At 39.5% G+C, this 144,179-nt stretch overlaps 3 protein-coding genes across 11 annotated transcripts; 1 reads left to right on the top strand and 2 right to left on the bottom strand.

Annotated features, from left to right (window-relative positions):
* Positions 1-63,586: 63,586 nt before the first annotated feature.
* Positions 63,587-88,771, bottom strand: LOC114207559 (uncharacterized). Of its 7 annotated transcripts, XR_015769440.1 has the most exons (6): positions 88,403-88,771; positions 86,287-86,426; positions 77,924-78,045; positions 76,642-76,729; positions 75,178-75,293; positions 63,587-64,077 (listed from the first exon to the last, which is right to left on the bottom strand). XR_015769440.1 is itself a non-coding variant. In XM_028101522.2 (4 exons), the coding sequence occupies exons 1-4, from the start codon at positions 88,486-88,488 to the stop codon at positions 76,718-76,720; spliced, it is 360 nt and encodes a 119-aa protein (XP_027957323.1). In that variant the 5' UTR covers positions 88,489-88,771; the 3' UTR covers positions 76,333-76,717. The 7 variants fall into 7 exon arrangements, 1 of the variants encoding a protein (XP_027957323.1); XR_015769442.1 differs by lacking the exons at positions 63,587-64,077; positions 75,178-75,293 and adding an exon at positions 86,517-87,488 and having other exon boundaries at positions 76,325-76,729; XR_015769441.1 differs by lacking the exons at positions 63,587-64,077; positions 75,178-75,293 and adding an exon at positions 86,517-86,704 and having other exon boundaries at positions 76,333-76,729; positions 86,790-88,771.
* A 174-nt stretch (positions 88,772-88,945) lies between these two features.
* CSTF2 (cleavage stimulation factor subunit 2) lies at positions 88,946-110,720 on the top strand. The gene is made up of 14 exons (XM_028101487.2): positions 88,946-89,028; positions 90,124-90,202; positions 90,533-90,702; positions 91,419-91,555; positions 92,031-92,150; positions 92,262-92,399; positions 93,682-93,805; positions 98,266-98,328; positions 101,416-101,557; positions 102,361-102,536; positions 103,117-103,424; positions 106,673-106,783; positions 107,733-107,858; positions 110,505-110,720. The coding sequence occupies exons 1-13, from the start codon at positions 88,971-88,973 to the stop codon at positions 107,853-107,855; spliced, it is 1,749 nt and encodes a 582-aa protein (XP_027957288.1). The 5' UTR covers positions 88,946-88,970; the 3' UTR covers positions 107,856-107,858; positions 110,505-110,720.
* Positions 110,721-113,114: 2,394 nt separating this feature from the next.
* NOX1 (NADPH oxidase 1) lies at positions 113,115-137,814 on the bottom strand. 3 transcript variants are annotated; one of them, XM_028101488.2, is made up of 13 exons: positions 137,770-137,814; positions 132,281-132,376; positions 127,799-127,909; positions 127,461-127,545; positions 126,608-126,759; positions 126,322-126,503; positions 126,101-126,233; positions 120,091-120,183; positions 118,744-118,979; positions 118,369-118,531; positions 117,401-117,547; positions 117,083-117,207; positions 113,115-113,814 (listed from the first exon to the last, which is right to left on the bottom strand). In XM_028101488.2, the coding sequence occupies exons 1-13, from the start codon at positions 137,812-137,814 to the stop codon at positions 113,688-113,690; spliced, it is 1,695 nt and encodes a 564-aa protein (XP_027957289.1). In that variant the 3' UTR covers positions 113,115-113,687. The 3 variants fall into 3 exon arrangements, with proteins under 3 accessions (XP_027957289.1, XP_027957292.1, XP_027957290.1); XM_028101491.2 differs by lacking the exon at positions 117,401-117,547; XM_028101489.2 differs by lacking the exon at positions 127,799-127,909.
* Between the last annotated feature and the right edge of the window lie 6,365 nt (positions 137,815-144,179).

Genomic DNA, 144,179 nt, shown 5'->3' with positions numbered 1-144,179 from the left:
TTTAAGTGGAAAGGAAACCAAAAGTGACAAATATAAGAAAGGATCAGAGAAAATCTCCAGAAACAATGACAAAACAAGTAATAAAATGACATTAAATTCATATCTATCAATAATAACTCTGAATGTAAATGGACTAAATGCTCCAATCAAAAGATATAGGGTGTCAGAACAGATAAAAAAAAAAAAAACAAGACCCATCTATATGCTGCCTACAAGACTCATTGTAGACCTGAAGACACCTGTAGATTGAAAGTGAAGGGTTGGAGAAATATTTATCATATAAATGAATGTCAAAAGAAAGCCAGAAGACCAATACTTATAGTGGACAAACTAGACTTTTTTTTTAAGATTTTATTTATTTATTTGACACAGAAGGAGAGAGACAGAGGGATTACAAGTAGGCAGAGCAGCAGGCAGAGGGAGAGGGAGAAGCAGGCTCCCTGCTGAGCAGAGAGCCCAGTGGCAGGGCTCAATCCCAGGACACTGGGATCATGACCTGAGCCGAAGGCAGACGCTTAACCAACTGAGCCAGCCAGGTGCCCTGACAAATTAGACTTTAAAACAAAGACTGTAACAAGAGACAAGGAATGGCACTATATAATCATTAAGGGGACAATCAAACAAGAAGATCTAACTGTCAATGTTTTTGTACACAATATGGGAGCACCAAATATATAAAACAATTAGTAACAAACATAAAAGAACCCATTGATAATAATACAATAATAGAAAGAGACTTTAACACCCCACTTACATTAATGACAGATCGTTCAAACAGAAAATCAAAAAAGAAAATAGTGGCTTTGAATGACACACTGAACCAGATGGATTTAACAGATATATTCAGAACAATCCATCCTAAAATAGCAGAATACACATTCCTTTCAAGCTCACAGGGAACATTCTCCAGAAGAGATCACATATTAGCCCACAAAAAAGACAACAAATTCAAAAAGAGTGAAGTCATACAATGAATCTTTTCTGACCACAACACTATGAAACTGGAAGTCAATCACAAAAAAAGATCTGGGAAGACCACAAATATATGGAGGTTAATCAACATGCTACTAAAATATGAATGGGTCAACCAGGAAATAAAAGAAGGAATAAAAAAGTACATGGAAACAAATGAAAATGACAACACACCACAGTCCAAAACTTCTGGGATGCAGCAAAAGCAGTCCTAAGAGGGAAGTTTATAGCAATACAGTCCTACCTCAAGAAACAAGAAAAAAATCTCAGATAAACAACCTACCCTTACACCTAAAGAAGCTTGAAAAAGAACAACAAACAAAGCCTAAAGCCAGCAGAAGGAAGGAAATAATAAAGATTAGAACAGAAACAAATGATATAAAAACAAAGAAAACAATAGAAGAGATCAGCAAACCCAGAGGCTGGTTCCTTGAAAAAATTAATAAAATTGAAAAACTTCTAGCCAGACTTATCAAAAAGAAATGAGAAGGGGAGTGCCTGGGTGGCTCAGTCATTAAGCATCTGCCTTCGGCTCAGGTCATGATCCCAGGGTCCTGGGATTGAGACCCGCATCGGGCTCTCTGCTCGGCAGAAAGCCTGTTTCTTCCTCTCCCACTCCTCCTGCTTGTGTTCCCTCTCTAACTGTCTCTGTCAAATACATAAATAAAATTTTTTTAAAAAAAAGAAATTAGAAGAGCCCCAAATAAATAAAATCACAGATGAGAGAGGATAAATAACAACTAACACCAGAAAAACACAAACAATTATAAGAGAATATTATGAAAAACTAGATGCCAACAAATTGGACAACCTAGAAGAAATGGATAAATTCCTAGAAACATATAAACTACCAAAACTGAAATAGGAAGAAATAGAAAACTTGTACAGATGGATAACCTGAAAAGAAATTGAACCAATAATCAAAAAACTCCCAACAAACAAAGTCCAGGGCCAGATGGCCTCACAGGCAAATTCTACTGAACATTTAAAAAAAAGTTAATAATCTGCTTCTCCCTCTGACCCTCTTCCCTCTCGTGCTCTCTGTCTCTCATTCTCCCTCTCTCTCTCAAATAAATAAATAAAATCTTTAAAAAAATAGAAAAGGAAGGAAAACTTCCAAATTCATTCTATGCTGCCAGCATCACCTCATATAGAAAGAGATAAAGACTCTACTGAAGAAGAGAACTACAGGCCAATATCCCTGATGAACACAAATGCAAAAATCCTCAATAAAATACTAGCAAACTGATTCCAAAAATACATTTAAAAAAATCATCCACCACAATCAAGTGGGATTTATTCCTGGGTTGCAATGGTGGTTTAATATTCACATATCAATCAACATGATATACCACATTAATAAAAGAAAGGATAAGAACGACCATATGATTGATTCAATGGAAGCAGAAAAAGCATTTGACAAAGTACAACATCCATTCATGATAAAAAACATCAACAAAGTAGGTTTAGAGGGAACATACCTTAACATAATAAAGGCCATATATGAAAAACCCACAGCTACTATCATCCTCCATAGGGAAAAACTGAGAGCTTTTCCTCCGCAGTCAGGAACAAGACAGTGAGGTCCACTCTCACCAGTATTATTTAACATTGTACTAGAAGTCCTAGTCACAGCAATCAGACAACACAAAGAAATAAAAAGCATCCAGATCAGCAAGGAAGAAGTCAAACTTTTTGCAGACTATTACAGCTGACATGATACTCTGTATAAAAAACCCAAAGACTCCACCAAAAAACTGCTAGAACTGATAAATTCAGCAAAGGTGCAGAATACAAAATTAACATACAGAAATCTGTTGCACTTCTATACACCAATAATGAAGCAGCAGAAAGAGAAATTAAGAAATCAATCCCATTTACAACTGCACCAAAAACCATATGATACCTAGGAATAAACCTAATCAAAGAGGTAAAGGATCTATACTCTAGAAACTACAGAACACTTATGAAAGAAATTGAAGATGACACAAAGAAATGGAAAAACATTCCATGCTCATGGATTGGAGGAACAAATATTGTTAAAGTGTCTATACTACCCCAAGAAATGCAATCCCTATCCAATTACCAACAGCATTTTTCACAGAACTGGAATAAACATTGCTCAGATGTATGGGACAACAAAAGACCCCAAATAGCAAAAGTAACTTTGAAAAAGAAAAGCAAACCTGGAGGAATCACAATTCTGGACTTCACGTTGTATTACCAAGCTGTAGTAATCAAAACAGTATGGTACTGGCACAAAAAATAGACATATAGATCAATAGAACAAAATAGAAAATCCAAAAATGAACCCCGCAATTATATGGTCCATTAATCTTTGGCAAAACAGGAAAGAATATCCAATGGGAAAAAAGACAGTCTCTTCAACAAATGGTGTTGAGAAAACTGGACAGCAACACGTAAAAGAATGAGCCTGGACCACTTTCTCACACCATACACAGAAATAAATTCAAAATGGATTAAAGACCCAAATGTGAGACCAGAAACTATAAAAATCCCAGAAGAGGACCCAGGCATTAACTTCTTTGACTTCAGCCACAGCAACGTCTTTCCAGATAGGTCTCCTGAGGCAAGGGAAATAAAAACAACAATAATCTACTGGGACTACATCAAAATACAAAACTTCTGCACAGCAAAGGAGAGAATCAACAAAACTAAAAGGCAACCTGTGGAATGGGAGAAGATACCTTCAAATGAAATATCTGCTAAAGGGTTAGTATCCAAAATATATAAAGAACTTCTAAAACTCAACATACAAAAAACAAATAATCCAATTAAAAACAGGTGGAAGACATGAATAGACATTTCTCCAAAGAAGACATCCAGATGACCAAGAGACAAAGGAAAAGATGCTCAACATCACTCATCATCAGGGAAATACAAATCAAAACTGCAATGAAAAATCACCTCACATCTGTCAGAAAGGCTAAAATCAACAGCCCTAGAAACAACAGCTGTTGGTGAGGATGTGGAGAAATGGGAACTCTTTTGCACAGTTGGTGGGAATGCAAAGTGGCATAGTCACTGTGGAAAACAGCACAGAGTTTCCTCAAAGTTAAAAAAAGAACTGGGGTGCCTGGGTGGCTCAGTCTGTTGAGCATCCAACTCTTGATTTCAGGTCAAATCATGGTCTTGGGGTGTGGGATCAGTCCTTGCATCAGGCTCCATGCTCAACGTAGAGTCTGCTTGGGATTCTCTCTCTCCCTATGCCCCTCCCCTCACTTGCAATAAATAAATAAATAAACAAACAAATAAATAAATAAAATCTTTTTAAAAAGTTAAAAATAGAACTACCCTATCATCCAGCAATTGGACTACTAGGTATTTACCCAAAGAATACAAAAATACTAATTCAAAAGGATATATGCATCCCAATGGTTATAGCAGCATTATCTACAATAGTCAAATTATAGAAACAGCCCAGGTGTCCAACCACTGATGAATGGATAAAGAAGAGGTAGTGTGTATATAGATAATGGAATATTACTCAGCCATAAAAAAGAATGAAATCTTGCCATTTGCAATGACATAGATGGAGCTAGAGAGTATTAGCTAAGTTAAATAAGTCAGTCAGAGAAAGACAAATACCATATGATTTCACTCATGTGGAGTCTAAGAAACAAAACAAACAAGCAAAGAGGAAAAAAGAAGAGAGAGGCAAATGAAGAAATAGACTTTTAAATATAGATAACAAACTGATGGTTACCAGAAGGGAGGTGGTGGGAGGGGTGGATGGGTTAAATAGATGATGGGGATTAAGGAGTACACTTGTGATTAGCACAGTGTGATGTATGGAAGTGTTGAATCACTATATTGTACACCTGAAACTAATATTACACGATATGTTGACTAACTGGAATTTGAATAAAAACTTAGAAAAATGAAAAAATATGCAAAAAAATTTCTATCTGTAAAAATCAAGGAAAACACATCATGTAGATTTAAATAATTTTAAACAATTAATGATGTAAAAATGAGGTACTTTGTTTCATATGTGTTAATTAGATGTTATAATCAAAGATTCATAATGTCAATTATATGAAGTGCTTTCATTAAAGAGTCTTCTGTTACTATTAAAAAAAGTAAACGGAGATGTCATTGCAAAAAAATTAACTCAAAATGAATCCAATATCTAAATATAAGAACTAAAACTTTAAGCTGTTAGAAAACAGATATAGTGGCACCTGCATGGCTCAGTCAGTTAAGCATCTGACTCTTGATTTCAGCTCAGATCATGATCTCAGGGTCATGAGATTAGGCCCCATATCAGACTCTGTGCTCCATGTGGAGCCTCTTAAGATTCTCTCTCTCCACCCACCCCAGCTCGTGCTCTCTCTCTCTCTCTCTCTAAAAAAAAATAAATAAAATAAATAAATAAAAAACAGATATAAATCTTCATGACCTTGGATCATGTCATGGTCTCTTGGATTATGATACCACAAGCAACAAACAATAATGGATACATAATAATTTACCAAAATTTAAAACTTTGTGCCTCAAGGGATAATTTCAAGAAAGTGAAAAGACAATACATAGGAGAAAATATTTGCAAATCATATCTCTGATAAAAGACATGTATCTAGAATATATCAAGAACTCTTACAACTCAACAACAAAAAGACAAACATAACTTAAAAATAAGCACAAGATCTGATTAGACATTTCTACCAAAAGATATATAAATGCTCAACAAACACAGGAATAAATGCTCAATATCATTAGTCATTAGTAAAATTCCAATCAAAACCACAAAATGGGGTGCCTGAGTGGGTCAGTTGGTTAAGTGTCCAACTCTTGATCGCAGCTCTGATCTTGATATTAGGGTCATGAGTTCAAGCCCTGTGTTGGGCTCCAAGCTGGATGTGGAGACTACTTTAAAAAAAAAAAAGATGATACTACTTCACACCTACATATAATAACAAGTGCCAGTGAGGATATGGAGAAATTGGAACCCTCATACATAGCTGGTGGTTATATAAAATGGTGCAGCCACTTTGGAAAATAGTCTGACAGTTCCTCAAAAAGTTAAACACAGAGTTACTATGTGACTAGCAATTCCACTCCTGAATATATACACAAGATATTTGGAAACATGTTCACACAAAAACTTGTACATAAATGTTCATAGCAGCATTATTTCTAATAACTAGAAAGTAGGAAAAAACACAAATGTTTATCAACTGACAAATATATAAATAAAATGTGGTATACCCATACAATGGAGTATTACTCAGCAATAAAAAGGAATGAAAAATAAGTTGAGTAATGTCACTGAAAATGATGGTGGAGGGCGCTCTAGGGCTCTAACCCTTTCAGAAAATCAATAAGCTGGAAAAAACTGTCAGAATCAATTTTGCAAAACTCTGGAATCTAGTGAAAAACTTACAAGAACCAAAAGCATACTTAATGAAAAAATGATCTTTTGTATAGCAGTAACCGAGCACTGTGGCTTTTTTTTTTAAGATTTTATTTATTTATTTGACAGAGAGACACAGCAAGAGAGGGAATACAAGCACAGGGAGTGAGGGAGGGAGAAGCAGGCTCCTGGCCGAGCAGGGAGCCTGATGCAGGGCTCGATCCCAGGACCCTGGGAGCATGACCTGAGCCAAAGGCAGACGCTTAACGACTGAGACATCCAGGCACCCCGCAATGTGGCTTTTTAAATTGCTTACCTACCATCTCCCCACTCCCCAGTTTGAAAGCTATGAAAACAGCAGCCTATATTCCTGGCATAAGTTGCTAGTGCCAGAAAGAGCAATATAGCCATTATTTTCAAAGAATTATGGTTGTGTATTTCAACCTGTCTGGTGGCTTTCTCAAGGACTGGTACCAGGGATTTAGCTTTGTTTCTCCCAACTCAGAACATTCCCAGGGTTTGGGTGATGACTTATAGGTGGACTTTGTTGAAAGCATTTAATGGCAAAAATATTGGATGCAGCAGCCTATGGCAAGGAAGAACAGTCAGGACAGGAAATAGGCAGTTCAAAAAGCCTGGGAAAGAATGTGGATGAAATACATGGGGGGTGGGGTGGTGAAGCTTTTTAAATCTGCTGTGTTAGGGCACCTGGATGGCTCAGTTGGTTAAGCCTCTGCCTTCAGCTCAGGTCATGATCCCAGGGTCCTGAGATGGAGTCCCCCATCAGGCTCCCTGCTCAGCCAGGAGCTGCTTCTCCCTCTCCCTCTGCCTCTCCCCCAGCTTGTGCTCCCTCTCTCGCATGCTCACTCTCTCTCTCAAATAAATAAATAAAATCTTTAAAAAAATAAAAAAATAAAGCTGTTGTGTATACAGAAGAATTGAGAAGTTGAAACAAGTTCAGAAAAGGCCTAAGAACACACAACCTCAGGCTGACCTTCAGGTTCCATGGAAGCAGGAATTGAAGACTAAAGAAGAGTTGTAAATAGTTCAGTTAAGCATTAAAGGAGTGCTCCAAAACAACAAATGTGCAAAGACTGGGAGACCATTTTTTTCTTTTTAATTTTTTTTCTCTTTTCTTGGCTCCAGGCATTTAGGTGAAATCCTGTCAAAACACTAGCTGACCACCTAGCTATCAACACAAAGATTTCGGTGGCCACATAGGATAAAGAATAGTCATTAAAAATAGTTTAGAAGATAGCAGAAAGATGGCAGAATAGAAAGTCCCAGCCCTCAAACCCCCACAGAAACATTGATTTTAACAAACAACTATAGATGAGAATATCTTTATGGGAACCTAGGAGTCCAGTGGAGAAGTTTCAGCACCATGTTGGGGCAAAAACTCTGAGCATACACATTGAAGAGAGTAAAAAGAACAGTTTCACTTTATCCACATCACCCCTCCCTCAAGATGGCACAGTTAAGCGCCAAGAGAGACCCTCTTGGCCCTCAATTTCTCCCATAGGGGAAAGTAAGAGAAAAATGTGTACCCAACTTTCACAGCCTTGTGGGACACTCCCCAGGAGGCCCATTTTTTTCTCTCCCCACCCAGAACACTAATGGGATAATCACAGTTTAAGCATTTGGAGACAGCTAGGAACAAGGAAAAGGAGTGAAAGCTCTCAGCAGCCAGTGTGGGAAACTCAACAACTGGCTGCAGATCCTACTAGCCAGCTCATGGACTCTACCAGGAGCCCCACTCACAAGCCCAATAGGGCTCACCTTCACACGGTACTCTCCCAATAGCTGACTCATACCCCTAGCACTCTGTACACATGCCCCCACCCCTGTGGTTAGGGGAAAGAATAATGCACTAGGTGAATGTCTTGAAATGTAAGTCCACAATAAAATCCAAAGGTAGAAGTTCCCAGTGTAAAGTATTCATCAGTGTCTGGTGAGAAACCCAGGAATTCATACCCATTCATTGGTTATCTTAAGTGACATGCAAAGGGGATGCCCTGGCCTCCTATCTGAGTCTTTCTTTTCTCAAGCCTGCACAAAGGTGGAAGTATGGTGGCCCTAGGGATCAAGTGGGACTTGGACAACACTTTGGAAACATACCACAGGAACAGGGCAGCCATTGTCTTTTAACACTTTTCATTTCAGGAGTACAGTCATGGAGCAAATAGCCACAGCTTCTTGGCAGCTCCTCCAATCGGAAACCAAGGTCTATTTCCCCCTCACCCCCATGCCTGAATCTGGGCAATCTGACCTGCTCTGACCAATAGGATGTGGCAGGAATTAGGCTGTGTACTTGGAGCCCTGGCCTCCAGAGACTTAAGGCTTCCCCCACTCCCACAACATTCTGTAGAGGCAGGCTAACCCCCTCCCTGGGGGGATGAAAGACCTTGTAGGTGTGGTATTTGAGTCCTATTGGTATTGTCAAAGAGGTCTGCAAGCCAAGGGCCGTTTGTGCCTAGGCACAGAATCACCAAGGTGGCCTTGAAGGCTATTCCAAAATGACTCCTCAAGGAGCAATTGGGGTGGAAAAATGGGTGGGGCATCTAACTGAAAGGAAGCCTGTGGCAAAGACATGTTGTTAATTGGAGTTGGTTGAAATAGAATATATCAGCCAAGTAAGCATTTAAGGTAGGGTAGAGGCAGTTGGAGACCATACGACATGTCCAGCAATATCTGATTCATTCCCAATGTGTGGGTAGCCCTCTCAGCTCACTGGATAAAAATGTTGGTGATATTTGTGAAGCATCTTTCTGGTGTTGTGGAAGACACAATGGTGAAGTGTGGCCAAAGAGATCATAACTCTGTTAGAGGGAAACATGGTGAGGGCTTATGGTGGCCAGCAGAAGTCATAGTTAGGAATCCCCATGTAAACACACAAAAGCAGAAGGTCAAGGGGAGTAGGTGAGGGAAAAGAGTCTAATTGGGCAGTATTTATAGGCAAGGGAGCCTGCCACAATGAGGAAATATGATACAATGTTGTCCTGCATTTGGCAGGGGACATACTCATTGTCTGACAGACCTCTTATTCTAGGGTAGGGTCAGCAGGAAAGCACCAGGCAAATTCAGCAAAATAATATTCCAGTGAGTCATCCCCTGATTCCATCAGGGCAGTATATTTAGTCCACTGTTCCTGGAAAGTCTTAGTCTCCTTTATGGAGGTCCAAAGAGTTCACTGTAAACTGAAGTGTGGTGACATCTGGGCAAGCAGTGATATCTCCAATGTGATGACATGTCCCTGGAGTAGTGGTAGTATCTCTGGTGTAGGAGGCACAGGCATCTCCAACTGTGAACTCCTAGGCTGGGGTGATATAATCTGAGATGGTGTCCTCTCTAGCAATGAGTCCATCTCATTTGGGAGTGAGGTCCCCTGGAGTGGTGGTCACCAAGGGACAGGGAATGTTCCCATGTGGCTATCCAGTTAGGGTATTGGTTATGAGCTGGGGGTACACTAGCCTGATATAACTTGGAGGCTTCCTCAAGAACTGAGCTACATATGTGATGCCTGTTGCTAGTGGAACAAATTGTTAAAAATTTCTTGGGCTCATCAGGGGCCCATTCAGCAACAGAATGGGTGGCCACCCTTTTATTCCCTGAAGAGTTAACACATAGAATAAAACCACATAAAGATTCTAGGCATATTTATATCCCAGGCTAAGAAAGATCTTATGGAGGCTATTTATGGAAGCTATTTAGGCATTCCTGGGATCAACCTATGAGGGCAGTGGACAAATCATGGAAGCACAGTCCCTGTAACCAGATGGGTTTTATGTATGGGCAATTGTAGATCCAGTTAGTGATATTTGATGTACCAAAATTGGGAGGGGGTGAAAAAGTTTCATCTAGACATAACTTCCAGAAAGTCAATTGCCTGTAAAGGGATTGGATCCCTTGTTGCCCAATCTCAGTGACATGCTGCCCTGAGCCCTTCCAACAAAACTTTCTAATATTCCTCTCTTTTCTAGCCTGTGGTACAATTGCAGGCTTGAAAGGCAGTGTTCTAGAATTGTATCCATATGATGGTTAGGCCCAAAGGCTCTACCAGTAACTCTTCACCTTCCCAATACTTCATCTCTTGACTGTGCACTTTGCAGGTCTTTTGTCCCATTGGCAGCGGATGGTCACCTTCTGTGGAGGACACACACACTCTGTTAAAACTGCACCCCCCACACCCATGCATGCTGTGTGGAGTGGCCCTGGCCACCCCTGGTCTCCATGGTGGCTATGCATCCCTTGTGGAAGAGGACCAGCATGCACAACTTGTGTGCACCCCACTCCCATCCACACACATTGCAAAGCAGCCCCAGCCAGCACACTCTTAGGAATGGTTGCATGTCCCCTGTCAGAGAGGACCACCTTGTAAAAAGTGCAAGCCCCACCCACTACTTTCAAGAGCAAGAGATGTAGCTGACTTTCCTAACACAGAGAAACAGTTAGGCAAAATGAGGAGAGAGAGAAATATGTCCCAAATGAAAAAATAAGACAAAAATCACAGCAAGAAACCTAAATGAAACAAAGATAAGTAATATGCCTGATAGAAAATTTAAACTAATGATCATAAAGATACTCATTGGACTGGATAAAAGAGTGGAGGACACAGTGAGACCCTTACCATAGAGATTAAAAAGGACCAATCAGAGATGAAAAACACAATAATTAAAGTTAAACATTCCATCCTAAAATAGCAGAATACACGTTCCTTTCAAGTGCACATGGAACATTCTCCAGAAGAGATCAAATATTAGCCCACAGGAGGCCTCAACAAATTCAAGAGGAATGAAGTCATACTATGCACCTTTTCTGACCATAACGCTATGAAACTAGAAGTGAATCACAAGAAAAAAATCTGCAAAGACCACAAATACATGGAGGTTAAACAACATGCTACTAAACAATGGGTGGGTCAACAAAGAAATAAAAGAAGAAATTAAAACGTACCTGGAGGGACACCTGGGTGGCTCAGTTGGTTGAGCGTCTGCCTTCACCTCAAGTCATGATCCCAGGGTCCTGGGATGGTGTTCTGCGGCAGGCTCCTTGCTCAGTGGGGAGCCTGCTTTTTCCCCTGCCTGCTGCTTGCCGCTCCCTCTACCTGCTGTTCCCCTGGCTTGTGCCAGTGCTCTCTCTCTCTGACAAATAAATAAACAAAATCTTAAAAAAAAAAAAGTACATGGAAACAAATGAAAATGAAAAACACAATGGTCCAAAACCTTTAGGATGCAACAAAAGCAGTCCTAAGATGGAAGTACATAGCAATACAGGCCTACCTCAAGAAGCAAGAAAAATCTCATATAAACAATCTAACCTTACACCTAAAGAAGCTTGAAAAAGAACAACAAACAGAACAGAAAACAAGCAGAAGGAAGGAAATAATAATGAGTAGAGCAGGAATAAATGATATAGAAACTAAAAAAAAAAAAAAAAAGTTGAACAGATCAATAAAACCGGGAACTGGTTCTTTAAAAAATGAACTAATGAATTGTTGGACACTACATCAAAAACTAATGATGTACTATATGTTGGCTAATTGAACATAATAAAAATTTTAAAAATAAAATAAGAATTATCAAAAAAATTAAATAAATGAATGAGTAAAATTGATAAACCTCTAGCCAGACTTATAAAGAAAAAAAGAGAAAGGACTCAAATAAATAAAATCAGAAATGAGAGAGAAATAACACCCAACACCAGAGAAACACAATTATAAGAGAATAGTATGAAGAACTAGATGCTAACAAATTGGACAACCTAGAAGAAAAGGACAAATTCCTAGAACCATATAAGCTACCAAAACTGAAACAGGAAGAAATAGAAAACTTGAACAGACTGATAACCTACAAAGAAATTGAATCAGTAATAAAAAGACTGCTAACAAACAAAAGTCCAGGACCAGATGGCTTCACAGGAAAATTCTACCAAATGTTTAAAGAAGAATTAATACCTATTCTTCTCAAACTATTCCAAAAAATAGAAAAGGAAGGAAAATTTCCAAATTCATTCTATGAAACCAGCATTACCCTGATACAAAAAAAAAACAGATAAAGATTCTATTAAAAAAGAGAACTACAGGCCAATATCCCTGATGAAAAGAGATGTAAAAATCCTCAATAACATATTAGCAAACTGAATCCAATAATATATTTAAAAAATCATTCACCATGATCAAGTGGGATTTATTCCTGGGTTGCCAGGGTGGTTCAATATTTGCCAATTAATCAACATGATACATCATATCAATAAGAGAAAGGATAAGAGCCATATGATCATTTCAGTAGATGCAGAAAAAGCATTTGACAAAGTAGAACATCCATTCATGATAAAAACCTTTAATAAAGTAGGTTTAGAGGGAACATACCTCAAAATAATAAAGGCCACATATGAAAAATCCACAGCTAACATCATCCTTAAAGGGGAAAACTGAGAGATTTCCCCTAAGGTCAGAAACAAGACAGGGATGTCCACTCTCACCACTTTTACTCAACATAGTACTGAAAGTCCTATCCACAGCAATCAGACAGCACAAAGAAATAAAAGGCATCCAAATCAGTAAGGAAGAAGTAAAACTTTCACTATTTGCAGAGGACATGATACAATATATAAAAAATCTGAAAAATTCCTCCAAAAAACTGCTAGAACTGATAAATTCAGTAGTTTCAGGACACAAAATCGATGTACAGAATCAGTTGCGTTTCTAGACACCAATAATGAAACAGCAGAAAGAGAAATTAAAGAATAAATCACATTTACAACTGTACCAAAAACAATAAGAGGGGCGCCTAGGTGGCTCAGTCGTTAAGTGTCTGCCTTTGGCTCAGGTCATGGTCCCGGGGTCCCGGGATCAAGCCCCACACTGGGCTCCCTGCTTGGCCGGGAGCCTGCTTCTCCCTCTCCCACTCCCCCTGCTTGTGTTCCCTCTCTTGCTGTGTCTCTCTGTCAAATAAATAAAATCTTAAAAAAAAAAAAACAACCAATAAGATACCTAGGAATAAACCTAACTAACATGGTAAAAGACCTATACTCTCAAAACTATAAAACACCGATGAAAGCCATTGAAGATGACATGAAGAAATGGAAAAACATTCCATGCTCATGGACTGGAAGAACATATATTGTTTCTCTTTTTTTTTTAAGATTTTATTTATTTTTTGATGGAGAGAGACACAGCGAGAGCAGGAACACAGCAGGGAGGACAGGGAGAAGCAGGCTTCCCACAGAGCAGGGAGCCCGATGCAGGGCTCGATCCCAGGACCCTGGGATCATGACCTGAGCCGAAGGCAGATGCTTAACCAACTGAGCCACCCGGGCGCCCTGAGCATATATTGTTAAAATGTCTATACTACCCCAAGAAATTTACACATCAAATGCAATCCCTATCAAAATACCAACAGCATTTTTCACAAAACTAGAACAAACAATGCTAAAATTTGTATGGAACCACAAATGAACTCAAATAGCCAAAGTAACCTTGAAAAAGAAAAGCAGAGCTTGGAGGCATCACAATTCTAGACTTCAAGTTATATTACAAAGCTATAGTAATCAAAACAGTGTGGTACTGGCACAAAAAATAGACACAGATCAATAGAACAAAATAGAAAACCCAGATATATCCCCAAAACTATATGGTCCATTAATCTTTGACAAAACAGGAAAGAATATCCAATGGGAAAAAGACAGTCTCTTCAACAAATGGTGTTGGGAAAACTGGACAGCAACATGTAAAAGAATGAGCCTGGACCACTTTCTTACACCATACACAGAAATAAATTCAAAATGGATTAAATACTTAAATGTGAGAAATGAAACCATAAAAATCCTAGAAGAGAACATAGGCAGTAATTTATCTGACCTCTGCCATAGCAACTTTTTTCCAATAGGTCTGAGACAAAGGAAACAAAAGCAACAATAAACTGTTGGAACTTTATCAAAATAAAAAGCTTCTGCACAGCAAAGGAAACAATCAACAAAACTAAAAGGCAACCTATAGAATGGGAGAAGATATTTACAAATGACATATCTGCTAAAGGGTTAGTATCCAAAATCTATAAAGAACTTCTAAAACTCAACACCCCCAAAAACAAATAATCCAGTTAAAAAATGGGCAGAAGACATGAACAGACATTTCTCTAAAGAAGATGTACAAATGGCCAAGAGACACATGAAAGGATGATCATCATCACTACCATCAGGGAAATGCAAATCAAAACTACAATGAGATATCACATCACACCTGTCAGGATGGCTAAAATCAACAACACAAGAAACAACAGATATTGGTGAGGATGTGTAGAAAAAGGAACCCTCATGCACTGTTGGTGGGAATGCAAACTGGTGTAGCCACTGTGGAAAACAATATGGAGGTTCCTCATAAAGTTAAAAATAGAACTACCCTACCGTTCAGCAATCACACTACTGGGTATTTACCCAAAGAATATGAAAACACTTATCTAAAGCGATACATGCACCCTGACATTTATAGCGGCATTATTTACAGTAACCAAATTATGGAAGCATCCAAAGTGTCCATTAATTGATGAGTGGATAAAGAAGATATGGTGTATATATACAATGGAATATTATTCAGCCATAAAAACTAAAGAAATCTTTCCATTGGAAATGACATGGATGCAGCTAGAGAGTATTATGCTAAGCAAAATAGGTCAAAGAAAGACAAATACCATATGATTTCACTCATATGTGGAATTTAAGAAACAAAACAAATGAACAAAGAGGAAAACAGAGAGAGAGAGAAAGAAACCAAGAAATGGACTCTTAATTATAGAGAATAAAGTGATCGCTACAGAGGGGGTTTGGGGGGACAGAATGGGTTAAATAGGTGATGGCAATTAAGGAGTGCACTTGTCATGATGAGTACTGGGTGATGTGTGGACTTGTTGAATCACTATATCATACACCTGAAACTAACACTTAATGTTAACTAACGGAATTTAAATAAAAACTTAAAAAATAGAACATAATTGGGGAAGACACAAATACATTAAAGATAATCAATGTTCATGGATTGGAAGAACAAATATTATTAAAATATGCATAACTACCCAAAGTGATCTTCAGTTTCAATTCAGTCACTATCAAAATCTCAATGACATTTTTTCACAGAAATGGTAAAAATAATCATAAAATTTGTTTAGAAGCAAAAAGACCTAAACAGCGAAAGTAAAAAACAGAGGTGGAGGCATTGTACTTCCTGACTTCAAACTATATTACAAAGCCATAGTAATCAAAACAGTATGGTACTTGCATAAAAGTAGATGCATAGATTAATGGAGTAGAATAGAGATTCCAGGATAAACCAATGTATATATGGTCAACTAATCTTTGACAAGGGCTCTAAGACACACAGTTGGAAAATGATAGTCTCCTCAAGAAATTTTGCTCGGAAAACTGGATAATCACATGCAAAAGAATGAAACTGGACCCCTACCTTACACCACTTACTTAATTATATTGAAATGGATTAAAGATTTACATGTGAGACCTGAAATTATAAAACTCCTAGACAAAACATAGATAAAATGCTCTTGATACCAATGCCTTGGTAATGATTTTTTGTATATCACACCAAAAGCACAGGCAACAAAAGCAAAAATAAATAAGTGGGGCTACATCAATCTAAAAAGCTTTTGTAGAGCAAAGGAAATAACAAAATGAAAAGACATCATATGACTTGGAGAAAATGTTTACAAACCATATATCTGATAAGATGTTAATATCCAAAATATATAAGGATCTTATACAACTCCATAGCAAAAATGACAAGTACTCTGATTTACAAAGGGCAATGGAGGGTGCTTGAGTGGCTCAGTTTGTTAAGCAACAGCCTTTGGCTCAGGTCATGATCCTGGAGTTGCAGGATCAAGTCCCACGCCCGGCTCGCTGCTCAGCAGGGAGTCTGCTTCTCCCTCTGACCTTCCTGTCTCTCATTCTCTCTCTCTTAAATAAATAAATAAAATCTTTAAGGAAAAAAATTTTTTAATAAAAAAAATAAAAAGGGCAATGGAAGAGCACCTGGGTGGCTCAGTTAGTTAAGTGTTAGACTCTTGATTTTGGCTCAGGTCATGATCTCTGGGTCATGAGTTCAAGCCCTGTGTGGGGCTCTCCACTCAGCGAGGATTCTGCTTGAGATTCTCTCTCCCTCTCCCTCTGCCCCTCCCCCTGTTCTCTCTCACTCGTGCTCTCTCTCTCTTTCTCAAATAAATAAAATATTGTTTTAAGAAAAGGGAGGCAATGGACCTGAATAGGCATTTTTCTATAGAAGACATACCAATGGTAAACAAGTACATGAAAAGGTGCTCAACATTACTAATCATCAGGGAAATGCAAATCAAAATCATAATGAAATATCACCTCATGCCTGTTAGGATGGCTTTTATCAAAAAAACAACAGATAACAGTTGTTGGTGGGGATATGGGAAATTAGATCACTTGTACACTGTTGGTGGAAATGTAAATTGGTACAGCCATTATGGATTCCTCAGAAAAGTAAAAATAGAACTACCATATGGTCTAGCAATCCCACTTCTGGGTATATATCCAAAGGAAATTAAATCAGTATCTTAAAGAGATATTTGCTCTTCCCTCTTCACTGTAGCATATTCTCAATAGTTAAGATATGGAAACAACTTAAGTGACCATCAGTGAATGAATGGATGAAGATGCAGTGCGCGTGCACGCACACACACACACACGCACACACACACACACACACACACACACACACTATGGAATATTATTTTTCCCTAAAAAGGAATGAAATACTGCCATTTGCTACAACATTGCTGAACCTAGAGGACCCTATGCTAACTGAAATTAGACAGTGCAAAAAAATGCTGTTTGGTCTCACTTACATATGGAATCTAATGGGAAAAAAACTTATAGAAACAGATAGTAGAAATGTAGTTACCAGGGGCTTAGGGGTGGGGTAGATGGAGTCATGCTTATTAAGGGGTAAAACACTTCAGTTGTAAATGAAAATGTCCTGGGAATCTAATGTACATGTTATAATGTACATGATGACTACAGTCTATAAAACTGTATTGTGTACTTGAAATTTGCAAAGAGAGTAGACCTTAAGTGATATTACCGTACATTAAAAAAGGTAACTATGTGATGTGATAGATGTGTTATTTAACCTGTTTTTGAAAATAATTTCACAAATTATATGTATGTCAAATCATCTCATTGTAAATTTTAACTATATACCATTTTATTTGTCAATTATACCTCAAAAAAAGCTGCTTCAAAACTTACGGGATTCTGAAAAAGCCATACTGAGAGAAGTTTATAGTGTTAAATGCTTACATTAAAGAAGTGGAAAGATCCCACATCAACAACTGAACTTTACTTGTCAAGGAACTAGAAAAAGAACAAACTAAGCCCAATGTTAGCAGAAGGAGGGAAATAAAGATCAGAGCAGAAATAAGTGAAATAGAGAATAGAAAAACATCAGTGAAACCAAGAGTTGGTTATTGAAAACATCAACAAAATTGACAAACCATTAACTAGACTAAGAAAAAAAGAGAAGATTCAAATAACTAAAATTAGAAATTTAAGAGGGGACATTAGAACTGATATCACAGCACTAAAAAGGATTATAAGAAACTCTGAACAATTACACACTAACAAATTGGATAACCTAGAAGAAATGGCTATATTCCTAGAAACATATACCAAAACTGAATCATGTAGAAATTTTTTAAAAATATGAATAGACATAACTAGTAAGTGGATTAGAGCAGTAATAAAAAGCCTTCCAGCAAAGAAAAGCTAAGGACCAGATGGCTTCACTGGGAATTCTACCAAACTTTTAAAGAAGAATTAATACCAATCTTCCTCAAATTCTTTCAAAGAATTGAAGAGGAGGGAACACTTTGAAACTCATTTTATGAGGCCAGCATTATTCTGATACTAAAACCAAACACAAGAAAACTATAGACCAGTATCTCTGATAAGTATTAATGTGAAAATGCTCAACAAAATTCTAATGAACCAAATTCAACAGCACATTAAAAAGATTATACAGCATGACCAAATGAGATTTATACCTGGAAGTCAATAGTGGTTCAACATATAAAAATCAATCAGTGTAATATACGTTATCAACAGAATGAAGGACAAAACCATATAATCATCTCAATTGATGCAGAAAAGGCATTTGAAAAAATTCAACACCTTTTCATGATGAAAACACCCAACAAACTAGGAATAGGAGGAAACTACCTCAATATAATAAAAGCCGTGAATGAAAAGCCTACAACTAACGTTATACTCGGTGGTGAAACACTGAAAACTTTTCCTCTAAGATCTAAGCAATGATGTCCCCTCTTACCACTGCTATTAAAAATGGTACTGAGGGGTACCTGGGTGGCTCAGTCAATTAGGCGATCAACTCTTGATTTCAGCTCAGGTCATGATCTCAGGGTTGTGAGGTAGATCCCCGCATCAGGCTCCATGCTGGGCATGGATTCTCTCTGCCCCTCCCCTGCTCTCTCTTGCGCTCTCTCTTCCCACCCCCCCAAAAATAGTACTGAAAGTTCTAGACAGAATTAGGCAAGAAAAGAAATAAAAGACATCCAAATTGGAAAGAAAGAAGCAAAATGATCTCTGTTCACAGCTGACATGATCTTACATGTCAAAACGTTAATGATCCCACACACAAAAATTACCCTGTTAAAACCAATATATGATTTTAGCAAAGTTGCAGGATACAAAGTCAACAAACAAAAATGAGTTGTATTTCTATACCCTAATGATGACCAATTCAAAAAGGAAATTAAGCAATCTTACTTCTGGATATATATCCAAAAGAATTAAAATCAGTATAATTAAGCAATCCTACTTCTGGGTATATATCCAAAAGAATTAAAATCAGAATCTCAAAGAGATACTGCTCTTCCATGTTCATTGCCACATTATTCACAATAGCTAAGCTATGGAAACAACATAAGTATCTGTCAGTGGATGAATGGATAAAGAATACATGGCATATATATACCATAAATATTATGCAGTCTTTAAAAGAAAGAAATCTTGCCATTTGTGACAACATGGATGAACCTGGAGGACATTATACTAGGGGAAATAAGCCAGACAAAGACAAATATTGCATGATCTCACTTACATGTCAAATCTAAAAAGGTCAAACTCATAAAAACAGAGAGTAGAATGGTGGTTGCTAGGGACAAGGGGGTTGGGAGGAATGGGAAGACATCAGTCAAAGAGTACAAACTTTCAGCTAAGCAGGATACATTAGTTCTGAAGATCAAATGTACAACATGACTATTGGTTATAATACTGTATTGCTTACTTGAAATTTGCTAAGAGAGTAGATCTTGAGTGTTCTCGCAATGAACAAAAAAAGAAAAATGGTAACTATGTGAGGTAATTTATTTGTTAATTAGCTTGATTGTGATAATCATTTCACAATGTATATGTATATCAAAACACCATGTTGTATATGCTAATATATATAATTTCTCTTTGTTAATTATGCATCTATAAAGCTGAAAATAAGGTAGCCATATATCAAAACAGGCTCTAAATTAAGTTCATTTTTTTTGTTTTTAACTTGATAATATATTTTATTTAACCCAATATACCCAAAATATTATTGTCAATATATAATTCATGTTTATTTTTAAAACATTAAGTTAAACAATAGTGCTAGATACCAAAGCCTTTGGGACCACTAAATTCTTATTTAAAGAAACAAATAGAAATCATAAAAACTAAAATCTATCTTCAATTTTTCTTCTAAGACAGCAAGATTTCAAAATCCAAAGAAAAATATGCATGAATTGATCAATGTGGAATGTCTATATCAACTAGTAAATGATGCTTAATAAATTACAGGTATAAAATGTATGGAAAATTCAGTTAAAATTTTTCAGATATTTTGAAGCCCAAGTAATAATTTGTTAGCAAATAATGCAAGCCTTGAACTCAAAGGCCATGTTAAAGGGCCTTTTTAAAAATTACATTTTAAAATTACTCACAGTGAAAAATATTTAAAGTTATAAATTGTATCCATGGATTTAGTAACTAAAAACATTTTTAGTGGTATCTTTCTATAGATATGATTGCAGACGTCCAGTTATCTAGAAGGCAGAAAATATCTTATTTCTAATTGTTCATTAAAGAAAACATTGACTTTATTTAATTCTAAATTGTTCCTAGGATTGTGAAAACTGTTTATTAATATATTAATTTTCGATATCCCAGAATATAGTTCTATTTTGCCTAAATATAAAAGTAACCAGAAAGGCAGGTAGTATTAATGAGCAGTCTATATCATCTTCTATTAAAGGGATGAAAGGTTTCTAACTAATATTTATAATATGTTGAAGCTGATAAGGAAACTAAATTGACACTCATTGAAAGAGTGAACACGTTTTTAAATAAATATCTAATATAGTCCTCTATCAAAATATGAGTAATTTTATTGAGTCTGTTAACAAATGCTTCGGTATTTAAAGATAAATGTTCATGAAACAAAAAATTGCAAATTGATTGTTACTACAATGTATCAAATTGTAACAAAAAGACAAGATGTTATATTAAGATATTTCAAGACAAGGGATGCCTGCGTGGCTCAGTCTGTTAAGCATCTGCCTTTGGTTCAGGTCATGATCCCAAGTCCCGCATCAGGCTCCTTGCTCAGCAGGGAGCCTGCTTCTCCCTCTGCCTACTTCTCCCTGCCTGCTGCTCCCCCGGCTTGTGCGGTCATTCTCTCTCTCTCTCTCTCTCTCTCTCTCTCTCTCTCACACACACACACACACACACACACACACACACAAATAAATAAATAAATAAAATATTTTTTAAAAAAGATATTGCAAGTCAATAGAAAACAGGCATACAGATTAGAAAGGAAGTAATAATACTAACTCTATTCACTGACATGGTTGTCTATATAGTTAGTCCTAAGGAATCTACAAAAAAACCAAACCCTCCAGGAAATAATAATTTCATTTAGTGAGGTCACAAGATACAAATTCAACACAAAAAAATCAATCATATTTTCATATTATTACTAACGAACAATTTGAAAACTGAAATTAAAAATAATACCATTTATAATAGCTTCAAATAAATACAAAGTATGTAGGTATAATTCTAACAAACTATATGCAGTATCTGTATGGTGGAAAGCACAAAATACTGATGAAAGAAATAAAGAAAAGCTAAATACATGGAGAGACATGTCATGTTCATGAATTCAAAGAGCCAACATTATAGCTAGGTCAATCTTCCAAAACTGATCTGTAAGTTTTAATGCAGTTACAATAAAGAGGGCACTTGTTATGATGAGTACTGGGTGTTGTATGTTAGTGATGAATCACTGAATTTTACTCCAGAAACCAATATTGCACTGCATGTTAACTAACAAAATTTAAATTAAAAAAATACTCCAGCAGGACTCTTTGTAGCTATAGATAAGCTTATCCTAAAATTTATACAGAAATGCAAAGGAACTAACATAGCCAAGACAGTTTTTAAAAAGAAAAATGAAGCTGGAGGAATTATGTGATTTATTTTATTTATTATAAAAACATGTAACATAAAAGTCACCATCTTAACCACTTTTAAGTGTACACTTCAGTGTGTAAATTTGTAATGTTAGTGCCTGACATTAAGCTTTTGATTGCCAAGGCATCCATTTTAAAGACATCTTTCTCAAGGAAACATATTGCCAGCTATACAACTAGATAAAGAACCAGGCTGCTCCACTCATGAAGTTCCCCTTTTAGAAAGCCCTGATTGACTTAGGTAACTGACCACTTGAGTGACCCTACATTTCCCTTCCCATACTTTAATTCCCAATCTTATGTTTTAAATTCACCAATACAGATTGAACCCATGAAACTCTCGGTACCCCACCCTCAACCTCAATAATTGGAGAGCCTCAGGTCCATGTTCTCTCTTTCTCACCTGCAACCTTGCTGTGTGGCCTCTGGTACGCCATGTACTCTCCAGGACCTAATGAATAATGAACGTTTTTTCCAAGTTCCCTGATGGTTGTTCTGAGGTGCATCTTGCAATCATAATAAGAATCACAAGGGCTGGTCCAGCCACAACACTGACTCTGGTTGGGGAAAATGCCTGTGGAGCTCACCACAAGTAGTATGGGCCCAGGTGAGTGCCCCCAGGGATTCCTAACTGAGAGCATCACTATTGATAGGCTGAGACTGACACAAAACAGTCAGCCTAGTGGCAGGATTGCATGATTTCTCTTGTAATTAACTAAAGGGAATGCCCTTCAGCTGCAACTGACTTAATAACTGGTCAACCCAGGTGGGTAACACCATCTGGGAAGGTAGCACTGCTTACTGGCGGTCTGTCACACTGCTATGTGCTTTTCAATATTGCCTCAGCTGTGTGTTGCCTGCAGGATCCATCCTAAAATGTCACTGCTGCCATAATAACTCAAGAATTTCCCCAGAGCAGCGTGATCACGGCCATATGGCCCAATGAGACAATTAGCCCACTTAATTGACTACTAACATGTGTGAGGGGCCTCCATGCCTCAAGGCCAAGAAGAGCTAAGGCGCGGGGAGGTGGGGGGCCTGCGGAGAATGGATCACAAAGCTATTGTCACTGCACAAGGAGAATATCAAGGTTAAAGGCATGAGGAAAGGATATTACCCTAGGTAAGGGGTAGGGAGATCTCTGCCTGTGACTGCTGAGTTGGTGGGTTCAGCAAGGACTATGTGTCAATCCAGATGAGTAAAATAGCCATGCAACAGGAGACTAGGGGCACCATGAAAAAGGAAAAGCATCAGAGACCTATCATCTCTGCATTGGTGCTTCAAATTCATGCTGTTGCTCTTCATCCCCTGACCTGCTGTGATATTGCGGGTCCAATCCCTGGGGTGATGTTGCTAAAAATTAATGGACAAATATAAAAGTCCTGAACATCTGGAGCCAGCATCTCCTAAGAACCCCAAGGAGATATACTAGCTCCTAGATAAATGCAAAACCCCTATAAAGATTCCTGGGCATTGCCTAGTGCCTTGGCATACCAACATGCCAAGGCTGTGGTATTATGCTCTGGAGGTGTCCGGACTTTTTCCAAAGACTCTGCATATTGTGGTAGTGAAGGTTAATTCTAGCCCTGAGGAGGTGGATTGGGACACCCTGGAAAGGGAAGTGGCTGCCTATGAAGAAAGCCCACAGGGGCAATATCCACAGATCTTTCTGGTAACACGTAAGTTTAAGGTAACAGGAGAGAATCAGAAAGTAGAAACTGAGATCAGAAACTATACTTAACTGAAATTAAAACCTTTTTAAAAAGATTTCCTGCAGCAGGAAGGAGAGAAGGGAACTGATTAACTATTATGGGTTTTTAGAACAGCCTCTGAAGCTGCCAAAATGCTTGAACTGACTCGTTTCTCTAAAGATCCTAAAATCCATAACCTTCTCAAAGATACATCTAGGCTCTATGTCCACTTCTTCTGGGACCACAGATCCTGAATTCCCTTGTCTTTCCTCTGAATGGAGCAGAACCAAGAAACATGCCTCGTGAGGCTTCCCTGACACCAGGGGAAAAGCTGACAGGGTTATCAAGGCCTGTACTGAGGATGAAGAGGCAGAAGGGAATGCAAAGGCCCCTAAAGCCATGGACACCATGGCCCTTCCTCTCCTCACATGGATAATTATTGCCTGGCACCATGCCCGTTTTTCCATCACGGTAATCACTGCTAAAATTCACAATGAATGGAACGCATTAGATGACGTCAGTTTCTTGCTGCACAAAATTGGCATGGTCCAATGGATTATCCATTTCTGATGTGGTTTTGAAATATAGTTGAGGTTCAGTGGGGTGGAGTCCAGAGCCGATGACCAAGAAAGAATTCTTGAGATGTCTTTGGTGCAAAATGGTGGTTTATTAAAGCACAGGGACAGGACCCATGGACAGAAAGAGCTGCTGCTCCAGGGTTGTGAGGGGTGGCTGCTTATATGCTATGGAGTTGGGGGAAGTAAGGAAAAAGGGAGGTTTCCAGAAAGTACTTTCATATGTTAAAGAAGACTCACAGGATACCAGAGTCCTTGCCATTGTCAAGTTAAGGTTGTTTACTCCTCTAGTAAGGCATTAACAGTAAGATAGTTGGGAGCTTCCTGGAGGAATGTTACATATATCCATGGGGATGGGGGTTGTCAGCTTCTGCTTTGTCCTCAGATTGCCTTCTGTTCCCTCATCAATTTCCATGACCAAAGTGACCCAAATTACTCCTCTTTATTTCTAACTCTGAAGAGGCCCATTTTGCACCAAAGGCATCTCAAGAATTCTTTCTTGGTCCTCAGCTCTGGGTCTCACCCCACGGAACCTCACCTATATTCCAAAACCACATCAATTTGACTCTGAGTCCAGAGAATTATTTTTACGGGGTGGTCCCTCTAATTACAGGGTGGCACTATTACATTTTATTGGGCCATCCCAAACCATCTAAAAGGCACTGGAGGAATAAACTATTGGGACTTCTCAAGATAAAAAGCTTCTGCACAGCAAAGGAAACAAACAACAAAACTAAAAGGCAACCTTTGGAATGGGAGAAGATATTTGCAAATGACATATCTGATGAAGGGTTTGTATCCAAAATCTATAAAGAATTTACCAATCTCAACATCCAAAAAACAAATAATCCAGTTAAAAAATGGGCAGAAGATATGAATAGACATTTTTCCAAAGAAGACAAACAGATGGCTAACAGACATGAAAAGATGCTCAACATCACTCATCATCAGGAAAATACAAATTAAAACCATGATGAGATACCACCTCACACCTGTCAGAATGGCTAAAATTAACAACACAGGAAACAACAGATGTCGAGGTTGTGGAGAAAGGGGAACCCTCTTACACCATTGGTGGAAATACAAACTGGTGCAGCCACTCTGGAAAACAGTATGGAAGGTTCCTCAAAAAATTAAAAATGGAACTGCCCCTGATCCAGCAATTGCACTACTAGGTACTTACCCAAAGGATACAAAAATATTGATTCAGGGGCATCTGGGTGGCTCAGTCGTTAAGCATCTGCCTTTGGCTCGGGTCATGATCCCGGGGATCAAGCCCTGCATCGGCTCCCTGCTCAGCGGGAAGCCTGCTTCTCCCTCTCCCACTGCCTCTGCTTGTGTTCCCTCTCTCACTGTGTCTCTCTCTGTCAAATAAATAAATAAAATCTTTTAAAAAATACTGATTCAAAGAGATAATGTACCCCAATGTTTATAGCAGCATTATCAACAATAGCCAAATAATAGGAAGAGCCCAAATGTGCCCTGACTGATGAATGGATAAAGAAGAGATGGCATATATATATATATATATATATATATATATATATATACACACACACACAATGGAACAACATTACTCAGCCAAGAAAAAGGATAAAATCTTGCCATTTGCAACAACATGGATGGAGGAAGAGTGTATTATGCTAAGCGAAATAAGTCAGTCAGAGAAAGACATACCATATGATTTCAATTATACATGGAATTTTTTTTAAGATTTAATTATTTGAGAGAGAGACAGCATGGGGGGGGAGTGGTAGAGAGAGATGAAGAGAGAGAATCTCAAGCAGACTCCTTGCTGAGCATGGAGCCCAAGGTGGGGCTCAATCCCACAACCCTGAGATCATGACCTGAGGTGAAATTGAGTCAGATGCTTAACTGACTGAGACACCAAGGTGCCCTTTATATGTGGAATTTAAGAAACAAAACAGATGAACATAGGGGGAAAAAGAGAGAGAGGCAAACCATAAAACAGACTCCTAACTATAGAGAACAAACTGAGGGTTGCTGGAGGGGAGGTGGGGGGAGATGGGTTAAATAGTGATGGGTATTAAGGGGAGCACTTGTTGTGCTGAGCAATGGGTATTGTATATAAGTGATGAATCATTAAATTCTACTCCTGAAACTAATATTACACTATAAGTTAACTAACTGGAATTTAAATAAAAACTTGAAACTAAAAAGTATAAAAATAAAATTAAAATTAAAGATACTGGAGGGCATTGATATGGTTGCTAGACATGGGGAAGATCCCACCCAGATACCCAGATACTCCAACTCATGCCCCTCCACACATGCTGCCCCAGAAATTTCCCCTGAACAAATTTCCCTCCACAAAAAGGACCCCCCACTCCTCCCCAATAAACTATCACCTAATATTGCCCCTTATGGGAATACACAGGCAACTCTACTGGGAGTTACAAAAACTTGAGGTTCCTGGCCACTTAATCTCAGGACAGCCAGTCTCTAAACCCTGGGCCCTAAAACTAATATTCTCCAAACTACAACCCTGTTCTGCCTTCCATCCTCTTGCCACACAGCCATCCTCCAACCCTTGTGGCCTCAACCGAGTGCCACTACTCCCACTTCCCCCTTCCCTGACCTCCAAGACTGGCAGACATCTAACCCTGTACCCTAGGAAATTGATGGCTCCCTGGGGCTTGTCCCACTTTTTGGGGACAATCGCCTCTATAGCACTCTAGTAATCCATTGAGACAATAAAAATGCACAGTCCTGAGGTACCTGAGTGGCTCAGTCAGTTGAGTGTCTGACTCTTGATTTCGGCTCAGGTCATGATCTCAGATTTGTGTGATTGAAACCTGAGTCAGGCTCCACGCTGGGCATGGGGCCTGCTTGGGATTCTCTCTCCCTCTCCCTCTGACCCTCCCCACCTCTCTAAAAAAAAAATGCACAGTCCTTTTTGGCCCTATTAGACACTGGGGCCCAAGTCACTGTCATTCCAGGCAATCCCACCAAATTCCCCAAATTCCCCAAATGCACCTACAGAGCATTGCTAGTGTACAAACCCATTCAGGTATAACTATTAGGACCATTCACCTTAACCGGCTTCCTCTGGTGGTGGCCCCCCTGGTTCTTTTTTTCCTATTATAGGCATGGAGGCATTTGACATAATGCCATGCTACATGGAACAAACCCAAGTTCTTGGCCTTCCTGGTTGGACTTGCCAAATGGATGCCAGCGACTCTCCCTCCTCAGGTCAAGATGGCAAACACTTCCCAATAACTGACTTAAAGATGACATTGAATGTCTATACCCTGTCATTAAAAATTTGCTTGAGACAGGAATCATTAAGCCCACAATCTCCCTTTTTGACAGCCCCATTTGGATGGTATTTAAGCCAGCCACTAATGAATGGCATCTCATAATTGGCTATTGAAACCTCCCCCTGTTAAGGCTCCAATTCCTACTATTATAGAATTGATTGGGGACATACAATGGCCCAAGTAGCATCCATGGGTCATTGGCCTTGCTAATATGTTATTTTCTATTCTCATTGCAGAGGAACTCTAAAACCAATTTCCTTTCACTTTTGAAGGGCCTCAATATATATTTATGTGGCTCCCAATAGGACATTTAAATAGCTCTGCAATTGCACATAACCTCTGATGCCAGGATTTAAATCCCTCACATTTAGAAAGGTACTGTTTTTTGGCATTGTATTATGCTGAGGAGTCCTTCTGAGGAAGTACAGGCAAATTTACACACCCTCACAGACTACCTACACCAACAATTGCCCTCAAAAGGTCCAAGGCCCAGCCTCATCTGTCAAGTTTCTGGGCATCATCTAGTCCTCTGAGGGCTGAGAAATTTCTCCAACAGTCAAACATCAATTATTCACCATTAAACCACCCACTACACTCAAAACAGGCACAACATATACTAGGACTTTTCATGTTCTGAGGCAACACATCCCTCATATCTCACTAATTCTTTGCCCTATATATGCAATCACATGAAAGTCTGCCACCTTCCATTGTGATGAAGCCCAACAGTGTGCTTTGGAAGCTGCCCAGTGGGCAGTTCAGAAAGCCTTACTTTTGGTCCCACCTGGCTCTACATTCCAAATCAGACCACACCTGACTATGCCTCCTGGAGTTTCTGGACCAAACAGGAATCTACCTGGCTTCCTATGGGGTTTTGAACTAACTGCCTACCTCCAGTGGCAGCCTAATACACTCCCCTTGAGTGCCAGCTTTTGTCATCCTGTTGGGCTCTTTTAGAAATTGAGGCCTTAACTGGCCCCCACTGGGTAACACCTCAGATCCAAGTTCCTATATTGTCCTGAGAAATGCCTCCCAGTGGAAGCTCAGCACGACCACTGATGCCTCCTTGATAAAATGGAAATGGTACCTTTAGGAGAGGGCTAAATCTGATGTCAAAGGTCTTGTCAAATAACAAGGAGATGTGGCTTCCCGCATGGTCAGCCACTTGCTTGAAAACCTTGAGGAAGTGATAGTGGTACCCTGCTTCCTCTTCTTCTGGCTGCTTGGGGAACCCCTTGGGACCAACTCTCAGAGACAGACAGGGAGTCAGTATTGTTTACTGATGGTAGAACACACAACTTTGTACAACACCATACACAATGCAGCTTGCTGGAGGGCCACAGCATTCTACCTAGCCTTAGGCACCTCACTAGTTGAGGAGGGCACCCCAGGTTCAGCCCAGTTGGTGCAATTTGTAGCTGTTCACTTAGCCCTCAAGGAAGCAAAAAAGGGCTTTTCACAACTCCACATTTTCATAGACTCCTGGGTTGTCACTAGTGGCCTTGTGGTTTGGTCTGGCCAGTGGCTAAGGGACAATTTTCTCATAAAAAGCAAGTCCTTCTGGGGCACTCAGATATGGAAGTAATTAGCAGAGTCCCCAGTTTCTATTATTGTTACTCACATTTCTGCTCATACTGCACACTAGAAGCTGTTTTCAACAATATTTCAGAGGCCCTAAGACCTCCACAATCGGCCTGGTACAGACTCCTCAGGGTATTAACTTTTCCTACTAGCTCACAAAATGAGTCCACACAACCTCGGGTCATTGGGGAATTCAGCCTTAATAACTTGGGTTCAAGTGAGGGGACTCCCTCAATCCTCAGTGGTAGCCAAGGTTGTTGGTTTGCTCCCATACCAAACAATGTAGACTATCCAGAGGGGGATATACTCCAGGGGGAAACCAACCATACTTCTGTTTTAGCATATTGATTTCATCAGCCCACTGCTCCCTTCTACTGGGGGGTCCAGATATGCCATTAAAATCATATATGGAAATGAGGAACTGTTGAGCACTACATCAAAAACTAATGATATGTTGGCAAATTGAAAATAATAATAAAAAAATCATCAATACTTACATGGGACTCCTCTTGGTGACCCCCACCCAGAATTTCTCTTCCAAACAGATAATATCTTCCTTACTAAATTTGTTCTTGCTCCCTTTGGATCACCAAACATTATTGACTGTGACCACAGTACTCATTTTACCTCTCAAGAGATTCAACAGTGGTCTATCCAACATAATATTCTTTGGAACAGCAATCTAGACTATTGCTGCAAGGCAGCAGATCTCATTCAGCACTGTAACAGCCTTCTTTTTTTTTTTTTTTTTTTTAGTATAGTTGACATATAATAGCATATTAGTTTCAGGTGTACAACATAGTGACTCCAAAATTATGTAATTACAAAATGCTCACAATGATAAGTATAGTTACCATCTGTCACCATACATAGTTATTACAATATGATTGACTCTATTCCCTATGCTATAGTTCCTATCCCTGTGACTTATCAATTTTATAACTGGAAGTTTGTACTTCTTAATCCCCTTCACTCATTTTACCTATCCCCCTTTCACCCCCAGCAACCACAAGTCTGCTCTCTGTATTTATGAGTCTATTTCTCTTTTGTTTGCTAATTTGTTTTGTTTTAAATTCCATATATACATGAAATCATATGGTATTTGTCTTTCTTTCTCTACTTATTTCACTTAGCATATTACCCTCTACATCCATCCATGTTGTCACTAATGGTAAGATTTCATTTTTTTTAAATGGCTGACTATTAGTCCATTGTGTATATATACCATATCTTCCTTATCCATTCATTTACCAATGGACCCTTAGGTTGCTTCCATATCTTGGCTCTTGCAAATAACACTGCAATAAATATAGGGGTGCCTATATCTTTTAGAAGTAGTGTTTTTGTTTTCTTTGGGTAAATATCCAGAATGAAATTACTTGGTGGTAGAGTATTTCTATTTTTAATTTTTTGAGGAACCTCCATTCTGTTGGCTGCAGCAATTTGTATTCCCACTAATAGTGCATGAGAGTTCCATTTTCTCCACATCCTTGCCAATGCTTATTTCTTCTCTTTTTGATACCAGCCATTCTGACTCGTGTGGGGTAGTATCTCATTGTGGTTTTGATTTGCATTTTCATAATGATTAGTAATGTTGAGCATCTTTTCATGTGTTAGCCATCTGGATGTCTTCTTTGGAAAAATATCTAGTCGGGCCCATTTTTAAATCAGATTACTCGTTTTGGCGTTGAGTTGTATGAGTTCCTTATATATTTTAGATACTAACAACATATCAGATATATCACATGTAAATATCTTCTCCCATTAAGTAGGTTGTCTTTTCAATTTGTTGATGGTTTCCTTCACTCTATAAAAGCTTTTAGTTTGATGTTCTCCCAATTGTTTCTGCTTTTGTTTCCTTTGCCTGAGGAGACATGTCTAGAGAAATGTTACTAAGACTGATGTCCAAGAGATTACTGCCTAGGTTTTCTTTTAGGAGTTCATGGTTTCAGGTCTTACAATTAGGTCTTTAATCCATTTTTAGTTTATTTTTGTGTATGGTGTAAGAAATCAGTCAAGTTTATTTTGCATATAGCTGTCCAGTTATCCCAGCACCATTTATGGGAGAAACTGTCTTTCCCCTGTTGTGTAGTATTTCCTTCTTTGTTGAAAAATTATTGACCATATAAGGGTGGGTTTATTTCTGGGCTCTATCTCCTGTGTATTTTTGGAGCCAAACCATACTGTTTTGATTACTATAGCTTTGCAGTATAGTTTGACATCTGGGATTGTGATGCCTGCAGCTTTGTTTTTCTTTTTAAAGATTCCTTTGGCTACTTGGGGTCTTTTGTGGTTCCATACAAATTTTTGGATTATTTGTTCTCGTTTTATGAAAAACACTATTGGTATTTTGATAGGTATTGTATTGAATCTATAGATTATTTTGGGGAGTATTGACATTTATTAGTTTTTCCAATTCATGAGCATAGTATATCTTTCTATTTATTTGTGTCTCCTTCAATTTCTTTCATTAAGGTCTTATAATTTTTAGAGTACAGATCTTTGACCTCCTTGGTTAATTTTTTCCTAGGTCTTTCAGTTTTTTAATGTAATTGTAATAGGATTTTTTTCTTAATTTCTTTTTCTGCTAGTACATTATTAGTGTATAAAAACACAATAGATTTCTGTATATTAATTTTAAATCCAGCAATTTTACTGAATTCATTGATTACTTCTAATAGTTTTTTGGTGGAATCTTTTTTAAGTTTTTATTTTAATTCCAGTTAGTTAACATTAAGTGTTATATTATTTTCAGGTATACAATATGGTGATTCAACAATTCCATACATTACCCAATACTCATCACAACAAGTGCACTCCTTAATCCCCATCTCCTATTTAACCCATCACCCACCCACCTCCCCTCTGGTAACCATCACTATGTTCTCTGTAATTAAGAGTCTGTTTCTTGGTTTCTCTCTTTTCCCCTTTGCTCATTTGTTTTATTTCTTAAATTCCACATATGGATGAAATCATATGATATTTGTCTTTCTCTAACTTGTTTCACTTACCATAATACTCTCTAGCTCCAATAATGTCATTGCAAAAGGCAAGATTTCATTCTTTTTTATGGCTGAATAATATTCCATTGTATATACATACCACATCTTTATCCATTCATCAATCAATGGACACTTGGGCTGTTTCCATAAATTGCCTATTGTAGATAATGCTGCTATAAACATTGGGGTGCATGTATCCTTTTGAATTAGTATTTTTGTATTCTTTGTGTAAACAACTAGTGGTTCAACTGCTTGATCATAGGGTAGTTCTACTTTTAACTTTTTGAGGAACCTCCATACTGTTTTTCAGAGTGGCTGCACCAGTTTGCATTCCCACCAACAGTGTTAGGAGGGTTACCCTTTCTCCACATCCTCATCCAACACCTGTTGTTTCTTGTGTTGCTGATTTTAGTCATTCTGACAGGTGTGAGCTGGTATCTCATTGTAGTTTTTTTTTGAAGAGAGAGAGAGAGAGAGAGAGAGAGCGCACATGTGAGGGGGAGGGGCAGAGGGAGATAGAGAATCTTAAGTAGGCTCCATGCCCAGTGCAGAACCAGATATGGGGCTTGATCCCACAACCCTGAGATCACGACCTGAGGCAAAATCAAGAGTCATACACTTAACCGACTAAGCCACCCAGGTACCCCTCTCATTGTGGTTTTGATTTGCATTTCTCTGATGATGAGTGATGTTGAGCATCTTTTCCTTTTTCTCTTGGCCATCTGGATGTCATCTTTGGAAAAATGTCTATTCATATCCTCTGTCCATTTTTTAACTGGATTATTTTTTGGGGTGTTGAGTTTTAGAATAGATTTTGGATACTAACCCTTCATCGTATATGTCATTTGCAAATATCTTCTCCCATTCCACAGGTTGCCTTTTAGTTTTGTTGATTGTCTCCCTCGATGTGCAGAAGCTTTTTATTTTGATATAGTTCCAACAGTTTATTGTTGCTTTTGCTTCCGTTGCCTCAGGAGACCAATCGGGAAAGAAGTTGCTATGGCTGAAGTCAAAGAAGTTACCGCCTGTGGTCTCTTCTAGGATTTTATGGTTTCAGTTCTCACATTTAGTTCTTTAATCCATTTTGACTTTATATCTGTGTATGGTGTAAGAAAGTGGTCTAGTCTCATTCTTTTGCATGTTGCTGTCCAGTTTTCCCAACACCACTTGTTGAAGAGACTGTCTTTTTCCCACTGGATATTCATTCCTGCTTTGTCAAAGATTAATGGACCATATAGTTACAGGTTCATTTCTAGGTTTTCTATTCTTTTGTATAGATCTATGTGTCTATTTCTGTGCCAGTATCATACTGTTTTGATTACTACAGCTTCGTAATATAATTTGTAGTCCCCCAGGTTTGCTTTTCTTTTGCAAAGTTGCTTTGGCTATTCAGGGTCTTTTATGGTCCCACACAAATTTTAGCATTGTTTGTTCTAGTTCTGTGAAAAATGCTGTTGGTATTTTGATAGGGATTGCATTCAATGTGTAGATTTCTTGGGGGTAGTATAGACATTTTAACAACATTTGTTCTTCCAATCCATGAGCATGGAATGTTTTTCCATTTCTTCATGTTGTCTTCAATGCCTTTCATCCGTGTTATTATAGTTTTCAGAGTATAGGCCTTTAACCTCTTTGGTTAGGTTTATTCCTAGGTATCTTGTTTTTGGTGCAGTTGTATATGGGACTGACTCTTTAATTTCTCATTCTGAGGCTTCATTATTGGTGTCTAGAAATGCAACTGATTTCTGTACATTGATTTTGTATCCTGTGACTTTACTGAATTTGTGTATCAGTTCTAGCAATTTTTTGGTGGAGTATTTTGGGTTTCTTATATAGGGTATCGTGTCATCTGCAAATAGTTTTACTTCTTCCTTGCCGATTTGGATGCTTTTTATTTCCTTTTGTTGTCTGATTGCTGTGTCTAGGGCTTCTAGTACTATGTTAAATAACACTGGTGAGAGTGGACATCTCTGTCTTGTTTCTGACTGTAGAGGAAAAGCTCTCAATTTTTGCATGGAGGATGATAGTAGGCATGGTTTTTTTGAATATGGCCTTTATTATTTTGAGGTATCCTCCCTCTATCCCTACTTTGTTGATGTATTTTTTTTATCATGAATGGATGTTGTACTTTGTCAATGTTTTTTCTGCATCCATTGAAACAATCATATGGTTCTTATCCTTTCTTTTATTAATGTGGTGTATCATGTTGATTGATATGCAAATTTTGGACCACCCTGGCGACCCAAGAATAAATCCCACTTGAACGTCTTCAATGATTTTTTTTTAATGTATTGTTGGTTTCAGTTTGCTAGTATTTTGTTGAGGATTTTTGCATTTGTGTTCCTCAGGGATATTGGCCTGTATTTTTCTTTTTTAGTGGATTCTTTATCTCATTTTGGTATCTGGATAATGCTACCTTCATAGAATGAATTTGAAAGTTTTCCTTCCTTTTCTATTTTTTGGAATAGTTTGAGAAGAATGGGTACTAATTCTTCTTTATTTTTTTAATTAAATTCAATTATCCAACATATAGTACATCATTAGTTTCAGATGTAGTGTTCAATAATTTTATCAGTTGCATATAACACCCAGTGCTCATCACATCATGTGCCCTCCTTAATGCCCATCACCCAGTTACCCCATCACCCCACCCATCTCCCCTCCAGCAACCCTCAGTTTGTTTCCTATAGTTAAGAGTCTCTCATGGTTTTTCTCCCTCTCTGGTGACTTCCCATTCAGTTTTCCTTCCCTTCCCCTATGATCCTCTGTGCTATTTCTTATATTCCACATATGATTGAAATTATATGATAATTGTCTTTCTCTGATTGACTTACTTCACTCAGCATAATACCCTCCAGTTCCATCCACATAGACGTAAATGGTAAGTATTCATCCTTTCTGATGGTTGAGCAATATTCCATTGTATATATATACCACATCTTCTTTATTCATTCATCTGTTGATGGACATCTCTGCTCCTTCCACAGTTTGGCTATTGTGGACATTGCTGCTATGAACATTGGGGTGCAGGTGCCCCTTTGGATCACTACATTTGTATCTTTGGGGTAAATACCTAGTGGTGCAATTCCTGGGTTGTAGGGTAGTTCTATTTTTAACTTCTTGAGGAACGTTCATACTGTTTTACAGAATGGCTGCACCAGCTTGCATTCCCACCAACACTATAGGAGGGTTCCACTTTCTTCACATTCTCATCAATATTTGTTGTTCCCTGTCTTGTTAATTTTAGCCATTCTGACTGGTGGTATCTCATTGTGGTTTTGATTTTTATTTCCCTGATGCCAAATGATATGGAGCATTTCTTCATGTGTCAGCCATTTGGATGTCTTCTTTGGAGAAATATCTGTCCATGTCTTCTGGCCAAAAAATAGAAAGGGAAGGAAAACTTCAACAGCTTCAGAAGAATAGGTATTAGTTCTTAGATGTTTGGTAGAATTCCCCTGGGAAGCCATCTGGCCCTGGAATCTGGTTTGTTGGGAGATTTTTGATTACTGCTTCAATTTCCTTGCTGGTTATGGGTGTTTTCAGGTTTTTCTATTTCTTCCTGATTTAGTTTTGGTATTAATTCTTCTTTAAATGTTTTGTAGACTTTGCCTGTGAAGCCATCTGGTCCTGGACTTTTGCTTGTTGGGGGATTTTTGATTACTGATTCAATTTCTTTGTAGTTTATCAGTCTGTTCAAGTTTTCTATTTCTTCCTGTTTCAGTTGTGGAAGCTTATATGTTTCTAGGAATTTGTCCATTTCTTCTAGGTTGTCCAATTTTTTGCCTCTAGTTTTTCATAATATTCTCCTGTAATTGTGTTTCTCTGGTGTTGGTTGTTATTTCTCCTCTCTCATCTGTGATTTTATTTATTTAGGGCTCTTCTCATTTCTTTTTGATAAGTCTGGCTAGAGGTTTTTCAATTTTATTAATTTTTTCAAGGAACCAGCTTCTGGTTTCATTGATCTGTTCTATTGTTTTCTTTGTTTTTGTATCATTTGTTTCTGCTCTAATCTTTATTATTTCCTTCCTTCTGCTGCCTTTCATTTGTTGTTCTTTTTCAAGCTTCTTTGGGTATAAGGGTAGGTTGTTTATTTGAGATTCTTCTTGTTTCTTGAGTTAAGCCTGTAATGCTATATACTTCCCTCTTAGGACCACTTTTGCTGCATCCCAAAGGTTTTGGACTGTTTTGTGTTGTCATTTTCATTTGTCCATGTACTTCTTTATTCCTTCTTTTATTTCCTGGTTGACCCAGTCATTGTTTAGTAGCATGTTGTTTAACCTCCATATATTTGTGGTCTTTGCAGATTTTTTTCTTGTGTTTGATTTCCAGTTTCATAGTGTTGTGGTCAGAAGAGGTGCATGGTATGACTTCAATCTTTTATTTTGTTGAATCCTCTTTTGTGACATAATATGTGATCTATTTTGGAGAATGTTCCATGTGTACTTGAAAAGAATGTGTATTCTGCTGTTTTAGGATGGAATGTTTTGAATATATCTGTTAGGTCCATCTAGTCCAGTTTGTTATTCAAAGCCATTGTTTCTTTGTTGATTTTTTGTTTGGATGATCTGTCCATTGCTGTAAGAGGGGTGTTAAAGTCTCCTACTATTATTGCATTATTTTCAATGAGTTCCTTTATGTTTGTTACTAATTGTTTTATATATTTATGCTCCCATGTTGGGTGCATAAATATTTACAAGTCTTATACCTTCTTATTCAATTATCCCTTTTATAATTATATGCCACCCTCTTTGTCTCTTGTTACAGTCTTTGTTTTAAAGTCTTGTTTGTCTGATATAAGTATTGCTACTCCAACTTTCTTTTGACAGCCATTTGGGTGACAAATGGTTCTCTACCCCCTCACTTTCAATCTGCAGCTGTCTTTAGATCTAAAATGAGCCTCTTGTAGGCAGCATACAAATGGGTCTTGTTTTTCATCAATTCTGACACCCTATGTCCTTTCATTGGAGCATTTAGTCCATTTATATTCAAAGTAATTATTGATAGACATGTATTTATTACCATTTTATTATTTTCTTTGTCCTTGTTTCTAGAGGTTTTCTCTGATCCTTTCTTGTCTTTGTCACTCTTGGTCTCTCCTTTCCATGCAAAGAGTTTCCTTGAATATTTCTTGCAGGGCTGGTTATAGTAGTCACAAACTCATTTAGTTTTTGTTTGTCTGGGAAACTCCTTATGTCTCCTTCTATTCTGAATCATAGCCTTGTTGGATAGAGTACTTTTGGCTGCAGATTTTTCCATTTAGCACTTTGAATATATCATGCCACTCCCTTCTAGCTTGGAAAGTTTGTGTGGATAAATCCCCTGATAGCCTTATGGATTTTCCTTTTCAGTTAAGGACTTCTTTTGTCTTGATGTTTTTAAAATGTTTTCTTTATGAGTATATTTTGCCAATTTAAGTACAATGTGTCTTGGTGCAGATCTGCTTTTGTTGATTTTGCTAGGGGTTCTCTGTGCCTCCCAGATCTGGATTATCTTTTTCCTTCCCCAGATTAGGAAGTTTTGAGCTATTATTACCTCAAACAAATTTTCTGCCCCCTTTTATGTCTCTTCTGGGACTCCTATAATATTGTTACTGTGTTTGAAGGAGTTACTGAGTTCCCTAAGTGTGTTCTCATTTTACCTAATTCCTTTTTCTCTCTTTTGTTCAGCTTGATTACTTTCCATTACTCTGTCTTCTAGGTCATTAATTCACCCCTCTGCTTTTGCCAGTTTACTGTTCATTCCATCAAGCGTATTTCTCATTTCATTTATTAAGCCCTTTATCTCTGCTATGTTATTCCTTATCTCTGTGTTAAGGTTCTCACTCATGTCTTCCACTCTTTTCTCAAGTCCAGTGAGTATCCTTATGATCATTGCTTTAAACACTCCATCAGGCCTGTTACTTATATCTGTTTTGCTTAGATCACATAGCTGAGGATTCTTGTCACTCACTCATACTCTTCCTTTCCCCATGGAAGAAACCATGAGCTTATGCCACCTTAATGGAAGGGTGATGTAAGTGCAGGAAAACTTTTCCTCTTATCATTTACAAGGTGTCCAATCTCAGATTATTTTTGCTCCAATGATATGCTAAAACTTCTCCACTGGACTCCTGGGCTTCCATGAGGGCACTCTCATCTGTAGAGGATTGTGAAAATTTATGTTTTGAAGAGGAGGAAGATAGTATAAAACTTTTAGTCTGCCATTTTGCTGATGTCACTCTGAATCCAGTAAGTTTTTTTATTTCATGCTTTTGTTTTCATTTGTCTCAGATAGCTTTCTAAATTCTCTTGTAATTTCTTTGATTATTTGATTAAGAGTGAATAGTTTAACCTCCACACATTTGTAAATTTTTCTGTTTCTTGCTATTGATTTCTGATTTCATTCCATTGTGGTCAAGATTCTTTGTATGAATTCAATCTTCTTAAATTTGTTAAGAATTGTTTTGTGATGTAATGTGAATGGTTATGTGTGCTTGAGAAGAATATGTATTCTGCTGCTGTTAAATGAAATGTTCTATATACATCTGCAAGGTCAATTTGGTCTATGGCGTTGGTCCAGTCCTCTGTTTCCTTATTGATCTTCTGTCTGGTTGTTCTGTCAATAACTGAAATTGAAGTATGTAAGTCTCCTATTATTTTTGTACTGCTCTTTATTTCTCCTTTTGGTTTTGTCAATGTTCCCTTCATATATTTGGGAGCTCTAATATTAGGTGCACCTATTTATAATCATTATATCCTCCTGGAGAATTGACCCTTTTATCTTTAACATAATATCCTTTTTTGTCTCATAACAATTATTATCTTAAAGTTTATTTTGTCTAATATAAGTATGGCCACCCTTGTTCTTTGTCTTCCTGTTTCCGTGGAATATCCTTCCCATCCTTTCATTTTTAGTCTAAAATGAATGTCTTGTAGACAGCATCTGGTTGGACCTTTTTTGTCATCCATTCAGCCAATCCATGTCCTTTAATTGAGGTGTTTAATTAATTTACATTTAAAATAATTACTGATAGTGAAAAATTATTGCCATTTTGTTCATTTTCTGTATGTCTTATAGTATTTTGTCCCTTCTTTCATCTCTTGCTGTCTTCTTTTGTGTTCGGTGAATTTTTGTCATAACACGTTTTTTTTTAAGATTTTATTTATTTATTTGAGAGAAAGAATGAGAGAGAGAGAGAGAGAGCACATGAGAGGGGGGAGGGTCAGAGGGAGAAGCAGACTCCCTGACGAGCAGGGAGCCCGATGCGGGACTCGATCTCGGGACTCCAGGATCATGACCTGAGCCGAAGGCAGTCACTTAACCAACTGAGCCACCCAGGGGCCCTGTCATAACATGTTTTGATTCCCTTCTCATTTATCTTGTGGATATTCTATAGATATTTTGTTATTATTAGTACAATTACATAAAACATTTTAAAGTAATAACAATCTATTTTAAACCCAAAACAACTTAAATCCAATCACACAAAGAAACACTAATTTTTAAAATCTCTGTCCCTCCAACTTCATGTTATTGATTACACAAATTACCCTTTTATACCTTGTATCCATTAATATAAATTTATAACTACTTTTTATGCTTTTGTTTTTTAAATTGCATACTAGTTTTTTTATTGGGGGGGTTTCCAAGTTACATTTATTCACTTATTTACGAACAAGAGCTGTGTTTTTACTTTCTAGGAAATAAAATTTGGGGGGTTTTTTTATTGTTATGTTAATCACCATACATTACATCATTAGTTTTTGATGTAGTGTTCCATGGTTCATTGTTTGCATATAACACCCAGTGCTCCATGCAGTACATGCCCTCTTTAATACCCATCACCAGGCTAACCCATTCCCCCACGCCCCTCCCCTCTAGAACCCTCAGTTTGTTTCTCAGAGTCCATAGTCTCTCATGGTTCATCACCCCCTCCAATTTACCCCCCTTCATTTTCCCCTTCCTGCTATCATCTTCTTTTTTTTTTCTTTCTAACGTATAATGTATTATTTGTTTCAGAGGTACAGATCTGTGATTCAACAGTCTTACACAATTCACAGTGCTCACCATAGCACATACCCTCCACAATGTCTATTACCCAGCCACCCCAACCCTCCCACCCCCCACCACTTCAGCACCCCTTGGTTTGTTTCCTGAGATTAAGAATTCCTCATATCAGTGAGGTCATATGATACGTGCCTTTCTCTGATTGACTTATTTTGCTCAGCATAATACCCTCCAGTTCCATCCACATTGTTGCAAATGGCAAGATTTCATTCCTTTAGATGGCTGCATAATATTCCATTGTATATATATACCACCTTCTTTATCCATTCATCTGTCAATGGACATCTTGGCTCTTTCCACAGATTGGCTATTGTGGACATTGCTGCTATAAACATTGGGGTGCACGTACCCCTTCGGATCACTCCATTTGTATCTTTGGGGTAAATACCCAGTAGTGCAATTGCTGGGTCGTATGGTAGCTCTATTTTCAAATTTTGAGGAACCTCCATACTGTTTTCTAGAGTGGCTGCACCAGCTTGCATTCCCACCAACAGGGTAGGAGGGTTGCCCTTTCTCCACATCCCCGCCAACATCTATCGTTTCCTGCCTTGTTAATTTTAGCCATTCTGACTGGTGTGAGGTGATACCTCATTGAGGTTTTGATTTGGATTTCCCTGATGCCGAGAGATATTGAGCAATTTTTCATGTGTCTGTTGGCCATTTGTATGTCTTTTTTGGAAAAATGTCTGTTCATGTGTTCTGCCCATTTCTTGATTGGATCATTTGTTCTTTGGGTGTTGAGCTTGATAAGTTCTTTATAGATTTTGGATACTAGGCCTTTATCTTATATGTCATTTGCAAATATCTTCTCCCATTCAGTTGGTTGTCTTTTGGTTTTGTGGACTGTTTCTTTTGCTGTGCAAAAGCTTTTTATCTTGATGAAGTCCCAATAGTTCATTTTTGCCCTTGCTTCCCTTATCTTTGGCGATGTTTCTAGGAAGAAGTTGTTGTGGCTGAGGTTGAAAAGGTTGCTGCCTGTGTTCTCCTTTAGAATTTTGATGGACTCCTGTCTCATATTTAGGTCTTTCAACCATTTTGAGGCTATTTTTGTGTGTGGTGTAAGGAAATGGTCCAGTTTCATTCTTCTGCACGTAGCTGTCCAATTTTCCCAACACCATTTGTTGAAGAGACTGTCTTTTTTCCATTGGATATTCTTTCCTGCTTCGTCAAAGATGAGTTGACCATAGAGGTGAGGGTCCATTTCTGGGCTCTCTATTCTGTTCCATTGATCTATGTGTCTGTTTTTGTGCCAGTACCATACTGTCTTCATGATTACTGCTTTGTAATAGAGCTTGAAGTTCAGAATTGTGATGCCACCAGCTTCGCTTTTCTTTTTCAACATTCCTCTGGCTATTCGAGGTCTTTTCTGGTTCCATACAAATTTTAGGATTATTTTCTCCATTTCTTTGAAAAAGTTGATGGTATTTTGATAGGGATTGCATTGAATGTGTAGATTGCTCTAGGTAGCATTGACATCGTCACAGTATTTATTCTTCCAATCCATGAGCATGGAACGTTTTTCCATTTCTTTGTGTCTTCCTCAATTTCTTTCGTGAGTATTTTATAGTTTTCTGAGTACAGATTCTTTGCCTCTTTGGTTAGATTTATTCCTAGGTATCTTATGGTTTTGGGTGCAATTGTAAATGGGATCGACTCCTTGATTTCTCTTTCTTCTGTCTTGTTGTTGGTGTATAGGAATGCCACTGATTTCTGTGCATTGATTTTACATCCTGCCACTTCACTGAAGTGTATTCCTGTATAAGTTCTAGCAGTTTGGGGGTGGAGTCTTTTGGGCTTTCCACATAAAGTACCAATTATCTGCAAAGAGTGAGAGTTTGACTTCTTCTTTGCTGTTTCAGATGCCTTTTATTTCTTTTTGTTGTCTGATTGCTATGGCTAGGACTTCCGATACTATGTTTAAGAGCAGTGGGACAGTGGGCATCCCTGCCATGTTCCTGACCTTAAGGGGAAAGCTCTCAGTTTTTCCCCATTGAGAATGATATTCGCTGTGGGTTTTTCATAGATAGCTTTCATGATATTGAGGTATGTACCCTCTATCCCTATACTCTGAAGAGTTTTGATCAAGAGAGGATGCTATACTTTGTCAAATGCTTTTTCGGCATCTATTGAGAGGATCATATGGTTCTTGTTCTCTCTTTTATTAATGTATTGTATCACATTGATTGATTTGCGGATGTTGAACCAAACTTGCAGCCCAGGGATAAATTCCACTTGGTCATGGTGAATAATCCTTTTAATGTACTGTTGGATCCTACTGGCTAGTATTTTGGTGAGAATTTTTGCATCCGGGGTGCCTGGGTGGCTCAGTCATTAAGTGTCTGCTTTCGGCTTGGGTTAGGATCCCAGAGTCCTGGGATCGAGCCCCGCATCGGGCTCCCTGCTCAGCGGGAAGCCTGCTTCTCCCTCTCCCACTCCCTCTGCTTGTGTTCCCTCTCTAGCTGCCTCTTGCTCTGTCAAATAAATAAATAAAATCTTAAAAAAAATAAAAAATAATTTTTGCATCCATTTTCATCAAGGATATTGGTCTGTAATTCTCCTTTTTGATGGGGTCTTTGGTTTGGGGATCAAGGTAACGGTGGCCTCATAAAATGAGTTTTGAAGTTTTCCTTCCATTTCTATTTTTTGGAACACTTTCCGAAGAATAGGTATTAATTCTTCTTGAAATGTTTGGTAGAATTCCCCTGGGAAGCCATCTGGCCCTGGGCTTTTGTTTGTTGGGAGATTTTTGATGACTTCTTCATTTTCCTTAGTGGTTATAGGTCTGTTCAGGTTTTCTATTTCTTCCTGGTTCAGTTTTGGTAGCTTATACATCTCTAGGAATGCATCAATTTCTTCCAGATTATCTAATTTGCTGCCATAGAGTTGCTCATAATATGTTCTTATAATTGTTTGTATTTCTTTGGTGTTGGTTGTGATCTCTCCTCTTTCATTCATGATTTTATTTATTTGGGTAATTTCTCTTTTCTTTTTGATACGTCTGGCCAGGGGGTTATCAATCTTGTTAATTCTTTCCAAGAACCACCTCCTTGTTTCACTGATCTGTTCTACTGTTCTTTTGGTTTCTATTTCAGTGATTTCTGCTCTGATCTTTATTGTTTCTCTTCTCCTGCTGGGTTTAGGCTTTATTTGCTATTCTTTCTCCAGCTCCTTTAGGTGTAGGGTTAGGTTGTATATTTGAGACCATTCTTGTTTCTTGAGAAAGGCTTGTATTGCTATATACTTTCCTCTTAGGACTGCCTTTGCCGCATCCCAAAGATTTTGAACAGTTGTGTTTTCATTTTCATTTGTTTCCATGAATTTTTAAATTCTTCTTTAATTTCCTGGTTGACCTATTCATTCTTTAGTAGGATGCTTTTTAGCCTCCATCTATTTGAGTTCTTTCTGACTTTCCTCTTGTGATTGAGTTCTAGTTTCAAAGCATTGTGGTCTGAAAATATGCAGGGAATAATCCCAATCTTTTGGTACCAGTTGAGACCTGATGTGACCTAGGATGTGATCTATTCTGGAGAATGTTCCATGGGCACTAGAGAAGAATGTGTATTCTGTTGCTTTGGGATGGAATGTTCTGAAAATGTCTGTGAAGTCCATTTGGTCCAGTGTGTCATTTAAAGTCTTTATTTCCTTGTTGATCTTTTGCTTAGGTGATCTGTCCATTTCAGTGAGGGGGGTGTTAAAGTCCCCCACTATTATTGTATTGTTGTTGATGTGTTTCTTTGCTTTTGTTATTAATTGGCTTATATAGTTGCCTGCTCCCATGTTAGGGGCATAGAAATTTACAATTGTTAGATCTTCTTGTTGGATAGACCCTTTAGGTAGGATATAGTGTCCTTCCTCATCTCTTATTACAGTCTTTGGTTTAAAATCTAATTTGTCTGATAGAAGGATTGCCACCCCAGCTTTCTTTTGGTGTCCATTAGCATGGTAAGTGGTTTTCCACCCCCTCATTTTCAATCTGGGGGTGTCTTTGGGTCTAAAATGAGTCTCTTGCAGACAGCATATTGATGGGTCTTGTTTTTTTATCCAATCTGATAGCCTGTGTCTTTTGATTGGGGCATTGAGCCCATTTACATTCAGTGTAACTATTGAAAGATATGAATTTAGTGCCATTGTATTGCCTGTAAGGTGACTGTTACCGTATATTGTCTGTTTTCCTTTCTGGTCTATGTTACTTTTAGGCTCTCTCTTTGCTTAGAGGACCCCTTTCAATATTTCTTGTATTGCTGGTTTTGTGTTGCAAATTCCTTTAGTTTTTGTTTGTCCTGGAAGCTTTTCATCTCTCTTATTTTCAATGACAGCCTAGCTGGATATAGTATTCTTGGCTGCATATTTTTCTCATTTAGTGCTCTTAGTATATCATGCCAGTCCTTTCTGGCCTGCCAGGTCTCTGTGGATAGTTATGCTGCCAACCTAATGTTTCTACTGTCATAGGTTACAGACCTCTTTTCCTGAGCTGCTTTCAGGATTTTCTCTTTCTCTGAGATTCGTAAGTTTTACTTAGATGTCGGGGTGTTGACCTATTTTTTTGATTTTGAGGGGGGTTCTCTGTGTCTCCTGGATTTTGAGGCCTGTTTCCTTCCCCAAATTAGGGAAGTTCTCTGCTACAATTTGCTCCAATATACCTTCTCTCTCTTTCTTCTCCTCTGGGATCCTAATTATTCTAATATTGTTTCATCTTATGGTATCACTTATCTCTTAAATTCTGCCCTTGTGATCCAGTAGTTGTTTATCTCTCTTTTTCTCAGCTTCTTTATTTTCCATCATTTGGTCTTCTATATCACTAATTCTCTCTTCTGCCTCATTTATCCTAGCAGTTAGAGCCTCCATTTTTGATTGCACCTCATTAATAGCCTTTTTGATTTCGACTTGGTTAGATTTTAGTTCTTTTATTTCTCCAGAAAGGGTTTCTCCAATATCTTCTATGCTTTTTTCAAGCCGAGCAAGTATCTTTAAAATCATCATTCTGAACTTTAGTTCTGACATCGTACTAATGTCCGTATTTATTAGGTCCTTGGCAGTCAGTACTGCCTCTTGTTCTTTTTCTTTTTGAGGTGAGTTTTTCCGTCTTGTCATTTTGTCCAGAGGATTAGAGATGAATGAGAGAACAAAATGCTAACAGGGTAACTATGACCCCAGAAAAATATACACTAAACAAATCATAAGAGACCTGAAACTGGGGGAAAAGAAAGGGAAATAAAGAAAAAAAAAAGAAAAAGATAAAGATAAAAACAAACAACAAAGAAAAAAATAGAATATGATCAAATATGATCAGGCTGGTGCATAGATCAGTGCCACAGATGAGATTTTGGGTGTATTTTGGTCTGTTAGAAGAAAGTGCCTCCCAAAATTTTAAAGAAAAAAAACTTATATATGTATAAAAATAAGGCTAAATACGATAAAGGGGTGGAATATGACTGTAAAGATGAAAATTATAAAAGATTTTATAAAAGGAATTGATAAGAAGTTGGTTGAAAAAAGAAAGAAGAGGAATAAAAAAAAAGGTAGAGAATGTGATCAGGCAGGAGACTAGAACAAAGCCATACACTAGAGATTTAGGGTATATTTTAGTCTGTTAGAAGAAACTGTATCCCAAAATTTTAAAGAAAGAACAACTTATATATATACCAAAAATAAGGTTAACTACTATGAAGGGATAGAATATGACTCTAAAAATGAAAAATTAAAAAGATTTTTTTTAAAAAAGTGATTGATAAGATGTTGGTTGAAAAAGGGAAAAGGAAAAATTCAAAAAAAAAAAGAAAAAGAAAGTTAAAAAAATTAACTTTGAGAGACTAAAGAACCATGGGGAAAAAGCCATGAATTCTATATGCAGTATTCCCCTAACGCTGGAGTTCTGCCATTCTCATTGAACGGTAAACTTGGTCTTGGCTTGCTGGCTGTTCTTGCTGATCTTCTGGGGAAGGGGCCTGTTGCCATGGTTCCCAGATGTCTTTGCCGGAGGCGGAATTGCCCTGCCCTTGCTGGGTCCGGGCTAAGCAAGCTGCTCCAGTTTGCTCTCGGGAGGTTTTGTTCCCTGCATGCTTTCGGTACAACTTCGGAGGACGAGAGTGAAAATGGCAGCCTCCCAAGCTCCGCCCCAGAGGAGCCAAGAACTCGGGGCCCCGCTCCTCAGTGCACCCCCAGAGAAAAGCAGTCAGTCACTTCCATCTCCCCAGTATCCGGCCGTACTCTGTGCTCACCTGGCCTGTGACCGAGTGTTTCTATCTCTGGCACCCGACCCCGTGTGGAGTCTCCAAACCCAGCAGATCCCTGCGGTGCGCTCCCGCGCCGCTCCTCCCGGGGGAGGAAGGGGAGTCTCCCTGGATCTGCCGCTTTTTGGGTCCCTGCTGGAGGAGCAGTGGCCCAACTGTGTCACTGATCACTGTTTATGGCAACCCCGAGCTGAGAGCCTGCGCCTTGGCTCCGTCTCTGCCGCCGGCTTCCCCGCTCCGATACCTGGGAGCTCTGCCACACTCAGGCACCCCCGGTCTTTCTGTGACCCTGAGGGTCCTGAGACCCCACTGTCCCGCGAGGATTCCACCCCCCGCTTAGCCACTGGAGCGATGTCCGTCAGCGGAGCCGACTTCTAAAAGTTCTGATTTTGTGCTCCGCGGCTCTATCACTTGCCAGAAACGGCCGACGGAGGCCCCCTCCCCCGCCGTCTATCCTCCCGAATATCGCCTCGGATTCACTTCTCTGCACGTCCTACCTTCTAGAAAGTAGTCGCTTTTCTGTTCAGAGAGTTGCTGCTATTCTTTTCTTCGATCTCCTGTTGAGTTCATAGGTGTTCAGAATGGTTTGATCCCTATCCAGCTGAATTCCTGAGACCACACGAAATCCAGGTCTCCTACTCCTCCGCCATCTTGCTCCTCCCCCCCCGCATACTAGTTTTTAAAGTGTGTGTACTTAGAATATTACCAGATTCTTTATGTATATATTCACCTTTACAGGGAGTTTTATACTTTCATATGGGTTTGTATTGTTGTTTATCATTCTTTAACCTCAACTTGAAGGAATCCCTTTAGTATTCCTTGTAGGGCAGATGTAGTGGTAATAAATTCCCTCAGCTTTTATCTAATAAAATCTTAATTTCTTCTTTATTTCTGAAGGACAGTTTTGCCGGATATAGTGCTCTAAGATAGCAGGGTTTTTTTTCTTTCAGCACATTGAATATGCCATCCCACTTCCTTCTAGCCTGCAAGGTTTTTGCTGAGAAATACACTAATAATTTTAATAGGAGTTCACTTGGGGTTTTTTTTGTTTATTTTTGCTTTTTGTGGTTTTTTGTTTTTGAAATATTTGTTTTATTTTATTTTATTTTATTTTATGTTATGTTAGTCACCATACAGTACGTCATTAGTTTTTGATGTAGTGTTCCATGATTCATTATATGTAATAAGTTGCTCTTGCTGCTTTCAAGATTCTTTTTGTCTGTGAATTTTGAGTGTGCTTAAATGTGTCCTCATGTACATCTCTTTATACTTATCCTAGTTGGAGTTTTATGAGGTTCTTGAATTCGTATGTTCATTTCTCCTCAGATTTGGAGAATTTTCAGTCATTAGTTCTTCAAATAGATTCTCTGTCCCTTTTTCTCTTTCTGGAACTTCCATAATGCATATGTTGTTCTTCTTGATGGTGTCTCTTAGACCCTGTTCAGTTTTTTTCATTCTTTTTTTTTTTCTCCTCTCAGTAATTTTGAAGTCTTTCTTTGAATTCACTGATTCTTCTGACTGGTCAAGTCTACTGCTGAACCCCTCTAGTGACTTTTTCAGTTCAGTAATTGTATTTTTCAGTTCCTGAATTTTATGTTTCTTCTTCATAATTTCTAACTTTTTCTCGATATTCTAATTTACTTGTGAATTTTCCCCCCAGATTTTGTTTGCACTCCTTTTAAATTCATTGAGAATCCATATTATGGCAGTTATTTTGAATTTGTTGCCTGGTAATTCATGTATCTGTTATTCTAGGGATAGCTTCAGGATATTTAATTTGTTCCTTTGATTGAGCCATGTTTCCCTGTTTCTTTGTATACCTTGTTATACTCTATTGGGTCTTCGGTATTTGAAAAATCAGCCACCTCTCCCAGTCTTTGTGGTCTGGTTTTGTATAGGGAAGACTTTCTCCAATCATGCAGCTAGAGATTCAGAAAACCTCCAAAGCTTTTTCTGGGAATACATTCCCTCTGGGCTTGTGTGTAAATTCCTAATGTAAGAGATTTGACAATTTCCATTCACAAGCTCCCTCGGGTGTCTGCGATACTGCAGGCCCCGTAATATTATACTAAGCTACAGTACTAGAGCGCCATCTAGTGTCCTGTTGTGGTACTGCAGACGCTGGTGCCGTTTTCAAATGCTTCCAAACTGACGCCATTTTAGAGTCAAGGCAAGGCAAAAAAAGTCTCTCAGGGAATTCCCCCAAAAGTCAGAACACTGCATATGTTTTCTACGCTTCTCTTTCCCTCCCAAGGGAAAAGTAGGGGTTTGGGAGTTTTCTCTCAATCATGCCTACTGTGTTGGGAGGAGGGGCTCTAGTGAGTGAGTACCACGAATTCTTCTACCAGGCTTTGATGCCGTGGGCTTCATGCTCACCTGGAGTCCTGGAACCTCTTAATTGGTATCTTGATTTCTTACAAAGGCAATTGTTCCGTGTATTGTAGTTAAGTTGGTGTTTTTCGGGGGGAAGGAGGTTCTAGGGCTTCCTATTCTGCTATCTTGCTGATGACACTACCCAGGAGTCTATTCATTCTTTTTTAAAACAGATTTAGTGAGTTATAATTCACACGCCACACAATTTACCCTTTTAAAGTGTACAATTCAGTGGTTTTTACTATATTTACAGATATGGACAGCTAGCACCACAGTCAATTTTGGAACATTTTCATCACCTCAAAAAGGAAACCCGTACAATTTGGCTACCCTCATCTTTCCAAACCCTAAGCAACTACTAATCTTCTCTGCCTATAGATTTCCCTGTTCAGGATATTTTATATGAATTGAATCATATGAAATCACAATCTTTTAAGACCGACTTGTTTTGCTTAACATAATGTTTTTAAGTTTCAACCATGTAGCAAATATCAATTAAGCATTACTTTTTATGAAGCTGAATAATATTCCATTGTGTGGTTACACTACATACACAAAAAAAATTACAAATATCTCTCAGGTAGTTTAAAAATACTCAACAAAATAACAAATCAAACCCAAAAATGTATAAAATAATTATATACCAGGACCAGTTTCTTCCAACTATGTAAGGTTTGTTCAATATTTAAATATCAATGTAGGGCGCCTGGGTGGCTCAGTTGGTTAAATATCAATGTAATCCATTATATTAACAGGCTAAGGAAAAAAACAGTATCAATTCTTGAGAAAACACTTAAAAGTGAATTTCAATAAAGCTATTTTTTAAAGTCATAGTAAACTAGGAATAGAAGGGAACTGTTATTTTGATGCATATTTTTATATCTATATTCATAAGGAATATTGTTCTGGACTTTTACATATTTTGTGAAGTGTTTGGCAACTTTTGGCATCAAGGTAATACTGGTCTCATAGAATAAAGCTGAAGCTGTTCCTTTGTTTTTCGAAGAGTTTATATAAAATTGATGTTAATTCTTCTTTAAATGAGTAAAATTCACCAATGAAGTGATATGGTCCTGGGGTTCATGTTACTGGAACATTTTATTGATATAATTTAGATACGATAAAATCCAAACTCATAAAGTGTGCATTTGTGAATTAGTATGTTTACAGAGTTGTGCAACTATTACCACAATTAATTTTAAAACATATTCATCTCCTTTAAAAGAAAGTCTGTACCATCTCTAAAGGCTAGTGAAACAAAAGCAAAAATGAACTTTTGGGACTTCATCAAGATAAAAAGCTTCTGTACAGCAAAGGAAACAGTCAACAAAACAAAGAGGCAACCCACAGAATGGGAGAAGATATTTGCAAATGACACTACAGATAAAGGTATCCAAGGTCTATAAAGAACTCAAACTCAACACCCAAAAAACAAATAATCAAGTCAAAAAATGGGCAGAAGATATGAACAGACACTTCTCTGAAGAAGACATACAAATGGCTAAAGGACACATGGAAAAAATGTTCATCATCATTAGCCATCAGGGAAATTCAAATCAAAACCGCACTGAGATACCACCTTACACCAGTTAGAAGGGCAAAAATTGACAAGGCAAGAAACAACAAATGTTGGAGGGGTTGTGGAGAAAGGGGAACCCTCTTTCACTGTTGGTGGGAATGCAAGTTGGTACACTTTGGAAAACAGTGTGGAGGTGTCTCAAAAAATTAAGAATAGAGCTACCCTATGACCCAGCAATTGCACTCCTGGGTATTGACCCCAAAGACACAGATGTAGTGAAAAGAAGGGCCATAGGCACCCCAATGTTCATAGCAGCAATGTCCGCAAAAGCCAAACTGTGGAAAGAGCTGAGATGCCCTTCAACAGATGAATGGATAAAGAAGATGTGGTCCATATATACAATGGAATATTAGCCCTCAGAAAGGATGAATACCCAACTTTTACATCAACATGGAAGGGACTGGAGGAGATTATGCTAAGTGAAATAAGTAAAGCAGAGAAAGTCAATTTTCATACGGTTTCACTTATTTGTGGAACATAAGGAATAGCATGGAGGCCATTAGGAGAAGGAAGGGAAAAATGAAGGGGGGGAATTGGAGGGAGAGATGAACCATGAGAGACTATGGACTCTGAGAAATAATCTGAGGGTTTTAGAAGGAAGGGGGCTGGGGGGATGGGTTAGCCCGGTGATGGGTATTAAGGAGGGCATGTACTGCATGGAGCACTGGGTGTTATACAAAAACAATGAATCCTGGATCACTGCATCAAAAACTAATGATGTATGGTGACTAACATAATAAAATAAAATTTTTTTAAAAAGTGTATACTGACTGGTATTCTCCTGCTCACCATGCTCCCCACTATATTCCTATGCAACCAATAATCTACTTTCTATGTTTTTGCCTATTATGGGCATTTCATAGAAATGAAATTATAAAATATATGGTCCTTTGTGACTGGCTTCTTTCATGTAGCATAATGTTGTTAATGTTCATGTTATATCATATATCAGTACTTCACTGCTTTGAATGTCTGAATAATATTCCATTGTATGGAAATGTCACATTTGTTTATCCATTGACATTTTTGGCTATTATCAGGAATGTTTCTATGAACACTTATGTATAATTTTTTGTGTGAACATGTTTTCAGTCCTCTTGGGTATACACCTAGGAGTGGAATTCCTTTATGTTAACTCAATGCTTAACCTTTTGATGTTTTGTTTCATGTAGCAACTGCACCATTTTCCATTCCTACTAGCAATGTATGAGGATTCCAATTTATCCATGTCTTCATCATTCGTTATTGTCTGTCTTTTTTTTTTAAGTAGGCTCCACACCCCCATGGAGCCCAATACAGGGCTTGAACTCACAATCCTGAGATCAAGACCTGAGTTGAGATCAAGAGTCGGATGCTTACCCGACTGAGTAACCCAAGAGCCCCTATCTTTTTTATTATAGACATACTGCTGTGTGTGAAGTGGAATCTCATTGTTGTTTTGACTTGTATTCCTCTAACTAATGATGGTGAGCATCTTTTCGAGTGCTTATTGGTCATTTACATGTCTTCTTTGGAGAAATGTCTGCTCAAATCCTTTGTCCATTTTTCAGTTGGACTGTGGCCCTTTTTTTAAGTGTAGGCTCCACACCCAGCATGGAGCCCAATGCAGAGCTTGAACTCAACGACCCTGAGATCAAGACCTGAGCCAAAATCGAGTGCCGGACACTTAACTGACTAAGCCACCAGGTGCCCTGGGTTGTATGTCTTTTTGGGTTGAAAGAACTCTTAAATGAATGTTAAGAGTTCACACATTCTAGATACTAGACCCTAATCAGACATATGATGCAAATATTTTCTCCTTTTTGTGGATTTTTCATTTTATTGAAAACAAATTTTTAATAAAATTTCATTATATTAGTGTCATTTGAAGCAAAGAAATTCTTTTAATTTTGGTAAAGCATAATTTATATTTTCTTTTGCTGTTTTTCCTTTAGGTATCATATCTAAAAAGCCATGACCTAATCTAAGTACAAGAAGATGTACACTTATGACTTTTTAAAATTTTTATTTTAATTCCAGTATAGTTAATATACAGTGTTATATTAGTTTCAGGTGTACAGTATAGTGATTCAACGATTCCATACATCACCCAGTGCTCATCACAAGTGCACTCCTTAATCCCCACCACCTATTTCACCATCAGGGGAATGTAAATCAAAACTACAATGAAATATCACATCATACCTGTCAGAACGGCTACAATCAAAAACACAAGAAACAAATGTAGGTGAGGATGTGGAGAAAAAGGAAACCTCTTGCACTGTTGGTGGGAATGCAAACTGGTGCAGCCACTGTGGAAAACAGTATGAAGCTTCCTCAAAAAGTTAAAAATAAAACTACCCTACAATCCAGTAAATGCACTACTGGGTATTCACCCAAAAAATACAAAAACACCTATGCCTTCTTGTAATAATTTTACAGTTCCAGTTCTTACATACAGGTTTTTGATACACTGTTAATTTGCATATATAGTGTGAGACAGGGGTATACCTTTCCCAGCAAGATTTGTTAACAAGACTGTTCTTTTTCCATTGACTTGTCTTGGCATCTTTATTGAAAATCAAAAGGCATACTGGTTTATTTCTGGACTCTCAATTATACTCCACTGATCTATATAACTATCTTCATGACAGTATCACACTGCTCTGATTACTGTAGCTTTGTAGTAAATTATGAAACAGGGAAATGAGTCCTCCAACTTTGTTGCTCTTTTTCAAGATTCTTTTAGCTCTTATGGGTTCCTTGAATTTCCATATGAATTTTAAGATCAGATTGCCAATATTAGGGAAAAACAGGCATCTGAAATTTTGGTAGAGATTACATTGAATCTGTAGATCATTTTGGGTAAAGTTTTCAATCACCATCTTAACAATATTAAACCCTCCGATCTATAAACATAAATATTTTTCCATTTATTTAATTTCATCCAAAGTTTTGTAATTTTCAATGTACAAGTCATGTATTTCCTTGGTTATTCCTAATACTTCTTTTTGATGCTATTGTAAATAAAATTATTTTAATTCATTTTTGGATTAATTGCTAGTATATAGAAATACAACTGAGTTTTATATTGATCTTGTATCCTGCAATGTTTCTGAACTCATTTATTAGTTCTAATAGTTTTGTGTGTGTAGATTCCTTAGGATTTCTTATATAGAAAATTATGTCTTCTGAAAGTAAATATAGTTTTACTTCTTTCCTTCTGACATGGATGTTTTTATCCTTGTTTGTTTCAGATTTAATAAGGCATAACTGACAAATAAAAATTGTATATATTTAAGGTATACAATGTGATGTTTTGATAAATGTTTACATTGTGAAATGACCACTACAGTCAATTACCATATCCATGTGGTGAGAACACCTCTTGGCAAATCTCAAGTTTATAATACAGTATTTCTAACTAGTCATTATGCTATACATTAGATCTCTAGGACTTATCATACATAACTGAAACTTTGTACCAATAGAACCAATAGGACGGATGGATTGATATAGAGCCACAGATATAGATGAGGGGACTTACTATACAAATTAGCTCATGTGATTGTGGAGGCCAAGAAATCCCCAAATCTGCCATTTGCAAGCTGGAGAACTAGGAAAGCTGGTGGTGTAATGAATCCAAGGGCCTGAGAAATGAGGGGCCAATGGTTTAAGTTCCGGTCTGAGTCTAAAGGCCCAAGAGCCAGAAGTGTCAACCTACAAGGACAGAAGAAGGATGTTCCAACTCAAGCAAAGAGTAAATTTGCCCTTCCTCTGACTGTTCTATTCAGGCCCTCAATGGATTGGATGATGCCCACCCACATTAGTGAGGGTGGTCTTTACTCAGTCTACCAATTCAAATGTTAATTACTCTGGAAACATCCTCATAGACCCAGAAATAATGTTTTACCAACTGAGTATCCTGTAGCCCAGTCAAGATATATAAAAGTAACATAAGTCCACCATCTGTCAACCTGGCACCAATACATATCTCCTTAAACTAAACTTAATCTCCAAATACAGACGGTAACAAGGTCATACGTAATTCTACCTAACATGATACAGCTCTCCTGCATATAACTGAAAATGTATTAATCCCTTCTCCAGAAGATGAGGTAGTCCTTGAGTGGTGTCTACCCTTCTGATAACCTGTAACTTAAATACTATGATGTAAAGGTAGCAATACTTAAAAACTGATGTAAGGTCAATTCATGATAAGGGAATAAGAAACAAAGATATCTGCTTAATTTATGTGTATATATGTACACAAATGTATTTATGATAAAATGAGGAAATATTCAAGAGAATTACAGTCCTCATTTCTGTAACTGGTCATGTGGTTGTAGGTGGTATTTATAACTACCTTCTTCTAATACCCATTCTGTATTCCTTTTGTCTTCAATGAACACCTACCTCAGCTGGTCATTGTTCTTTATCTGGCATGGTGGTAACCCTTTCATTCCTGAAGGGTGTGGGCTGTTAGTAGTCCTGCCCGGATTGGTTTGTTGTAGTTTTCCATTGACTTTTTTTTACCTTTATTTTTTATGAAATATTTATTACCAATGTTTACAACAATATGCATACAGAATATAACGTAATCACAAAATTCAGAAGAAGACAGCAAAAAATCCCACACATCCACCAACTAGCCTTATTAAAATTTGACTTTTCCTTGTTTGCCTCAAATCCATTTTTTAACAAAAAAAAATTGCATATAAAAATGAAGCCCTGTGTGTTCTGATATCATTCCCCCCTCTATCCTTCCTCCCCAGAAGTAACCACTATTCTAGCCTGAATTTTTTTATCAGCTTCATATATATTTTAATACTTGTACTGTAGAATGACTACATCTATGAACAGTATATTAAAAGTTACCAGACTTACTATTGTTTCTCACATGATTTTAAACTTTATCTAAATATTGGGCTTTAAGTAACCTTCTTTAATTTGTGAGGTTTTATTAACATATAATGTATTATTTGTTTCAGGGGTACAGGTCTGTGATTCATCAGTCTTACACAATACACAGCACTCACCACATTATATGCCCTCCTTAATGTCCATCACCCAGCCACTCCATCCTCCCACCCCCCTCCACTCCAGCAACCCTCAGTTCATTTCCTGAGATTAAGAGTCTGTTACGGTTTGTCTCCCTCTCTGGTTTCATTGTGTTTCATTTTTTCCTCTTCCCCTATGATCTTCTGCCTTCCATTGACTTTAATCACAAGGCACGGTAATACTAAGAGACATCCTAAGAGACCGACTGTATTCCAGACATACTTTTCCTAAATTCCATTGTGTAGCAGTAATCCAATTTCCCCTTGATAATCAGGCACAATCACCCCAGGCAATGCCATAACTCCTTTGCCTGTTGATTCAGAGGCATGAGGAGCCCAAAGTGGCTGGGGGTGGGGGGGGCTGTCTTAACTTCCAGCTCAATGGAATCATTGTTGTGTCTCCCAATAGAAGCTTTCCTCCCTCTGGCACTAAGACCTCTAGGCCATTAGAACATAATACCATAACAGGAAGCAAAAATTTTGATAATTGGTCACTATGATAATAGTGAGTGGTGCACTTTCATTTCTACCCCTTGATTCCTGGACCTGTGAATCCTGGCTATTGGAAAAAGAGCACTATATATTGGACACTTATTCAGAACATATACAATTTTCTGGAGAACATTGCCCTGGGCCTGCAAGGTATTGCCACCTAGCTGGTACTATAACTAAATCTTAAAAAGGTCGTTCCATTGTTAAATTAAGCAGGCTGCTTCAAGATGATAGGGCATATAGTAAGACCAGTGAATTCCTTAAGCATGAGCCTATCGTCATACTTCTTTTGCTGTGAAGTGAGTTCCTTGATCTGCAGGCAATGCTCTGTGTAATACCACAATGGTGGATAAGGCATTCCTTAAGTCCACAGATGACAGTTTTTGGAGGAAGCATGGCATGCAGGGTAGGCAAATCTGTATGTCTGTCCTAGTAAGGACAAATGCTGCCCCCTCCATGAAGGGAACAGTCTAATGTAATCAACCTGCCACCAGGTAGCTGGCTGATTATACCAGGGAATGATACCATATCAAGGGCTCAGTTTTGGTCTCTACTGTTGGCAGATGGCACATTCAGTGTTGGCCATAGCCATGTTGGGCTTGGTAAGTGAAAGTCCACATGGCTGAGCTTATGTATAACTACCATCCTGCCACCATGGCCACTTTGTTCATGAGTCCACTGGGCAATGACAGAAGTGGCTGGAAAACGAGGTGAATGGTACCCACAGAAGGGGCCATCCTACCCACTTGATCATTCAAATATTCCTCTGGTGAGGTAACCGAACCTTTGGTGAGCATTCACACAGGATAGAAATATCTTCACATCTTTTTCCCATTCAGAGAGGTCTATCTACATACCTCTTCCCCAAATTTCTTTGTCACCAATTTTTTAATCATCTACTTTCCAAGTCCCTGACCATTGGCCACAGCCCAAGAACTGGTATATAATCACACATCTGGTCATTTGTCTTTCCAACATAAGTGAACATTCAGAGGTGCTACCTGAACTTCTGCCCCCTAGAAGGATTTCCCTTTATCAGTGTCATTTAGGGATATCCCAGAGAGGGGCCACAGTGCTGCAGCTGTCCATTTTTGAGTGGTACCTGCAAACCATGTAGAACCATCTGTAAGCCAGGCCCAAGTCTTTTCTTCCTGCCACTTGATTGTAAGGAACTCCCGCATGGAGCAATAGATGGCAGGCTGGGAGGGAGAAGGCAGTATAGCAGGAGTGGGGACCATGGGCATTTGGGCCATTTCTTCATGTAACTTGTGTCTTTGGGGCCCATTTGGGCCTGATCACATATATACCACTTCCATTTGATGATGGAGTGTTGTTTTGCATGCCCAGCTTTAAGGCTTGCTGGGTCAGACAACACTCAGTTCATGAAAGGCAGCTCAGGTCACATGGTAACTTGGTGGCCCATGGTCAAGCCCATGGTCAGTCTCAGGCCCAGTAGCAGGCCAAGAGCAGTTTCTCAAAAGGATAGTTATTTCCAGATGATGGCGGGCTCTTGCTCCAAAATCCTAAAGGACTACACTGCGATTCACCCATAGAAGTCTACCAAAGTCTTCAAACACCATCTCTGTCACTAACACTTCAAGCACCATTAGATCTTCTGGATCATATGGCCCAAGTGCAGTACACCTTGCTCAGCAGCCTGGACTGCTGCAGAGCCTTCTCTTGTTCTGCATTTCAGTCAAAACTAGCAACTTTCCAGGTCACTCAGTAAACAGACTGGAGTAACACACCCAAATGAAGAATATGTTCCTTCCAAAATTCAAAGAGGCCCACTAGGCACTGTGCCTCTTTCTTGGTCGTAAAAGGGACCAGATACAATTTATCCTTCACCTTAGAGGTCTCAACGTTGGTGCCCCACACCCCTGGATCCCTAGAAATTTCAGATAGAAGACCCCTCAATTTTAGTTCAATTTATTTCCCACCCTCTGACACACAACTGTATCACCAGTAAGTCTGTATTAGTTACTAATTCTCACTCACTAGGTCCAATCAGCATAATGTCATCAATACAATAAAACAGTGTGACATCTTGTGGAAGGGAAAGGCAATCATATTCCCTGTAAACTAAATCACGACATAGAGCTAGACAGCTGATACACCCCTGAAGTAGGACAGTGAAGGTATATTGCTGGTCTTGCCAGCTAAAAACAGACTGCTTCTGGTGGGCCTTGTGGACAGGTATGGAGAAAAAAAGTGCATCTGCCAAATCAATAGGTGCATACCATTGATCTGTTAATCTGCTCAAGCAATAAAACCACATCTGGTACAGCACCTGCAACTGGAGTCACTACCTAATTAGGCTTAAAATAATCCATTGTCATTCTCCACCTGTCTTCCGCATAGATCGAATAGAAGAGTTGAAGGGGGATGTAGAAATCACCACTCCAGCATCTTTCAAATCCTCAGTGGTGGCACTGATCTCTGCAATCCCTCCAGGAATGTGGGTTTTTCTTAAACTTATTACTGAAGTATTTTTGATTTATTATTTTCCTAGGTAGAGGCTGTTCTAATGGCTTCTACTTGGCCTTTCCCACCATTAGTAGCCCTTACTCCACAGATCAGGAAACCAATATGGGGATACTGCCAGCTGTTATGTGTGTTTATTCCAGTTATACATTCTCAAAATGAGAAAATAATCACAGAATGGGTTTGAGGACCCACTGGACTCCCTGTGAGATAGACCTGAGCTAAAACTCCATTGATCACCTGACATCCATAAGCCCATACTCTTGACTGCAGGGTTGCAGAGATGTTTCAGGTCTCCTAGAATCAGTGTTAGTTCAAATCCACTGTCCAGTAGTCCTTGAAAGGCCTGATTATTTCCTTCATGCACAGTTACCTCGGTAAAAGCCTGTCCTTTTGTACAATACAGTAACAGTACAAATTCTCAAAAGTGTACTGGGGTCCTTCCTCAAGCGAACTGGCCTCCCCTTCATTCAAAGGGTTCTGGGCCTGCAAACTGTCTCAAATGTGGGAATTTATTGAGAAACTGTGACGCTTGGTTTTTAGGATTTGAGTTAGACTTTATTCACGTGACCTAAAACTTTTCTGTTTATACAGAACAAGTAAGAATCTAGTAGGTTCCCTATTTATTTCACTGTTTAGAAGACAGTAACTAGCCAGTGCCATAAGTGTGATCCATGGGGAGGTGCACTCTAATCCAAATTTATACATGCCTAAATCCAGGGAAATTGTGGGAATGTGTACTCAAAGTATGGGATAATGGTGGAAAGAACAAAGTTGGATCAGGCCAAATTTATTGATATGGACTCATGTTGGTTCGAGCCTTGGGAGTTCCATGGGTGAAATTTGGAACTGGCTCCCATATACCAGGGGCATGGAGACTGAAGCAGCAGACGGCCCTAGTTTGGCAGGAGGCAGTTTTAATAAGCAAGGGAACTTCCATATGAGGCTTGTCTTGGGTGGCTGCAAGAGGAGTAGATCTCTGTACCCATCCACTAGAATCTTAAAAGTTTATGTGGAGTTCTTAATGGGATTCAGTCACGTACACCGTCCAGATGGTCTCATCTCAAGGCTGCATCCTTGAAGTGGCATCTAGTGTGGGAATGGTGGGCAGAACAAATATCCGAAGGACAGGGATGGGGGTAAGGAGCCTCTGATTGTCCAGGTACAGCTCATGATAACATCTTTTTTCTACCAAGAGCACCGTGAGCCAAACCATTGATTTCTTAATGGTTCCATTTCTTAATTGGATCACTCAGACATTCACTTGTGTCCTCATGTGATTTAATAAAGATGATACATGAGCAGAGTTATCAGGTATGAACATACAACGTTGTTTTGATAATGGCATAGATGCCTCCTTGTGAGGCAGTAATAATGTCCCAAGACCATCCTATTTTGGAGGACAGTTTTTCTTATTACAGATATTTCAGTGTTCAATAAAGATAGGTTTGCTGTCTTATCATTTAAGTCTTATTGGGTGAATTTAGTGAGGGCTTCTATGTGTGCTATAATGTCCTCCAGGCCAGTGGAGGGTATACAGACAGTGGCCAAATGATTGTATTGGTAGAAAACAGAATGTGCTCATCCACTGACTGGATCCTATAAGCAGAAATCTAAGGTTAAAAAGACAGATATTTAGTAGGAACTTGTATGGGAAGGTCTTCCCCTTCTATAAGAATTACACTTGGGGCCTGAACTTCAGATGTTAATGTGGGTGCAGCTTTAGGAATTTGACCTGGTTGTGCATACCATACATGTTGGCTGTGGGAGGCAGGATTGGCAGGTGTGATGAGATAGACTGGGGGTGGGATCTGCCAGAGCAGAATGCCCACCTTTACCCCTCTTTTAATGATGCATGTTCTATTGCAGGTATATTGTGTTTCAGTTGGTCTGGCTTGCAGCAGGACAATGAATGGGATTGCAGTGGAGATTGAATGGTTCTCCGTGAACCAGGGGTGCAAAGTAATTTACCCACCTGGTGGGATGTCCCATTGCAAACTCCAGTAGTTAACACCTTTCCCAGGCATGGTGGGGCATGGTATTCTCAGCAGCATAGCACATTGATCCATGGTGAGAATCTGGGCAATGGGTGTCTCCTGTGATTCCATACCTTTATACACTTTCATGGTGTTGGGTATCTCAGAGGTGGGTTGATGGGATATATTCTCAACCCATCCCTTGGTAGGAAGGGAAGTTCTTACCATGGTAATGTGTTCCTTAATGCTATCTAGTCATATCTGATTCTATGCACATTTTTGAATATGGCATTCTAGTCAAAGCCCAGTAACGTAATCAATGTTTCCAATTGTGTCCTGTTATAAGGAGAACAGGTTCTCATTGAACTTATGGAAATAACTATATCATCATGGATATAAGAATAATCACCAAGAGTTTCTGAATTCTGGAGAGATCAGGTGGGGAGAAAAAGAGAATTGTTTTATCATTATTGACGAAGGTGTTATGTTAGCAAATTGCTAATAGCCTAAGAGAAAAGAGAAAAAGTTTTATCTTAAATGTGTAAAGCACACACACACAAACTTTTAAACAAAAAGTCATAAAAATTATAATCATTCTCTAGTCCCATAGAATTCTTGATCTTGATCTTTTGTCAGCAGTTTAGTGAGTTCATTGGTTTTTTTCATTAGAGTTCTGTAATTCTTAGTTAAGTGGTATGATCTTAGTTATCAGAAACCTTTACTTGTCAGAGCCTTTTCCATGAATCTTCTTAAAGATGAAGTAGTTTTGCAGAAACATTTTTGCAAAGCATCAGAGTAAAACAATAACTGCAAATGACAAAAGACTTAAAAATGGCTGTGCATAAAAATCTGATGAGAGTTCATTATAATGCATTTGACAAGGGAACTTGATTATTTCTGTGACATTTAAAAAAAAATTGATTTCTTTAATCTCTACACCCAATGTGGGGCTTGAACTCATGACCCCAAAATCAAGAGTTGCATGCTCTTCTGGCTGAGCCAGCCAGGTACTCCACTGTAACATCATTTCTAAAATAACTAGATTTATTATAGGAGGAGGTCATTGAGAGGGTGTGACTTCCAGTTGACCCACAAGCTGGACCTGGGCAATCAGAGGCTCCTTACCTCCTCCCTATCGTGGGAATGTACATTCTGTCCACCATCCTCACAGTGGAAGCTGTTTTCAAGGATGCAGCCTTGAGAGAGCAATGTGTTGTTGAGCCCATCTGGAAGGAATATATGACTGAATCTAGTTAACTATATAAACTCATAAGGCTCTGGTGGTTGGATGCAGAGATTTATTCATCTTGTGGCTGCCCAGGACAAGTCTTATATGTAAGTTCCCTTGCTTATTAAAACTGCCACATACCAACCTGGAGTGGTCTTTCTTTGTTCTCTCCTAGCCCTCTGTGTATGGGGCCCATTTGTGAATGAACAGCTGGTCAGCCAGCCAGGAGACTGGATAAATGTGTCTTGGGAAAGGGGCATCTGGGGGGGAATCCTGAGTTGGCCATCAACCTCTGTGTGGGGAGGGGCAGCTTGTATGTTAGATGCTTGATCACTGCTTAAGTAGAGACCCCTGAAAATGCTGGTTGTTTTGATGCGCTTGTTTGAGAAACTGCATAGTGCGCTGCAGCAAAGAAAGGAAATGGATGACTTCTATATTGAGCTGGTCTCTACTGTAGGCAGTTCAGCCCAATTAGACTGAAGCTCCAGTTAGAAAGTTGGCAGAAAGCCGAGTTAGAGAAGGATGTTATCTAGAGTTATCCACTACTCAGCTAACTTAGGGGCTAGCAGACAAAGTAGGTGGGAGAGCAGGATAAGAAGTGGAGACCTTTGCACAGCTAGGAGGACACAAACTGCCATGGCTTAAAGTTTGAGTGCTTGTGACAAAGCCTGATTGAGACATTAAGAGGTGGAATCACTGGGAAATTGAGAACAAAGTGGAGAATGTTGTGATTGACAATGAAACAGACGAAGTTTAAAAATACCAACTGCCAATGAAGCTTCCTTACCCAAAATTTAGTGTACAGTTTCCATAAGATTATTCATCAAGGGTAAATACAAATCTTAAAAGTCTTCTCCAATTAGTTAAAATCTTTATGCATCTGATTTCTTGGGTCCATCTCACAGGTCAACCAGTGGTCACATCCTCTCAATGACTTTCTCCAACAGCTCACTAAGCAGGGATTCTGCATGTAATGTAGCTTGGGAAATTAGGGCTTTAAATGGTTGGTTGGCTGAAATATGGACCAAAAGATGGCCCACCTTATGTGAATTGGAAATATCCCATCTCCCTTGGTTTAATGTAGAGTTGAGAGGCTTAGAGAGATTGGACTGTTAGAGTGGATTTGTCATTTAAGATGTACTCATCCATACTGGGAGGGTCCAGAAGACACCTTTCACTAATACTTTGAGAAATAATTTTGTGAGTGGAACCCTAGCATCCCTAAAGAGCTCTGTGATTGCTCTTCTCTGTAGGCCAGACCTTACAGTGGGAACCACAGCCACTCAGTTGGAAAACCTAAAGGCAATGGGAGTAATTGGATCCTGGGATGGCAGGGGCCAAGTGGAGGCACTCAAGCACCAAAGGGAAGGTGGGTGTGGTTATTGTAATGGGCAATGGAGTCAAAGCACCAGATTTTTCTGATTCATGCAGACTTATGGCACTGGCTAGTTACTGTCTTCTAAACAGTGAAATAAATAGGGAACCTACTAGATTCTTACTTGTTCTGTATAAACAGAAAAGTTTTAGGTCACGTGAATAAAGTCTAACTCAAATCCTAAAAACCAAGCGTCACAGTTTCTCAATAAATTCCCACATTTGAGACAGTTTGCAGGCCCAGAACCCTTTGAATGAAGGGGAGGCCAGTTCGCTTGAGGAAGGACCCCAGTACACTTTTGAGAATTTGTACTGTTACTGTATTGTACAAAAGGACAGGCTTTTACCGAGGTAACTGTACATGAAGGAAATAATCAGGCCTTTCAAGGACTACTGGACAGTGGATCCCAGGACACTGGGATCATGACCTGAGCCAAAGGCAGAAGCTTAACCAACCGAGCCACCCAGGCGCCCCGAGGAATAGAAATTTAAGGATGTTTTCTGATTTGGTTCTGTTGTTTCTGGAATTGTCTCTCTAATCTGATTAGATGTAAAGACACTAATGATTATTTCCATTTGAAAGACAACACTGATAGTCCATGGTGGGAACTGTTCATAGAGATATGCTTCTCCCTCTCCCACTCCCCCTCCTTATGTTCCCTCTCTCACTGTGCCTCTGTCAAAAAATAAATAAAAATCTTTAAAAAAAAATTTCTATTCCTCTAGAACCACTATTGGTACCAAAATCTGTACTGGTCAAGATTCTCCCAGAAACAGAATAAAATGGATACAGATAATGACACAGGGAGAGAGACAGACAGAGAGGGAGGGAGAAAGGAAGAGAAAGAAGAGAAAAGAAGAGAGAAGAGAGATTTATTATAGGAATTGGATCACATAGTCATGGAGGCTGAAAAAACCTACTTTTGGATATACGTACCCCATCTTCATTGCAGCATTCCTTACAATAGCCAAGACATGAAAGCCACCTAAGTGTCCACCAATGGATAAATAAAGAAAATGTGGTAAATACAGAGCAATTCCTCCTGAAGGAGAACCAAGGGCTGAATGAACAGCAAAACAAAGGATAAAGGGACCACACAGAGAATGGCAGGAGAGATGGGGGCACAGACACGTTAACAATGAAAATCCCACCCCCGATGCTGCAGACTGCAGGGGAGAGGGTCGGTACTGTGGAAGCAGGAGCAGATTCAGTTGCCCTGGAACAAGAGACAAAGGATGCAATTTAAAAGGACAGCAGCAATGAAAAGGAACTAAGCCTCCTCCAAATGGTGTGGGGCCATTGGAACTCTCTTAGGTGGGAGCTAGCCAGTACCACCTTTTACATCCCCCCTCCACCTTTTAAGTGCAGACAGAAGCAGGGTCCAGGTGCCCTAGAGGGCCCACTGCCACAACAATCCCCACACTACTAGAATACACCAGCCCCAGACACCTTGGAATACAAGGAAAAAAAAAAAGCTGTGGTTTCAAAGAACAACTGAGGGACGCCTAAGTGGCTCAGTCGGTTAAGCGTCTGCCTTCGGCTCAGGTCATGATCCTAGGGTCCTGAGATCGAGCCCCGTGTTGGGCTCCCTGTTCAGTGGGGAGTCTGCTTCTCCCTCTCCCTCTGCTGCTCCCCCTGCTTGTGTGTGCTAAGTAAATAAAATCTTTAAAAAATAATAAAAGAGCAACTGAAATATCAAGGAACAAGTCCTAAAACTCAAACAGCAGGGGAGCCACAGGAACTCTCTGAAATCAAAGGGACTGGTGGTACCAGTTTCCATTCCCCTCCACCTTCACAGTGAAGATAGGAACAAGGTCCAGGCACCCGAGCCACTTGCTGCCTCAACAAGCAGTGGCCCCTAGCCAGCACCAGCCCCAGCTTACCCCCAAGGTGGCCCCACTGCCTCAAACCACCCTAAGCACCAGCCATCCTACCAAGACCATCCCAGCAGGACACACACTGGGACGGACATTCCCAGATAGTGACCACCACAGCTACAGCCAACTGACCAAGGCAACACAAGTATAAAGAATCCTAGAACATCCCGGGCCCATACCTAATTCAGCTCCAGACAACCTGCCAGGTCAATCACTGTGTGAAGCACGATGAAACCTCCAAGCCCACACCCACCTCAGCTCCAGTTACCCACCAGGGCCCCCATTCATCGAACATCACAAAGCCTCCCAGGCTATAGCCACTTCAGCTCCAACCATCCTGCCAGTTGTCCCATGTACACAGTACCGTGAAACCACTCAGCCTGCACCCACACTTTGGATCTTGTGATCTTGCCAGTGTCCACTGTGCGGCACACCCCAGGACCCCATGGCCCATGCCCACTTCAGCTCCAGATGTCCTGTTAGGGCACCCACTGAGTGGAATGCCCCAGGATCTCCAGGCTGCACCCACTACAGCTCCAGTCACCCAGCCAAAGCAACCAGGTACACATAATCTATACAGGGGATGTCCCTACACAAGACCACTCCTTCAATTCTAGAAGTAGCTAGTCTGCATAATTCACGGAAAACAACACAAAAACTCAGGGGCGCCTGGGTGGCTCAGATGGTTAAGCATCTGCCTTTGGCTCAGGTCATGATCCTGGGGTCCTGGGACTGAGCCCCACATCGGGCTCCCTGCTGAGAAGGGAGCCTGCTTCTCCCTCTACCTCTGCCTCTGCCTGCCACTCCCCCGGCTTGTACTCTCTCTCTAATAGAAAAGTTAAAAGAAAAAAAACACAAAAAGTCAAACAAAATGAGGAGAGAAAGGAATATGTTCTAACTGATAGAACAAAATAAAACCTCAGAAAAAGAACTGAATGAAATGGAGATAAGCAATCTACCTGATAAAAAGTTCACAATAATGGCTATAAAGAAATTCACTGGACGTGAAAGAAGAGTAGATGAACTCGGTGAGAATTTCAACAGAGAGAGAAAATATAAAAAGAACCATTCACACCTGAAAAATATAACTGAGATGAAAAATACACCAGAGGAAATCAATAGCAGATTAAAAGATAAGGGGGAACAAGGGGTGCCTGGGTGGTTCAGTTGGCTAAGTCTCTGCCTTCAGCTCAGGTCTTGATCTCAGGGTCTCAGGGATTGAGCCGCACATCAGGTTCTCCACTCAGTGGTGAGTCTGCTTCTCCGCTCTCCCTCTGTGATCTCTCTCACTTTTGCTCTCTCTCAAATAAATAAATAAAATATTAAAAAAAAATAAAAGATAAAGAGGAACAGATTAGTGATCTAGAGGCTGGGTAATGGAAACCACCCAAGCAACACTACAAAAAAAAAAAAAAAGAATTTTAAAAAACAAGGATAGATTAAGGGACTTCTGGGAAACATCAAGCATACTAACATTCACATCACAGGGGTCCCAGAAGGAGAAGATAGAAAGGGGCAAAAAAACTTAACTTGAAGAAATAATAGCTAAAATTTCCCTAACCTGGGGAAGAATACAGACATCCATAACCCAGAAGCAGAGATGCTCAAATAAGATGAATCCAAGGAGATCCACACCAAGACATGTAATTATGAAAAATATCAAAACTAAAACATGAGGAGAAAATCTTGAAAAACTCAAGTGAAAAGAATACTTATATACAAGGAAATCCCACAAGGCTATCAACTGATTTTTCAGCAGAAAGTTTGGTCAGAAGGGAGTAAAATAATATATTCAAAGTGCTGAAAAGAAAGAACCTACAACCCAGAATACTCTACCCAGCAAGGTTATCCTTAAGAATTGAAAGAGAGAGGGTGCCTGGGTGGCTCATTCGGTTACACGTCTGCCTTTGGCTCAGGTCATGATCCCAGGGTCCTAGGATCGAGTCCCACATCAGGCTCCCTGCTCAGCGGGGAGTCTGCTTCTCCCTCTCCTTCTACCCCTCCTCCCTGCTGGTGCTCTCTCACTCTCAAATAAATAAAATCTTAAAAAAAAGAATTGAAAGAGAGATAAAGAGTTACCCAGAAAAACAAGGGTTAAAGGAGTTCATCACCACTAAACTTTCATTATAAAAACTGTTAAAAGGACTTCTTTAAGCAGAAAACAAAAGGCAATAATTAGAAGTAAAATTATGAAAGAAAAAAGATTCACAAGTAAAAGCATACATACAGTAAGGATGGTAGATCAATCAATTATAAAACTAGTATGAAGGGTAAAAGACAAAAGTAATAAAATCAATTATACCTAAAAAAATCAGTTAAGGGACTCACAAAATAAAAAGACGTAAAATATAATATCATATACATAAAACGTGGAGGGGGAGTAAAAAATGAAACAGACTCTTAACTATAGAAAACAAAGCTATGGTTACCAGAGAAGGATGGGGGATGGGTGAAATAGGTGATGGGGATTAAGGAGTGCACTTGTGATGAGCACCGGGTGATGTATGGAATTTATGAATCACTATATTATACACCTGAAACTAATAAAATATGTATGTTAACTATCCTGGAATTAAAATTTTTAAAAATGAAGGTCATTTAAAATGTGTTCAAATTTAAAGAACCATCAACTTATTACAGAATACTATAAACTTAGGATATCATATATAAACCTCACTATAACCACAAACCAAAACCTATGATAGATAAGCAAAAAACATAAAGGAATCCAAGTATAGCACTAAAGAAACTCACCAATCACAAGGGAAAAGAGTAAGAGAAGGTACAGAGAACAACAACAAAACATCCAGAAAAGAGTGAATAAAATGGCATAACTACATACCTATCAATAATTACTTTAAATGTAAATGGTCTAAATACTCCACTAAAAAAAATATAGGGTTACTGAATGAAAAAAAAAAGCAAGATCCATCTATAAGAAGTCTAGAAAAGACTTCAAACTGAACAATACATATAGACTGAAAGTGAAAGGATGGAAAAACATAATTCTGTACAAATGGTAGTGGGGAAAAATTGTACAGGTAGCAACACTTAGATCAGACAAAACAGACTTTAAAACAAAGACTAAGAGGCTGGGAAGATGGTGGAGTAGGAGTGCCCTAAGCTTGCCTCCTCCCACGGATACTAGATAACACTCATATCAGTGTAAATAACCCAGAAAATGACACAAAGACGAACAGAACAGATTCCACGACTAAAGACAGAGAAGAAGCCTCATAGAAAAAGGGAGGAAGGGAGGAGAAACGGTCTGGGAGTAAAACGGACTGTGGAAGTCCACAGTTGGAAGGGAGCTGGGGGCACAGAGAAGGGCAAGAAACAGAATATAACACTGTGGAGTACACTTGGGGAATCAGAGTCCCCATAATACAGTTTTGAAAGGAAGAGGGGCCAAATTTCATAAGTTGTTACAATGAGCGAGACTAAAGACCTGGAATTTTTTTTTAAGATTTTTTATTTATTTATTTGAGAGAGAGAGACAGACAGAGATAGCAACAGAGATCAAGAGCAAGTGGGGAGGAGAGGGAGAAGCAGGCTCCCCGCTGAGCAGGGAGCCCGATGTGGGACTCGATCCCGGGACTCCAGGATCATGACCTGAGCCGAAGGCAGTCGCTTAACCAACTGAGCCACCCAGGTGCCCAAATAAATAAAATCTTTAAAAAAAAAAAAAAAAAAGAAAGAAAGAAAACAACCCCATTTACAACTGCACCAAAAAGAATAAAGTACCTAGGAATAAATTTAACTAAGGAGGTAAAAGACCAGTACTCTGAGAATTATAAAACACTGATGTAAGAAATTGAAAAGAAGGGGTGCCTGGGTGGCTCAGTCATTAACAGTCTTCCTTCAGCTCAGGTCATGGTCCCAGGGTCCTGGGATCGAGCCCCACATCAGGCTCCCTGCTTGGCAGGAAGCCTGCTTCTCCCTCTCCCACTCCCCCAGCTTGTGTTCCTCCTCTCACTGTATCTCTCTCTGTCAAATAAATAAAATCTTTAAAAAAAAAAAAAGAAACTGAAAAGAACACAAACAAAGGGAAAGATATACATGCTCATGGAGCAGAACAATTAATATTGTTAAAATGTCCATACTACCCAAAGTAATCCTCAGATTCAATACAATCCCTATCAAAACATCAATAGTATTTTTCACAGAACTAGGAAAAATAATGGTGAAATTTATATGGAACCACAAGATGCCAAATAGCCAAAGCAATCTTGAGAAAGAACAAGAAAGTTGGAGGTATACAATGCCAGATTTCAAGATATACTACAAAGCTAAAATGATCAAAACAGTATGGCACTGGTACAAAATAGACATATAGATCAACAGAACAGGACAGAGAGCCCAGAAATAAACCCACACTTATATGGTTCAATCAATCTATGACAAATGAGGCAAGAATACATAATGCCAGAAAAGACAGTCTATCCAATAAATGGTGCTGGGAAAACTGGACAGCTACATGTAAAAGAATAAAACTAGACCACTTTCTTATGCAAAAATAAAGCCAAAACGAGTTAAAGACCTAAATGTGAAACCTGACACCATAAGACTCCAAAAAGAAAACTCCCAAAAGAAAATGTAGCAACATTTTTCTAACGCAAAAATAAAGCCAAAATGAATTAAAGACCTAAATGTGAAACCTGACACGATAAGACTCCAAAAAGAAAACTCCAAAAAGAAAATGTAGCAACATTTTTCTAGACAGTTCTCCTCAGGCAAGGGAAACAAAAGCAAAAATAAACTATTAGGACTACCCCAAAAAGAAAGCTTTTCCTACTGAAGATATTTGTAAATGACAGATCTGATACGGGGTTAATATCCAAAATACATAGAGAACTTTATTCAAGTCATCATCAAAAAACCCCCAAACAATCCAATTTAAAAAATGGACAGAGGACCTGAATGGACATCTTCCCGAAGAAGACATACAGATGGCCAACAGACACATAAAAAGATGCTCCATATCACTAATCATCAGGGAAATGCAATCAAAACCACAATGAGATATCACTTACACCTGTTAGAATGGCTAGTATGAAAACAAGAAATAACAAATGTTTGCAAGGATGTGGAGAAAAGAGAACACTTGCACTACTGGTGGGAAGTAAATTGGTGCAACTACTGTGGAAAACAGTATAGAGGTTCCTCAAAATATTAAAAATAGAAATATCATATGATGCAATAATTCCACTACTGGATATTTACCCAAAGAAAATGAGAACACTAATTCCAAAAGACATATATGCCCCTATGTTTACTGTAGCATTATTTACAATATTCAAGGTATGGAAGCAATCTATGTGTCCGTCAATAGATGAATGGATAAAGGAGATGTAATACATACATATACACAACAGAATATTACTCAGCCATAAGAAAGAATGAGATCTTGCCATTTGCAACAACATGGATGGACCTAGAGGGTATTATGCTAAGTGAGAGAGGTCAGAGAAGGCAAAAACCGTATAATTTCACTTATATGTGGAATGTAAAAAACAAATGCATGAAGAAAACAGAGACAGAACTGTAAGTACAAAGAACAAACTCATGTTTGCCAGAGGGGAGGAGTTTGGGGAGATGTGTGAAATAGGTGAAGAGGATTCAGAGTTACAAACTTCCAGTCATAAAACTGGTAAGTCACAGGAATGAAAAGTATAGCATTGGGAATATAGTCAGTAATACTGTAATAACATTGTATGGTGACAGATGGAGAGGGTAACTACACTTTATCACGTACAGAATTGTTTAATCACTGCTGTACACCTGAAACTAATATACTGTACATCAAATATGGTTCAAAAAAAGGGAAAGAAAATATGGTATATATGTACAATGGAATGTAATTCAGCCATAAAAAAAGAGGAAATCTTGTCACTTGGGACACCATGGATGGACCTTGAGGGCATTATGCTAAGTGAAGTAAGTCAGACCGAAGAAGACAAATACCATATGATCTCACTTACGTGTGGAATCTGGGGGAGGTGGAAACAAACTCATAGAGAACAGATTGGTGGTTGTCAGAGGTGGAGGTGGGCAGTGGACAAAATGGGTGAAGGGGGTCAAAAGGTGCAAACTTACAGTTTTAAAATAAGTCATTGGATATAATGTATAGCAGGGTGACTACAGTTAACAATACTGTACTATATATTTGAGAGTTGCTAAAAGAGTAGATCTTAAAAATTCTCACAAGGAAAAAAATACAATTACATGTGGTGATGATGTTAACTAGACTTAGTGTGATGATCATTTTGCAATTTATACAATTCAAGTGACTATGTTGTACACTTGAAACAATATTATGTCAATTATACCTCAAAAAAGAAATGGGTAGAAGTAGCCAAAGCCCACCAAAAATATTTACAAAAGACACAATTGATAAGCATTTTAACCCTGATTAAACAACAGGTCAAGGACCTAACAGACACCTCACTAAACATACACATACAGCACATGAGCATATGAAAGAAGCTCCACATCATATGTCACCAGGGAATTGCAAATTAAAACAACAAAGATATACCACTACATAGCTATTAGAATGGCCAAACTCTAGAACAGTGAGTGACAACATCAAATGCTGGTGAGAATGGGGAGCAACAAGAACTCTCTCATTCACTGCTAATGAGAATGCACAACAGTATATAGCCTCTTTGAAAGACAGTTGAATGGTTTCTTACAAAACCATGTATGTTTTTACCATATAATCTAGCAATCACATTCCTTGGTATTTACCTAGAGATAAAAACTTATGTTCATGCAAAAACCCACACAGATATTCACAGGAGCTTTATTCATAATTGCCAAAACTCTGGAAGCAACCAAGATGTCCTTCGGTAAGTGAATGGATAAACAAACTGTGGTACATCTAGATAACACAGTATTATTCATTGCTAAAAAGAAATGGGCTATCAAAGCCATGAAAAGACATGGAGGAACCTTAAATGCTTACTACTAAGCAAAAGAAGCCAATCTGAAAAGGTTACATGCTGTGTGACTCCAACTATATGACATTCTGGAAAAGGCAAAACTATGGAAACAATAAAAAAGATCAGTTAGAGGTTGCAGGCAGGGGTACTGAGCAAAAAGGATTTTTAGGGCAGTAGAAATAATCTGTATGATACTATAATGATGGACAGGTATAATTATACATTTTTCCAAACCCATAGAATTTACATCAAGAATGAACTCTAAGGTGAACTATGAGGTTTGGGTGACTATGGTGTGTCAATGTAGATTCATCAATTGCAACCAAAGTACCACTGTGGTGGGGGATGTTGAAAATGTGTTAGGCTATTTAAGTGCAGAGGCAGGGGGTATATAAGAAATCTCTGCACCTTTCTCTCAAATTTGCTGTGAACCTACAACTGCTCTAAAAAAATTAAGTCTTTTAAAAAAACCCACAGGATAGAAGAAAATATTAGCAAATAAGGGTCTAATATCTAGAATATATGAAAAGCTCTCACAATTCAACAACAAAATGACAACACAGGGGCACTTGGGTGGCTTAGTCAGTTAAGCGTCCAACTCTTGATTTCGGCTCAGGTCGTGAACTCGGGGTTGTGAGATCAAGCCCTGCATCAGGCTCCATGCCGAGTGCGGAGCCTGCTTAAGATTCTGTCTCTCCCTCTCCCTCTGCCCCTCCCGCCCTGCTCACACTCTCTCTCTCAAAAAAAAAAAAAAAGACAACCCAATCAACAAATGGGCAAAGGACTTAAATAAACATTTTCCAACAAAGATTTACATATCTCCAATAAGCACATGGAAAGGTGTTCAACAGCATTATTAGAGAAATGCAAAATAAATCCACAAGGAGATACCACTTTACACCCACTAGGCTGGCCACAATTAAAAAAAAAAAAAAAAAACGAGTATTGGCAAAGATACAGAGAAAATGGAACCCTTGTATATATACTGTTTGTGGGACTGTAAAATGGTGCAGCCACTTTGGAAAGTGTGAGACTTTGTTAAAAAATTAAACACAGAACTACTGTAACACCCAGCAATTCTACTCCTAGGTATATGCCTAAAAGAATTAAAAACAGTTCTAAAATGATCTAAAATGACTAATAATTGTATGTGCCTGTGATTACAGTAAATACTATTGAGTTATTTATTATTTCTTTTTAAAGATTTTATTTATTTGTCAGAGAGAGAGCACAAGCAGGGGGAGTGGCAGGCAGAGGGAGAAGCAGACTCCCCGCTGAGCAAGGAATCTGACGTGGGGCTCGATTCCGGGACCCTGGGATCATGACCTGAGCTGAAGGCAGATGCTTAACTGACTGAGCCACCCAGGCATTCCTGTTTTTTTTTTTTTAAAGATTTACTTATTTATTTTAGAGATAGAGCCACCCAGGCACCCCTGAATTGTTTAATTGTGTGAATTATGTAGAAATATCTGAAAATAGCTGCTATACACACATACACACACACACACATTCACACACAAATATGGAATGAAGTACTGATACATGCTACAACATAAATGAACCTTGAAATCATTATGTTCATTCAGTTAAAGAAGCCAGTGACAAAAAACCACGTTATATGATTCAATTTATATAAAATGTCCTTAATAGTCAAATATACAAAGACAAAATATGCTTTATTGGTTACCCAGGGCATGATGGAATGGGGACCTGGCGTGGTTAGACCTAAAAATTACAGGGTTTCTTTGTGATGTGATAAAAATATTTTGGGGTGCCTGGGTGGCTCAGTCAGTTAAACATCTGCCTTTGGCTCAAGTCATGATCCCAGGGTCCTGGGATCGAGCCCTGCATCGGGCTCCCTGCTTGGTGGAGGGCCTGCTTCTCCCTCTCCCTCTGCCTGCCATTCTGCCTACTTGTGCTCTCTGTCAAATAAACGAATAAAAAAATATTTTAAAAATATTTTAAAATTGATGGTGGTGATAGTTCCACAATTCTGTGAATATACTAAAAGCAATTGAATTATATACTTTAAATGTGAATTACATCACAATAAACTCTTTTTTGTAAAAGAAAAAAAAAGAACTGAAGCAGATTACTAGGAGACAAGGGGATTAGAACTTGGGTTGAGATAACAAGTTAAAGGCATCAGCTATGGAAACTCATTCACACATGGAACCCTTGAGCCACAGGATTTACCTCCTCTAATCAACTAAAGGACAGAGGTAGCTACCCTGCTCATACAGTTCAGATCCAGGACTATGTGATCTACATGGACAGCATAGGATTTTACCAGCTGAATATGCAGGATCTGTGTCTTCCATAGTTGAGCATGCACTTGGATGAAGAATGGCAAAGAGTTTTTGTTTTAAAGATTTTATTTATTTGTTGGAGAGAGACAGCAAGAGAGAGAGAGCACAAGCAGGGGGAGTGGCAGGCAGAGGGAGAAGCAGGCTCCCTGCTGAGCAAGGAGCCCAATGCAGGGCTCAATCCCAGGACCCCGGGATCCTGACCTGAGCCAAAGGCAGACGCTTAACCGACTGAGCCACACAGGTACCCCAAAATATTATCACAAAGAAACCCTGTAATTTTTAGGTCTAACCACCCCAATTCCCCAGGTGCCCCACAAAGTGAGTTTCTACATATCAAACCCACATTTGCCACTCTAGCTTGGCTACTGCCAGATTTCCTCACAGAAACCCTGGTAGCCTTACATTTCCACTGGTCATTGATAATTTGCTAAGGATAATGACAGTGCTTCTTCGCCTCTATTTCCCTGCTCCCATGAAGATGGAGATTTTTCCCCAGGAAAGATCCTATAATTTGGTGGACATGCAAAATGCCCCCAGTTCTGATACAACATTTAACAGGAAATGAATCAGCCTTCTTCAGAATTACCCTATCAGTGATGTGAAACAGTTTCAGCTACAAGAGGCATAAAAAAATGAAATGAGGAACAACAGCAGTACTATCAAATGGGACACAACCATAGCAAAGCAAAAGAAAAAATGACTACCTAGATTTTCCCAATTCTTTTCCAGTTGCGTATCCTGAAAAGAAGAAAAAGAAATTCTTCCGCACTTCATTTTGTAGGAAATGAGGATGACTCATCTTTCACGAGTTTTCACTTCTACTTAACATTTCTCACATCATTTTCCTTTTATTTTAATGCAAGCAATACACATCTTTAAAGTTTTAAATTCCCAAAGTCCCATACTTTTATTTCTACCACTTTATTATCTTTCTGTATTGGTTCCAGACCTTGACTTCCTACCTCATCCCCTCCCCACACCCAAATTCATGCAAATAACTTCCTACATTGTTATCACTCAAATTCTGAGTAAAATCATCAATATAAGAGCAGTACTTTGTATAGTGAGATGATGAAGGCAAGCAATAGAGTTGATCTTGTTTTGTTTTTGGAGAGAAGGATATTTTCTGACTTTATTGTAGAAAGTCACTCCGAGTTGTCAAAAGATATACCTCCCCGGCACTCACCTGTTATTCTCAAAGTATATTTGGCACAAATCTGCTACTCCATCTATCTCTGGATTTTTTTCTCAGAGCAGCTATGAGGATTCCAATCACAGCCATGGAAGGTAGCACAGCATGAACTGGGAATGGCAATGTGAAACAGTCAATCTCTACAGAAAGATTAGCCACTGCATGATTATTATGGACCCCAAGTAGCCAACCATAAAAAAGGTTCCAAGTTCTAAGAATCAGAAATAGCAATTTCCTTGAGGGAATACCCAGCTTTGGACTGAGTCGGGAGTTAATTTCCTATAATCACAGCTAAGGGACTAAAGAAGGCCCAGTGAAACCGACTACCTCAGATTTAAGAAGTCCCCTTACTCAAATTTGTAGATGACTACAGTCCAGAGCTATTAAAGAGTGTTTATCTTCCTCCTGTTTATCAATAAGCAGATACTTAGTACTATCTTGACTGGGGTATTTACATACATGTTCTTTAGGAAGATGACAGCATTAATACAAATATTTAGAAGATATGTAGGAACATAATCAAATGTTCAACACTTTGAGTATTTATACCATACACATATCAAGGGCCAGTACATTCTAGGGGATAAACCGTAGTGTTCAAAAGGCAGTAGATAGGGAGGTATTAGCACTCCTTGTATTACTCCGGGTGGAGTTTGAAGTTATTTGAATCATAGTCTAGTGAAGAAAATGATGAGAAAAGAACATGTCATGCATGAAAATCATGGGAGAAGGTTCACAGGTATAAAAAATATGGCAATCTTATAGGGGGTGCTGACACTCAGGAGGAAGATTTTAGACATCGCCCATAGTGAAATAGGAAGACTCTTTAGGAGAAGAATCACATGATCAAAAGGAAGATAATTTCTTCTTAAAGGAATCACTTTAAAGAGCTCCCCTAACAGTTAAGGGGACACTAAATTTGGTAGGAAGATAATAAAAAATTTTAATTCTATTAACAAAAAGAGATTGGGGGGGTGCCCGGGTGGCTCAGTAGGTTAAGCGTCTGCCTTCAGCTCAGGTCACAGTCCCGGCGTCCTGGGATCAAGCCCCATGTCGGGCTCCCTGCTCAGTGAGGAGTCTGCTTCTCTCTCTCCCTCTGCGCCCCCTCCCCCGCTCTTGCTCACGTGCACTCTCTCTCTCTCAAATAAATTCTATAAAAAAAGAGATTTGATGTTCAGTTCACTTTAATATTTCATATTTGAACAACACGATTTTTTTTATTTTTGCTTCTTGCAAATTATTTTATTTTTTTTGATGTGGTGATCCACGATCCATTGTTTTCGTATAACACCCAGTGCTCCATGCAGTACATGCCCTCCTTAATACCCAGCACTGATTTTTTTATGGTCTTGAAGAAAAAGATTGATGAGTAGATTGAACCTGAATATGGGTCTGGGGAAGAGATAGCTACTTAAAGCCAAAGGTCCCTAGAACTGTCATCTGCATACAGACGCTCACATGCTTCTCCAGTACGCGGCAGTGATGCCACTTGCAGCATCTTGGCGATGATCTCAAAGGAACACACTGGGTCACATCAAAAAGATTCCTAGGGAAAGAAATACAAGGGAAGCTGAGTAATGGAGGCATCAAACAAAAATGGTGAGGGTTCATAGTTGTTCGTGATATTATAGTAGCTAGTTCAGATGAGTACAGAAACGAGACTAGTGATGATAGCGAACATATGAATACTTACTGCGTGCCAGGCCCGGCAGAGCATGTGCTATTAGTTAATCCTCATCCCAACAACCTCATGAAGTAATTATACCCATATTACAGATGAGGAAATTGAGGTTCAAAGACACACAACTAAAAAGTGTCAGAGTTGGCATTTAAACCTAAGGTTTCTGACTCTTAGTTTATGCTATTACCTCCAATCGTAAACTATCATTCAGCAGAAAACTAGATTATGACCCTTCCGGCTTTCTCTTCTTCTTTGGTCTGGTTAACCACCTCCTACATATACATACCCTTCCAAATGAGTTTCTATTGGCTACTACAATCTATTAGACCTTTCATATTCTGGAAGACATCTTGATTTACTAAAAGGAACCACAGCTCTTTGGATGACTGATTCTCCAACGGCTAAGGCAGGGAATATACAAAATAGGCATCCTGTAGTGTAAGAAAGTAAGGAAAGTGCACAAAAAACACAAGAGTGGGGGCATGCCAAAGGGTCACGGGCACCAACATGAAAGAGCTTCCAGTGGACAAAGCTGAAATAATCTTTAAGTTTGTCAGTCTTTTTTTTTTTAAGATTTTATTTATTTTATTTGACAGAGAGAGACAGAGATAGTAACAGAGACAGAAAGAAAGAGCATGAGTGGGGAGGAGAGGGAGAAGCAGGCTCTCTGACGCGGGGCTCGATCCCAGGACCCTGGGATCATGACCTGAGCCAAAGGCAGACGCTTAACCGACTGAGCCACCCAGGCACCCCAAAGCTGAAACAATCTGAGAAACAAAATAAATAATTCTTCCTACAGAAGAATGGTAAATAATTTATGTAGTTTCTCACCCTCCAGGAAGTAGAACTTAATTTTCCCCAACCCTTCTTAACTGTGGTATATAAAGTGGAAAAAATAAGTTTACAGAGCAGAAACCTGGCAAACACTACCTTGGTCAGCTGATCAAGGCCTTGACATGACATGATAAAAATGGTCTTCCTCCCAAACACCCATAACCCAGTCTAATCATGAGAAAAGCCATCAGACAAATTCCAACTGAGGCAGAGTCTACAAAATACCTGAGCGGTACTCCTCAATACCGTCAAGGTCATCAAAACAAAGAAATTCTGCGAAACTGCCACAGTCAACAGAAGCCAAAGGAGACATGACAACAATGTAATGTGGTATCCTAGACTGGGTCCTAGAATAGAAAAAAAAAATAGGTTAAAAGTAAGAAAATCTGAATAAAGTATATACTTTAGTTAACAATAATATATCGATATTGGTTCATTAATTGTAACAAATAGAGCACACTAACATGTTGATAAAAGGGACAACTGTGTAGGGCAGAGGGTGGGTGGATATGGGAAGTCTCTGTACTATCTTTGTACCTTTCTGGTAAATCTAAAATTATTCTAAAATACAAAGTTTAGTTTTTAAAAAATCACAAAACCTGGAGAAAGAAATACAGTCAAATCCCAGCCTTTATCCTTATTAACTGTGTAACCTTGTACAAGTCACTATCTGAGCTTTGATATCCCTGTTTATAAAATAGATACTCTGTTTTAGGGGACATCTGCAAGTTAGCAGACTAGGAAGCTCTGTCCAGGCCTTCCATCCCCGACCCACACTGACATTTAAAAAAACAACAACAACAACTAGAGGAGACAGGGAAGATGACAGAGTAGGAGGATCCTGCGCTCACCTCCTCCAAGACACACTAAGGCAATGACTTCATGTAGTGCAACGCACTCTGAAAATTACCTGAACACTGGAAGAAGAACAGATCCTCTCAAAGCCAATGACATTACCAAAAAAAAAAAAAAAAAAAAGCCATATTGAGAAGAGTAGAAGGGGCAGAGACATAGCCAGGAATCAAATGCCTGGCATGGTGACCCACAAGCAGAAAGTATATCACAGGCATGGAGGTCCTCTCCTTTTAGGAGTGAGGGATCATGACCCAGACTGGGCACCCCCAGCCCTGGGGAACTACACCAAAAGGAAGAGCCTCCATTATGTCTGTCTTTGAAAATCAGCAGGACTCAAAACTGGAAGATTTGAAAATCAGCAGGGCTTGACTCCAGGAGAACCACGGGGCTTTAGGAAACTGAGACTTCGCTCTGCACCCTCTACACTCAGTCTGAGACTCAGCACGGAAGCAGCAGTTTGAAAAACACCTGTGTTATACATGAAGGAGATTTACTAATTTTAGGTATGTGCTGGAGACACAGGGATCTCCTGGAACTTTCCCCAGGGACGGGAGTGCTGCTGGGCAGCACCATTTTTCTTGCCCTCCTTCAGTCTAGCTGGCCCAGCGCTGGTGGACACCAGTTCTGATGCTCTCCATCCACTTTGCCAGCACCGCTTGCCCTGCCTCAGTCTTTGCCTGCCAGCCCACCCTGGCAGGAGCCCCTCCAAAGCAACTACTGCATCACCACGCCTGGCAGGCAGCCCAGCCTGGGACAGGCACCCCTACAAAGTGACTTGTGTCCTGGGGAGGAGGGTAGGATTCCTGCCCCATCCACCAGCATACCCACAGCCACTGTGGCCAGCCCACTCAGCCAGCTGTACCAAGGGACGGTTGCACCCAAGAGCAAGCCACCAGCATCTATAGCCCAGCCTCTCAGCCAGCTACAACGGGAACTAATTCCACCTACCAGCACCACCAGCATGCTCACGGCAGTCACACCAGTCATTGCTGACAACAGGGCTGAGGGCCAGCCACGCCCTCAGAGTGTACCAGACACAACAGGAGGACATATGAACCCACAGAAGGGACACTCCCACAGTGGCTGGTTCTGTTGACCAGGGAGCCTGCACTACTGGGCACCATAAAATGCCTTCTTCATAAGGCCACTAATTTCAGGACCAGAAAACATAGCTGACCTACCTAATTCAAAGAAATAAACACAGAGACTCAGACAAAATGAGGAGACAGAAGAATATGTTCTCAACAAAAGAATAACACAAAACTTCAGAAAAAGAACTAAATGAAATGGAGATCAGCAATCTATTTGATAAGGACTTCAGAGTAATGGTCATAAAGATATTCACCAGACTTGAGAGAAGAGTGGATGAACTAAGTGAAAACAGCAACAAAGAGACAGAAAATATGAAAAAGAACCAGTTAGAGCTGAAGGATAAAATAACTGAAGTGAAAAATATGCTAGAGAGGGTCGCCTGGGTGGCTCAGTCATTAAGCATCTGCCTTCAGCTCCGGTCATGACCCCAGGGTCCTGGGACCGAGCCCCGCATCAGGCTCCCTGCTCAGCCGGGGGCCTGCTTCTCCCTCTCCCACTCCCTGTTTGTGTTCCTGCTCTCGCTATCTCTCTCTCTGTCAAATAAATAAATAAAATCTTTTAAAAAAAGAAAAAATATGCTAGAGAGAATCACGAGCAGATTAAAAAATATAGAAAAACAATCAAGCAATCTGGAAGACAGGGTAGCGGAAAGCATGCAAGCTGAAGAGCAAAAAGGAAAAAGATTTTTTATTTTTATTTTTTTAAAAGATTTTGTTTATCAGAGAGAATGAGAGAGAGAGAGCACGAGAGTGGGGAAGGTCAGAGGAAGAAGGAGACTCCCCGCTGAGCAGGGAGCCTGATGCGGGACTCGATCCCGAGACTCCAGGATCATGACCTGAGCCGAAGGCAGTCGCCCAACCAACTGAGCCACCCAGGCGCCCCAGGAAAAAGATTTTTTAAAAAATGAGGATAGGTTAAGGGACCTCTGAGACAATATGAAGCATACTAACATTCACATTAGAGAGGTCCCAGAAGGAGAAGACAGAGAGAAGGGGGCAGAAAACTTATCTGAAAAAGTAATAGCTAAAATTTCCCTAACCTGGGGAAGGAAAAAGACATCCAGGTCCAGCAAGCTCAGAGAGCCCCAAACAAGATGAACCCAAGGAGGTCCACATCAAGACACATAATAATTAAAATGTCAAAAAATTAAAAATAAGAGGAGACTCCTTAGGGGCACCTGGGTGACTCAGTCGGTTGGGTATCCACCTCTTGATCTCGGTCAGCTCAGGTCATGATCTCAGGGTTGTGAGATTGAGCCCCGTGTCGGCTCTGTGCTCAGCATAGAGTCTGCTCGGGATTCTCCCTCTCCTTCTCTCTTTCCCTTTCCTCTCTCTCTCTCAAATAAATAAATAAAGGGACTCTTTTAAAAACAAGAGAAAAGCGAATAGTTATGTACAAAGAAAATCCCATAACACTATGAGCTGATTTATTAGTAGAAAATCTGTAGGCCAGAAAGGAGCGGCATGTTGTATTTAAAGCATTGAAAGGAAAATAGCTGCCACCAAGAATACTCAACCCACAAGGTTATCATTCAGAATTGAAGGAGAGATAGTTTCCCAGAAACAAAAGATAAAAGTACATCACCACTAAAACTGCCTTATAAGAAGTGTCAAAGGGAATTTTTGAAGTGGAAGAGAGAAAGCCATAACTGGAAGAAAATTATAAAAGGAAAAAAAATTCACTGGTAAAAGCAAACCAAGTAAAGGTAGTAAATCAAACACTTATAAAGCTCATATGAAGGTTAAAAGACAAAAGCAGTAAAAACAATTGTATCTACAAAAGTTAGCTAAGGGATGCACAAAATAAAAAGATGTAAAATATGACATCAAATACATACAATATGGAGTGGGCGAAGTAAAAATGTAGTGTCTTTAGAATGTGTTTGAACTTGTGGCCATCAACTTAAGATAGATTGCTATATACATAGGATGTTATATATGAACCTCATAATAACCATAAACAAAAAACATATAATAGATACACAAAAAGTAAAGAGAAAGGAATTCAAGCAAAACACTAAAGTCAACAAATCACAAGTGAACAGAACAAGAGAAGATGAAAGGAAAAAAGAACTATAAACACAACCAGAGAACAATTAACAAAAATGGCGATAAGTACACACCTGTCAATAATTACTTTGAATGTTAATGGTCTTAAATGCTCCAATCAAAGACACAGGGTGAATTAATGGATAAAAAAACCCAAACCCATCTATACGCTGCCTACAAGAGACTCACTTCAAACCTAGATACATACAAACTGAAAGTGAAGGAATAGAAAAAGATATTCCACATAAACGGAGGCAAAAAAAAAAAAGGCTAGGGTAGCAATACTGATATAAGACAAAACAGACTTCAAAGACCATAACAAGAGACAAAAAAGAGCATTACATGATAAAGGGATCAATTCAACAACAGGATATAATAATTATAAACATATATGTACCCAACAGAGGGGCACCTAAACATATAAAGCAAGTATTAACAGACCTAAAGGGAAGCATTAACAGTAATTCAATAAGAGAAGGGAACAGCCCACATACATGAATGGATCACCCAGAGAGAAAATCAATAAGGAAACCATGGCTTTGAACAACACTCTAGACCAGCTGGACTTAACAGATACATACATTCCATCCAAAAAGAGCAAAATACACATTCAAGTGCACATGGAACATTCCCCAGCATAAATCACATGTTAGGCAACAAAACAAGTCTCAATAAATTTATGAAGACTGAAATCATATCAAGTATCTTTTCAGACCACAATGGTATGAAACTAGAAAACAATTACCAAAAAAAAAGGGAAAAACACAAACATGTGGAGGCTAAACATGCTACTAAACAACCAATGGGTCAACTACAAAATCAAGGAGGAAATCAAACATACACGGAGACAAATGAAAATGGAAACACAACGGTTCAAAATCTTTGGTACACAGACCGAGCAGTTTTAAGAGGGAAGTTTACAGTAATACAGGACTACCTCAATATGAAAAATCTCCAACAGTCTAACCCTACACCTAACAGAACCAAAAAAAGTCCAAAGTTAGTAGAAAGAAGGAAAAAATAAAGATCAGAGAAAAATAGAGTTGATCCTTCAACAACATGGGTTTGAACTGTGCAGGGCCACCTACATAGAGATTGTGTTTATTCTTTTTCAAGATTATTTATTTATTTATTTGACAGAGAGGAGAGAGAGAGAACAAACTGGGGGAGTGGCAGACAGAGCGAGAAGAGGAAGAAGGCTGCTCGCCAAGCAGAAGCTCAATGTGGGGCTCGATCCCAGGACCTGAGATCATGACCTGAGCTGAAGGCAGACGCTTAACTGACTGAGCCACCCAGGAGCCCCCAGATTTTGTTTTATGAATACAGTACTGTAAATGTATTTTCTCTTCCTTATAATTTTCTTAATAACATTTTCTCTTCTTTAGCTTACCTAAATATGAGAATAGAATACATAAATACAAAATATGTGCTGATCAATTGTTTATATTCTCAGTAAGGCTTCCAGTCAACAGCAGGCTATTTGTAGTTAAGTTATGCAGGAGTCAAAAGTTGTATGCAGATTTTCGACTCTGCAGGGGTTGGGATACTGTTCAAGGATCAACTGTAAATGAATGCAGATCAATGAAATAGCCCAGAAAGAAACCCTCACAGTTATGTTCAAATGATTTTTTTAAAGATTTTATTTATTTATTTGAGAGAGAGAGAGAGAGAGCACAAGACGGGGGAGGGTCAGAGGGAGAAGCAGACTCCCTGCTAAGCAGGGAGCCCAATGTGGGACTCGATCCCAGGACTCCAGGATCATGACCTGAGCTGAAGGCAGTCGCTTAACCAACTGAGCCACCCAGACGCCCTCAAATGATTTTCAATAAGGGTGCCAAGACCATTCACTGGAGGGGGAAAAAGCAGTCTTTCCAACAAATGGTGCTGGGACAACTGGATATCCACATGCAAAAGGATAAAGTTGGAACCTTGCCTAAACCATATACAAAAATTATCTTGCGGTGCCTGGGTGGCTCAGTCAGTTAAGCAACTGACTTTGGCTCAGGTCATGATCCCAGGACCTGGGGATTGAGCCCCATGTCAGGCTCCCTGCTCAGCAGGGTGTCGGCTTCTCCCTCTCCCTCTGCCCCTCCCCCTGCTTGTGCACTCACGCTCTCTCTTAAATTAATAAAATCTTTTCAAAAAAATTATCTCAAATTATCAAAGACCTAAATGTAAGAGCTAAGCCTATGAAACTCTTATTAGAAAACATAGGAGAAAAGTTTCATGACACTGGATTTGACAAAGATTTCTTGGCTATAACACCAAATGTACAGGGAACAAATAAAAATTAGATAAGTTGGAATCCATCAAAATTAAAATCTTTTGTGCATCAAAGGACACTGTCAACAGAGAAAAGACTACCCACAGAATGGGAAAAATATTTGCAAATTATGCATCTGACGAGGGATTAGTATCCAGGATAAAAAAAAGACTCCTACAACAAAAACAATCCCATTAAAAAACTGAAAAGGACTTAAATAGACATTTCTCCAGAAAAGATATACAAGAGGCCAACAGCACATGGAAACATGTTCAACCTCACTCGTCACTAGGTATGAGATAACAGAAAATACATATATGGGTCTCTGCACCTGGTTCCCCATTTAGAACTCCTAAAACCCTTATAACGTCTAAGTGATAAGAGCACAAGGAGTGTCTCTTATTCTAATATTTGGTCTTTAACCCTGTACCTGATACAGGGCTCCTAAATACCTTGTTATTTCCTAAGTGATAACAGCATTAGGAGTATCTTTTGCCCTAATGAGGCAACTCTGGGTGGGTTCCTAGATGGGGGCTGGTCACCAAATAACTAAGCCATAATTAGATGTTGGAATTTTTCAGCCCCACCCTTCATGCTCCAGAGAGGGAAGTGAGGCTGGAAATGGAGTTAATGACTGATCTTGCCTAAGTGATAAAGCCTCCATAAAAATCCCAAAAATAGGTAGGGGATTCACAGAGCTTCCAGGTAGGTTAACACATCCAGGTACCAGTCAGGTGGCACATCCCAACTCCAAAAGGACAGAAGCTCCTGCACTCAGGACCTTCCCAGAGCTCACCTTACATATCTCTTCATTTGGCTATTCACCTGTATCTTTTATCATATCCTTTAATAAACTGGTAAATGTTAGTAACTGTTTTCCTGAGGTCTGTGAGCTGCTGTAGCAAATTAACTGAATGAACCCAAGGTTATAGCCAATCAGTGAGAAGCACAGGTGACAACCTAAACTTACAATTGGCATCTGAAGTGGGGTAGGGGCAGTCTTGAGGATTGAACCCTTAACCTGTAGGATCTGACACTATCTCCAGGTGTCAGAATTTAGTTAAATTATAGGACACCCAGCTGGTGTTGCAGAGAACTGTTTGTTGTGGGAAAAAAATCTCCACATATTTGGTGCCCAGAAATGTCAAAAGTAAAGTGTTCTGCGTGAAAGTAAAGGAGGCACCCAGGAGAGGAGAACAGTACGTTTTCCAATATAGTAGTGAAATGCCAATCAAAACCACAATGGAGGGGTGCCTCGGTGGCTCGGTTGGGCATCTGCCTTTGGCTCAGATCATGATATCAGGGTCCTGGGATCAAGCCCAACATCAGGCTCCCTGTTCAGCAGGGAGTCTGCTTCTCCCTCTCCCTCTGTCCCCCCCTCCCCGCTGGTGCTCTCTTGCTCTCTCAAATAAATAAATAAAATATTTAAACAAACACAATAGAATACCACTTCACACCCATTAGGGGGCCTATTATTCCAAAAATAAAAAAGGAAATAACAAATGTTGGTAAGGATGAAATGGGAACCCCGTGCACTGCTGATGGGAATGTAAAATGATGCAGCCACTGTGGAAAAGGTATGGCGATTCCTCGAAAAATTATACATAGAATTACCACATGATCTAGCAATTACACTTCTGGAAAAGAATTTTGCGTAAAGAACACTTTACGCAAAAGAATTCAAAGCAGGAACTCAAACAGGTATCTGTACTCCCAGGTTCATAGCAACATTATTCACAATAGCCAAAAGGTGGAAGCAACCCAAGTGTCCATTAACAGACGAGTGGCTAACCAAATTTTCATGTGTACATACAATGGAATTATTATTCAGCCTTACAAAGGAAGGAAATTCTAACACACGCTACAACATAGATGAAACTTGAAGGCACTATGCTAAGCAAAACAAACCAGTCACAAAAGTAAAAATAGAGTGTTAAGATTCCACTTATGTGAGGTACCTAAAGTAGTCAAATTCATAGACACAGAGAGTAACATCGTGGTTGCCAGGAGCTGGTGGGAGGGAATAATGGGGGATTAATGTTTAATGGACACGGAGTTCCTGTTTGGGAAAATAAAGAAGTTCTGGAGATGGATAGTGATGATGGTTGCACAATGTGAATATACTTAAAGCCACTGAACTATACACTTAAAAATGGTTAAAATGGTATATCTTGTTATGTATACTTTACTATAATAGAGAGCACACTAAAACAATCTCCCAAATGTTGTGAGACTGAAGATCTATGTAGAAAAGCTTTGTAATCTATACAGCCCTTCACAAATACTAGCTCTTTTTAATCATTATCACCCTGTTAACCCCAACCTGATACCATTATCCACATGTTCTGTCCAGCCATGTTCACCCAGCAGCACACTGTTGGAGTGTAAGTGTGGTACAGTGATATCCACCTTCGTTTTGCTAAACCCTGGATTCCACGTGTCACTGCAACAGTCTCCCAGAGTTCTGGTTCTGAAACAGAACAAGCCCCCCAAAACACATAAGTTTTAGACAAGCCTGATTGGAGTCTCGAGAAAAAACTCAGAGACTTCCTCCTCTCACCCAGTTTTCCCCAATGCTTGGTTTGGAAGCAGTCCTCATTCAGTAGCAAGAGGTCACCATGCCATTGCCAAGAACAAGGAAAATCTTCCTCCAATTCAGCTGACCAACTAACTCCCTGGCCTGCTACCAAGCAATGTATCTCATAAGGCAGCCCTTGAGCAGGTGAACAATCGGGAACCTTCTGGATTCTAGGAAACAAATACAGGAAATGTATTCATTGAGCATGAACTGAGAATAAAAGTAGTCAGGTAAGAAATAAAAAATGAGGGGCACCTGGGTGGCTCAGTTGGTTGTCTGCCTTTGGCTCAGGTCATGATCCCAGAGTCCTGGGATCGGGCCCAACATCAGTCTCCCTGATCAGAGGGGAGTCTGCTTGTCCCTCTTCCTCTGCCCCTGTTCCCTCTCAAATAAATAAAATCTTAAAAAAAAAAAGAAATAAATGAAAATGCTAAAATGAGAAGACCAGAATAACCAGTTTTGATGGACTGCACAATTCTCTATATTGTAGCCTCAGAGCTGAACCCTCAAATACTCAAAGTATAAATATTGCTGAACAGGTGTGATAATGCAGTAGTGCAAAACTTAGGAATGATATTTCTTTCTGGAAAGCAAGCCAATTGGAACCTACATCCAGATACTGACCAGGATCAGTGTCAGCATTCATGTGCTCTCTGAGAGCCCCAAGTTTCCTTAGCTATTACAGGTGCTGCTCATTGAGAATTTCTCCAAACATGGATAATGCTACAGTGCCATCTGGAATCTTCTTCATGCAATGATGTATATACAGGGGTTGCTGCCTTTGCAGATAGTCCCTGGAGACCAATGAGGGCTTTTATTCCATGGCTCTTTGAGGAACTTAAAATGTAGATCAAACATGAAGCAGTACTTACCACAGCCTTGGAAGTTTGACCTTCTACGGCCAAGCCTCTGTGCTCTCACAATCCTGAATGTCTTTGCTTGCTTCATTTATACCTTATCCAAGATTCTTAGTATCATCAACCAGACTAAATAAGAACTCGGGACTTTTCCACAAAACTTTCTGCCAGTGCCCCACAAATCTTGACTGTGGTTTCCCAAATTCTTTGATTCTCCACAACATACCCTTTCTCTTCTGTGCAATTCCCCCAAATAACACTTATTCTAAATATAGTCCCAGTTGTGTAGAAATGCATCTTTCCTAGTTTTCCCCCCACCTCTTCATACTGCACCTATGTTGTTATGTGAACTGAGGTTCAGTCATAACACCTACAACAACAGCATCAGACGCCCTATCTTCTGTCTTCATTTTGTTATAACCTATAGGCTAAAGATACGTATCACTCCAAGAGTGCTGCAGTGAAGGAAAACGACTCTGAGGGACAGGCACTGAGGCAGGAGTCACTAGCACGGGGCCTATAAATGAAACCCAAATATACAAAAGCTTAGGAAACATCCCCTGCACACACCTCCTCTTTTATAACCAGTAGAGTAGGGTTGGTTAATGAAGAGAACCAACAATCCATTCCCTACAAATGACTGAGGACAGCACAACAAGCCCCTGGTTATAGATGCCTTGACCTATTCTTGGGTGGTTCGTTGTTATAAGCCCACCGACCTAGGATCACCAAGTCAGATGCTCTAAGTCCTTTTCCAAAAATGTAATAAAATATGTTGAGTCACTCATATTCCCTGTTATACTGGGAGGCAATAGCTACAGCAGTTAAACATTCAGTCTCCGAGCCAAAGCAATCTGAGTTCAAATCATGCTTTAGCCGCTAAGTACCAGCAGTCAATGATCTTTTCTGAGAACCCCGTAGCGACGCCCTCCGCCAGCTCGCTCCCTCACCACCAAACGCATGGAGCCCAGGGGCTACACAAGAGCAGACACGGGTCTGTTCTCCCTTTACCTCCCCATCTCCTCGGCTATGGTGACGACTTGAATTTGAGCGCTCCGCATTCTCTCATTCCCTAGACTGCCGCGACTCTCTCTCATATTGCTTGGTACACTCCAGCTTTTACAAACAGGCACGCTGCTGGGGCGGGACCACGCACTTCCCTTCCCCAACAGGGCGGAACTAAAATGAAAGAGCCAAGGTTGTTAGCGAATGACTTCCCTGTTACCATGGTAAAGCGGCTGCCGCCATCTTTATTGTGATCGATGATTCCTCGTGTTGGTCTAAGAAAAAATGGAATAATAAGGAATCCTACAGACTAAAATCCTGCAAGTTAGTCTGTCGCCGCACTACCCTAGGTCGGAACGGAGTTCTCTTCCGGCCGCAGCCCAGCCCGGAGGGGTTAGCTCTTGGCGACCGAGCGTGTGACGGCTGCTAACGTAATGACGGCAGGGGAGGGGCCATGTGTACGCCCCGCCCAGATGCTTCCGGCTTACGCGCCGTGCAGAAGCGTGTTTAGCGCAGAGCTCACGCGCCGTACGGAAGTGTGCTCTGGCGCACCGGAAGCTGCCGGAAGAGAGCGATGGCGGGTTTGACTGTGAGAGACCCTGCGGTGGATCGTTCTCTGCGTTCGGTGTTCGGTGAGACGAATTCGTGGAGCCAAGCATCGGGGAGGGACAGAAAGAGACAGGGAGCAGCAAGGAATGCCCCCTGCACCTCTTGAATTGTTGCAGGAGCTGGTGATGGGTCGGGCTTGCAGCTCTACCTGCCTATCCTTTGGGGCGGCCAATCTAGTGGACTCGCGGGCAAAGTGATGCTCCCTTCCCCTGAGGTCTCAAAGCCTTTCCATGATGTGGCTGAGGAAGTTAAACTAGCGTTCAGCTTCTATGCGTTTCTCCTTTTATGAGCTTCAATTATTGTCTGGAATCGAGGGCGCATGGCAACTGTCCCGTACTACTTCTCACTCCCTATCCCAGAATACAGATTATATGCTGAGTGTACAGAACCGTATGTCCACTTCCCGCCCTCTCATAAGGACTTTGATTCTCTGCTTTTTACCGTAACATTTTAGTTCGATACTGGTAGCGGCCACCTGGAGTCTTAAAGTGGATTGTAAATGAATGAATGAACGAATGATTAAGATCTCGTCGAAGAAATTTTAAAGAGGATCAGGTCTATTCTGAGTAATCTTTTCAGATGAAATAAGTTTCTTTTAGGTATGTGTGGTGATTTTAAAGCACCTTTTGGAAAGGACATAACAAAACAGATTAGAATAATTTTTAAACATCCTCCACTACATTCATGGTTATTCTTGAGTGTGTGTGTATGTGTGGAAATACGGACATAATGTGCCAATTTTTAAAATACCAAATACATTGGTATTTTTAGTCGTTATCGGTAAGACTTGCAGATCTTCAGGTAAATACCAGTGCCAAAGTATTTATTTTCACCAAAGTTAAGGAAAATCATAACACTTGTCATATAAGTCTGAGAACTGATATTTAGAAGTGCCTACACCTTTTATATTTAGTCTTAGTGGTTTATTTGTTTTGTAATTAAAGTCAGCAGACAAGATTGAAATGTCTGAAATACCATGGAACTGGAATTGTAGGAACACTATTTTGAGGTAGTTGTTACATTTTCAATGATATAAGTTCTGATTCTGTTTATTTTCTCACAAGGGAAATAGGTTACAAACTCAAGAGTTTTAATATGTTGTCTATTTTCTTTCATAGTGGGGAACATTCCATATGAGGCTACCGAAGAGCAATTAAAGGACATCTTTTCTGAGGTTGGACCTGTTGTTAGTTTCAGGTGAGATTCTCCTTTGACTACTTGGGGTTTTCTTTAAGATCACAAATTTGGCCCTTAGTAATAATAGCGAGGTTTTTACTGGTGACTTTCACGTGCATCCTTCTGTTTGTAACAGCTTCATTCAGGTATAATTCACATACCGTAAAATTCACATTTATTTTTACTAAAAGATACTTTTTTTCATTTAAAAATGTTTAAAAAATATTTCAGTGAAGCAGTCAGTGATAACGTTATTTGTCTTACAGTGGACCACATTAGAACATGGCCATGTTAGCAGGAACACTATATGTGTGTAACATTTGTGCCTGATACTTGGTTCTGCTCTTCCAGGTTGGTATATGATAGGGAGACAGGAAAGCCAAAGGGTTATGGCTTCTGTGAATACCAAGACCAGGAGACAGCACTTAGTGCCATGCGAAACCTGAATGGGCGTGAGTTCAGCGGAAGAGCACTCCGAGTGGACAATGCTGCCAGTGAAAAGAACAAAGAAGAGCTCAAGAGTGAGTATGAACCTGATTTGTATGCAACGTGAATTAGTAAAGATGTAACAATGAAGATTTTTCCATTTGTGATATGTTTTAGCACCCGCTGAAATGGTCAGCCTCGTAGCTTCTTGACCCACTTTAGGTGCCTGCATTAGGGAAGTGTATATCTTTGAGAAACAAGGTAAAGTTGACTTTAGAAGTCCTTCAGTTGCGAAGGAGTTGGTTGACAGTTGAAGATGAATTCAGGCTCACCAAGCCATTAGTTGCACTACCTATGTCATTAGTTTACCACTGCTGTAACGGTTTGTCAGATCTGTAATTGGTGGGATTACTAAGGCATTCTGGCTTCTTTCACGAGGCAACAGATCAGGAATTCCATTTTGAAATTAGCATCTTTTTCTATTCTTTTGCTTTTAAAAATTAGCATCTTTATCTGTTGTTTCGCTTCTGAAATGACTTGTCAGAGGAAATCGATATGCCTCATCCCTAATTCAGGTTAACATTGTCCACCTATGTGATCCTAGTCCTAGCTTTCTTCTGAGAGCAGAAAATACACTCTTATCACTTTCCTCTGCAGAAATAAGAGACTTGCAAATCACTTACTTCTCAGTTCCAGAGAATTTAAAGTTACAACGGGTCCTGGAAAGGAAGCAGCCCTGGAAAGTAAATACTTGCAATGATTTAGCTCATAATTTTGCCTCCTTAACCTTTTGTACTTTCTTCCCGATCAGGCCTTGGCACTGGTGCCCCTGTCATTGAGTCACCTTATGGAGAGACCATCAGTCCTGAGGATGCCCCTGAGTCCATTAGCAAAGCAGTTGCCAGTCTTCCACCAGAGCAGATGTTTGAGCTGATGAAACAAATGAAGGTGGGAGGAGGCATTAGGTTAAGAACAAATCAAATCACATCAAATTTTCGAGGAGTTAATTGATCAAGTGAATGGAGATAATTCCCTGAGCTCAAATATAAGGTGTGCCTGTTGACTACCACTTCTTGCACCTTCGATATGCCATATGTGCACAGCATATTTTACATTTCGTACAAAGAGCTTTCCATTTTTGGTACACAGACACAACTATGCAATCTGGCTTTTTGTGGCCCATAGATATCAGATGTAGATATTCAAATGTGGCTTTTCTCCTAAATGGTGGTATTATGGTATTTGAAATGCCTCTTCCTTCTCTTGCCTGACATGACCAAAATTTTGTGTGCTATGCCAAAACCGATGATAGCTTAAAAAGCTTCTTGAATATTATATTTCTCAGATGGGAATGGCTCTAAATCGCTGTTAATTTCTAAGTACTAAGTATTGAACCTGATGATGAATCTATTTATCTTCTCAGCTCTGTGTCCAGAATAGTCCCCAGGAAGCACGGAACATGTTGCTTCAGAACCCTCAGCTGGCTTATGCTTTGCTACAAGCACAGGTAGTGATGAGAATTGTGGATCCAGAGATTGCCCTGGTGAGTGCTTATTCTTTTACGGAAACGCCATGGGAAACCTTGAGTGGGGTAGGAACTGTCTGATTGCTTTGTTAAACAGACAGCTCACAGATTTGTCTTTTCGTTTTTTAGAAAATTCTGCATCGCCAGACAAATATTCCAACACTGATTGCAGGCAACCCTCAGCCAGTCCACAGTGCTGGGCCTGGCTCAGGATCCACTGTGTCAATGAACCAGCAGAATCCTCAGGCCCCTCAGGCTCAGTCTTTGGTAGGGCTTTATCTACTAATGTTTCTTTTACGTGTTTTGAATGCCATTTTCACATTAGGAAGATGATACTGAGAGAACAGTCAGGAGCTGAAGACGATAATTTCAATTCCCGGACATAAAAGCAATTTTCAGTTTGCAGAGTACATGGCGTGTGTGCCAAGTTTGTGAAACAAAGAGATCCTTCCTGTGTGTCCTTTTATATAGGCTAATTTGATATTTATGTGCATGTGTGGTACTATGGTTGGCATTTTGTTATTCTATATCCATTATCTCATTTAGTACTTAGACTCTAATTGTATGAGGTTGGCACTCATACTATCTCTTTACCAGTGGTAAAAAGTAAAGCTTGCTTGCCAAGAATGACATAAAACTGAAGCCATAAGAAATCAGTACATTTGAAAACCGAAAAATTTCTGTATAGAGAAAAAGAAATAAACCCCAAAGACAAATGACAAATTGGGAAAAACTACTTGCCACACAAATGACGGACAACAAGCTGATTAAGAGTTCTTAGTCATGTTCAAGAATGTTTATTGCCACATTATAATAGTGAAACATTGAACCATCCTATATGTAAATCAGTGGAAGAATGGGGAAAATGTATATTTATTCAGTGAAATACTCTATAACAGTTAAATAAATTACACAGGTCACCATGAATGACTTTCAAAAACCTAATTCCATGTAGTAGTAAAGATGAACTAGGATACATGGTATTAACACAGATAACTCAAAAGTTAGAAAAGTGAAAATAAGTGACTGTGGAAGCCTTCCCAAAATATGGGATGTGTGTGTTTGCACATATCCCGAAAACATGTTGAATGAGTTGCAGATATGTTTAGTACATAATGATTTACATACAATTTCAAAACGTCTGTAAAAATTCTTAAGTGGTTGTCTTAAGGGGACACGGGATGCAATTGGGGAAGACCATAAGGCAGATTTCAAATATATGTAATATATTTATTTCCTAAACTGTATATTTATTTTATTTTCTGTGCTATTTATATATCTGGAATTTTTCATAAGAAAAGTGTTCAACCTCAAAATAAGGTAAACATAAACAGAAAGAACAGTAATCTACCATTTTTTACCATTCAGATTGGGAGAGGTAAAAAACTTGAAGTCAACCATAGGTGCCACATGTGGCCTCACAACACAGATCAGACTTGTCAGTCTCTGCTTTTAGAATATGGTCCATCTTAATTGTGTTCTATATAACCAGGCTCATCATGTGTATTGTCCAGAGGCATATACATACTCTGTTTTTTCTTTTGGTTAGGGTGGAATGCATGTCAATGGTGCACCTCCTCTGATGCAAGCTTCTATGCAGGCTGGAGTTCCAGCTCCAGGGCAGATACCAGCAGCTGTAACAGGACCTGGTCCTGGTTCCTTAGCTCCTGGAGGTATGTTTCATTTACAGTCTTCACCATTTTGGTATTTTGCTGAAATTTTGTTGTAGCAAATGTTATAATGTCACCAAATTATTATGTGGTAATGAGATCTTTATATAAAATTAATACACAGCTAGGAAGCATATATCCTAGGTGGAGGAAATAGTTGATCTCTTATATACAGAGAGCAGGGAAAAGGACCGCAAAATGGAAAAGTATGGTAAAACTTCCAAATTAATGAGGGGGAAATGGAATGAATGGAAACTAGCCAACAAAGCCAGCAAATAGAGGGAAAAGAAAACAACATTGTGAAGTAATAATAAACATAGAGTAAGGAGGAAGGAATAAAATCTCATACAGTCGTTATTCTAAATGTGAATGGACTGAATTTTCCCACTAAAAGCCAGAGACTTAGATTAGGTTAAAAGGCACATTAAAAAAAAAAAAAAAACCAGACACAAAATACAGAGTCACATTTGTTATTATATTTAACAGATATGAAATTGCATTTCACTAAATATAATCAGACCAAACAACAAAAGGAAAAAATAATTTTTAAAACTGTATATTTTGATTGAAAGTGTGTATATAGAAATTATTACTGAGTATTGCTATTATGCTGTAGCTTTTTATCATTCAGCAATCATAACTAAAAAAGTTATGAGTGAAATAGTGGTTCCCTATTGTGAAACTGCTATATGAACACATGATATATATCCATATTTAAAGTTTTTTATGCAACATATTTGCCTCTTGTTAATTTATCTAATCTGGGTTAGATTGACTACAACACTACTCATAGAGCATAATTGAATCTAAATTGTTCTGTTTTGTAGAGAAACTGGTCTACAGAGCAAGTTGACAAGGAATAGAGGAAAGGATTTTATTTTATTTTATTTTATTTTTTTAAGATTTTATTTAGTTGACAGAGAGAGAGATAGTGAGAGCAGGAACACAAGCAGGGGGGGTGGGAGAGGGAGAAGCAGGCTTCCCGCCAAGCAGGGAGCCCGATGCGGGGCTCGATCCTAGGACCCTGGGATCATGATGTGAGCTGACGGCAGACGCTTGACAACTGAGCCATCCAGGCACCCCTAGAGGAAGGGCTTTTAAAAGAAATTTAAGCAAACTCATGATTTTCATTTATCTATAGGGTAAATATCTTTCAATGAAAGAGACAGATTCTGTATTTTATACATTTTTGAGTTATGGATGCCTAACTTACCTTAAAATATCATGAGTTGAAAGGTGGCCCTACTAACACATGACAAGTATGCAACCCATGATATGGGCAACTCATAACATGAGTTGAAAAACACCCAAAGTCGTCTGTATCCTGTTCAGTGACAGAAGTGCCCTGATCATGCACTTGAATGTGACAGGAGTGTCAAATTGCTGTAAAAATTTCTAAGTGTCTGCTCTCCATTTCTGTACTTAACTTGTCCTGAATTGTTAACATACAGTGTGTGGATCAGCGTTGTCTGTGGACCACACTTTGAGTACCTTTGTAACTAATAGACAAATAAGTAAAGATATTGAGGAATAAAGTAGTGGAACCAATAAGCACGATTTATTATGGGAGATTTATGTCTTTTGACTGAAGAATACACTTTTGCCCCCAAATGACCATGGAACAGTAAAAAAAAAGAACACGTACTTGACCATAAAATAAAAACAAGTTTAAAAAGTAGAGATTTTACAGGCCACATTCTCTTATTATAAGCCAATAAAATTAGAAGTAATTTTATTGTAATAAAATTTACAGTGATAAGTTACTGAAAATAACCTTTACTTGGAAAAATAAGGAACATACACTAAGTAATCCTTGAATTAAAGAGAAAATAAAAAGATTTATAAATTACCCAAAAGACAACAAAAAGTAGTGTGCCTTATACAAAAAATTATGGGAAATAGTGAAGGCAGTACTTAAAATGAATATCTTCAAATGCCTGTGTTATTAAAGAATAAAGGATCCCTAAGTACTAGTTTTAAAGAATTAGGAAAATAATTTTTTTAAAGAAACAGACCAAAAAGAGGAAATCAATAAATACAGAAGTTGAAAGTAAATGGGAAAGGAACTTAAATTACTGAATTTTCAAGTGGTATTTTTTGTGAGTTTGTAGCATTTTTATTTCTGAAGTTATTAAAATATCACTCAGATTTTTGAAATACCCTGTACAAAGCTCCATTGACAGTTGGTGAGAAGGGGAAACAACCTAGTAGAAAAGGCAGCAAGAAAATGAGTAGGCACTTAATAGAAGAGCAAATCCAAATGGCATCAAAAACAAATGCATTTGTAGTCATGGGATTGCAAATTAAATTACAATATATCACTTTACTTAAACCCATCAGACTAACCAAAGTCTCAAAGAGAGATGACACTATTGGTGGGGAAAGTGGGATCATAAATTGCCAGTGGAAATGTGAAGTGTTTCAGCCTTTTAAGAAAGTAGTCTCACATTTAAAATTCAGGTACACTTTGACCCACCAATTCCACTTCCGGGAAGCTAGCCCCATACAAATAAAAGTGCCATCATGTGATAGTGTATAATATGAGAAATTATGCCCTTAAATCCTTCTGCCACTGCTTTCCTCAGATCCTAAATCTTTGTATTGTTTTAGTGAATGGTCTGAATAAATCAGAGAGTGGTTTGTGGTTAGAAGAGACCTTTCAAATTATGTAGACCTGTGGTTCTCAAACTCTAATGTACAGTAGAATCACCTGATTAGCTTATTAAAGCGCAGATGCTGGTCCCCACCACCAGACTTTCTAATTCAGCAAGTCCGAGGTAGGGCCCTGGAATTTGCAGTTCTAACAATTCTTTGGTGGTACTGACACTTCTGGTCTGAGCAGCACATTTTGAGAACCACTGGTTTAGACCAACTCATTCACTTTACAGATGAGTAAGCATGGGCAAATGTTAACTTTATCAAATCACTTGTTCAAAATCAGTTACTTAGTAGTAGGGGTGGGGCTAGCACGGGTTCTTAATCCATGGCTCTTTGGTGCCTGGCATGTTAAATGAAATAAGAGAATATGATGTGGGGGCGCCTGGGTGGCTCAGTTGGTTTAGCGTGTGCCTTCAGCTCAGGTCATGATTTCAGGGTCCTGGGATTGAGCCCCACGAGCCCTGCATGGGGCTCCCTGCTCAGCAGGGAGTCTGCCTCTCTCTCTCTCCCTCTGCCCCTCCCCACCGTTCGTGCACGCTCACTCTCTCTGAAATAAATAAAATCTTAAAAAAAGAATGTGATGTGTACTTGATCTTTTAGTTAAGTATTAATGAACAGCAAACAGTTCATCTTGTCTTTTCTCCCTACTTACAGCATATATATTTCCTTTGAAGAAAAGAGAATTATTGCTATGTAGAAAGGACGAGACAAGGACTTGTGGTACATAATTATTCTTTGTATAGCAGTCCTCCAATCCCAACTGGTTAGGGTAGAGCAGTGGTTCTCAACCCTATTAGATCCTGTGGCCTCTTTTTATTTTGTAGTGACTTTTTACATCCTGAAATGAAATGCACAGATATAACCTACTGAACATGAGTTCCCCCAAAAAATATAATGCCCTAACTATAATATAAAGAAGTTAAAAGGAAAGTAACCTATAGTAAAGAATATTTTTGATATGTATGTGTTCAGGCACAACTACACAAGAAACCAAAAGGTAGCAGTCAGATGCTTGCACCTATCTCATTGGTGTAAAAGCTACAGATGCAGACAAATACAGGTATGATGTTTTGGCAACTCAAATACCAGAGGGACTGTTGACATTAGTGTTGTGATTTTCTCAAATGGTGAAAACTTTTCATAAAATTCTTAAAACAAAATGCAGTACCTGGAATTGACTCAGTAATTGTATTTCTGGAAAATTCAGTATATACATGTGTACAGCTGTAAATAGGGCAAAGAGCTTTTTTGTTTACAAATACGGCAGACTTAGGTTCTAAGTTCAGATGACTGTAAACAGATTTTCCTTTGTGTTAACATTCACCAAGACATTTGAAAATTTTGCAAGACAAGATAATTCTGGATTTTGGAGGACTATCTCAGACATTGCAAGGCATCTGGTATCCCTGTTGGCTTCTCATTAAATGCCAGCCATGCCCCATAAATCTTTTCACAACTAAAACCCACAAATTTACAAAATACCCTGTGAACAGTATTCCCTCCTCTGAGAGGAGTTTTGTGGGCAAGTGCCATCATTCTCCTATATCACAGAAATTCTGCCAAGGTTTTAGTGACCAGTGAGACTAAGTATTCTCATTTAACTCACTTTTCTGTCACTGAAGCCTAGAGTTTACTAACAAACTTTATCTTCTGTATAACTGCATTGTTTAGTGATAGTTATGATCTTTCTTTGTAGTTTTCTGCCTGGGAGGCAGAAGAAGGGAATTTGTTAACTCAGCCACTGTCCTAATTTTTTTCTACACTGTCCTAATTTGTGTTTTTCTTTCCTTCCCTTTATCTTCTAGGAGGAATGCAAGCCCAGGTTGGAATGCCAGGAAGTGGACCAGTGTCCATTGAACGGGGACAAGGTAAATAAATATTAATATCTGATTAATGTGGACTGGACTCGGAAATGTTGTATTTATCTGCACTGTCTTAATACGGCAGCCACTAACCACATGTGGCTATTTGAATATTAAATTAATTGAAATTAGGTAGAACTTAAAATTCAGTTTCTCATCACACTAGCCACATTCCAAGTGCTCGATGGCCACATGTGGTTGTGGCACCACATACTGGATAATGGCAGGTATAGAATATTTCCCTCATTGCAGAATATTCTGTTGGGGACAGCGCTAGTCTAGACTTTCCATCTAGTGACTCAGAGCCCAGCTCTACAAGAATCAAAGCAGATGGATCCTTTGTTTCTGTTTAATTTATATCACCTTTTCATAATAGCCTAATGACACTGCTGACATGTTCTCTCTCACCCTTGTGGATATTTGTTGACTGAGTAAGGAGCTTTAATAATGAGCATGTAACATGTAGAAGCCTAAATCTAAACCACAGAGAAAACTGGGAGGGGATCAGAGGTCTGTGAAGCTACTTGGTAAGGGTATGTTGTACTGTGGCAGTAACACTGGTTACCACAGCAAGAGCCACTCCAGAATCTCCAAATTATTTCCCTCTGTTGCTGGAGTTTGAAGAAACAGAAAATGGAGTCGTTTGGTTGAAAACAATGTTAGGAGGAGAGAGAGTGAGAAAACAGAAGCAACTAACAGTAAAACTGAGGGCATACTATAGGCCAGGCACTTTAATTTTCATAGACAACTGTGTGAGTTAGGGGGCAGCACCTCAGTATTCAGATAAAGAGATGGAAGCTCAGAGTTTTAAGTTACTTATTCAAGGGCACACGGTAAGTAAATACTGCTGAGTAACGTGGACAGGACTTGGGGCACTCATCTCTTCCAGCTAGTAAGTGGCAGAGCAAGATTCTGAAGTCTCTGACTAAAATCTTCCTCTTTCTGAAAATCCACACCGCCTCTGTTAACTTCCGAAAACACTCCTCAGTGTCTTCCATTCTTATTCATGTTGTCATCGTGATGAGAAAGAACTGCTTTGGGCAGCACAGAGAAACTTAACTTACTTCTTCTTAGCACATGGCCTATAAGTGAAACCCATTTTTTAGAAGCAAAATATTAAGGTAGAGCCTGTGTACTATATTCCTCGTCTATGGTTTGTCCATTAGGGTTGGTTGCTGAAGTGACAGAACGGATCATCTGGTCAGATGGTTGACAGTGGGACAAGCTCTTGACCAAATGCCTCATCTAAGCAGCCTGTGCTTTTGTGCTGTTGTGCCCCCACGCCCTTGACCACTCTCAGTAGATGGTGTGTGCACCCACAGTATTTCTGCATTAGGGAGAAGGCATTGGGGTTCCAGTCATATTTTTCTTCTTCCCAAGCCATCAATCAATCAAACTTCAGCCGTTTAATATATATTTCCACAAGACCTCTTCTTTCCTGCTGTAGTTCTCTGGGTCAAAAGTTAGCAAAGGGAAATGACTTGAGTTCTGAAGGTGTATGAGGTGTGTCTTCTCGAAGAGATAAAGTGAGATGAGTTTTCTTTTATAGTTTTTGTTCAGTACCCAGCAGAGGAAGCAAGAATCTTTCCACTTGTACCCAGTTTTCTTTCTTTTCCTGGAAGCCATACTTACGCACCTTTATAATGGTAAAAGGAGATAGTGAGATTAGTTTAAGAAGACACTTCTTGCCTTCTGCCACCTCTGTGTAGTGTTGGTGCCCTTGTCATCTCATTAGTCTTTGTCTGCTGTTGTCATGGTGTTTGGTTATCACCAGGGACTCATAGCAGTGGAGTATTTTTTGAGGAGTGATATTCTCTTTCTTTGTCTAAAGGTCATTCGCTGCATTTCCCGCAGAGATTTTTGTGCTTTAAAATATGGCAAAAAATAGTACGGTCCACTTCTGTTATGGGCCTCTTCAGAATAAATCTTGCATTCCAGATTCAGTACAATCTTTTTCATGTTTTGCTTATGAAACTATGTTTATGTTCTTTGCCTAACTAGAGGTTCAGAACCATACTTTTTATGTTTTGTTTCTTTTCTTGTAATGGTATAAGGAGATTTAGGTGGACTCATAGTAGCAGAGGTGAAAATGGAGAGTGGCTGAATAAAATCAGGGGCCCACCGGTTTCACCTTAGGAGGCAATCTCATTACAGCAGAACAGTTTCAGATCCCAAAGAAGCTGCTTATAGGAAGATTTTGTAGCCTGGGTCAGGCTCCTGAACTCTTGGCTTTTTAATTTACATGTGTAAATCTCCACCATCTGTATGTGTATGATTGTGTGTGTGTATGTGTGTGTGTGTGTGTGTGTGTGTGTGCGCGCGTGCACGCGCATGCGTGCAAGCTATTTTAAGTGTCTGCTCTTTCTCCTTTTGAACTTACTGCTCACCTAGGAACCCTACAGCACTCGCCTGTGGGACCCGCCGGGCCTGCATCAATTGAGCGAGTTCAAGGTACCCATTGTATCTGCGGGTTTCCTTTTGCTTGTGTTCAGGGTGGGACGTTGAGAGGACAAGGGCTGCTTGGCAGTCATCCTCACGTTCGGAACCCAAAAGGGTAGTGTTTTGGGCTTTTGTTTTTAAATTTTTTCCTGTTGGGGCCACAAGCCTAAGATTGACCTCTTCACACAGGGCAGAGAACATGGATGATATGGGCATCTGTCCGAGGCTGTACTCCCTCCCTACTGGTGTCAGGAGGCTTGGATGGAATAGCAGTCTGTAAGGAGACAGCAGGTTCTTGCAGAGCCATGGCAGTGTTCACATATGCCAAGACCCTACCTCTCTTTTGTGACTCTGGTCCTTGAACTCAGATTGATTATAAGGAAAACCAGGAGCATAAGTTTCTTCAGGTTGCAGTGCTAGTCCTTGGCAGGTTGCTCCCCACTTTGTTTTTTATATAATTCCATCCATACCTCTGACATGGCACAGATGCTGCCTACACCCTGCTTCTGTTCTTGAGCTGCAAGAGGAGTCTGCCGTGGTGAGGTTTCACCCGCTCTCAGGTGTCTGAATTATGTTGTCAGTGGTATATAGAGTCATTTCTTGTTTCCTTCTGTGTCCTTCACAACAGTAACTCCCTGTTTGTTTCCCTGTCAGTGCCGATGCAGGACCCCAGAGCCGCTATGCAGCGTGGGCCCTTGCCTGCCAATGTCCCAACTCCTCGAGGTCTATTGGGAGACGCTCCAAATGACCCGCGTGGAGGCACTTTACTTTCTGTAACTGGAGAGGTAGAGCCTAGGTAAGCGCTAACATAGAAGGAAAAGACTGCAGGGATCCAAACTTTCCCTTGGTCTGAGAACACCGTCTTTCTGTACCTGTTTGCCTACTTCAGCAGATAAATAAGTATTCATGGCCGCTGTCCAAGACTAAGGATGCACTTCTCCTTGGACAGAACCGTATCTGTTGAGTATGTCATTTTGAATGAACCATGGCTACCCGAGTCTTTAGAAATTGGAAATTCTAGCACATATCCAAACGGGAAAAACTTCTGTTGCTTCTCGGTAGTAGCAATATCAATAGTAGCAATAATGATAAGATGATGATGATTGATATGAATGGGGATCATGCCTCTGACTCTGCTGTGAGTACTTTACTTAGATCATCTCATTAAATCCACACAACAGCCCTGTGAGATTGATACTATTATCAGTCCTATTTTACAGATGAAGAAACCGGGGCATAGAGAAGTTAAGTAAATGTGCCCAAGATCACACAGCTAATAAGGGATAAAGCCTAGATTTGAACCCATAGAGTAATCCACGTTCTTAAGCACTGTACTACATACTCGTTCTATACAATGGATATCCATTACCTCCTCCTTAATTATGAATGCCCTGAGCAAATATGAAATTCTAGAATATGTGCGTTTATATCTCCATAGCTTTTTTTTTCTTTTTGGACCTGTTTGGTGTTTGTTCTCTTAGCATTTATAGGCTGATGTTTGCATCAGTTTTTTGATTTTTTTACTTACTGATCTTCTGGTTGACTCTTTTTTTGTTGTTTTGTTCTGTTTTAAAATGTAACATTTTTCTCCATCTCTAGAGGTTACCTGGGACCACCTCATCAGGGTCCACCCATGCACCATGTCCCAGGCCATGACAGCCGTGGCCCACCCCCACATGAGTTGAGGGGAGGGCCATTAGCTGAACCCAGACCTCTAATGGCAGAGCCAAGAGGACCCATGCTAGATCAGAGGGGTCCACCCTTGGATGGCAGAGGTAAGGGGAGACCACATCACAAGGCCGACTGGTAGTTGTGGGCTGATAATAAACCCAACTGTCTTAGGTTCTAATCTGGGATAAAGAAGGCTGGGGCAATGGGATTGGCAAACATTTTTAAGATTTATCTGCAGACCTATAAAACTGGGAAGGGGAAAGCGGTCTCGTGTACAGTTGACCATTGAATAACACGTTTGAACTGCGCAGGTCCACTTATACATGGTTTTTTTTATATATATAAATATAGTGCAGTACTGTAAGTGTATTTTCTCTTTCTTAACGATTTTCTTAATAACATTCTCTTTTCTTTAGCTTACTTTATTGTAAGAATGCAGAACATAATACACATAGCATACAAAACAGGTGTCCATCAGCTGTTTATGTTTTTGGTAAGGCTTCCAGTCAGCAGTAGGCTACTAGTAGTTAAGTTTTGGGGGAGTGCTCCAATCCTCGCCTTGTTCAAGGGTCCCCTGTAGTTGGGGGGAGACGTGACTGGAGGAATAGATTTCTTTCTTTGATTATTGTTTCTTTTTGCGGTAAAGATGAGTAGCTACACAATGGTTTTCTTACAACTTTACAGGCGGAAGAGATCCCCGAGGCATAGATGCACGAGGGATGGAGGCACGAGCCATGGAGGCTAGAGGATTAGATGCCAGAGGATTGGAGGCCCGTGCAATGGAAGCCCGCGCGATGGAGGCCCGCGCGATGGAGGCCCGTGCGATGGAGGCCCGCGCGATGGAGGCCCGTGCGATGGAAGTCAGAGGGATAGAGGCCAGAAGTATGGATACAAGGGGCCCGGTCCCTGGCCCTAGAGGCCCTATGCCTAGTGGAATCCAGGGTCCCAGTCCAATTAACATGGGGGCAGTTGGCCCCCAGGGATCCAGACAGGTATGTGCGATACTCACTTCTTGCTTCTACATGAAATGGTGATCTGTTCCGGAATTGACCGTTGAGCCTGACTATGACTGCTTTCTGATTTGGGCTATTTCTCAGCTTGTTAGAACAGGAAGATTAGAAAACTCCCTTCTTCTAGTTTCTCTGTCCCTTAAGGTGGTTATTTTCTGGCCACCAGGATTGTAGCAACCTTGTCCCACAGTTTAAGGAGTTCTTCCATTCAGAGCAAAGCCCCTGCAGATTTAGGAGACAGAGTGTGTATCGCTAGAATCTAGGCATGGATAATTTGAAAAACCTCCCCCAAACGATTCTAGCGTACAGCCGTAAGAACTGCATTAGAGCATAGGAAGAGCTATTAGCAGTCATTTCGATAATCTTAAGTTTGCAGAAACCTATTTTAGTTTACTTTCATTGTGTAACCTAAGTGAACAGTGGAATATGAAAGGCAGTTTTTACTAATGTTCACCTTAAAACCTATGGAACTGAATTCTTATCTCCTCTTTCTCCTTATTTGGCTCTCTCTAGCTAAGTGTTACGTGGCGATCTCTGATCATCTGTGTGTTGTCATCTCCTTCGCACACAGTTGGTTGTGGGGGATGGTATGTGTGTCTCTTCCCTGAATTTGTATGCGCTAGCCCCTTCGTCTCCCTCTCGCCCCTCCGTCCTCTATGTACTTCTTCTGTCTCTCTTCCCTCTTGCATATGTCTAAGTGTCTTGCTCCCCTGTGTGTGTGTGAGAGAGAGAGAGAGAGGGAGGGAGGGAGAGTGTCACTGGAATGGAACATGTCCGTCATCCAATTCTCTCATTTTATAGGTTTGGAAACTGAGATCCAAGAATTCAGGTGGCTTACCCAAATTCACACAACTAAAAAGTGACAGAGCAAGGAGTAGAACCCCCTGTTTTTTTCAGTGTACCACTCAATCCTGTTATCTGCACATCATGCATATGTATGTTTGTGTCTACCTCCCCCTCTTTAATAGGAAATATGAATATGTTGTTTTCTGGTACGTGTAAAAGAAAACTGTTCTCCTTTTTTCAAATTGTGCTTTTTAAAAATGTGTCTGTGGGCCTTGATGTTTATTCTGCCCTCTGGGATCAGTAGCCTTATAATAGAAATGGTTTTTATTCATTTATTCAGTCATTCAACAGATATTTATTGAGCACCTACTGTGTACCAGAGAGAGCTCTAGGTACTGAGGATATAGCAGTGTGAACAAAACAAAGTCCCTGCTCCCATGGAGCTTGCATTCCAGCTGGGGAGACTGACAACAAATAACTACATGATGTCGTTATATAATTCTGTCAGTAGTTTTGTGGAGAAAGACATTGAAAATAATGTTTGGAAGACCATTTCTGGATAATGTGTTGCTGTTTTGTCTCTGCTAATGCTTGAACTCATTACTCTGTAATATTAGGTTTATATAGTTTTCATTAGTAGATTGTATAAAGCCTATTGGATCTGAGTGGAAAAAAATAAAGATTTTATCTTCAAACCTTTTTTATATTGTTTAAATTAATATGTTTACTGATATATAAGAGAGATAGTGAGACCCTTGCTTCCTCCCCTGTATCCGTCTCCCCTGTGACCCCCATCCCCTATAGATCATTGCTTTTATTCAATTTTGGGTGTATCTTTCTAACAAAGAGGAAGATATTAGAAAAAAATGTATCTGTCTTTCCTTTCTTTCACTGTTCTGTGCCTTGTTTTTTTTTTAACTTTACAGTATATCCCTAATTCATAATTTTAAGTCAGATTTTAAAATTAACTCCAGTTCACCTAGTTGGAAATTTGTTAGTTAAAAGGCTTATGATTACTAGGGTGATTATATGACTTATCCAAACAGGGACATGTTTGGAGTGAGAGTGCTGTTAAATAGTTACTCTGGGGCAAAAGCATAAACTGGGACTATCTTAGGCAAACCTTGGATGTGTGGTCACCTATATTGTGACTTGTCTGCCTAGAACGTGTTGGCACTCCCAGAAACTTTAAATGGCCATTATTGAATGGTTAGCTCATGATAATACGTCAAATTAGTATTAACCGTGCAGCTTCAAAAATGTTGTTCTCCTAGATGTTTCAGATCTGTAACATAACATTAAGGTTCAGACCGGTCTCTGGATTCAGTATTGATAAAGAACAGAAAGTGATAATGAAGTGTATTATGCTTCCTTCCCTTCTTAAACAAGATAATGAAAAATGATTTTAGCCATTTTTGATTACTCAAGGTCATCATTGAATGTGCCTATTATTGTATATGCTATAATAGAAAGTACAGTTATCTCCTGTTTGGTTTCTGGTCTCCTTCACCATCAGGCTGTCGCCTGGTTCTTCACATTGCTGTCATGGTATCTGCTCCTAACAGTGTATCCACATTTCTTTTTGTGCTTTGCTGCTTCTGATCTACTGGGGAAGCAGGTAACTAAGTTTATTCACAGTTTGTTTCATAAGAGTACCTAAACTCTGGGTGAATGCCTGAGTGTGAACATAACAACATAGGGACCTTTAACAGTTATTCTTGGTGGTCTGAGGCCTTTTCTTTGGGTTCTGGTGGTCTTCCCAAAGATCGAACTCACTGAGGATCTTAAATAAGTATGATATAACTGCATTTTGTTCTTTTAACTTGAGTCAGTCCTATTTCTTGGTCTGTATCTAGCAGAAAGCATCTGCTGCATATTCTCTCTGGAAAGTTATAAAAAGCAAATGTTGGGCTAATAGCAGTCTTTTTCCCAGAGGCCTTCCCATCTTCTTTCTGCCTCTGCCATAATGATCGTCTCTACCTTACTTGTGAGATAGGGCCTTTTGGGGCGAACTGCCTATGTCTGATTGAACTAGAGGTAGGCGGTATCTCTGTGAATGAAGCTTCCCCAGTGGACCAGCATACATTATCTCTAGAATATGCTGGCTTTCATTTCTGTTTCCACTGAGCAGTAGTTTCTAGGATGCTCTCAGTTTTCTCTGTGCTTATGCGGCTGGATTTTGCTTGATTTGATGGTACTGTGATATTTGTTGATGATGCTAGAGCTGCCGTAAGCAAATGTGTCTAACTCGCTAGTTGATCTCTTGCTAAACCCTGCCTCCTGCCATTGCTAACAGTAGGAAATGATCTTCAGAGTCATTAATTTGCTTTTTTTTTTACTCCATCCATAATCAGATCATATCTTCCACATTGCTGTTATTGGATTCTGAATACTATATGAGAAGTTCTGGAAACTCTCCTCTTCCTCTCTCTTTGTGCACATAGGTCCCAGTCATGCAGGGAGCAGGCATGCAAGGGGCGAGCATTCAGGGTGGAGGTCAGCCTGGGGGCTTTAGTCCTGGCCAGAACCAAGTTACCCCACAGGATCATGAGAAGGTAAGCAATACTGTCTGTCTCCAGAGGCATACATCTTTTGGATTCCTCTTTTCGGTTACGATATGGAGGTCCTGGGTCTTTAGCATTCGTTTGGAAGTGATGTTTACTCTTACAAGTTTTTATGATCTTGTTATCTGAATATCTGTGGGCCTGGTCTTAAAATTCTTAAATGGATGTATGTAAATGGCAGCTTATCTTACATTTCAGACTCATCAGCCAATAACAGTTTTTTGTGCAGGCCAGATTGACCTGAAGCTCTAAGTCCCTTTTCTTCCCCTCCCCTTTCTGCTTTATCCCTAAAAACAATAGCAGATTTCCCATGAGTATATATATTTCTATATTTGACCATCATGGGGAGCTCATATCTGATGGAAAGACTAAAACTTGTGAAAAAGAGAGACTTTTAAAAGGGGTTAAAGGGGCACGTGGGTGGCTCAGTCGGTTAAGTGGTCAAGCGTCTGCGTTCGGCTCAGGTCATGATCTCAGGGTCCTGCTGGGATTGAGCCCCACATCAGCTTTGGGCTCCCTGCTCAGCGAAGAGTCTGTTTCTCCCTCTGCCTCTGCCCCCCTCCCCCCACTCATGCTCTTGTGCATGCTCACACACTCTCTCTCTCTCTCTCTCAAATAAAGAAATAAAATAAAAAGTCTTTAAAACAGAATTACAAACTAAAGACTTCCCAAGGTCCACAGATAGCATGTTAGTCTGCAAGAACTTTGGGTTCATGCAGGTGTCTGTTTGATTTGAGTCTCCTAATCTTAGGTACGATTGTACCTGAGCTTTTCATTATACCTTTTCTCACCAGCCGGTTTTGGTTTGATTTGGTTTGGGATGGGTTTTTTTTGCCTGCAGTATTCTGTGTGTGAGGTATCCTTCCTTTTTGGACAGAAGCTGGTGGTGGTTTTTTAGCTGCCATCATTAAAACTCATTCCCTTTCTTTTCTCTTCACAGGCTGCTTTGATCATGCAGGTTCTTCAGCTGACTGCAGACCAGATCGCCATGCTGCCTCCTGAGCAGAGGCAGAGTATCCTGATCTTAAAGGAACAAATACAGAAATCCACTGGAGCACCTTGAAAGGTGAGCAGACTTAACCTGCCTAAGTCGAACAAACTCCTTGTGCATTTGGGGTATTAGATACTTTCAGCCTTAACCAACAACATTCTCCTGATCTAAAGACTATCCGAGGCCCACGCTCCTCTTGGCTAGACTCTTCACCCTTTATTAGGTCATCCTCTGTCAGGATAGGGAAAGGCAGCAGGGTATCTGTTCAGTTGTTGAGTTGGTTGTAATCTTTTTTAACCTTTCTTTCCTAATGGCAAAAGTAACATGATCACTTTTACAAAATGAATCAAATACAGAAATGGAGAAAAGTTGGGGTAAGAAGCTCTGCTTCCTTAATCTCCTTCCCTGGACAACCTCTAAATGTAGTTTGTTGTGCATCCTTCCAGGATCAGTTGTGTTATTTTACTCCAACTGTCCCATCAAAATGGAGAAAATACAAAGCATTTCAATAAAACGTATAAATATTTTGGTTTCCGGTATTTATTTAATATTAACTATTTTGATGTTAAACTGTTAGAGCACATATTTCAGGGTAGTGACCGTCCACCATCACCATCAGTCCCTTTACATTTTAGAGGTTATTATATACTGCTGCCCTTTCTTTTCCTTCCTTATCTGTCAGATAAAACGGATCATAATCATGGAACCATCTGACTCCATGTATTGGCATTTCTTTTAAAAACCATTTTCTCCAACATCTTGTATTTCATAAATAATTGTTTTCTTGGGGCGCCTGGGTGGCTCAGTCAGTTAAGTGTCTGCCTTCAGCTGAGATCATGATCTCAGGGTCCTGGGATTGAGCCCCGTGTTGGGCTACTTGCTCAGTGGGGAGCCTGCTTCTCCCCCTGCTTGTGCGCACACTCTCATTCTCGCTGTCAAATAAATAAATAAATAATCCTTTAGAAAAATAAATGTTTTCTTTTTTCTTTAAAGATTCTTTTAGTTTTAAATAATCTCTGTACCCAACTTGGGGCTCAGCTTACAATGCTGAGATCAAGAGTCGTATGCTCTACCAACTGAGCCAGCCAAGCACCCCAATAATTCTGTTTTCTAAAAACAGCTTAAAATTCACATTGTCCCAATGTCAGCTGGAATATCACATTTTGAATTTCTACTTGTTACCGCATCTGTATTATAATTTCATCCATATATTATCATATAATAGTGAACTCATTTACACTATTTAGCAGTCTTTACCAAATATATTGTGTTTTAATCCATATTTGCAAAGTTATTAAAACATCTAAACTGGAAATATGCTTCATATCTGTATTTAGACTTGTTTTCTTAATTTATTTTATTTTACTTATTTATTTGACAGGGGGTGGGGGAGAGCACAAGCAGGTGGAGCTGCAGGCTCCCCGCTGAGCAGGGAGCCCGATGAGGGGCTCGATCCCAGGACCCTGGGAGCATGACCTAAGCCAAAGGCAGACACTTAACTGACTGAGCCACCCAGGCATCCCTGTATTTAGACTTTAAATGACTGAACTATAATGAGAAGCTATCATAGATGGATAGCTAGCCAGACTTTTGGTATGACCACTACTTTTACCTTTTTAGTCCAGATGCCCAAGGCCATTTTTTTTTAGTAAAAGTATAGACTGTTATATTCAGAGGAATAGATTAAAAACTGTTCCCCTCTTTTACTTTTTCTGATTTATTTATGTCAGAGAAGGTATTCCCTACAATATGGGGAAATTACTGTTTTTAGATAGTGGAGACAGAAATGTTTCTGAAAGTTCTTTCATTACATATTCTAGCCTATAAGATATTTCAAAGCCTTGCACATACACCACAGGGCAAAGGTTTTTGTTTGTTTTACATTTTATTTTGAAATAAATTCACAGAAGGTTGGAAAAATAGTACAAAGAGCCTCGTGTACCCTCCCCCCGACTTCCCCCAATGATAACATCTTGAGAAGCTGTTATGCAATACCTTTTTGGTTTGTAGTACAAAACCAAGAAACTGACATTGGTACATTACTGTTAACTAGACTACAGACCTTATTCCATTTTCACCATTTTTTAAACCTACATTCCGTTTTCACCATTTTTTAAACCTACATTCATGTGAGTGAGATGTGCTGTGTGCAGGTAGTTCTATGCAGTTTTACGTGGGCAAGGTTTTAATGTGTATCTGCTGTTACCTGTGCATACTATAGCCAAAATGTTGGCTCTCTGTTCATCCTGTACCTTGCTAGTTGTGATCCATTTCTGCTATCACTTGTGATAGGCCTCTATACTATTACCGTTAGATCAGTGGTTCTCAACCAGAGGCAGTTTTGCTCCCTGTAGGACATTTGGAAATGTCTGGAGACATTTTTCATTGTCACAGCTTTCGGGATATGGTATACTACTGGCATTCAGTGGGTAGAGACCAGAGATGCTTCTTAAACATCCTATAATCGTAGGATATCTCCCCTCCTCCGCATAACAAAGAGTTATCTGTCTCCAAATGTCAGTAATGCTGAGGTTGAGAAACCTTGCTATAAGAGGTGATTACTTTGGGGATCCTGGAGGCAGACACCTTAGGAATCTCTCCCTGGTGATTTGCTCTTTTGCATAGCCTCCCTCCCCTGCTTTGAAATTTTTTTCTCCTGATGTTTGGGAAAGAGAATTTTGTCTCCATTTCTAACGGCTTTCTCCCAACTTTTCCTTACAGGTTTTCAAAAATACCTGGCAACAAATCGGGAAATTAATTCCATAACTTTGTTGAAATGTTACAAAAAGATGACTTCTGCATCCTAACCCTTGAATGACTCAAATTGGTGCCAGGTGGAGGATTCCCATCACCTTCTCTCAGAACAAAATCAGTTCATTCTGTTGTCTTAGTTTGTATATTTTCTGTGACTTGAAATAAACTTTGAACACAATTTTAGTATACTGCAAATTGATATACACCTTTTTGCTTTTAAAAGGCTGAACACCAAGGGTGAAACCTTAGATGTGTTTTCAACCCTTACCGCAGTATTGTACTTTAATGTTATATTGCCATAGTTCTGTTTTTCCTTTAAGTTAACCACTTATTCTTCTTGGTGATATTTGAGAATTTCTCAGAAGCAATGTTTTCTGGAACTTAGTTTTTGCTTTGTTCGCTTCCAGCAGGAATAATAAGATTTGCCCTTTGAGAACTTGCTAGAACTTCTGAGTTTACTGGGAGAAAATAGCCCCTGCTTAGAGCTATTAAATGGTCAGAAGGCCAACAAAGCAAAGAGCCTAGCAGAGCAGTGTATTTGGTTTAGGAAAAGCTAATGATCAAAATGCACTTTTTTTTTTTATCAATAGCAGGTTTATTCACATGCATATTTCAGAGCTAAGACAAAAATGTTGTATTGGCACTGGTTCAAGTGTGTCAGCAACACAGGAGACTGTTAACATTTACCTGTCTGTTCTAAAACTCTGCAGTCTTGGTAGTCAACCTCAAAAGTTAAAGAAGCCACTAACTTTTCACATGTTCAAGAAGTAAAAACTAAATAGAAATCAAAGGAACAAAATACATTTCATTCTGCCTTCTAGGTAATCACTAACTTATAGCCTTCCCCCATAACCAAATTTATTCTGGGAAATTAAAACATAGAAAACCCTAAAACTTCTACATTCTTCTCATTTATTTTAAGAGGACCAAATGTAGATCACAAGCAGTCAGATTGCCCATTAGGCCTGCCCCTGTCTGCTTCCTTACAGATAGATGTGACAGTAATTAGTGCCACTCGCTCTGACCTATGGCTCCTCCTGCCTAGTATTCTCTCTCTCATAGTGGCATTAAGGAGGAACATGATTTCTCTCCCATCAGGCCAACCTCAAGAGGTTAAGAGATGCCTTAATAATTAGTAAAGTTCCACTGGAACTATTCTTTGAACCTATTTATATTCTCAGAATCCTACCCTCTGGGTGAGGATTATGGTCAAGTGAATTAAAAGCCTGCCATAGGCTTAGAGAATGTAATAGCATATTGCTTACATGTCAAGCAAAATAATGCAATGATAATCAACTTTATGAGAGACATTGAAATTGAGGGATTTTCTATTCTGATATGTAAACATTTACTACGAAAAAAATTCGCTGAATAAGCTACTTCATATTACAACCTAGGAAGAAAAACGCCCAAAACAGCTGAGGAGCTTTCTGGGTATCCTGCTCATTCCCAATTCAGGCTTGGATGTTGATTATACATAGGATTTATTATCATTACCTTTTCTGCCTACTTCCATGAATATTCTAGGCCTTAACATGTTGATTTTAGCAGTAGTCCTATCTCAAAGTATTGATATAGTTAGACATTGAAAACTGAAAGTGAAGCCTTTCTCATTAGGAACTCATTATGTAAGTTTCAAGGAACACTAAGATTCCAAATCAAAATCAACGAAGATCAAATTATGTGGTCAGCAGTTGTCTAAGAGGAGCCAAATCATCCAGGTTCCATTGTGCATTTTCCTAAAGCCTTATTAAATTTCATTTAGATTGTTGAAATCCAGGAAATCAGCAACAGCAGGGATATTCCAATCTGTTCTACAGAAATAGCCATTACTATTTTTTCTGATGTCCAATTAAATGAAACACAATTAGCTGCCGTGAGTTCATGACACCTTTGTTTTGTTCAGACTAGTTACTGAAAATGGATCTTACCAATCCTTCAAGTCATTCAGGTTTTTGGATAATTAGAAACAACCATCTATTCATTTTTGGTCACTTAATGGTAGAGAAATAGGTGCTATAATGCTAATTTAGTAGAAACATTCTTACAAATTTAATCAGTTGACTTGTTTTGGGGCACAATGAAGTATGGGTTTTTTTCCCCTCTTTTTTAAGGGCCCCCCCCCCGTCTTCTTCGCTTCTACTGATCACTGTGATTACTAACATCCCAGAGCCAGGTGGATGGGAGAAATAAAAAGCATTTTGATAGGAGATAAGACATTTTGCTTATGTCATTAGGTGAATGATTCCTTAATAAATAGGGAAGAGCCGGAAAAATGGTATAAAAGTTTTAAATTATCTTTTTTAAAAATGAAACGTTCGTAAACCACCTTAGTAAAAATGATTAAAGAGCCCCTGTTGACTGTCATCTTAAGATGGAGTTCGAGTTTTTGCAGTTATTTCCAACAGAACCATGTAAGCTAATGATAATATATCTGACTTTCAATTATAATTTCAATTATAATTAGCATCGTTTCAAGATTTTCTTTCCCAAATGGGGAACCTAGATTAAGTAATAAGATTCATTCATTAAGCAAAGAGGAAAATCCTTCATTTCTTGACAAGCAAAAATAAGTAAAGCAGAAATTGCTATTCACACTGGATAAGACCATGTTTTAAATAACAGTAAGAATGTACATAGTGTTATATAGGGATGGGGTTCTTGGTGATTTTATGTTCATTGTTTTATTATTTATGCTTATGATTATGTTTTGTCATTAATTCTTCAATAAATTTTTTATTTAAAAAAAATCACCCTATTTACAAATCTTCTTTGAAGGTGAGAGGGAGGGGAAAATATGACCGAAGGCTGGGAGATTCCAAGTAACACTTGGAATCAACAATATCACCTGGGGTCAAGTCGTTTAGCTGTCAACCACCTCGGCTCTCAGGCCTTGTTGCGGTCATGGCATTTCAGAAGGATTTACAGTTCTTTTCCCAAGAAAGGATCCATGGCCTTTGCAATTATCGTGGCCTCGTGAAGATCAGTGATATCCAAGTTGAATCCAATCAAAAAAGAGAGGCCAGGGAGTCAGAAACAGAGGCATGTTACTGTCCTTTAAGGGCTGCCCAAACTTGATTAGACCAAGTAAGTTGTTGGGAGATTCAGAGGAGAGACTAAAATGCAGAGTAGCATCCTCGTTCTTGTAGTTCAGAAGTTTTCTTTGTTGAAGTAGAATTGAACCTTCCTGGGATCCAGACTGGAGTATTGGTGACAGCATTTGCTCAGGCTCTTTGCCAGGGTCTGAGGACCACATAGGAAGACTCCCACCACAGACCTGCAGGAATCGAACAATTGAAAGGGCTAGAATCCAGTGAAAGGGGCTATGTCAGTGAGGCTGGAGAAACTGCCTCCGCTAGACCTCTACTACTCCCAACAGCCTTGCCTATTCAGCTGTTGACTCCCTCACATTCTTCATGGTAGTTTTCTCACCTTTTCTGCCCGCAAGCCCCCAACGCACTCTCAGCCCTTGTCACACTCTCCGCGGGCAGCCTTGCCTGTTCTGTCAAGAACAGAAGCTCGGGAGACAACGGTGCAGGGTAGAAGTGAAGTGCTAGACCCTGGAGCCCAGCTATCTGGGTTGAAATACCAGCTCTGACACTTAACTCCAGCTAGGTGACTTCAGGCAAGTTTCTTTAACCTCTCTGTTTCAGGTTTCCCCCCTGTAAGACGGGGATCAAAATAGGCCCCACCTCACTGGGTTGTTTTGGAGTTTTAAACGAAAATGTATGTAAAGCAATTCGAAAAATGCCTGGCACATAGCAAGTTAGAGCCATCCACTGTGCATCTATCCCCACTCCAAAATTTCTCACACTGAAGAGGTGGTGAGCCTTCTTGCCAAGGATAATCTTTCTAACTGTGCTATGGGTCTTTTCCTTGAGGCGCCCCTCAAATCTACTTTTTAATCTCTAGATTTGCCTGTTCTGAACATTTCATATAAATGGAATCATACAGGGGCGCCTGGGGGGCTCAGTCGTTAAGCATCTGCCTTCGGCTCAGGTCATGATCCCAGGGTCCTGGGATCGAGCCCCGCATTGGGCTCCCTGCTCAGCGTGGAGCCTGCTTCTCTCTCTCCCATTTCCCCTGCTTGTGCTCTCTGGTGCTCTCTCTCTCTCTCAAATAAATAAATATTTTATTTATTTATTTGAGAGAGAGAGAGAGAGAATGAGAGATACAGAGCACGAGAGGGAAGAGGGTCAGAGGGAGAAGCAGACTCCCTGCCGAGCAGGAGCCTGATGTGGGACTTGATCCCAGGACCCTGGGATCATGACCTGAGCCAAAGGCAGTCACTTAACCAACTGAGCCACCCAGGTGCCCATAAATAAAATCTTTTAAAAAATGAAATAAAATAAATGGAGCCATACACTAGATGGCCTTTGGGGTCTGGTTCTTGAACTTAACATCCTATTTTTAAGGTTCATCTGTGTCATAGCATGTGTCAGTATTCCATTCCTTTTTTTACAGCTGAATAAGATCCCACCATGTGGATATACCATATGTTGTTTATCCCTTCATCTGCTGATGGATACTTGAGTTATTTCCACTTTTTGGCTATTCTGCATGCATTCATGTACAAGTTTTTGTGTGGAGAGCAAAGGCTGTTTTCAATTCTCCTGGGTATATACTTAGGAGCGAAATTGCTGGGTCAGGTGGTAACTCTATGTTTATCATTCTGAGGAAATGCCAGAGTTTTCCCAAAGTGCCATGCTGTTTCACATTCCCACAAGCAATGTGGGAGGAACTCTCCTACAATTTCTCCACTTGTTCGCCAACTCTTATTGCCCATCTTTTTTTTTTTTTAAGATTTATTTATTGGGGCGCCTGGGTGGCTCAGTCGTTAAGCGTCTGCCTTTGGCTCAGGGCATGATCCCAGGTTCCTGGCATGGAGCCCCGCATCGGGCTCCCTGCTCTGCGGGAAGCCTGCTTCTCCCTCTCCCACTCCCCCTGCTTGTGTTCCCTCTCTTGTTGTGTCTCTCTCTGTCAAATAAATAAATAAAATCTGTTGTTAAAAAAGATTTATTTATTTTTTATTTATTTGAGAGAGAGAGCTCAGGCAGGGTGAGGGGCAGAGGAAGAAGCAGAGTCCCCGCTGAGCAGGGAGCCCGATGTGGGGCTCGATCCCAGGACCCTGAAATCAAGACCTGAGCTGAAGACAGAAGCTTAACCAACTGACTGAGCCACCCAGGCACCCTTTATTGCCCATCTTTTATCATGGCCACCCTAGCCCTCTCCCCATTTTTGCATATTTACTTTATTCCTATCCACTGGCTCCTGTTCTGTCTATAAGTATGCTTAGATCATTGTTAAGTTAAATAAGCATTTTCTGGACCCTGCCACTCCTCCAGCATTGTTGACCACACTTCTCTAATATTTCCTCCCCTGGCTTCTGTGACACCATCTCTCCACATTCTCCTACTTCCTCCTTGGCTCATTTTTCTCCCTTCCCACACAATGTAAGCATTCCTCACTCTGTCCTCTGCCACCCTCTCTCCTGGCAATCTCATCCATTCTCACAACTTCAGCTATGGTCAGCTCAACACAATAATTAACATAATCTCTTTCGTTTAAATGCTGCTTCACTGTTTACACAACATTTTTCATGTATGTATTGCTTAATGTTTACAACAATTCTGCAAGTGAGTAGAGAGGGCATTTACTAATATAACCCCCATTTCATAGATTAGAAATCAGAAGATCAGAGGACTCTCTAGCTCAAGGTCCCAGAAATGGAAAGTGTCAGAACTAGCATTAGGACCCAGGATCATCTGAATCCAAGTGACTAAGTGTTCTCACCACTGTCTTCATGAAGCCTGCCCTGATCACCCCACATGGGCATAGACTTTCCTTCCCTCCATGTCTACGTACTTGTTTCACAGAGAGCATCATTCTGTTTTGAGTTGACTGTATGCACCTCTTATTAAAATGTGTGCTCCTTGAGGGCAAGAACCATATTCTATTTCTCTTTCAACCTCCAAAACTTCTAGAATAGTGAGTGCTGAGCTTATAGAAGGTAAACCAATAATGTCTGTGGAATTGAACTGATCTTCAGCTGCCAACTTGTTCCAGGAACTTATCTAATGATCAGCTCAATCTCCTTCCCCTTGAAATGGCTGATTCCATGGCACCAGGTTTTCCTATATGCTCTAGCATATCTCAAAACTCTTCAGGAAGACAGAGGTCAGGTTATCAGTTAACTAGATAATACACTCCAAACCTTTCTTACTTTAAGTAGGGATTATTAAAGGCCAAAAACAATGCATTTGAATTTTTCCAGTTTTCCATTTTTATTTGGTAATACTGATCGGAACTGAGTCCCCTTGCCTCACTGTTTGAATGGGGAATGTAGGGGCAGAAAACATCTTCTCATCCATTACAAGGTCATAACCCTTATTTGGCTAAAACCCCGGATGAAATTTTGTTCAGCTTGAAGCGAGAAGCTAAGAATGGTGCAAATAGTTTCTGCCCCCAGAGTGTTCAACATGCTGTAATAGCTTTCCTAAACCCTAACTCTGCAAACTCAACTAACTAGAGGAGAATACACTTACCTGGGGTGGGCATTAGCTATTGTAGAAAACTCATTGTCCCACATGGGTCTCCCAAAGGAGGTTTTCTGTTTCAGACCTGTCAAGATGTCAGTGGCCTTGTCAAAGTTTAATGCGGCGTGACCGGCCTGGATTCAAAGAAATAAAAGTTAGAAAAAGCAGATCCTGACAGCTGTCTCTTCCTTCAGCCACTTTTAAACTTGGGGGTGGGGCGAGGGCAGGTAAGAAATCATTATTTCCAATCAGCACACACGACATTGTCTGACATTGATCTTGCATCTAACATGGGAATTAGTGTTTCAATCAATTGTTTGAACTCACTATGTTGCTGTCCCATCCGGTGAGGAAGAGACGGTAGTTTAGAAAATCCACTTTGCCTAATTCCTCCATCTCACGTTCCAGAGAAGCCAACAGGTCATTGAACCAGGCAAAGGCACCTGTCTCCCTACAGATCCAGTAGAAATAGATCTGGAACCAGCAAGAGAGAACAAAGCCTTATTCAAGTGCCTTTGTGGTGACAATGACTATTATATATACTCTATATTTGTTGGTCAAGTCTACGGGTGACCTGAAAAATCAGTTGTTCAGAGCAGCATGAACGTCCAGAGTTCTCACGACTTCCCTTAAGAGAAAAGACTTCCAACATCATCTATGGTTCAAGGTGATTTTATTTTTTATTTTTTTAAAGATTTTATTTATTTATTTGACAGAGAGAGAGAGAGAGACAGTGAGAGAGGGTACACAAGCATGGGGAGGGGGAGAGGGAGAAGCAGGCTTCCCGCAGAGCAGGGAGCCCGATGCGGGGCTCGATCCCAGCACCCTGGGATCATGACCCGAGCCGAAGGCAGACGCTTAACGACTGAGCCACACAGGCGCTCCGGTTCAAGGTGATTTTAAACTCCAAATTGAGGGCACCTGGGTGGCTCAGTTGGTTAAGCGACTGCCTTCGGCTCAGGTCATGATCCTGGAGTCCTGGGATCGAGTCCCACATCGGGCTCCCTGCTCAGCAGGGAGTCTGCTTCTCCCTCTGACCCTCTTCCCTCTCGTGCTCTCTATCTCTCATTCTCTCTCTCTCAAATAAAAAAATAAAAAAAATCTTTAAAAAAAATAAACTCCAAATTGAAAATGAAGACCCTGTTCCTATGATGAATCTTACAGAAATGAATGCCTTGGCAGAGAGAGGAGATCACTCACTCGTAGCTCCAGGGATCAGTTGTGAAGAGCTTAAGCCATGAAAGCAATGGACTTGTCAGTCCCAGACCAGATGGAAAGAAGTATGAGGGAGTTACCGTTTGTGCTTTAAGGTTGTGATCTGCATGCTGAAATTTGTACCAGATGGATTTTAAGATGGAAGCAAAGGGGGTGACCCCAATTCCTGCTCCGACCAACACAGCCACTTCATACTGGAAGACATCTTCACTGACAGTGCCAAAGGGACCATCCACCTCAATCCTGGCAGCAGACAGAAGACAGTGGGCAAGGGAAGCCTCACCTCCAGCCCCTCAAACATCCCTCCCAGGACATAGCTGTCTCCATGGTTCGTGTAGTGCCTGTTTATCTTAATCATATTCGATTGCACCAGATTTAAGGTGCAACAAGGAATTGCTTTCTCCTTTCTGCCTGTCTGCCTCTGCTCTGGGTCTCGGCTGCTCTCAAGGACCTACCTGGGAATTTGTGACTGCTGCCGCTCAAAAGCCCTGATGAGATTTTCTGTCCAGTCCCCCGCTGCTCTGATATGAATAGAGAAGAAGTCTTCCTCTGGAGCAGAGGTCAGAGTAAAGGGATGCCACTCCAAATAAGAGATGGAGGGACAATTAACAAAAATATACTGTCCCACTTTCATGCTGAAGCCACGCTTGTTCATCTGCAATTCCAGAACTTTGGATGGGTGCATGACAACCTGCGAATGAAGCACAGAGGCCAAAGGAGGCAAACTCAAATGGTGACAAGGGACAGGCAGATGAACTAAATCAGTAAAGTGGGAGGGCTGGCGATGGTGGTGAACTGAGAGCAGAAGTCCTTTCGAAAGGGGGCACTAGTGACTTTGCCCAGATGGTGGGTGCACTATGGAACCGCAACTCAGCGTTATCAGGTTGCCTGACTCTTCAGTAGAAGATAGAAGGGCCATTTTTCTTTTACTGTGAAAGCCTCCCTCCGGATGTTTAAATGTCAGCAACCAATTCAACTTTCCAAGCAGTCAGCATGTGGGCCAACCGAAGGATGTCTGTGGACTGGCCCAGGCCACCTGTTTGCAGCCTCTGACGAAGACCCATGCTGGTGATTTCTGCCAAAACTTTTCCCCGTAGTTCCGTCCAGCACTGGGGGAACTAAAGTATGTTGCCTCCAGCTCTTTTTTATTCCCTTCAGAGTGACAACATTACAATCTATTCCTATAATCAGGAAGAAAAGAACTCTTATGATAGCTAGAAGAAAGTACATATTCTTTTTAAAAAAAAACATTTTTTAAGATTTATTTATTTATTTTAATGGGGGAGGGCAGAGGGAGAGAGAGTCCTCAAGCAGACTTGGCCCTGAGTGTGGAGCCCGACGCAGGGCTCCATCCCACAACCCTGAGATCAGGACCTGAGCCGAAACCAGAAGTCAAACGCTTAACCAACTTCATCACCCACGTGCCCCAAGTGCATATTCTTTTTTTTTTAAGATTGTATTTATTTATTTATTTATTTATTTATTTGAGAGACAGACAGATAGTGACAGAGATAGTGAGAGAGAGCACAAGCCGGGAGGAGAGGGAGAAGCAGGCTCCCTGCTGAGCAGAAGCCCAACATGGATCTGGATCCCAGGACCCTGGGATCATGACCTGAGCCGAAGGCAGACGCTTAACCGACTGAGACACCCAGGTGCCCCAAAGTGCATATTCTTTTTTAAAGTTTTTTTTTAAAGTAATCTCTACACCCCATGTGGAACTTGAACTCATGACCCCAACATCAAGAGTCACACGTTCCTCCCACTGAGTCAGCCAGGATCCCCAGAAAGTGCATATTCTTTACCTTGGTAATCACAACCTTCTGCTGTGAGCGGTAAAATCGGAGAATCCTTTCAAAGATATAAAGAACCCCTGGTGCAAGGATCCACTTCCAAGACTGCACAGAGAAACAATAAAGACTGAGGTTACATATTAATCTCCTGCTGAGGATTTATATGTGTAGCAGTTCATTTCTTCATTCAATAATATTTATCAAGTTCTCTGATGTGTATCATTATTAAGCCACTAATTTCACCAAATCTCACAGATGGAAATGGGAAGGAATAAATTATAATGGTTTTGTTTGCTAATCTGTTACTCATAAAGCAGATCATTTCCTGAAGTTTTACAAGTCTCACTAGGAAGCAAAGAAAAGCACAAAAATAAAATATGTGGTAATTATACATATAATGTATATTATATATAGTCTTAAATTATATATAAATTTTAATTTTAAGACTCCAAGACAGTCTTCCAGTACAATTTGTCCAAACTGAAAAACCAAGAGAGAAGCAGATGATTAAAAGCAAAACAAACTAACAAAGAAGGGAAAGCGCATGGCTGACACTATTGGTTAACACTATATAAAACTTGGTATTTATCCATCACATCTTTTCTCAAGTGCTCAAAACACCTAACATAGTACTATACTTTTTATCTTCTCTACATTCTTTTTTAAAGCAGCCTTCCTATCCCTGAGATCCTCTCAAAGGTAGCAGGTTGCTTCAACATGCACAGGAGCTACTAAAAATGTATTTCCTAGCAATGCTAAGTCATGTTCTTTCTTGCCAAATTGCTTCAGCGTGAAACATCAGAACTGTGTGGAATGAGGTTTCTTATGCTGTTTCAGGCAAACAACTTCCTTGGGTATCTCCAGGGAGGAAAGGGGCAGAGATGCGGCAGGTGAACTTGAGAGCGGGTATTATACAATTTGATGCTTCTCCTGATTTGGAAAAAAATTCTCCATGTCTTCAGAGAAAACACACAAAAAATACATTTAAGAAATGGCTAATAACAATGTGGCAAAAAAATTTTTGACCTCAGAAGTAATCAGAGAAATGAATACTAAACCAAAATAGCACTTTAGCCTCTCAGATTGGAAAACAACATTAAACAATAATGCCCACCATTAACTGGGATGCAGGGAGATGGGCACATTCACATGTGCAGTCAGTGGAGGGACAAATTATTAGCATCTTCCCAGAGAGCAATTTGGTAATACATCCCAACAGCCTTAAAAGCATTCCTTCTATTTGACCCAGAAATTTCACTTCTAGGAAATGGAGCATAAAGATATAATTAAGGTGTGCACAAAGTATACGAGTATAGGAATGGCCCTATTATTTACTGAGAAAAAAATGACAAAAATGGCATACCACACAGATTTTTTTGCCAATACCCAACTGTCTTTTTTTAATTTTTATTTTTATTTCATTTTTTGTATTGAGATATAATTGACATATAGCATTACATTAGTTTCAGGTGTACGCCATAATGATTCAACATTTGTATATATTGCAAAATGATCACAATAAGTATAGTTAATATCCGTCACCATACATCATTGCAAAAATTTTTCTTCTGCTGAGAACTTTTAATATCTACTATCTTAGCACATTTCAAATGTGCAATACAGTATTATTAACTACAGTTGCCATGCTGTACATGACATACCCATGACTTATTTATTTTATAACTGGAAGTTTGTACCTTTTGACCACCTTCACTCATTTTGCCCACTCCCCACCCCCTGCCTCTGGAAACCACCAATATGTTCTCTGTATCTATGAGTTAGGTTCATTAAAGTAAGATTCTACATACAGTGAGATCATACAGTATTTGTCTTTTTCCATCCAACTTATTTCACTTTGCATAATGCCCTCAAGGTCATTAAAAATGATCACATTAAAAAATTGACAAAAATGGTATACCATAGAGCTTTTTAAAAACAAATGTTTCCCTTTCGGCCGGAACCGCCATCTTCCAGTAATTTGCCAAAATGACCAACACAAAGGGAAAGAGGAGAGGTACCTGCTATATGTTCTCTAGACCTTTTAGAAAACATGGAGTTGTTCCTTTGGCCACATACATGCGAATCTATAAGAAAGGTGATATTGTGGACATCAAGGGAATGGGCACTGTTCAAAAAGGAATGCCCCACAAATGTTACCATGGCAAAACTGGAAGAGTCTACAATGTTACTCAGCATGCTGTTGGCATTGATGTAAACAAACAAGTTAAGGGCAAGATTCTTGCCAAGAGAATTAATGTACGCATTAAGCATATTAAACACTCAAAGAGCCGAGACAGCTTCCTGAAGCGTGTGAAGGAAAATGATCAGAAAAAGAAGGAAGCCAAAGAGAAAGGTACTTGGGTTCACCTGAAGCGCCAGCCTGCCCCACCCAGAGAAGCACACTTTGTGAGAACTAATGGAAAGGAGCCTGAACTGCTGGAACCCATTCCCTATGAATTCATGGCATGATAAATGTAAAGAAAATAAAAGACCTCAAGACTGTAAAAAAAAAAAAAAAATGTTTCAGTGAAGCCACAGAAAGAGAAATTAAGAAAGCAACACCATTTACTATTACACCAAAAATAATAAAATAACTAAGAATAAAATTAACCAAAGAGGTGAAAGACTGTACTCTGAAAACCATAAAGCATTGATGAAAGAAATTGAAGACGACACAAAGAAATGGAAAGATATTCCATGCTCATGGATTGGAAGACAAATACTGTTAAAATGTGTGTATGACCCATAGGAAATCTACAGATTTAATGCAATCCTTATCAAAATACCAACAGCATTTTTCACAGAACTAGAACAATCCTAAAATTTATGTGGAACCATAGAAGACCCCAAACAGTCAAAGCAATCTTGAAAAAGAAAAACAAAACTGGAGGTATCACAATTCCAGTCTTCAATTCCAGATATATGTTAGAAAGCTGTAGTAATCAAAACAGTATTAAAAAATAAATAAATAAATAAATAAATAAATAAATAAATAAATAAAACAGTATGGTACTGGCACAAAAATAGACACATAGATTAATGGAACAGAATTTTAAAACCCAGAAATGAACCCACAACTGTATCATCAATTAATCTTCAACAAGGTAGGAAAGAATATCCAATGGGAAAAAGACCGTCTCTCTGACAAATGGTGTTGGGAAAACTGGACAACAACATGCGAAAGAATGAAACTGGACCACTTTCTTATACCATCCATGAAATAAACTCAAAAATGGATAAAAGACCTAAATGAAACCATACAAATTCTAGAATAGACCATAGGCAGTAATTTCTCTGACTTCGGCTATAGCAACATTTCTCTAGATATGTCTTCTGAGGTAAGGGAAATAAAAGTAAAAATAAACTATCAGGACTACATCAAAATAAAAAGCTTCTGCACAGCAAAGGAAACAATCATCAAAACTAAAAGGCAGCCTCCAGAATGGGAGAAAGTATTTGCTAATGACATGTCTGATGAAGGGTTAGTATCCAAAGTATACTAAGAACTCATCAAACTCAACACCCAAAAACCAAATAGTGCAGTTAAAAAATGGGCAGAAGACAGAATAGACATTTTTCCAAAGAAGACACATAGATGGCCAACAGACACATGAAAAGTTGCTCAACATCACTTATCATCAGAGAAATGCAAATCAAAACTACAATGAGACATCACCTTAGACCAGTTAGAATGGCCAAAATTAACAACGCAGGAAACAATAGATGTTGGCAAGGATGCAGAGTAAAGGGATGGATCCCTCTTGCACTGTTGGTGGGAATGCAAATTGGTGCAGCCACTCTGGAAAACAGTATGGAGGTTCCTCAGAAAGTTAAAAATAAAACTACCTTATGATCCAGCAATTGCACTACTAGGTATTTACCCAAAGGATACAGAAATACTAATTCAAAGGGATATGTGCACCCTGATGTTTATAACAGTATCATCCACAATAGCCAAATTATGGAAAGAGCCCAGATGTCCATCAACTGATGAATGGATAAAGAAGAAGTGGTATATATGTGTGTGTGTATATATATATACATATATATATATATATATATGAATATTAGTCAGCCATAAAAAAGAATGAAATCTTGCCATTTGCAATGACGTGGATGGAGCTAGAGAGCATTATGCTAAGCGAAATAAGTCAGTCACAGAAAGACAAATACCATATGATTTCACTCACATGTACAATTTAAGAAACAAAGCAAATGAGCATAGCGAAAAGAAGAGAGAGAGAGGTAAACCAAGAAACAGACTCTTAACTATAAGAACAAACTGATGGTTACCAGAGGGGAGGTGGATGGGGGGATGGGTGAAATGGACAATGGGGATCAAGGAGTGCACTTGTGATGAGCACCAGGTGTTGTATGGAAGTGTTGAATCACTAAATTCTACACTTGAAACTAATATTACACTGTACATTAAATAACTAGAATTTAAATAAAAACTTAAAAATTTACATAGAATACATTTTAATATATATTTTTTCAATTTTATTTTATTTTATTTTCTGACTTCAAGGTCTTTTTAAATCTTATTGAGGGAATTTTTTGCTAATCCTCCGGTATTAGAAAAAAATTCCCAGATGGTCTTAGGATGCTTTTATGATTTCTTTCCTTTCTTTAACATTTAAATCCTTGATCCATGCATTCCTGATTCATATTTTAGTGCAAAGTGTGGAATCAAGATTCAGCTTTTCTTCCTGGATGGACAAACCTATTGTCCTAAAAAATTGTTGAATGATATATATATTTTCTCAACTGATTTGAAATGCCAACTTTAGGGGATTTTTAAAAGATATTATTCCCATTTTTGATGAGGATCAAGACACTGCTCTTAATTCTGCAACTGATTTAAAGACTTTAACCACCCCCAGAGCACTCTGAGACACCACAAGTCGACCTTTCCCTTCCATTTATTCCTCCATCTAACATATTTTATGAGCATGTAAAAGTAAACCATGATATCCACAATAATTACCCCAAGGCACACTTTGAGTTCCCTGGAACCCAGTTTCTTGGTTGTCCACTATTTAATAATAATTTCCAAGCATGTTCTTATTACACAAAAGAAAACTGACTTCGAGAATGCTTGAAAAAAAAAAAGTTGAACTCATAGAAACAGAGATTAGGAAGGTGAGTAACCAGGGTCTGGGATGGGAGGTGGGGAAGTGATGGAAAAATGCTGGTCAAAGGATATGTGACTTCATTCATAGGATGAATAAGCTCTCCGGATCTAACGTAAAGCATGGTGACTACAGTTGATAATACTGTATAGCATACTTGAAATTTGCTCGAAGAGTAGATCTTAAGCATTCTCACCCCACACACACAAAATGGTAACTGTGAGGTGATGGATGTGTTAATTAATCTCATTATGGTGATCATTTCACAAAGTATGCATGTGTCACTCACCACATTGTATGCTTCAAATATATACAATTTTATTTGTCAAGTGTACTTCAATAAAGCTGGGGGGAAAAGAATGCATTTCTTCCCCCCAATAAAATTGACTGGATTTCAGTGGTTAAGAGCACAGTCTTTAGAATCTGAAAAGCCTGGGCTTGAATTCCAGTTCCACTAGTTACTTACTGTGAGAGCCTGACAGTTGAATTTCTTTGAATCCTAGTCCTATTGTCTCACAATGGAGACCAAAAAATACCTACCTCATCGATTATTGCTATGTATAAAAGAGATAATCCATATTACACAGGAAACCTGTCCCATGGTAAATACTATTAATAATGTGAGAGGTATCATTATTACTTTTAGATAGGGTCTCACAACATACAATAACCATTAGTCCTTCCTCTTCAGGATCCCCTGCTAATGGTAATTCCCTGGCCTATTGCCAGGGATAATGGAGTTCCTTGCTGGAAGGAGCCTTGTGAATATATCCTCCATTGTATTCAGCACAGCACTGAACTAGTAACAGGAACAATAATAAGAGTAATAATAACAACAATAGCAATAACAGCTCCTAACTTGAGTCTATCCTTGTCTCTGGGGTTCTTACCTCAGTGGGGAGCCCTTCAAATTGGGGATGCTTGCAGTGGGAGTCATGATCATCCCAGTGCTTGAAAGATTCTGCACACCTGTGAGGATGACTCTCATTCAGGCTCTCTTCTGTTTGACCCCGGACAATTCCACTGAGACAGACAAAGAAGGACAATTGGAGGCAAAGAATTATGCAGGGTCAGGGGCTGGGGCATGAGAATGAGGGTTTGAGGACCTTACCCAGTGCCATGAATCCCTAAACCAATGAAGTAGATGATAAAAATATGGTGTGTGTACCAGAAGACCTCAAAATAACTCCTCTGGATGAACTCCATAGCTGAAGTCACCATGAGAACCAGAGCTATTGTGATGATCACTCCAGTGAGACCAGCAATGCTGGTAAATGTCACATACTCCACTGTCTACAAAAGGAGAAATTTCAGCCTGACACAATGGGTGCCAAACATACCATGCCCTTCCATACTCGTGACCAGATGGCCGATGCTTTGCCATTGAGTCAACTCACCATGTTTGGGGACTGGATAGGATTTAGCCAAGAACCTTCCCCTTTCTCTTGATGAGATAGGGTGGAGAGAATGGAGGCAAGGGATCCATCTGTGGCCTGTTGGCTTCTGCTGTAGTGTTCAAAGTTGAACAGATGTGCAATGATGTGAATAGCTAAATGGAAAGATGATGGGGCACATATTGAATGGAGCACTGGGTGTTATAAGCAAACAATGAATCATGGATCACTACATCAAAAATTAATGATGTACTGTAGGTGACTAACATAACATAATAAAATTAAATTAAAAAAATAAAAATAAATAAAATACAGTTATATCAACAACAACAAAAAAAAAGAAAGACAACAGGGAATTGAAAGGTGTCTCAGAAACCTCACTGCAGGCATGCCCCACTAGCAAAGGAGAATCCGATGGATAGTGTCTAGCAGAATGCTCAGTCCATGGAAGGTGCCTGATAAATCTTGATTGCAGAGAGAACCAAGATTTTTTGTATTCTCATTCTGTTCCCAAATGAATCGAATATAAGTTCCATGAAAATAGGCCTACAGGGGTGGCCGGGTGGCTCAGTCAGTTAAGGGTCTGCCTTCGGCTCATGTCCTGGGATCAAGCCCCGCATCAGCCTCCTTGCTCAGCATGCTCCCCCTGTTTGTGCTCTCTCACTCTCTGTCAAATAAATAAATAAAATCTTTAAAAAAAAAGAGAGAAAGAAAGAAAGAAAATAGGCCTACAATAGTGCCTGGCAAACAGTGCCAGGTGTTCGATAAATACTTTTTGAATGTCTAAATGCAGAGATGAATGAAACTATATTCTGAATGCTCATGAGCTTGCAGTTTTGTGGTTTGTCTCGGTTACCTGTGTGTAGGCAGATCATATATGCTACCAGCTTGTGGAAGGTGAGGTTGTGATCCAGTTGCTTTCTCAGGGTGCACCTGCAGAACTACAGATGGAAAGTGATCAAGGTCCAGTGTCTCCGGGTAGTTTATAAAATTCAGCAACCCATAACCAACATGTCTTAAACAAAGCATACCAATACCCACCCCCCATACCAATACTTGCCTACCCCCTTGGCTACCAAAGGAGATCCCTGGCTTCCATTCCTAGGGGTTTGAAGGTATTGGGCTGTCCCACTGAGGAGTTCAGGGTCTCTTATCTTTAATGTGAAAGTTGACCTAGGAGTGGTTGGGACTCACTGAGCAGGTGCCCCTCAGGAAGGACAGCAGATTTCGACACACAGGAAGCAAGATCAGCATGCTGTTAAAATTCAGGCAGCGAGCAGAGGCTCGGGCCCAGGCCAATGCCAACTAGAGCAGAAGAGAGAAGAGACCATCAGCTGCTTCATCGCATCATCTAGGAGGTGAGCACAGCCCAGTCCACTTGTCTGAAACCTGGAAAAGGGCAGGGTGGCATCTTCCTCACCCCTTCCTCAGTAGCCAGCACACTAGGTCCAGGTTCTCCGCAAAATGACAGAACATTTGCTGAACTTACCAGTGAGTTGAGAAATTCTCATGACAAGTGGCTTGGAAATATTTGACTACACATCTAACAATATGAAAGAGAACAGGATTCAATAATTTCACATTAACAGATACATTCTATCGATGTAATACTTTGCAACGAGTATTTTCGCCTAATACACTCAATTATTGGGGCACCTGGGTGGCTCAGTTGGTTAAGCGTCTGCCTTCGGCTCAGGTCATGATCTCAGGGTCCTGGGATGGAGCCCCTGTGTCGGGCTCCCTGCTCAGCGGGGAGCCTGCTTTTCCCTCTGCCTCTGCCCCTGTGCCTGCTCATGCTCCCTCTCACTCTCTCTCTCACAAACAAATAAAATCTTTAAAAAATACACTCAATTATTATTTCATTGTTTGTCATTTGTAAAACAATCTTGAAGATTATATGTTTTTATTTGCATTTTAAATAAAGCTTATATATTTAAAGTGTAATTACAGATGGTGACTCTCTCTTTCCTGTATTTTCTAATGTTGCAATTATAAGCATGTAATAACCACGCAAACAAACAATAAAAAAATTAATCATTTATATTTAAGATGCCTTTAATGATTGAATACAGCTTAGGCAAAACTAGTGAACCCCTCAGAGCAAACATTTTAAACTCGGGCAAAGATTTGAGAAAGGAGAGCTTCTGAGAACAGAATTTCAAACTGATTTCCTTGGGTGGCCAGGCAGCATACACCAAGATCAGTCTGATCCAGCAGCAGAAGTTGCCAGAAAAGGAGACAAGGAATCAGCGCTTCAAGGAAGTATTTAGCCCCCAAACGGGCTTGATGAGGTATAGGCTGGACAGACCACACTCAACTCCATGGTAGTCAAGTCCAACTTCTCTCCTCGACTCTGTGCAACTGGCCTCTGAGTCAGCTCCCTGTACTTGGGACTGCAAGCTATGGAGTGTGCCAATGTCACAACAGCTGTGGAGGTGGTGACAGCAACCAGGCAATTCGTGTCGCACATTAGCTGACTGGCCAGTCTCACATGTGTGCCCATCAGCGACTTGCCGAAAGGAAGAGTATGGGTTAGAGTTAACAATTTCTCCTTTTTTTTTTTTCTAACTCTCTCTTTTTTCCTTTTTTTTCCCCCTAAATTTTCCTAATAATCTTTTCAGCACAAAAACTCTTTTTCATGCGACACCTAAACCCAGGGCAATGTGACATCAAGCCAAGTCAAGATCCACCTAACATCCGTAATGGCTTCCTGTGTTCAGCAGCACAGGGAACAGGAGCTGCCCTACTGTTTCCCATTGCTGGCTCTTCCATATGACCTGTGTTTTCTCCCTCTGCTGAGTCACACTCCGACTGTTTTTCAGAGAGATATCCTGTTCCATTTCTGAGTAAATTTTCTCTGCTCATCTCAAAGATCCTGCCTTTCCACACTGGAGAGCAAATAAACAATTGGAATGCTTATTTGAGACACAGAGGTTTCTTAAAGCTAAAATTGGCAAGTGAGTGGAAAATATAGGACTACACTTTCATAGTTCCATATTCTGGAGGGGCTATCTGTATGGGATCAATTCTTTTTAGAGGGAATCTTTTCTCCCCCCATTGCAGCACACCAAAATATCCCAATTTACATGCACTTTTCGATATCAACACCACCTGATGTTCAAATTCAACTGCTTTTATCATTAATGTCTCACAAACTGCTTATTCCGTTACTTATTCGCTCTGCTTCATAGTGAATCAAATAACTCTCTGTATTTTCTTAGAGGAAGCACAAATTCAAGAAATAACTACAGAATGATTAAATAAATTATGCCACATCAATGCCATGGACGGTTAGTTTCTTAAAAGGATGAGAGCTACACGCAGGGGAGTAGGAGTGGTAAACGTTTAAGAACCAGCTTTCAGGGGAAGAGGGGAGATTGGTTTCCAGCCTTTGCCAACTTATCTGACGTCAATACCCCCACCGTGGCAGATTTCAAGATACCAATTTGATGTCATTGAACACCCCTGAATATAGGGCTGGGAAGAGATGCGCATAAGTGGCTATTGCAAGCTGATATGAGCTAGTTCCAGCACATCACTAGTTACATACTCACATGGAAAGCTATCTGAAATACATTAAGTGTAAGAAGCAATTTCCAGACAATATCTACGATGTGATCCTTTTTTGGTGAAAACAAAATAAAACAAAACTCAAAAAAAACCCCAAACAAAACAAAACAACAGCAAAAAAAAAAAAAAAAAAAAACCTCTTTGCTACTTTATGTGTTTATCCAAATTCATAGAATGGTGCATACACCAGAAAAAAAGAGCGAATTTTACTGTATACAGGAAATTAAAAAGTAAGAATAGCACCTACCTCAAAAACAAAACCTGTATGTCTGATGCATTCGTGAGCTTAAGTCAGTGCATCTACACAAACACACACACAAATTATTAACAGTGGTTATCTCTGGGGAATGGGTGGGAGGGCAATTTTCACATTTTTACTTATACACTTCTGTATCATTTGCTATCACGGAAAGTAGCATTATTTATCATTAAGTGTTTTTAAAAAACAAAGTGAATGACATGTCCACAAGATATCAGCATGATTCATTTTTCTGCTGCTGACTTTTTGGTCACAAAGCAATTAAAGCTCTTAATAACTAGTCACATTTATTGCATCATTCTCTTACCAAAAAGCTGTTTTTAAAATAAATTAACACTTCCTTTGGAGTTTAGAGTTTCCAAAGAAGGATCAAGGACCAACATTTAAAATGGAAAACAGCAGGGTGAAATAAGCCATGAAAAGAACATTCAAATTGGTTGTGATCTCAACATGGATCTTTTGATTATAGAGAGAAAAGAAGGATTTTTTTAAAAGGACAAGGTGTCTTTAAACATGTACATCGGATGGGTCTTTGTGGAAAGCCAATGATCTAATCAAGATGAAAGTGATTTAACCAAATCCTTTCCCTGCTACTGGAAAACTCACTAGAGTTAGCAGTTAGATTTGCTTTTCTAATCAGATAGTGGCCATACTGATGAGCCTGTGAGAGAATCATTCTCACCTCCATGCTTCTAACTCTGGTCACCTCCACATTGACGTACCCTATCTGGCCCCCACCCTCCCTCTTCTGTTCTTTACCTACCGCTTCCACAGCCTTCTCCATCCTATTATTCTCACCCAACCACTGCCTTTCTTCAGGCCTTGAGTTCTGCTGCGCCACTCACCCCACAGACCCTCTAAATATCCCTCTTGTTTGATGGAGAGGTGTTCTGTGAGATCAGTCCACAGCAGTGGCTTTCAAGTTGTTTGTTTACTTGTTATAAACCAAACTCTTTCTGGAAATCATAAGCAGGAGTCCATAAGACCGATAAAGGCTGAGGGGCACCTGGATGGCTCAGTAGGTTAAGTGTCTGCCTTCGGCTCAGGTCATGATCTCTGGGTCCTGGGATCGAGTCCCATGTCAGACTCCCTGCTCAGCTTCTCCCTCTGCCCCTCCGTCCCACTCGTGCATACGCACTCTCTCTCTCTCACACACAAAAATAAATAAATAAAATCTTAAAAAAAGACAGGTAAAGTCTGCTTTGGTTAAAGTAGGGGCAGGGGCAGGAGTGCTACCCAGTTAGCTTTCCCCTCACACCCTACAGGAGTACTTGAGCCATTTGAAAATGACTGCTTAATAGTTTTCTTTATTGCGTGTTTTTATCATTGGGTCTGGGGAGTGTGCCCTAGATAGGGCTGTCAGATTTAGTGAACAAAATTACCAGATGCCCACCTAAATTTGAACTTCAGATTTTAAAAAGTGAGTAATTTTTTTAGCATACCTATGTCCCATGCAATATTCAAAATATACCAAAAAAATGATTTTTCTGGAATTCATATTTAAGCGGGACTAGGGGGGCTCCTGGGTGGCTCAGTCATTTAAGCATCTGCCTTCAGCTCAGGTCATGATCCTGGGGTCCCGGGATCAAGCCCCCCCACCCCCCCTCGTGCTCCCTCCTCCATGGGCTTCTCCCTCTCCCTCTGCTCCTCACCCAGCTCATGCTCTCTCTCTCACTCACTCTCTCAAATAAATAAACAAAATCTCTAAAAAAAATTCCTGTATTTTTTTCTGGGAACCCTATCCCTAGAGGAAATCAGGGCACTGGGTCTCAAAGGAACCAAGGTCACAAACAACAACAACAACAACAACAAACAGAGATTCTCCGTATCACAACTGTGATACTCACCCCCAGGATTTCTCTTGTGTAGTAGTATTTATCAGCTTTCTCATATGACAGGAAGGCATGCACAAAGAGGAAAACGTTCAGCCCCAACCAAGTAGCCTGGAGGAAATAAAAAACAAGTACCTCTGAAACAAATAATACAATATATGTTAAAAAAAAAAAAAAAAGAAGAAGATAGCAGGAGGGGAAGAATGAAGGGGGGGAATTGGAGGGGGAGATGAACCATGAGAGAGGATGGACTCTGAAAAACAAACTGAGGGTTCTAGAGGGGAGGGGGTGGGAGGATGGGTTAGCCTGGTGATGGGTATTAAAGAGGGCACGTTCTGCGTGGAGCACTGGGTGTTATACGCAAACAATGAATCATGGAACCCTACATCAAAAACTAATGATGTAATGTATGGTGATTAACATAACAATAAAAAATTAAAAAAAAACAAGCAAAGACTCAAGTAAAATTTGGATATGGGAAGGAATAGGTAAGGGATAGGAAATAGTGTCACCATTTTGGCTATTTTGTGTTTATCTGTTTTCATTTTAAATGAGTACAATCCCTCTAGTATCTAACTTACTTTCAGAGAGAGTTAGCACTTCAAGACATGTATTCATTAGACCAGGGTCAACAAATCAAGGCCCATGGGCCAAATCTAGCTCATCGTTTATTTTGTACAGACTACAAATTAAGAATGGTTTTTAGTTTTTTGTTTTTCATGTTTTTTTTAAGATTTTATTTATTTATTAGACAGGGAGAGAGCACAAGCAGGGGCAGCAGGGGGCAGAGGGAGAGAGGAAGCAGGCTCCCCAACAAGCAGGGAGACCAATGTGGGGCTCGATCCCAGGACCCTGGGATCATGACCCAAGCTGAAGGCAGATGTCTAACCAACTGAGCCACCCAGGCACCCCTGTTTTCCCACGTTTAAATGGTTGGAAAAATCAAAAGAAGAATAATATTTCATGATGTGACAATTACATGAAATTCTAATTTCAGCGTCCATAAATAAAGTGGTATTGGAACTTAGCCACATCTACTTATTCTTATCTTGTTTATGGCTGCTTTCATAATTCGATGGAAGCAGTGAATAGCTGTGACAGAGACCATAGGGTCTGCAAAGCCTAAAATATGTACTACCTAGCCCTTTACAGAAAACATTTTCCAACTTCTGGACTAGGAGCAATCGAACTATTGCAACCAAAAGATGGCAACAAGTGAATAAATGGATTTCTAAAGAAACAAAGAATAAATTTAGCATCTATAACAATACCCATCCGAAAAGGACTAAACCATTCCAGATTGGCCTGCCTCTTTAATTACTCCCTGACACACATTTTCCTGCTTTTAGATTGCGAGTCTCTTTTCAAATTAACCTATCATTGTTCTGGACTCATTTGAGCTTTTAAGACTGCTTTTGTCTATCCCAGGGTCTGTTTCTGTGGGCAAAGGGGGAATTTAGAACCCACTGCCCCTTTGCCTTGTAGACCAACCAACGCAGCTCTAGCCCAAGCTTTGAGGTGCTCGTTTGTAACGGAGCAGGACTCTAGGGCACTGGGATGCCCTTAATATATATTGTTGGCCCCAGGATGGATCAGAACCATCTCAGCCCCACAAGTAGAGAGCCTTTAGCTTAGGACATGGCACATTCAGATTCCCTAGATATGGACCACTCACACACCTCCAGCAGCATAGCATAGTTATTTCAAGTGATATTGGAGTCAAACTCCTTGGGTTCAACTTCTAGCCTCACCACTTTCTAACTCTGTAATCTTAGACAGACATGTGATTTAACTTCTCTAAGCCTTGGAGTCTTCTATAAAGTGAAGAGAATAATGCTATCTACCCTCACAGCAATACTGCAAGGCTTACATGAAATAACACATGTGGAGTGATTAATACAATGGTCGGTACATTGTAGGTACATAGTAGGAGCAATTTGGGTTATTACCAGGCTTCCCTAGTCCATTTCTTCCTGCATCCTTTGCTCAGACACCATTTCTGGACTTGAGTGTCTTTCAGAGATTCTTTGATCCTAACAGAAAAAGAGAGGTGACAGCCACAGATATCTCAAGAGTTCAGAAGACAGAGAAGTTTCTTTAGAGAGAGCAGAACTATTTTAGGATCCAAGAGTTCTTTGTCTCTGCGTCAGACCATCACCAACTGTGGGCCAGGTGAATAGAGTGAAATCTGGGAGTAAGGAATTCCATTTCCCACCCTCACTATCATTTCCTACATATGGGTGGAAAGTGAAGTAGAAGACCTGGCAAGAGGAGGAGTAAGAATGTTTTCTGAATAATTTATTTTTATTTAAAAAAATAGTGCCTGGTGATGCAGTCGGTTAAGTGCCCGATTCTTGGTTTTGGCTCAGGTCATGATCTCGGAGTCATAAGATCGAGCCCTGAGACCAGCTTCCTGCTCAGCTTGGAGTCTGCTGGAGTTTCTCTCTCTCTCTCTCCCTCTCCCTCTGCCCTGCCTCCCTGTATGCTCTCGCGCAAATAAATAAATAATTCCTTTAAAAAAAAAAACAGTGCGGGGCGCCTGGGTGGCTCAGTCGGTTAAGCCTCTGCCTTCGGCTCAGGTCATGATCCCAAGGTCCTGGGATCAAGGCCCGGGTCGGGCTCTTTGCTCTGCTGAGAAGTCCACTTCTCCCTCTCCCTCTGTCCCTCCACTTCCCCCTGCTCATGCTCTCTCTCTCTCAAATAAATAAAATCTTTAAAAAAAACAGTGCATAGGAGTATATGTCAGAGATAGCAAGAAGTCTGAGCCTGCCAGCAAGATTGGTAGGGGGTGGAAATTCAAAGCTACATAGTTAAATGTGAGTCACCATAATGGGTGATGAACTGTCTGAGCAAACCTAAGAGAGGGATACAAAACGCAGAGGATTTTAGAACTAGAAGCAGGCTTATATTTGTATCTAATCTAGTTATTTAATTTATCTCACACACACACGTGACCTGAAGTCTAGAGAAAATAAATAATCTGATCAAGATCCCTCAATTAACAGCAGAAGTGAAACTCATTCCCAGGTTCCCTGTCTCCTAAACTAGTGCAAAAGAAATTAAATATACAGCATCAACATTGAAAATATAAAGCATAGGGTAACCTGCCAAAATAAGCACTTGGCCTTTTGTTAAATGCAAAACAAATAACCCTCCAGGGAAATATGATTGCTCCTCACCCCTTTTTCCCTCAAGCATCCGGGTCGTCCTAGGGGACCCAAAGTTAAAAATGGAAGAAAAGAGATGACCCCAGAAGGGGTGATGACATGAAGATCTAGGAATGTGAGAAAGGACGAAGGGAGTTCCAAGCTCTGGGGTGGCCCAGAAATGGAAGAAAGAGTGGGGATGGTGTGTGTGTGTGTGTGTGTGTGTGTGTGTGTGTGTGTGTGTGTGCGCACGCACACACGTAAGGAGAAGGGGGTTGTGCATACGTGGCGTGCACAGTAAAGAATTTCTGGCCTGAACACTGGGAAGTTGGGTTTGAGTGATGGCTCTGCAATCCATTCACTGTGTGACAAATGGGTCTTATTTTCTCTTGTAAAAAATAAAGGAGCTGGTTTATAGCTGCCCTAGGCAATGCCATAGTCACTGTGATCTGCAATGCCACTGCCCACATGTGATCACTGGGAATGTGGCTAGTCCTAAATTAGATATGCTGTAAGTGCAAAATACATATCGGGTTTCAAAACCTTAGTAAAAATAAAAGACATTAAATGATCTCATTATTATTTTCTTTTGTCTTTTTTTAAATATTTTTTTGACTGGAAAATTTATTGGAAACTCTATGTCAAGCATAATTTATATGTTGGCTAACTGAACATAAAAAAAAGACTAAAATTACTTAAAACAAATTAATAACATCTATAAAAGGTCAGGACATTCAGTATTTTAAGATAAAACTAATTAGGAAAATTGGGGCACAGGGGTGGCTCAGTCGGTTAAGCATCTGCCTTTGGCTCAGGTCATGATCTCAGGGTCCTGGGATCAAACCCCAAGTCGGGCTTCCTGGTCACTGGGGACCCTGCTTCTCCCTCTCCCTTTGCTGCTCCCCCTGCTTGTGCTCTCTCTCTCTCTCTGTCAAATAAATAAAAAAAATCTTAAAAAAAAACTAATTAGGAAAACTGTAGTATCATGGTTAAGAAAATAATAATTATGGGAAGCCATACATTTTTAAATTATAGAAAACATTAAAAATTAAATATCTAACAAAATATGTCTTGCCGTTGCTCTGGGGGAGAAGATGGGGACAAATATTTTGTATTTTATTTACATATATTTATTAAAAGATTTCCCATATGATATTGCAAATTAGTCCCATTTCCCTTGTATTTTGCTATAATACATGAATTCACACAAAGGAGTTGGAATACATAAAATTACAAATATGGTAGAAAAGTAAACCACATCACACCCAAATACACAGTGAATTACAGCAAAGTGCATAAGCCAAACATATAAGGCATATTAGTTTTAGAAAAAGAGCACTGCCCACCCTCATCTTGTTAACATTTTCAATATTGATTACATGTTGAAAGGATAACATTTTTTAAAGATTTTTTATTTATTCGTTTGTCAGAGAGAGATACAGAGTGCACAAGCAGGGGGGAGAGGCAGGCAGAGGGAGAGGGAGAAGCAGGCTCCCCACTGAGCAGGGAGCCCGTGTGGGGCTTGATCCCAGGACCCAGAGATCATGACCTGAGCTGTAGGCAGACGTTTAACTGACTGAGCCACCCAGGCGCCCCAAAAGGATGACATTATTGATATATTGGGTTAGACTAAATAAATTACTAGACATTAATATCACCTATTTCTTCTTACCTTTTTCAATGTAAGTACTAGAAAAATTTTTAATTATATATGTAGCTCACATTACATTTCTAAAATGGACAGCACTGGGCCATGATCTCCAGGAGTATTTCTATCTCAGATATTCAATGATTTTATGAAATCTTGCCGTTGGTGGTATAGAAAGGATGAAGAGAAATGAAGGCTGCATAGCAGTAGTTAGAAGTGAGATGGAAGAGAAAAAAGATGGAAAATGAAACATTGAAATTCCAAATACTTGTGGTTTATATCATTTGTCCCCTTACCAACCAATTTCTGGAGTTGGATTTTTTTCCCCTTTTCTAAAATGGTGAAATACATCATACACAGAAGATTTTATAAAACACGTGTAATCTTAGAGTTGGGCTTTTTAACTGATAACTGGCCTCAATGGGCCCAATCTTGGCATGGAATAGTTCCATTTCAAATAACTTTAGAAATATTAACAAACAGGGTGTCTGGGTGGCTCAGTCGGTTAAGCATCTGCCTTCAGCACAGGATTGAGCCCCGCATCTGGCTCCCCGTTCAGCAGGGAGTTTCCTTCTCCCTCTACCCTTCACCCCATTGGTGCTCTCTCTCTCTCTCAAATAAATAAAATCTTTTTAAAAAGAAATATTAACAAACATAATCTCTCCTTACTCTGTTAGGAGTAATTAATAGATAAGTGAAACATTACTTACCAGAAACAAAACTGAGAACCAGTGGTTAACCACCCAGTTGCCCATTGCCAAAGTGTGGTTTGGAGTCTCTAGGCAGCAGGGAAGATTCAGCAACCTGGATTCTGGAGAGGTTCTTCAGGGTTGGGACCTCTGTCTAGCTCAGAGTATGTGAGTCTTTAAGATTTGAAAGATGCACAATTACCCAGAAAGCTTCAAGAAATGAAGTAAGTGCGTTCAGCCTTCCTCCTCTGGACGGAACTATGTTATCAGCTTGAGGAGACCAGCCCTACCTATGGCAACCACAGGGGTTTTCCCTGGTGGGGTTTTATCCCTTCAGGAAATAGCAATCTTCCTGAGTGAGAATATTCTCATCATCTTATCAACATGGCCTGATGTGAGGCATTGCTTGCCTTGATAAGACATTTGCTAAGGTTGCTCACTAAAGGCTAGGGCTATAAACAGATGACCTCAGGAGAAGCAGGGCAGGAAGCAAGTGCATTAAGCTTGCAGGTGGGCTTTTGGAAGAGCTGCCACAGCTGCCCACTGCAACTTGGACCTCAGCCTGGCTAGCTCAGAAATGTCGCTCTATATGTTCTCCTGGAGGATGATCTGGCTCTGGGGAGAGCTTGACTGGCTGGGAGGACAAGGGGAAAAAATGGCTAAATAAATAAGAGAAAATTTAGGAGATACAAAGTTATACCTCAGTTCAAAAAAGAGACAGGGCGGCACCTGGGTAGCTCAGCCAGTTAAACGTCCAACTCTTGATTTCAGCTCAGGTCGAGATATCGGGGTCCTGGGATCAAGCCTGCCTCAGGCTCCACACTCAGCGGGGAGTCTGCTTGAGGATTCTCTCTCCCTCTGCCCCTCCCCCTGTGCATGTGCACCCATGAGCGTTCTCCCTCTCAAAATAGATAAATAAATCTTTAAAAAAAAAAACAGAGACAGAATACTCAAAATGAGAGGGGTGATGGTTTTCTAGTATGGATTAACTGGAGTTGTGTGTTCAGTTCTGGGCACTGATTTTTTTTTTCCTTTTCTAAAATGGCGAAATATATCAAACACAAAAGCATGCATAAAACATATATATGTATGTAAAAGAATAATTTTAAGGAATGATTATTTATGTACTCACTACCCAGGTTAAAAAAAATAGAATATTTATTTCCAGCATCTTAAAACCCTCTGTATGTCCCTCCCTGACTACAACACTCCTTTATTCCTCTCTCCTTTCCCCATCAGATATAACCACTACCTTAAAATTTGGAGTAATTATTGCCTTGTTTTTCTTCATTGGTTTACTAACTGTATGCATCCCTAAACAATATACTGTATTGTTTCATTTTTCCTGTTTTTGAACTTTTTAATAAATGGAACCTAGTTGTTTGTATGTATATATGCTCCTGGGATTTGCTTCTTTCACTCAATATTGTATTGGATGATGACAGAATAATGTTGATAAAATGATGTATATATGCTACAGTTACTCTAAAGTATATACCCTGGAGTAAAACTCCTGGGTCCTGGGATTTGCACATGTGCAACTTTACTACATAATGCCAAACCTTTTTCTGAAGTGCTCACATAAATGTATAATCCAACGAGCCATGGATAAACATTCCACTTCCTCCACATGCTTACCAACACTTGGTATTTTTTATTAGACTTTTTTATTTTTATGACTCCAGTGAGTATAAAATACTTTGTTGTGATTTTAATTTTCATTTCCCTGATTACTAATCAGATTGAGCATCTTTTTTCTTAATATTTTATTTATTTATTTATTTTACAGAAAACGCGAGAGAGGGCACAAGCAGGGGGAGCTGCAGATAGAGGGAGAAGCAGGCTCCCCGCTGAGCAAGGAACCCGATGCGGGGCTCAATTCCAGGACCCTGGGATCATGACCTCAGCCAAAGGCAGATGCTTAACCCACTGAGCCACCAGGCACCAGAGGTTGAGCGTCTTTTAACTCAACCATTGACCATTTGAATTTTCTCTTTTGAGAAGTGACTTTTAGTTTTTGACCTATATTTCTATTGTTTTATTTTTCTATGTTTATAGAGTTGAGTTCTCTTTAGAATCTGATATTAATCCTTGATTGGTTACATTTATGGCTTGTTATCATCCTCTCAACAGTGTTTCCTGATAAAGTTCTTAATTTTCATGTATTCTGATTTATGAGTTTTTTCTTTTGTAATTTATACATTTTTTGTGCCTTCTTTTAGAAATCCTTTAATACCCAGAGGTTAAGATATTCTTTTACATTTTCTTTTAAGTTTTATATTTTTGCCTCTCACATTTGACTCTCACATTGACTCTCATCTGGAGTTAATGTTTTTAAGTATGGTGTGAGGTAGGGGCCCAATTTACTATTTTTCCATATGGAAAACTAATTGTGCCAGCACCATTTTTGAAAAGTACACTTTCTTCACTGATCTAAAGTGTCAGTTCTATATACAGGTGGGTTTATTCTTGAACTCTATTCAGCTCACCCCATGCCACAGCCTTAATTCCTATGTGTTTTTTTTTTAAATCTTTAAGATTTTATTTATTTGACAGAGAGAGACAGCAAGAGAGGGAACACAAGCAGGGGGAGTGGGAGAGGGAGAAGTAGGTTCCCCCCTGAGCAGGGAGCCTGATGCGGGGCTCCATCCCAGGACCCTGGGATCATGACCTGAGCCGAAGGCAGATGCTTAACGACTGAGCCACCCAGATGCCCTAATTCTTATGGTTTTATAATAAATCTTGACATATGATAGGGCAAGTTTCCCCACCTTGTTCTTTAAGAATGTTTTGGCTATTCTTGACCTTTTGAACTTTTATGTAAGTTTTGGATTCAACTTCCCCTTGCACCTCCTTTGTTACATTTGTTGCTCAGTACTTTATATTTTTTATAGGATTATAAATTATACCTTTTTAATTTTTAATTGTGGCTATTACATAAAAGGGCAACTTATCTTTACATATTGATTTTTATATCCAGCAAGGTTGTGAAACTTATTTATTAATTCTAATAATAATTTTGTATTTAATGTTTTGGATTTTTATAAACTAAGTCATACTTTTGGTATTATTACAATTATTACAGTTTTATGTCTACCTTCCTGATTCTTATATCTTTTAGTTCTTTTTTCTTTCTTTTTTTTTTTTTTTTTGGCTTGCTGCACTCACTAGAACTTCCAATACAATGTTGAGCAAAGATAATAATAGTGATCTCCTTATCTAATTCCCAGTCTCAAAGGGGATTCTTTCAACATTTCACCCTATTTTTAAGATTTTATTTATTTGAGAGAGAGAGTAAGCAAGAACACAACCAGTGGGGAGAGGCAGAGGGAGAAGCAGACTCCCTGCCGAGCAGGGAGCCTGATGTGGGACTCAGTCCCAGGACCCTGGGATCATGACCTGTGCCAAAGGTAGACGCTTAACCAACTGAGCTACCCAGGTGCCCCAACATTACAAAAGTGAATATTTAAAATAAGAAAAGAAATCATAGCACGTTTTTAACAGCTTTATTGAGGTATACTTTACATACCATAAAATTTCCTCGTTGTAAGGGTATAATTCAATGCATAACACATTTTGTATTTTAAAAAGCTGATAAATCTCTTCAATATCACAAAGTTCATAAATATAACACTTTCATTAGCTTTCTAACACACTTGCAACTTAGTGTCACAATGCTCCCTGAAATTAGCACAGTGGGTGGTAAGGGTATTCCTGGAAGCCATTCCTACACTATGACAGCTAGCAATCAGTTAACTATATATGAAAGTATCAGTGAACCACATGATATATATTCTCCTAAACTCAAACTATATATACCACCAACACAACTTCCCCTTAGCTCTATCCAGAAATGCTCATGGCCACTCCAGTGTGGCTTGACATGAGGGGAAGTATGACAGAGGGGAAGGAGGAGAAGAAAGAGGCCATCATCTCAACCATGTGTGATAAAAATATCTTACTTTCGCAAATTTTACAAAAACACTCGACCATGCCCATGGCCACACCTTAAAAGAGAAATGAAAGCCTGTCCTTGGGAGGGTAACCAGGATGATGTAATGATTTGAAACCACCTTATATTAGGAGGTATTAAAGGATTTAGGGAATTTGGCCATGAAAAAGAGGTTTGTCCAGAACATGAGCTTATCTACGTTTGGGTGTTGGGTTGTTTTTTATTTTTTGTTTTTGAGGTTTAGTTTTTGTATATGGTCCCAAGAGGTCAACCTTAGACTGAGGGCTCTAAAGTAGTAATGCATTTTTGTTCAATATAAAGCAGAATTTTCTAACACAGGTGTTCAGAGAACTGAAGAGGTAACAAGTTTTCTGTCATTTGGGATGCTTAAGGAAAAATGAATGACTCCTCCCCAGCTATGTTATAGGAGGGAAATTTCAGCACCAGATGGATGGTTAATTAAATGTCTTTGAAGTATCCTCCAATGTTGAGATCCTGTGATTCATAAGAGAATGATTTATAATCTAGATGACAATTTATGTATTATCTAAACTATTATACATGCCACATTGAATGGAGCCTTGTGTCTGTGTGAGGGGCCCCTATTCCCAATATCAGAGTACTAAGAAGTCACTTAATAAATTGGTGGGCATAGAATCTGGGCAAAGAGAGTCTGATGATCTTAATGGAATATTATTATTAAACTACAGCAGCAGGATCAGCTGGGCCCTTTCAAAATAGGGCACAATTAATCCAAATAAATTATCCATGCCCCAAAGCTGAGGCTCCTCTTTCTTGGGCAATCCTGGACACAATAAAAAATTCTTACTGTCAACGTCCCTTTTTTTATAAATTCTCCAAGAATTGCTTCCCTTCTTTTGGCTGCAGACCTTATAATACCTCCCCTCCCTTCTGTTTTATCAGACTGTCTTAATGTTTGCATTTCCCAGGTTTATAGATTGATAAGTTTGAGGTTGGCTGCTTCCTGGAGACCTCTATGGAGTACTTAAATGTCATCAGTAACTTATCCACAGTTAAACTATAAGCTGCAGTCTTTTGGAAAAATTTCCTGTAGACAGTAGATCCCACCCATCATAGGTAGATTTTTGTAAATTGCAAACACAGAGCCTCTCCCTGACTTGCGTGCTCTGTCTTCTTCCTGATCACTTGCCTCTGTCATTGCTTGTCCCAAACTTACTTTTACAATTATAACTTTTATACACCTTTTCCAGGAATTAATATGTAACAGTAATGGTCGGTACTGAATTACTTAACAGTTGAAACATGTGCTTAGGACACCCAGAAAAATGCTTTTAAGAATTCTTTTGTGACTTTGATTGTTGAGAGGGTGCCTGGCTGGCTCAGTTGGTAGAGCACATGCTCTTGATCTTGGGGCAGTGAGTTCAAGCCCCATGTTGAGTGTAGAGAGGACTTAAAAAAATAAAAATCTTAAAAAAAAAGAATTTGTTGGTTTTTAAAAAGAAAAATTTAAGCAGTCATGATGAAAAAAATGGTATTTGTATTTATTTTACCATTTATAACTATAATTATTATTGATTGTTTTTAATTTGAATCCATAGAGGATGGTTTGGGAAAGACAGCCTTCTCTTTTTTAGAACTTAGAGTTTCTAAAGGTATTAATCTGGCCTCGATCACAGTATCTAAAAATAAAACATTCCATAATGATAATGTGGTATTATTTGAAATAAATATTTTATTATTTATTATTCTTTTAAATTCTTTTTCCTATGTTGGATCACAACCAGACCTCACAAAGTGGCTGCTATTAAAGACAACATGGAGTGATGAAGCTGGATTTAACTCCCAGTTCCTACTCACTACCAGTGTTGCCTTGAAAAGTGTCACTTTTTGGCCTCAGTTTCTTTATCTGTAACTTAGTGTGTTGGTTCCTCATGGTGAAAATGTCCAAGTAGTAGTCTATATTAACAGGCAGAAGGTGAGGTGGTGTTAGAGAAGAGGCAGTGATGATCCAGTGTGGTATAGTGATTGGAAACAGATTTCAGAGCCAGTCTACTGGGATTTGAAGTCTGTTTCATTTTACTTATCCATAAAATGGGTTGTTGTAAGAATTAAAATGAGTTAAAATATGTAAAGCAATTATAACAATGCACTCTACAGTTGCTTGCTGCTATGATGATGGGGATCCCTAAGAAAATATAAGCAGAGGGCCTGAACCCAACGGTACTTTGTGTTCAGGCAAAGCAAAAATTATTAATTAGAGGCCAAAATTATATAAACTTTGTAAGATTATGGAACATTTGCCACTGCTTTGTACCTGTTAGCTTTATCCCCTGTTTCTCCAGAGTGGTTAGCAGATAAAACTTAAAATTCAATGAGCCTGTATGCTTGGCTTCAATGGCAGCAAGGAAGTGGGGGTGGTAGAGAGACTGTCTCATTCTACATTTAGGCTTAGAGAGACAGCTGCCAAAAGGAGAGAAAACAGGGGTCTCCCGGTGGC

The sequence above is a fragment of the Eumetopias jubatus genome, unplaced genomic scaffold, assembly GCF_037043125.1.
Source record: "Eumetopias jubatus isolate StellerSeaLion01/CBP00866 unplaced genomic scaffold, mEumJub1_p1.0 scaffold_11, whole genome shotgun sequence".
Lineage (NCBI taxonomy): Eukaryota > Metazoa > Chordata > Mammalia > Carnivora > Otariidae > Eumetopias > Eumetopias jubatus.
The sequence above is the reverse complement of the archived record's forward strand: the minus strand, read 5'-3'. Positions and strand labels throughout refer to the sequence as shown.

Coding starts and splice junctions, on each gene's coding strand:
- LOC114207559 (XM_028101522.2), bottom strand. CDS start 88,488: ATGAGAGAGAGTCGCGGCAGTCTAGGGAATGAGAGAATGCGGAGCGCT. Junction 86,427..88,402: donor ATAGCCGAGGAGATGGGGAG/GTAAAGGGAGAA, acceptor GTTCTGTTTCAG/AACCAGAACTCTGGGAGACT. Junction 78,046..86,286: donor GACAGAACATGTGGATAATG/GTATCAGGTTGG, acceptor TTTCTATTCTAG/GACCCAGTCTAGGATACCAC.
- CSTF2 (XM_028101487.2), top strand. CDS start 88,971: ATGGCGGGTTTGACTGTGAGAGACCCTGCGGTGGATCGTTCTCTGCGT. Junction 102,537..103,116: donor TCCACCCTTGGATGGCAGAG/GTAAGGGGAGAC, acceptor ACAACTTTACAG/GCGGAAGAGATCCCCGAGGC. Junction 103,425..106,672: donor GCCCCCAGGGATCCAGACAG/GTATGTGCGATA, acceptor TTGTGCACATAG/GTCCCAGTCATGCAGGGAGC.
- NOX1 (XM_028101488.2), bottom strand. CDS start 137,814: ATGGGCAACTGGGTGGTTAACCACTGGTTCTCAGTTTTGTTTCTG. Junction 127,546..127,798: donor TCCTGAGGGGCACCTGCTCA/GTGAGTCCCAAC, acceptor TTCCATCTGTAG/TTCTGCAGGTGCACCCTGAG. Junction 120,184..126,100: donor TTGAAGGGCTCCCCACTGAG/GTAAGAACCCCA, acceptor TTCTCTGTGCAG/TCTTGGAAGTGGATCCTTGC.